The sequence below is a fragment of the Oncorhynchus gorbuscha genome, linkage group LG07 (assembly GCF_021184085.1).
Source record: "Oncorhynchus gorbuscha isolate QuinsamMale2020 ecotype Even-year linkage group LG07, OgorEven_v1.0, whole genome shotgun sequence".
NCBI lineage: Eukaryota > Metazoa > Chordata > Actinopteri > Salmoniformes > Salmonidae > Oncorhynchus > Oncorhynchus gorbuscha.
Window position 1 is genome coordinate 20,142,417 of NC_060179.1, and position 144,179 is coordinate 20,286,595.

At 41.9% G+C, this 144,179-nt stretch overlaps 6 protein-coding genes across 10 annotated transcripts in view; 2 read left to right on the top strand and 4 right to left on the bottom strand.

Annotated features, from left to right (window-relative positions):
- The first annotated feature begins 19,759 nt into the window (after nucleotides 1–19,759).
- On the top strand, nucleotides 19,760–70,206 carry LOC124039606 (melanoma receptor tyrosine-protein kinase-like). The gene is given in 28 exon segments (XM_046355755.1): nucleotides 19,760–19,987; nucleotides 49,255–49,406; nucleotides 49,805–50,012; nucleotides 50,228–50,362; nucleotides 50,610–50,678; nucleotides 50,882–51,000; nucleotides 51,169–51,310; nucleotides 53,573–53,689; nucleotides 53,843–53,969; nucleotides 57,349–57,422; nucleotides 57,528–57,618; nucleotides 57,902–58,104; nucleotides 58,588–58,720; nucleotides 58,837–58,924; nucleotides 59,146–59,303; nucleotides 59,475–59,513; nucleotides 62,172–62,316; nucleotides 64,447–64,569; nucleotides 64,820–64,918; nucleotides 65,313–65,498; nucleotides 66,456–66,540; nucleotides 66,543–66,610; nucleotides 66,799–66,874; nucleotides 67,005–67,151; nucleotides 67,283–67,380; nucleotides 67,870–68,022; nucleotides 68,125–68,260; nucleotides 68,390–70,206. Coding segments are annotated over 28 exon segments (3,585 nt in total). The 5' UTR covers nucleotides 19,760–19,908; the 3' UTR covers nucleotides 68,725–70,206.
- A 3,238-nt stretch (nucleotides 70,207–73,444) lies between these two features.
- LOC124039607 (regulator of MON1-CCZ1 complex-like) lies at nucleotides 73,445–86,230 on the bottom strand. Of its 4 annotated transcripts, none has more exons than XM_046355756.1 (20): nucleotides 86,004–86,228; nucleotides 82,090–82,166; nucleotides 81,920–82,004; nucleotides 81,751–81,807; nucleotides 81,527–81,613; nucleotides 80,546–80,686; nucleotides 80,188–80,291; nucleotides 79,974–80,063; nucleotides 79,086–79,191; nucleotides 78,395–78,503; nucleotides 78,033–78,077; nucleotides 77,844–77,897; nucleotides 77,043–77,171; nucleotides 76,794–76,900; nucleotides 76,260–76,379; nucleotides 76,079–76,156; nucleotides 75,592–75,736; nucleotides 75,028–75,074; nucleotides 74,423–74,648; nucleotides 73,445–73,624 (listed from the first exon to the last, which is right to left on the bottom strand). In XM_046355756.1, exons 1-20 carry the CDS (start codon nucleotides 86,100–86,102, stop codon nucleotides 73,545–73,547), a joined length of 1,986 nt encoding a protein of 661 aa, XP_046211712.1. In that variant the 5' UTR covers nucleotides 86,103–86,228; the 3' UTR covers nucleotides 73,445–73,544. The 4 variants fall into 4 exon arrangements, with proteins under 4 accessions (XP_046211712.1, XP_046211713.1, XP_046211714.1 ...); XM_046355757.1 differs by having other exon boundaries at nucleotides 75,028–75,096; nucleotides 75,632–75,736; nucleotides 86,004–86,225; XM_046355758.1 differs by lacking the exon at nucleotides 73,445–73,624 and having other exon boundaries at nucleotides 74,484–74,648; nucleotides 75,028–75,096; nucleotides 86,004–86,230.
- Nucleotides 86,231–86,679: 449 nt separating this feature from the next.
- On the bottom strand, nucleotides 86,680–96,738 carry LOC124039609 (serine/threonine-protein kinase RIO3-like). The gene is made up of 13 exons (XM_046355762.1): nucleotides 96,427–96,738; nucleotides 95,277–95,395; nucleotides 94,871–95,013; nucleotides 94,301–94,408; nucleotides 93,994–94,103; nucleotides 93,271–93,414; nucleotides 91,520–91,647; nucleotides 91,009–91,191; nucleotides 90,148–90,307; nucleotides 89,889–89,969; nucleotides 89,667–89,756; nucleotides 87,649–87,756; nucleotides 86,680–87,356 (listed from the first exon to the last, which is right to left on the bottom strand). The coding sequence occupies exons 1-13, from the start codon at nucleotides 96,460–96,462 to the stop codon at nucleotides 87,252–87,254; spliced, it is 1,515 nt and encodes a 504-aa protein (XP_046211718.1). The 5' UTR covers nucleotides 96,463–96,738; the 3' UTR covers nucleotides 86,680–87,251.
- Nucleotides 96,739–102,795: 6,057 nt separating this feature from the next.
- On the top strand, nucleotides 102,796–124,234 carry LOC124039610 (clavesin-1-like). The gene is made up of 6 exons (XM_046355764.1): nucleotides 102,796–103,340; nucleotides 105,833–106,404; nucleotides 107,344–107,518; nucleotides 114,604–114,714; nucleotides 115,273–115,505; nucleotides 123,465–124,234. Exons 2-6 carry the CDS (start codon nucleotides 106,016–106,018, stop codon nucleotides 123,544–123,546), a joined length of 990 nt encoding a protein of 329 aa, XP_046211720.1. The 5' UTR covers nucleotides 102,796–103,340; nucleotides 105,833–106,015; the 3' UTR covers nucleotides 123,547–124,234.
- Nucleotides 124,235–126,382: 2,148 nt separating this feature from the next.
- On the bottom strand, nucleotides 126,383–136,789 carry LOC124038966 (aspartyl/asparaginyl beta-hydroxylase-like). The gene is made up of 14 exons (XM_046354876.1): nucleotides 136,699–136,789; nucleotides 135,664–135,888; nucleotides 130,814–130,855; nucleotides 130,230–130,315; nucleotides 130,015–130,101; nucleotides 129,685–129,835; nucleotides 129,276–129,412; nucleotides 128,902–129,000; nucleotides 128,676–128,765; nucleotides 128,306–128,443; nucleotides 127,922–128,057; nucleotides 127,676–127,767; nucleotides 127,231–127,364; nucleotides 126,383–126,533 (listed from the first exon to the last, which is right to left on the bottom strand). The coding sequence occupies exons 1-14, from the start codon at nucleotides 136,787–136,789 to the stop codon at nucleotides 126,383–126,385; spliced, it is 1,659 nt and encodes a 552-aa protein (XP_046210832.1).
- A 3,580-nt stretch (nucleotides 136,790–140,369) lies between these two features.
- The window catches only part of LOC124039608 (uncharacterized abhydrolase domain-containing protein DDB_G0269086-like), a 23,471-nt gene continuing 19,661 nt past the window's right edge, over nucleotides 140,370–144,179 (bottom strand). For both annotated transcript variants that reach the window (XM_046355761.1, XM_046355760.1), the window contains one exon: nucleotides 140,370–143,520. In XM_046355761.1, the coding sequence (XP_046211717.1) occupies nucleotides 141,386–143,520 (2,135 nt within the window). In that variant the 3' untranslated portion in view covers nucleotides 140,370–141,385. The remainder of the gene's footprint in view (nucleotides 143,521–144,179) is intronic.

A 144,179-nucleotide genomic window follows, 5' to 3' on the forward strand; every position in this document is an offset into this window, starting at 1 on the left:
TTTTCTCATGAATTTGTTGAAATATTAATTTAGTTCATGTTTTTTTCATATTCAATTAATCACATAAAAATATTTTTGTAACGGTCATCCCAGTTTAAATAGGTGTTAAACTGAGCACAATATGGCATGAAGGTTACATCCATTTATCTGCACACCAGTCTATAATATATTGATTCAACCATGTACTCTGAATGCAATATCACTCTAAAATGTGTATTCGTATTCAAATGTTATTGTAAGTTGAAATCATATAGTCATTGAAGGAAAGAGCTGAAACTATCCAATGTATAATGCATTGTAATGTCAAATAACATGCGAAACGTGGATGGTGTCACGACATCCGCCGAAGTCGGCTCCTCTCCGTGTTCGGCGATCGACGTCACCCACCGGCTTTCTAGCCACAGCCGCTCCATTTTTCATCTTTCCATTTGTTTTGTCTTGTTCCATACACACCTGGTTTTCATTCCTTAATCATACTGAATGTATTTAGTCCTCTGTCTGGCGCTATACTTTATTATTGTTTCCGTGTTATTTTGGCACATTGATTTTTCATGTATGTCATTCGTGGAACGGAATTAAAGTGCGCCTATTTATTTCACTCTGCTCTCCTGCACCTGACTTTGCATCCCTTATACACACCTAACAGAATTACAGCCAGTACCCCGGTTAGAAGAGTCGAGGACTGCAATATTAAATCATCTTGGTGCCATGATGGATCGCGTTGTTCAAACCATGGACCCCTGGGAGAGACAGGAAGTCTCTCCAGTGCCTCGACCAGCACAACCAGGGTTTCCTCCTCCTGTCCCATCCGGAGCCAGTCCCAGTGGGATACGTCTCTCCCTTCCCAGGGAATATGATGGGACGGCAGCACAATGCCAGGGATTCCTGTTACAACTGGACCTCTAACTGTCCACTGTGTACCTAGCTCCCTCGGGAAGGGAGAGAGTGGCTGCCCTCCTATCCTGCCTCAGAGGAAGAATGCTGGATTGGGCAAACGTCGTGTGGAGAGAAGGAGACCCAGCGTTGGACCACTTTGAGGAATTCACCCATCGCTTCAGGGCCATCTTTGACCATCCACCCGAAGGTAGAGTGGCGGGAGAAAGGCTCTTCCATTTAAGGCAGGGGAGCCCAGGAATTCGCACTGGAATTCCGGACCTTGGCCGCCGGAGCAGGCTGGAATGACAGTGTCCTCAACGACCACTATTGGTGCAGCCTGCAAGAGGACGTCCGACGTGAGCTGGCCTGCAGGGATGCCACCATCTCCTTTGACCACTGGTGGATTTGTCAATCCGGTTGGATAAGCTGCTGGTCACCTGCGGACGTCCAGAGGGGGCTCTGTCAGTGCCATCTTCCAGCACCCCCACTCCGGTGCCCATGGAGTTGGGAGGGGCTGCGTGTAGGGAGGCTGGAGAAGGGGCCATCACATGCACCATCTGTGGCCGCAGAGGGCACACCGCCGGTTGGTGCAGTGTCGGTCCCTCTGGGAGTGTAAATGGCAGGCAGGGCACTCTGGCGTCACCCCAGGTGAGTTTGCACCACACTCATCCAGAGTCCTCTGTTGACCAACTGTTTATATCTGTTTGTTTCCCTGAGTTTTCCCTACATTCCCAGCATAAGGCGCTCGTCGATTCAGGCACAGCTGGGAATTTTATCGACAGAGCGTTAGCCATTAGTTTAGGGATCCCCAATTTTCCTGTATTTAGACCTTTCCTGGTACACGCTCTGGATAGTCGACCATTAGAGTCCGAGCTATCAGGGAGGCCACTATCTCCATTGCCATGGTGACACAGGGGGATCACAAGGAGATAATCAGCCTCTTCCTCATTGACTCTCCTGCGTTTCCTGTGGTACTAGGCCTTCCCTGGTTGGCTCATCATAACCATACCATTTCCTGGCAACAGAGGGCTCTCACGGGGTGGTCGCGAGAGTGCTCGGGGAGGTGTGTAGGGGTTGCCGTTGGTGCTACCACAGTGGAAAGTCCAGACCAGGTCTCCACCCTGCGCATCCCCCCCAGAATATGCCGATTTGGCTCTCGCCTTCTGTAAAAAGAAGGTGACTCAATTACCACCTCATCGATGGGGGGATTGTGCGATAAATCTCCTGGCAGACGCTGCGCTTCCCAGGAGTCACGTGTATCCCCTGTCGCAAGCGGAGACGGTGGCTATGGATACATATGTCTCTGAATCCATTTACATTACATTTAAGTCATTTAGCAGACGCTCTTATCCAGAGCGACTTACAAATTGGTGCATTCACCTTATTGCATCCAGTGGAACAGTCACTTTACAATAGTGCATCTAAATCTTAAAGGGGGGGGGGGGGGGAAGGATTACTTTATCCTATCCTAGGTATTCCTTAAAGAGGTGGGGTTTCAGGTGTCTCCGGAAGGTGGTGATTGACTCCGCTGTCCTGGCGTCGTGAGGGAGTTTGTTCCACCATTGGGGGGGCCAGAGCAGCGAACAGTTTTGACTGGGCTGAGCGGGAACTGTACTTCCTCAGTGGTAGGGAGGCGAGCAGGCCAGAGGTGGATGAACGCAGTGCCCTTGTTTGGGTGTAGGGCCTGATCAGAGCCTGGAGGTACTGAGGTGCCGTTCCCCTCACAGCTCCGTAGGCAAGCACCATGGTCTTGTAGCGGATGCGAGCTTCAACTGGAAGCTAGTGGAGAGAGCGGAGGAGCGGGGTGACGTGAGAGAACTTGGGAAAGTTGAACACCAGACGGGCTGCGGCGTTCTGGATGAGTTGTAGGGGTTTAATGGCACAGGCAGGAATCCCTATGTCAGGGGTACATTCGGCACTCTACTTCACCCGCCTCCTCAAGTTTCTTTTTTGTGAAGAAGAAGGATGGAGGTTTATGTCCGTGCATTGCCTATAGAGGTCTCAACCAAATCACGGTGAGGTACAGTTACCAGCTACCTCTTATCGCCACGGCAATAGAGTCAATGCATGGGACGCGATTCTTCACGAAACTGGATCTCAGGAGTGCATATTACCTGATGCGTATCCGGGAGGGAGACGAGTGGAAGACAGCGTTTAGTACCACCACAGGGCATTATGAGTACCTCATCATGCCGTACGGGTTGATGAATGCTCCATCAGTTTTGTAGATGAGTTTTTGAGGGACCTGCACGGGCAGGGTGTAGTGGTCTATATCGATGACATTCTGATATACTCCGCTACACGTGCCTCATTCAGCAGGCCATCTCCTTCCTAGGGTATCACATTTCCACATCAGGGGTGGAGATGGAGAGTGACCGCATTGCAGCCATGTGTAATTGGCTGACTCCCACCACTGACTCCCACCACGGTAAAGGAGGTGCAGCGATTTTTAGGGTTTGCCAATTACTACTGGAGATTTATCTGGGTTTTGACCAGGTTGCTGCTCCCATTACCTCACTGCTGAAGGGGGGTCCTGTGAGGTTGCATTGGTCGGCTGAGGCAGACAGGGCTGGCCCATCCGGGTCCCTCTTTGGCATTCATAGTGGAGGTGGGCACGTCCAAGGCTGGGATAGGAGCTGTGCTCTCACAGCACTCGTGTACGCCACCTAAACTGTGCCCCTGTGCTTTCTTCTCGAAGAAGCTCAGCCTAGTGGAGCGTAACTATGAAAAGTGGATCGATGGTGGCTAGAAGACCTGCGGCGCCGTCCGAAAAAGGAGAGGAAGCAACTTCGGGGGAGGTCGTGACAAGATGAGAACAAATGTCAACACGCGCATTGAAGAACTTCGAATGGTAAATGGTCTGTTGTATAATCCTTTCACGATGTATGTAACTGAGGGATTGAAAATGTTGGGTCCAGACTATTGCTATACTGTCAATCACTATGTATTTTCACGGTTGCACAGATCACCAGTTTCAGAATGGAAAGTATACAAGAAGATCTCATCAAATTAATTTACTTTTTTGTTACTTTGTTCCCTCCCTCCCTCCCTCCCTCCCTCCCTCCCTCCCTCCCTCCCTCCCTCCCTCCCTCCCTCCCTCCCTCCCACTTCTCCTTGCTTCTAATCAGGTCATGAAGAGGACAGAACAGTTCCATGCGACTGCCCTCACTACAGCAGCAGAAGCAGCCAACCTCCCGGAGTGGACCACTAAAGAAGATGAAGACCATCTATTACACACTGAACCTGTGTAACATAGACATCACACAGAAGCTGATTGTTGCTGAGATTTGGTGTCCAGTGTCTGACTTAAACCTGCTATGATAAAGGGATCAATAAGTACACTGAACTTGATTTAATTATAAAGCATTCTGGGTGTACACAGACAGATTTAGGGTGCACATCAATGTAGATTTCTTACAAAAGAACTGTGTGCGTGTGCATGTGAATACAAACACATGCACGTGAATACAAACACATGCACGTGAATACAAACCCATGCAAATGCGCGCGTGCACACACAACCTGATATAGCCTTCAAATTCTGTAACACTCCATTCACATAACAGACCGGTAGCTAATTAACACAAATGAAGCAGCAATGGCAGCCAATCCTGATGATTGAAATCACTACAACAATAAGACCAGAATTGAACTACAGTTTTATGATGTTTCCAAACAGTAAGTTTTTATGTCTCATCTATCCTTTACCGGGTTCAATCCCAAAACAAATTCTACAAATAATCTGGGTACAAGTTTACACCACTTTACTTCGACAGGATGCTCAACATGCAGTGATTTCAGATAGAGAAACATGCTATTGCTATTGCTAAAAGTCCTTTCTCATATGCATTTATTGTTTATGTAGATATGTGTTTGTGTTAGTCATTGATCACATAAAGTTGAGCTCGATATGTGTATCCTATATGTAATCTGTAACTGTTGTCATTGCATAAAAAAAGATGTGCAAGCAAGGTGTATCATTTGCCACAAGATGGCAGCACAGAATCCTCAGTCAGTCATGGTTCTAAAAGTAAATTCAGCAACAAGAATGACCAAAAGCACAGTCAATACAGAGAGATGTAGATGCGCATCTACTCACTAAAAGATGTGTACATTTTTCTGTTTAAAAAACAACAACATGTAAATAAAAAGTTACATTCAACAAATCTGTGAAATGTCTTGGCATAGAATATTGAAAGATAAGTTATTCTGTTGTGATTGCCTGTAGGGATTCTTCTTGCGCGTGCTTATTAGTGCATTGAAAGTAAAATCCCAAACCAATCAGTGTATCTGTTGTCTTGCAATAGGATTCATATCAAGAGTAATGCTAAATAAATACTTTCTTGTATTAACTAATTGGTCCTAAGTGGCAAAATATTAAATTAGAGAGAAAAGCTTGATCTGTAGATTTGGGGGACAGATTAGTTATTTGTGGATGTGATACACTCGATCGCCCTCTCGAGGAAAAAAAAGTGCATCCTTGCCTAAACATCAACTTTAGAAAGTTCCATTGAAGAAACCACCAAGGACTGTAGGCTATATCTGCAGAGTTATTTAGGCCAGTTGTTGTTCAAATCTAAAAACGGTCTAAAAAGCATTGTAAAAAAAGAACTAAAAAGGATCACCGAACTTAATTTGCTTTCAACCGCTTGAGGAAAGGAAAGGTGATTCCCACAGTTACTTTCAAGCATAACAGTTGGTCTACATGACCATTCAGATTGACAATAACAATTATCAGCAACAACAAAAATGATTGTAGCATGTTCATATTCAGAGCTCAATTCGATAAGGATGGTCACAACCCTCTGAAGACTGACCAAGTGCATTCAGATTTGAAAATGACCACATCTATAACACAGCTGTGAAACCATACTGGTCACTGTGGGTATCCTGGCGCTAGTCCATCCTTATGTTTGCCACAGTTTATTCTAAGCATTGCAGTATATGTCTCTGTTCCTTTGTCTTTGTAAAAAAAAAGAGGAAGGTTTGGACTTGACTATGATGGTAATCCCGGGGATATACTGCACATGTGCTTCAGCCATTATTAGACATGGAATAGGTACATTTTTATGTCTTATTTAATTTTTATATGACACGGTGCATCTCGTGTGCCAAGACCTCAGAGTTTTGTCAACACACAACTCCTCCAAATGACTATAACACACAGCTCAGAAGACTTATTAATGCACAACATTCAAGTGTTGAGGTCAGTTCCATCCACTTACAGATACTCAATTTAATACTAATATATGTCAAATATGTCTACAACTTTGTTCTGTCTCTATGGCATATGCAATTGCCTGCCAAAAAAAAGGATGACTGGTGGCTTTGCCTAAATCAGTTTGCTTAATTCTGGAGATTTGGTTAAATCATAAATCTTTGCTAGCGAGAGGGGGAGGGAAATCAGTGCTTAAAGCTGGACTGTGCCTTTGCAGTAAATGCAAGTTGCGAGAGGCAGGTGAAAGCAGGTTAATTGAATTGGGCTTTAAAAAAAGTGGATTGAATATGAGAGCAAGTGTGTGGTCACCTCTTTGCCCTCATTCCTTATTCTCCACTGAGGGCACTTTTCCCACTTGCTGAGCAGAATGTGCTTCATGCATGATCGAATCTCACTGAGGGGTCTCAACATAAATGTTTTATGCACAGGTTTCATTGTGTGTGTGTGTGTGTGGGTTGATGGGGGGGGTTGGTTGGTTCTTCTATCTTTGTGGGGAAACAATGAAAATTCTCCCATTCTCCCACATTTTCCACATCCACATGAGAACAAAGACTATTTTAGTTTAGGGGTTAGGATTAGGGTTAGAATTAGAGTTAGGGTTAGAATTAGGATTAGGGTAAGGGTTTAGTGGGTAGGTTTAGGGTTATGGGTTAGGGTTAAGGTATGGATTACGGTTGGGGTTAGGTTTAGGGGCTAGGGAAAATAAGATTTTAACATGTACTACTAAAGCATTGGATTGGTGTAAACATGGGCACAAGAGAGTTTCTTTCCTCCGTATTTTTTTATACCCAATCTTCACGATATTCCTTTTAAATTCAAGTGGCATTGAGACTTACTTTATATCTTAAACCTAAACTTAGCTATAGGTTGTTCATTTGAACAACTGACCACAGGACGGTCTGTCTAACCGTGAATAATCACTGCATGCAATACGGTTTTGTAAACCTCCGAAATTCTAAGCTTAATTGTTCTCAGAAGGTCATACCATGGACCATTTAGCTATTTGGTTTAGAATTTTAGGACCCTTTTAGGTATATCCATTTTTTTATTTAAAAAATGTTTGATAAAATATTTAATTTGGCCTTTACTACTATAGCTCATAGAGACGCATTGAATATCACATTCATAAATGGCAACAAAAAAAAGACAGTAAAAAGATTAACCAAAAGGAATGAGGTTTTGAAATAAATAATCTCTGGAATTATATTCAGATTTTTTATATTTTTAACCCCTTTTTCTGTGAGCACAAAACACTACCTCCATACTTCCATTAATATGTATGGGTTACCTATAGATGAGTTCATCATGTTCGTGAGTCTCCCCTTTCTATAGAGTAGTCATATTATTTTGTAGGCCAAACTGTTCGGATGCTAGAGGTTTTCGTGAGAAGACCGATTTTCTGGATGTTTCCTGGTCTGACAAATAGCCATGGAGCACTGTCACTTCCCACCACAGAGGCAGAAGGGCGACATAGATGGATGTGGTGGATTGAGACACAACCCATACAAAAAAAACAGATATCTACAGTCGTGGCCAAAAGTGTTGAGAATGACATCAACATTCATTTCCACAAAGTTTGCTGCTTCAGTGTCTTTAGATATTTTTGTCAGATGTTACTATGGAATACTGAAGTATAATTACAAGCATTTCATGAGTGTCAAAGGCTTTTATTGACAATTACATGAAATTGATGCAAAGAGTCAATATTTGCAGTGTTGACCCTTCTTTTTCAAGACCTCTGCAATTCGCTCTTGCATGCTGTCAATTAACTTCTGGGCCACATCCTGACTGATGGAAGCCCATTCTTGCATAATCAATGCTTGGAGTTTGTCAGAATTTGTGGGGTTTTGTTTGTCCACCCGCCTCTTGAGGATTGACCAAAAGTTCTCAATGGGAGTTAGGCCTGGGGAGTTTCCTGGCTATGGACCCAAAATATCAATGTTTTGTTCCCCCGAGCCACTTAGTTATCACTTTTGCCTTATGGCAAGGTGCTCCATCATGCTGGAAAAGGCATAGTTCGTCACCAAACTGTTCCTGGGTGGTTGGGAGAAGTTGTTCTCAGAGGATGTGTTGGTACCATTCTTTATTCATGGCTGTGTTCTTAGGCAAAATTGTGAGTAAGCCCACACCCTTGGCTGAGAAGCAACCCAGCACATGAATGGTCTCAGGATGCTTTACTGTTGGCATGACACAGGACTGATGGAGGCGCTCACTTTGTCTTCTCCGGACAAGCTTTTTTTCCGGATGCCCCAAACAATTGGAAAGGGGATTCATCAGAGAAAATGACTTTAACCCAGTCCTCAGCAGTCCAATCCCTGTACCTTTTGCAGAATATCAGTCTGTCCCTGATGTTTTTCCTGGAGAGAAGTGGCTTCTTTGCTGCCCCCCTTGACACTAGGCCATCTCCAAAAGTCTTCACCTCACTGTGCGTGCAGATGCACTCACACCTGCCTGCTACCATTCCTGAGCAAGCTCTGTACTGGTGGTGCCCCAATCCCGCAGCTGAATCAACTTTAGGAGATGGTCCTGGCGCTTGCTGGACTTTCTTGAGCGCCCTGAAGCCTTCTTCACAAAAATTGAACCACTCTCCTTGAAGTTCTTGATGATCCGATAAATGGTTGATTTAGATGCAATCTTACTGGCAGCAATATCCTTGCCTGTGAAGCCGTTTTGTGCAAAGCAATGATGACAGCACGTGTTTCATTGCAGGGAACCATGGTTGACAGAGAAAGAACAATGATTCCAAGCTTCCAGTCTGTTATTCGAACTCAATCAGCGTGACAGAGTGATCTCCAGCCTTGTCCTCATCAACACTCACACCTGTGCTAACAAGAGAATCCCTGACATGATGTCAGCTGGTCCTTTTGTGGCAAGGTTGAAATGCAGTGGAATTTCTTTTTTTGGTTTCAATTAATTTGAATGGCATAGAGGGACTTTGCAATTAATTGCAATTCATCTGATCACTCTTCATAATATTCTGGAGTATATGCAAATTGCCATCATACAAACTGAGGCAGCAGACTTTGTGAAAATTAATATTTGTGTCATTCTCAAAACTTTTGGCCACGACTGTATTTTAAACTGAAGGATTTTTTAAATGTTGTTTTATTATGTTACTTAGATTAACGTACCTGGGTGTCAATAGACTCTAGGGGTTTAAACTAAATAAAAACCTGCCAAATCTGTCACGACTTCCAACAAATGTGGCTCCACTTCCTGTTCGGGCTGCGCTCTGCGGTCGTTGTCACCGGTCTACTAGCTGCCACCGATTCCCTTTTTCTGTTGGTTATGTCTTTATTGGTTTAACCTGTTTCTTGTTTGGCGGTTATTGCAGGGATATTTAAGCCGTTTATGCCCTCCTGCTTTTGTGCCGGCTTGTTCTCTGTTTTGTCATGGATGGTTATTGTTTGTGCATTTTTCCGGACTGTTTGGTGTCCTGTTTTGGGTCGGGCTTTTTCGCCTGTCTATTTCGGCGTGACCATTTTCAACCGAATAAATACGGTTTTCCCGAAACATCTGCTCTCTGCGCCTGATTCCACACCCACCACTCCTAGCTATGTGACAAAATCAGGTTTGAAGACTGACTGAAAGTTAGCTGAATTTAAAAAAAAAATGAAAAAAATCATAGAAACAAATATAAACACAAATCTATAATAACTTTGGTGGACATGTTCCAGCGCCAGCGTGTCAGAGTCCCTGCATGTGAATCTCCTTATTATTGTAAAAATAAAGAGTATAAATGTAGGTGTGGATACACAGGGTTGGTAGGTTACTTTCTAATTGTAATCCGTTACAGTTACTAGTTACCTATCTGAAATTGTAATCAGTAACGGTGCAAAGGCAAAGGGTGGCTACTTTGAAAAATCTCAAAAATAAAATATATTTTGATTTGTTTAACACTTTCTTTGCCTACTACATGATACCATATGTGTTATTTCATAGTTTTGATGTCTTCACTATTATTCTACAGTGTAGAAAATACAAAAAACTAAGAAAAACCCTGGAATGAGTAGGTGTGTCCAAACTTTTGACTGGCACTGTATATTTAAGTACATGTTGTTTTGCATTGTCCACAAGAAGAACAACCTCTAAGATGTATGGTGTATTATATTGAAGCAGATCGCATACTGAAACACATTTCAAACTTCACATCCTCGGTCAGAGTTAACCTGGGGTCTTTTCCCACTGAACTTTTCTCACCTTATCATAAACTGCAGGTTCTGATTTTAACACATTTGACAGAGCAATTAATTGATGTTGCTCATACAGTCGTCATCCCACTGGATGCTCACCCTGGTTAAGACATTTGGTGAACCTGTTAGCGTTATGATCCAGGTGACCTTGGTTGGACAGTTTCTGTTATTTAGCAATGTGGGATTATGTTTCCTTTACTGTAGTCTTTTCCCAGCAACCATAAGACAAGTAAACAAAATGGAAGACAGAGATATTCAAATTAGTTATCCACACATTTCTTGGATAAATGCCGTTGTAATTGTGTTAAAAGTGGACATTTCAGTCAAGATTTTCGTTCTGCGGGTCTTGACTTAATGCTTCCGCTCAGTGGGTAAGAATGCACTTCCAAATTAATTTATTTCACTGTCGCCTAATGTACTTTAAATAAAAAAGGTAACCCATTTGCCTTAAAGCTTTGTGTACTCAGAAATGCGTTGTTCGCAAAGTGATTCATTGTGCATGTTGAAAGCCTTTTTAAACTAGAAAAAGTATAATCGAAACAGTTTAATAATGCATGTTGCATTGAAGGGCCAGTGAGGGCCTCTCATGTTTACTCCTAATCAACACAGTAGACCTCAAACTGCATTTGATGTAAAGTGATTTATTGATAGTTTTAGTGATAACAAATTGAGTGGTTCCTACATGAAATTATGTGTCTCCCCACTGCATGGACGAAGATAGAAATTGTGTACGGTAAATATGTTTTTTGATTCAGTAGCGTTGTGTTGAATGTTTTGATTCACTGTTCTGCATTGAGGGCGGTGTACATACTTGTTCCTTGGTTGCGCCATCAGCCTGCCATTACCTGAATCTTAAACAAATTGTTCAGACTTGTGGTGTGGTATTTCTATTTCTTTCCAAAGAACAAGAGGATGTTGACTATTTGACTGATGCATACATTTTTTTTGTGCCAACCTAATCAAGCAATCACTTGTTTGAGGTTGTTTCTTCATGGAGACTGGTTCTATGTGGTTTGATATGAAGACTGCCATCAGAATAATTGATAGCAAATAGAATACAGATGGGTAAAGGCAGCCTACAGTAGTTGAGCGGAGCATTGAACTAATCTTGCCTGCCTTGGGGTAGGAGGGTCACACACGCATTTGTGGTTTATTTGACATTTACATGCTCAGAGGAAATACGGGGGTGCATTAACCTGCTTAACAGACCCATCAAACCTATGTTGTGATAGACATTTGATATGCATCATATGCATGACTCAGGCTATCACATTGTAGCCGTTGCATCTACAAATGGTAGTAAAATATGTCTCCTATCCCTCCACTATGTCTGCATTGAAACCAGATTAATTGGTGCCTCCCTGTATACAGCTTATTTACCAGATATTCTTTCAAAATAATATTTATTTATTTTAAGACCATTATTGATGCCATAAATCAATGGTGCTACATGTCAATGATTTTAGAGGCTGGTATAATGATGATTTAAATGGTTTGACCAGAGAGATCTGTTTACGCTTGATTGATATCCAGGTACAATGGCTCCCTGACTACCTCCGGAGGTGGTCAGGAAGATCTGATCACAATCAGACCACAATGTGTCTTTAACCGTCTATACCTGTCTAAAAATTGGGGCATAATCAGATGGTGGACCAGATCTGGAAAAAGGACGTATGCTAGAACCTGGTGTAAACAAGGCTTTTATGGAATCAGGCAGTGTTTACTGACATTCCATTGCAGTGTTTGAGCTGAAATGCCTTAAGAAACCTAAGGCAACAAACAAAGTGGTGTCTTAGACAAGCGGTGGTGTCTTAGAAAGTGGTGTCTTAGACTGTCTTCAACCTTTTCTTACTCAGGGAAACCGGCAACCCAGGGACCTCAATCATATTGTAATGACCTGGCGAGGTCATGAAGGAGCAATTGTCCAGAAAAAGGACTCAGTTTACAAATTCACGGTTTATTAACCCAACTCCACACAAGTTACTGTTTGGCCGTAGCTGTCATGTATTGTCATATTATGTCTTGTTCCTGTTCTTTCTCTTCACTCCGTCTCCCTCTGCAGGTCATATTAGGTTACCTTCTCTTTCTCTCCTCCCCCCAGCTGTTCCTCATCTTCTCTAACTACCTCGTTCACCCTTTTCCCACCTGTTCCCTTTTTCCCTCTGATTAGGTCTCTATTTCTCTCTCTGTTCCTGCTTCTTTCTTTGTCAGATTCTCGTTTGAGTTTCTCATGCCAGAACCAAACTATCGTCTCGTTTGCTTCACCCTTGTCCCGTCCTGTCGGAATCTGCCTGTTCATCTGATGCTACGTGAGATCAGGTACCTCTGTCCTCTACGACCCGCGCCTACCCAGAGAGACCAGCAGTTTGTCGCCGCTAACCCAGCTATTCTCCTCTGCTGCTAAGAAGGGGACTCTACCCAGCTATTCTCCTCTGCTGCTAAGAAGGGGGACTCTTCTGTAAATATCAGAAGGACTTTTTGTTTCATTTGTCGCCCTCTCTGCGGGTTGTCTATTTTGCCATTATATACATCTGAAGAGGATCTATGTCTTCCCTGTGTTTTTACATTAAAGGACTCTGTTTTTGTTAAACCGCTTTTGGGTCCTCACTCAAGTGCATAACAGAAGAATCTGACCAAGAATGGACCCAGCGACTTCGGATCCTTTCCACTCAGCCGTCGAGATCCAGGGAGCGATGCTAGGCAGACACGAGCAGGAATTGTCTGCTGCTCGACATGCCGTTGAGACCCTGGCCTCCCAAGTCTCCGACCTCACAAAACAGATTCAACATCTCCGCCTCGATCCACCGGCCACTTCCAGGGCTTCCGAATCTCCGGAGCCCAGAATCAATAACCCGCCGTGTTACTCTGGGGAGCCCACTGAATGCCGCTCGTTCCTCACCCAGTGTGATATTGTGTTTTCTCTCCAGCCCAACACTTACTCCAGGAGCACAGCTCGTATCGCCTACGTCATATCTCTCCTTACTGGACGGGCTCGTGAGTGGGGCACGGCAATCTGGGAGGCGAGGGCTGAGTGTACTAACCAGTATCAGGACTTTAAGGAGGAGATGATACGGGTTTTTGATCGTTCTGTTTTTGGGGAGGAAGCTTCCAGGGTCCTGTCTTCCCTATGTCAAGGTAATCGATCCATAACAGATTACTCTATTGAGTTTTGCACTCTTGCTGCCTCCAGTGACTGGAACGAGCCGGCGTTGCTCGCTCGTTTTCTGGAGGGTCTCCGCGCGGAGGTAAAGGATGAGATTCTCTCCCGGGAGGTTCCTTCCAGCGTGGATTCCTTGATTGAACTCGCTATTCGCATAGAGCGACGGGTTGATCTTCGTCGCCGAGCTCGTGGAAAGGAGCTCGCGTTCTCCGTTGCCCCCCTCTCCGCATCACTACCATCTTCCTCCGCCGGCTCGGATGCTGAGCCTATGCAGCTGGGGGGTATCCGCATCTCGACTAAGGAGAGGGAACGGAGAATCACCAATCGCCTCTGTCTCTATTGCGGTTCCGCTGGTCATTTTGTCACTTCATGTCCAGTAAAAGCCAGAGCTCATCAGTAAGAGGAGGGCTACTGGTGAGCGCTACTACTCTGGTCTCTCCTTCAAGATCCTGCACTACCTTGTCGGCCCATCTACACTGGACCGGTTCGTCAGCTTCCTGCAGTGCCTTGATAGACTCTGGGGCGGAGGGCTGTTTTATGGACGAGACCTGGGCTCGGGAACATGACATTCCTCTCAGACAGTTAAGGGAGCCCACGGCCTTGTTCGCTTTGGATGGTAGTTCTCTCCCCAGGATTCAGCGCAAAACGCTACCTTTAACTCTCACTGTCTCTGGTAATCATAGCGAAACAATTTCTTTTTTAATTTTTCGTTCACCTTTTACACCTGTTGTTTTGGGTCATCCCTGGCTTGTTTGTCATAATCCTTCTATTGATTGGTCTAGTAATTCTATCCTCTCCTGGAACGTCTCTTGTCATGTGAAATGTTTAATGTCTGCTATCCCTCCTGTTTCCTCTGTCTCTTCTTCACAGGAGGAGCCTGGTGATTTGACGGGGTGCCGGAGGAATATCACGATCTGCGCACGGTGTTCAGCCGGTCCAGGGCCACCTCTCTTCCTCCACACCGGTCGGTCGTATGATTGTAGTATTGATCTCCTTCCGGGAACCACTCCCCCCCCGGGGTAGACTATACTCTCTGTCGGCTCCCGAACGTAAGGCTCTCGAAGATTATTTGTCTGTAGCTCTCGACGCCAGTACCATAGTCCCCTCCTCCTCTCCCGCCGGAGCGGGGGTTTTTTTTGTTAAGAAAAAGGACGGGTCCCTGCGCCCCTGCATAGATTATCGAGGGCTGAATGACATAACAGTTAAGAATCGTTATCCGCTCCCTCTTAAGAGCCCTTGGTTCTTTGTTGAGTGCTGATGTGCACTCTGTTTGTTCACGGTCGGTGTTTGTTTATTATTTTGTTTAGAAGCTTCACTTTAAATAAATATGTGGAACTCAAATCACGCTGCGCCTTGGTCCATGTTTCCTCACGACCGTGACAGAATATCCCACCAAGCAAGGACCAATCAGCGTGTTCATAAGGTAAAGGAGTTTTGAACATGGGAGGAAATCATGGGAGGATGGGAGACCCTTCCTTTGCGGGAGTTGCAGAGGACTCAGGAAGGACAGTGATGACGCCAGGACCCGCGGCCACAGAAACCCTGTGGTGCACATGGAGCTGTCGGCTGAACAGCGGAGTGTGGAGGAATTCAATGAGGGATACCGGAGAGAGGTGGAGGCGAGGCGTAGGCTACAACGCTGGCGTGCTGAAGAGCGTATCATCAGTCCGGTGCCATCTGCACCGGTACCCAGTCCAGGCACAGTGTCCAGTCCCGCTCCAAGGCCGGAGCCTTCCTCTGCGACGGTGCCCAGTCCAGGCACGGCGTCCAACCCAGCTCCATGGCCGGATCCGGGGTCTGGGCGGAGGCTACGACCCGCACCGGAGCCGCCACCGACACTAGTCACCCACCCTAGAAGAATTGAGATAAGCAAGTAAATAAACACACACACACACACACACACACAAAGCCCCGCTGCCTTGCCACCCAATTATTTTGCGCCTCTGCGCCGATGCCCAATCCAGGCACGGCATCCAGTACCGCTCCAAGGCCGGAGCCTTCCTCTGCGCCAATGCTCAGTCCAGGCACAGAGTTCATCCCAGCGCCATGGCCGGATCCGGGGTCTGGGCGGAGGCTACGACCCGCACCGGAGCCGCCACCGACACTAGTCACCCACCCTACCCTCCCCATTTGGTTTCAGGTTTTGAATGTCCGCACCTTTTGGGGGGGGGGGTCACTGTCACAATCACACCCCTATGGTGTTTAGGTCAGAGCGTGAGTAGGGGGGTGTTCTAGTCTTTTCATTTCTATCTTGGTGCTCTTAGTATGGTTCCCAATTAGAGGCAGCTGATGTTCGTTGTCTCTAGTTGGGGATCATATGTAGTAAGCCCTTTCGCCCACCTCCTTTGTGGGATATTTTTTTATTGAGTGCTGATGTGCGCTCTGTTTGTTCGTAGTAGGTGTTTGTTTATTGTTTTGTTTAGAAGTTTCACTTTAAATAAATATGTGGAACTCAAATCCCGCTGTGCCTTGGTTCGTCTTTTCTCACGACCGTGACACTAAGTTTGTAACAGTAGTAAAGTTGTCTATCGACTGTAAAAATGTGAGCGCAACCAGAGGTGTCATGCCCAGATTTGTCCTCTTAAAAATAAAAATATTCTGTATTTAGTTTCAGATGCACGACATGCCCAAACGTGTTTGTGGATACTTGCTCGTCGAAAATCTCATTCCAAAATCATGGCCCTTAATATGGAGTTAGTCCCCCCTTTGCTGCTATAACAGACTCCACTCTTCTGGGAAGGCTTTCCACTAGATGTTGGAACATTGCTGCAGGGAATTGCTTCCATTCAGCCACAAAATAATTAGTAAGTTTGGGCACTGATGTTGGGCGATAAACCTGGCTCACAGTCGGCGTTCCAATTCATCCCAAAGCTGTTAGATGGGGTTGAGGTCAGGGCTCTGTGCAGGCCAGTCAAGTTCTTCTTGATAAACCATTTCTGTATGGACCTCGCTTTGTGCACAGGGGAATTTTCATGCTGAAACAGGAAAGGGTCTTGCCCAAACGGTTGCCACAAAACTGGAAGCACAGAATCGTCTAGAATGTCAATGTATGCCGTAGTGTTAAGATTTCCCTTCAATTGGAACTAAGGGTCCTAGCCCGAACCATGAAAAACAGCCCCAGACCATTAATCATCCACCAAACTTTACACTATGCATTAGAGCAGGTATCTGCCAAATCCAGATTTGTCTGTCGGACTGCCAGATGGTGACGTGTGATTCATCACTCCAAAGACACTCCAAGTTTCCGCTGCTCCAGAGTCCAATGGCGGCGAGCTTTACACCACTCCAGCCGATGCTTGCCATTGCACATGGTGATCTTAGGCTTCTGTGCGGCTGCTTGGCCATGGAAACCCATTTCATGAAGCTCCCGACTAACAGTTATTGTGCTGACATTGCTTCTCGAGGCAGTTTGGAACTCTGTAGTGAGTGTTGCAACCGAGGACAGACAATTTTTACGTGCTACGCGCTTCAGCACTCGGCAGTCCCATTCTCTGAACTTGTGTGGACTACCACTTCGCTGCTGAGCTATTGTTGTGGCCTACCACTTCTCCGCTGAGCCGTTATTGCTCCTAGACGTATCCACTTCACAATAACAGAACTTACAGGGGCAGACCGGGGCAGCTCTAGCAAGGCAGACATCTGAGTTGTTGGAATGGTGGTATCCTTTGACGATGCCATGTTGAACGTTACTAAGCTCTTCAGTAAGGCCATTCTACTGCTAATGTTTGTCTATGGAGATTGAATGGCTGTGTGCTCTATTTTATACACCTGTCAGCAACGAGTGTGGCTAAAATAGCCGAATCCACTAATTTGAAGGGGTGTCCACATGCTTTTGTATATATAGTGTAGGTTATAAGTAGGCCTGTCGTAAAATAAATAACATTATCCTATTGCTGTCATTTGTTGAGTACGGTAGGCACTAGCCTTTGTTGGTAATTAATGCAACATAGCCTGTTCAAAACGTTTGGGAAGGTTTAAACCAGATCGTAAGGGTTTTGTTTAATTCTATTTAGCCATTTTCTTTGGCCAAATTCAGTTCCAACTGTGATGCTGTTTCCCTCAGTTTAACAGCCTTCTTATATTTCTCTAATGAACAATGGCTTGACTTACATCTGATATTACCCTAATAAAGTTTAGAATGGTTTGGTGTGGTGGGGATATTATTAAGATTTAGCTACTGCAGGCCTTTGATGGCTGTGCTCACTGGTGCTCCAACTGACAGATGAACTTGAGGTGAGAAAGAATGTTTCAGGCCTACCAGAGTTAATCCTATAATATAACAAAATAATGCTTATCGTTATCCAAAATATTCAGATAATTTACAAATTAGCCTCCTGTACGGCTATATCCGCATAGCAGAAGCAGTAGCCATCTGACATAAATGTATGTTGGTGTCATGGCATGCCACTGGCATATCTCTATCTCTCTCGATTTCTCTCTGCAGCTGGGCCTAATCTTCTCTTCCTTTTTAACATATATATATATTTTTTTTACATGAATATCATACAGTGGACTCCAAAGCCTTTAGGCCTTTGCATGCAATGCCCTCATGCATTTAGTGCTCAAATCACCGACAGCTGAACCGTGAGGTGGACGAATATTGTTTTAGAAAAACAATTTAAAAAATAATTGACTATAAAGTTTTGCGTATACTACACATCAAAACACAAGGAATAGTATTTTTGTAGTTTGTTATAGGCTGTTTTTAAGGACATGTAAATGTGGCTCATTTGGTCAACGTCACTCATTTATTGATGGCGCTGACTGCGCCAAGTCGGATTTGAGGGATGTCCAGTAAACTTTTCAAATGTCTGGAAAATTTTAATCTTCCTGGTCAAATTTTCCCGAAAACCCAAAACCCTATACTACTAACCACCTACAGATTGAAATGTGAATTATTATTTGGAATCAAATTAATTGATATTTTTGTAGGGTTTGATACATTTTTCGTAAGGGAAAATAGTCTGTAATTTGAATGTGGAAATTACAAACTTCAGAAGCCTTTTTAAACCTCAAATACACTACAAGTTAAAAATGTCCTGTATTGCAGGAAAGTTCTCCTGCAACTGGGCAATCAAATTAAGATCCTACATCTGTAGCAATTTTTATGAAGTTGGCTTTAGCTAAGCCACTTTCCCAATCTCCCAACTTTATAACTAGCTACCAAGCATGTTCAGGCTATCAGTCAAGTTAGAGTAGCTAGGTTGGTAGACTTCAGAAATGCAAGCAATTGCTAAATGTACTGAATAAGACTCACATTCCTTTAAATATTTTACCCAGATTTTAGCAGAGATGCAGAGACGCATATCTAGTTTCTTTTAAAAAACCGCCAGTCAGGAGGATACAGACAGCTCAAGGGGTATGCTTGGATATGCCCAAAAAAGCACAATGTTTGCAGGAAAAAGCAGTTTCAGGTGTTTGAAAAGTGCTAAATTCTCCAACTTCCAGATGGGGGCATATCCCCCCTCCGGCCCACCCGCTGCCATTTTCACATACTTTGTGCCCGCTTAGATTTGTGTAGGGCATCGCGCCCCTTAGTGCAACAGAGCCCGTTACAACTGAATTATCTGATCATCAATAGATTAGACAAAAAGCAAGTTGTTTTTAAACACAGTGGCCACATATCATCAGGTAGGTCCTTGTTTAATAGCCTATGACATGTTGAAATGTTGACGTTTCTTACGATAACCTACTTCCAAACCAAATGTTACATAGACACAAAGGTAGAAGGGGTGTTTGTTATATGATCTCTTAAACAAAAAATTAATGGAACGAATTTGGAGCAGCAGTTCATTTTTTTCTATGAGCACTCAAAGCGATTTTTAGTGGAGTGGGGAAAGGAGGTGGAAAGACGTGGAGCGTTGAGTGGGAGCTCACATACTCTGCTTCAGTGAGTGTAATTATCTCTAATGAGTGCAATTTTCGCAATATTAGGAGTTGAGAAATAAAGTTGAACATAGAAAGAAGATATTATCCTCTTTTCTACTGTAGGTAGCCTATGTAATTCAAAACCCTAGGTTGAATACACCCCTGTTTAGACAATAGCTTGCAATAAGAATCCTAGGCATGTATCCTACTTGCAATATGAACATATCAACCTTATACCATTTTATTTCAGCCAGGGATAGACCAATTTGAGATAACGTATCCAATGGCCTGTGCTTGTGAAAGACCATGCTTGATATAACTTTGCACTTGACTGCTTTGCTTTCGAACTATACTCCTTCCAAATGACGTCAAAACAATTGAAAGTTGCTCTGACTGCGATACTAGAGACGGAAGAGGACCAATCACCAGGAAAAGAGAGAGTGCCAGTTCAACGAAGTCCCACCCAAATAGACTACACCTCTTACCTCCCCTGGACGTAAAGTGGGGGTAGATACATCACATAAAGGGGTTCGCCCAAGACTATGGATACATTTCTTCTCTAATTTCATTGAATATAACACATTTTGGAAACAATGCGACCTGAAACTGGAATAGTTATTGCTGCCTTGTTCTGCATGGGCTGCTGCGTGACACTGACAGCGCACAAGAAAGGTAGGTGTGAGACCGACTTTGCTTGTGGGGAATTTGGTCAAATGTGGGAATTAGTACTAGGTTAGCCTAGGCTACTTAAACGGAATGTTTGACACGGAATTCTAAATGACAATGCTTCTTCTACTGGATATAACACTGTAACCTGTTTATTGGTCGGGGGAAAAGTCTGCCAAACATTTTTTTAAAGGAGACATCCACATCATGTAGCTTAATTCCGAAGACGTGTCACATGATTTCAATAGTATTTATCTCTATTGATCAGTAGACAAACGTATATCAACTTTAAACTTTTAAAAAATGCAAATGAATAGCCTACACTTGAGAGCTATTTAGCCTACTTTTCTGAACACCTGCTTAAGGACTTTATATATATACATAGAGCTCTGCAATGGTTGTCCCTGTCACTGCGTACGTTTTAAGGCTATTTCTAACCAAAATAATACTTTTCATTTTCTAAGCAGAAACACTATGACTATAGGCCTAAACTAAAGCTGCATCATCACTCCTTACACATTAAACATTACACATCAAACTTAAAATGAAATGCAATAGTCTATAGTTTATTTGTACCTAATTAACCCACAGGCGTTCCAGGACTGCTTTGAGACTGTCCATTGCCTGTTCCATGTCTAAACTGTCTTGGCACATTAGCCACCACTGGGAAAGAGGAGACCAAATCTGGTCCTGTGTTGTGCCAAAGTGGGTCTCCAGTCCAGATGGTGGTGATGACAGACGGGGTCCCCCATGGAGCAGGGACTGCCCCTTGTCCCCCTGGCTCCTCTGTGGACAACCACCTGCAGTAGGAGACCCTCTGATCTGGCCAGAGTGCTAGCTGTCTGGGACTCCCGCTAGTTTGAAAACACACCAGATTGTTAGCAGATTGTGGAAGTGTCTGATCTGGTTAGGCATTTGTCTGGGGTTGTTGGGCAAAAGCCAGGTACACATTTCCATTCTAACCAAAATGGATGGACAATTCTGGTATCTATTTTATTCTGCTCTACATTTCTTGATTTTTAAGTGCAGTCAGAGAGATAGACAGTGTCTCTGGTTAAAACATAATAATATTAGACATATTTAGCAGTCATTTCCTTTATAAACTGTGATTTAGAGGAAAGAACATGTTCTGCTTGCCAGATGAATTCAGTCATATTAGATGTAGGTGAAATGGAATTGGTGGTTACAATGTCTATTCCCTTTTTTAATTCACTACCTTCTACAGTGAGCCACTATAAAGTCTGACATTTTTCATAATTTATGATGAAGAATGATTTCTCCTTTTTGGGTAGCCTACTAAAATGGATGTAAATTGAACTATACAATGCTGACATGATTTTCTTATATTTTGTTTCTGTAATTAACAGACGTCATCATAAGAGACAATAATTTAGTTATTGTTCATCTTTGAGTAAGAATAGCTGACTGTTCCTTTTCTTTGACTGGCCTCACACAGCAGCTTGAACAAACAGTAGCTCCTGGAAGGACCCTTGCTTAAGGCTCACACCCCAATTATCCTGGTTTGTGTCTATGGCAATTAGTGTTCCTCTTCAGTACATTGTTTGAATTGAATTCATTTGTCATCATTGACTTCTTAGACATGTTCCCTCTGTTTCCACTATAACACAGGCTTCTAAATAACAAGTATCATTGGTTTATCAGTACAATTGTGATCCTCAATGTCTTAAAGAATTAAATAACTGAGTGTTAATAACAACGTAACAAGGTTCTTGATACAATGAACGCAATTATTTCATGCAAGTAAATTGCTCATTTGATTGGAAGACCCATCTCAAATTGGTGAATGTAATGACCTTCTCATATGATAGTGGTTCAGTGATGTTTGCTGCTGTTTTGATTCAAAGGAAGCTATTGTTCTCTAAAGCTCTTGCCAGGTTCTCAATTGCAGCCGTCTGCATTTCAGGGTCATTTTATTGTGTCAAGGGTCCATCATGGGTTTTGTTTTGTTGTCCAGCTGTTACATATTATTTCAATGCATTTGAGGAGAAAGCTTTTTCGGCTCCCATTTTCTAGCATGTTATTCCTGGTTTGACATACTTAGCTGAAGAGGTATTATTATTATTGTTCATGGGTATTAATAGACCTTGCCAGATAGCCTTAGCATTGAGATGATACTCTCAGTGAATGGTGTCCTCTTTCAATGCAGAGAAAAGCAAAAGAGGGAAATAAAACAGATTTGTTGGGCTGAAAAGTAGCACTGACCTTCACTCCACTAGGCACTTATAGGACTGGTTAGGGTAGCAGGGTAGCCTAGTGGTTAGAGCGTTGGACTAGTAACCGCAAGGTTGCAAGTTTGAATCCCTGAGCTGCCAAGGTACAAATCTGTTGTTCTGCCCCTGAACAAGGCAGTTAACCCACCCTAGGCCGTCATTGAAAATAAGAATTTGTTCTTAACCGACTTGCCTAGTTAAATAAAGGTTAAAAATATATATAAAAAAATAAAGTTTAGGTGTGCATGATAAGTCCTTCAAACTCAATTTGTGGCATCAGTCTAATGACCAGCCCTGTGTTTTAGCCTCTGGCATGTTTTCCTCTTTGAGAATCTGTTGACAGAGGACAACTAAAGCATTTGCCACTGTGAACCCTGTGAGTTTACCTAGTGATACCCTGCCTGTGGCCTCTAACAGACTTCATGTGTTGTAAAAACAGTCAAACCAGCCAGCCGCACAAGGCTCATCTGGCCTTTACCCATTAAGAGTGTCTGCTAAATGAATGCTCACTAAAAGGTCTCACTTGGTGTAGTGGGGAAGAACTACAACAGCAAACCAGATAGGTATAGGTCACACACATGACTGAAGGATTTTATAGTAGAAGCACCATAGACTACCAGGTGTGATGAAATTGTTTTTTTTTTTTTGTATCAACTCGGAGAAGGTACGGTGGAACTCGGAATTAAGTATCATAAGATCTTCAAATGGAAATCTTCTACATATTCTGTCTGTATGTCCTTTCTTTGTGTCTGGTTTATGCAGTATCTCAATTTGAATTGCAATGCCGAAACAACACAAAGGTAACACACATTTTTAACGGAAGCAATCTATTTGAGAAATGGAAACATTTCTTTCTTTCTCGAAACATGTGGAGTCAAGTTCTGGGCGGAATTTCCCTCGGCTCCATTTGTGAGAGTGTTTTACCCATCAACCTGTGCACTCTAACCCTACCTGGAACACCTCTGTTTCAAATGTTAAAAGGAAGTATCAATGTACATTGAAAAGAAGTTGGTCAAATGTCAAACACCTCCCCGTTTCTTGGAAGTGATTGAATATTTTGAATGTTTTGTTTTGATATCACAATTATTCTGATTTTGGAAACGTGTTCAGTTGCTTGGATGACCAGACAGATAGGTCTACCATGCCTTTACTACCTTTTTAGTTTTTAAATCTGTTATATGTTCTTTAGACCCCTGTCTAAAGAACACAGTGTCCGTTTGACTTGTGGAACCTTAAACCACCTTCCATCAGGTGTTACAACAAGAAGTTCCTGATATATGGCCTTATATGACACTAAAGTGAGCAGCATCCAAGCTGGTAAACAAATAACTTTGAGATTTGTTTCTCTTCTATCATGACTTGGATTTTGTTGATTTAGTGTTGTTTAGCATATATTTTACTAATCCGCCTAAATAGCTCCGTGGCTGTGTCTACGGCATTAGTTCTAATCAGCTATGTCTATGGTACGACAAGGACACTGTCCAGCCTTGGCATTTGGCTCCAGAGTCTGTCAAAATGCTGGCCTCTCAAGCATAAATGGTCTATTCCCCAAATGATATGTCCTCTCCAACCAAGGAGGGCTGCTTTCTCATTGCTGTTTTCACAATACCGTTTTCACTAGGCGAAATCGAACCTTTTGAGAATTAACCATAAATCAGTATTTGCTAGAAATGAATTAGAAATCAATTTGAACACTTTAACATTTGACACGTGATGCCACACATGATTCAAAAACAATGTCAATACAGCACTTGTTAGCCATTTAGGCATCATCTGTTATTGAGTGTGTAGAGAGTAAATAATGCTCCATTGATTTTAGGCCTGAATATCCAATTATATCACCCAGGGGGGAGGTCACTTGTGTCTATTCTGTAACACTTATTAGTGTTAGTCCAATAACATCATATCTCACAAATCACGGCTGCTCTGTTGGTTGAATTGCAATGAACTCATTTAGCTCTAAAAATTCTGGCAAGCAAAATTTTGGCAAGTATATGAGGGAATACTTTTTTTTAATGAACATAAAGATAAAACAAGGGTGAAAGACGGTTTAATGCAAGGTCAAGTTTAAATTAAGAGTTTTATGATTTAGCTTTTTCTGTGTGTTTTATTCCCAATTTAACAAAAACAAGTGCACACTTGTTGGTTGGTGCAAACACTTTGGCAATTCGAAGGTAATTGAATCTCACTTAAAAAGTATGCCAAACAAAAACCATTGATTTCCAAGTTTAGCAAACCACACTACTCTATACACAAGGACTACTTTTAACAATTTACACATTTTGTTTTACAAAAACACATTTACTGGAAGAAATGTGAAGATGGAAAGTTGAGTAAAAATAAAAACTGTATTTTATGTGCCCATGTTTTCCGAAAACAATGTTAAATATCTGCTCTGAATTAAGATTCAATGATGTCTGCAGAAACATGGTGTCAGCTATGGCATGACACATTGCCTTTACAATACAGTACAGTAGAGAACAGTATAGTACAGTTGAGTGTAACTAATTGATGGCTCTACCTTTACTTGTTACTGTGAACATTCATTATCGTCCCTCATTAGGTGAAGGAATTTCAAGGCAGAATGCAATGTTTCTGAAAAACGTACAGAAGGCAGAACAAAAATATCAAAAAGTACACGATGAAATTAGTTGGCAGGGATTTTTCAACAGTATTGTTTTTTGATGTGTTTCTAATACCTTTTTAAAAAACATTTTCCATATGTTTGACCAGAAATCAAAGCCTTTGCTTATTCCTAATTTTTGTGATGGGAAATGGTTGAAAATATAAATATGCCTTAATTAAAAAATATATATATTGACACTTTCATTTGACAACCATTTTTACATGATCCTGTGAACTTCACATGTTAGTGCTCATGGGTCCTTTTACATGGAAATGACTAAATCTCTAGTATTGTCACGGCCATTGAAAGAAGTGGACGAAGGTGCAGCGTGGTGAGCGTACATTTTCCTTTTATTATAAAAATGACGCCAACAAAACAACAAAGGAGAAAACAACCGTGAAGCTTACAGGGCAAAATGCCACAAACAAAGTTAACTACCCACCCTGAAGGAGGGAAAAAGGGCTACCAAAGTATGATTCCCAATCAGAGACAACGATAGACAGCTGTCCCTGATTGAGAACCATACCCGGCCAAAACATAAAAATAAAGATAGAATGCCCACCCCACATCACACCCTGACCTAACCAAATAGAGAAATAAAACGGCTCTCTAAGGTCAGGGCGTGAAAAGTATCTATTTTTACATGAGCAGACTTACAGATGTGTTTTCCCCCTGGGCTTAATCGCTTATTTTCATTTAACAAATCATAAAAGTAATTTATGGGACAGACCAGGCTAGATTAGTTTTGGCTGGAAAGGATTCCACCAAATCCCAGGATAAATAGGTGTAAATAAACTGTTACAAGAGACCATAGTCAGGCTTAGATTCACTTTTTTTTCATGTTGTCCTTATGTCCAGTAATAACTACAGCAATTGGTGTGTTGAAGTAGAACAGGAGTGGTCAACCCTCCTCCTGGAGAGCTGCTGGGTGTGCAGGCTTTTGTTCCAGACCTTCCCTACACTCCTGATTTTTACTAATCAGCTGCTCTTTAGGTCTCGATAAAGAGCTGACACTGGTATGTTAGGGCAGGGCTGGATCAATAACCTGCCTATCCAGTAGCTCTCCAGGAAGTGTTGGCCACCCCTGGAGTAGAGATCCTCTCTTGTCTTGAGTTTCGAGTATACTATCTCAAACCTGGTGCTAGACAGTTGTTCCCTTAAAGTTGTCTGAGTCCTATCAGTGTCAAAACAGGTTTAACTCAGATATTCACCAACACACTTTCAATATATTGCCCTTTTTTAGATGTAATATAAGTCATGTGAATTTTAAGCAATGACCGCAACGTTTACTCTCCAATAACCCTTAGAAAACACACTGACAAACAAACCATTATGCTATTTTATTTAATCTGAGGCACTTCAGTGTTTCTATAGATACTACATATGTGCCTCCTCCTTGTTAACTGCACTCTCTAATTTAAAGCAGCCTTAATGTAATTTGCTCAAATTCAATATAAAACTGCTGTTACACATTTCTGTCTTTCTTGGCAACATTCTTGGACCTAAAGGGGGACTGCTCAGTGAATAATATTATTGTCTCTCGCTACGAGAGACAGGGAGACCTTATCTGATATTCTCGAGTCCAAGGGTTGCGAAATTCCGGATTGGGGGCTGAAAAAACAACTTCCTGTCACTGGGTTGATTCTTCCTATGTGGTGTTCTTTTCATATGTAAAGTTTTCAGACCAGTCAGTCATGGTGATGGAATGCGAGACATTCACCTGGGAGAGAAGAATTTTTGTGATCCTATTGAGATAAGAAGCAAAAAAGCCCTTCTCCTATTCTTTCAGAGTGACAACTCCTCCTGTTGTTTCAGTTCAGGTGTCAGATTGCAGATGGCATTTTTTGGGGGGTGAAAGATTCCACCTAGACCCATTGCTTCGAATTCATCTGGATCTAAGATTGTTATCACGTAGTGTACCACACCTTCTAATTCACAAAAGACAGGTAATTCATCCAAAATAGAGTCAAAAGAATGGCAGGATGAAATATATGACAATGAATATGTGACAGAGTGAATCCAGTTGTGAGACTTACTGGATGTGTGACATGACTATATATTACGTCTCTAATATGTCTCTAACGTCTCTACCCACTGGGCACACACTGGTTGAATCAACGTTGTTTCCACGTAATGTCGTTGAACCAATGTGGAATAGACGTTGAATTGACATCTGTGCCAAGTGGGTAATGTGTTGATTTTTCTTTCCTCAATTTGAATCTTCCTCCCTGCTTTGACAAACAAGGCTTGTTTGGTTTTTAAAATCCTCATTGCCATGACATGTTGAAACATCAGGGTCACCTGCCTCTGGCTCAGTTCAGTGTTCATTTTTGACGGATTTCACCTCTTTTAACTAGGGTCTGGTTTTCAGTGAGGTCTAGCGTAATTTCCAGATCAATAAATGAATCCCAACTCAAACATCATTTATCTGCCATAGAGCACATCCTAATGTCGAAATACCAGGCGTTTGTTAAACAAGACATAGTGTACATAACAAGTGATAGATGGGTCACTTGACTCGTGCTTGATGTGGGAGGACAGGACAAACACTTTCGAACGGCTGCTCTACATCAGGATCGATAATGCACTTGCGACACTAAGTGGTGGGCGTCAATGTTAATAATCTCCTGTAAATCTCATTGATTCGTCCCTAGCAAACCTATCGATTTCCCACCCAAAAAGGTTTGTTTGACCGACATATGTCGGACTCCCGCAAATGCACACAAAGTGATGTTCTGCATTCTAAAGTGATATGCCAAGTTTCTAATGTACATGTGTTTTATTTTTATTTTTAACCTTTATCTAACCAGGCAAGTCAGTTAAGAACACATTCTTATTTTCAATGACGGCCTGGGAACAGTGGGTTAACTGCCTGTTCAGGGGCAGAACGACAGATTTGTACCTTGTCAGCTCGGGGGTTTGAACTCGCAACCTTCCGGTTACTAGTCCAACGCTCTAACCACTAGGCTACGCTGTAGGGTCTGGCTGTAGAGTTTTAGAGCAGAGACACCAGTGCTGATGCTTTGTTATTTGACACTTATTGATTGTGAATGATGACCCACACTTGAGGTGAGGGATGTGCAAACAAGTGCCAAGTTGCCTCCTCTTGCAGGAAATGACCAACGTTCATGTGTGTTCATGCATGCCAAGGCAAGACAATGACTAGTTAGCTAAACCCAAAACAGACTAGCAACCAAGCTAGTCGAGCAAAACCCCACAATTCTACAGACGGTAAAACTCTAGAAAGAGATTCAGAATTGGTAACGCCCTCTATTCTTGATGATACCACGTTCCCACAGTAGACACATTAATGAGAGAAAAGCGTCGACTAGAGGGGGGGTGAGAGAGAGAGAGAGTAGAGTCAAAAGGATGACAGGATGAAATATGACTTACTGGATGTGTGTGGTGGGGGGGACTGTAAAAAGAGCTGAGTGAGTGATAGAGAGAGAGAGAGAGAGAGAGAGAGAGAGAGAGAGAGAGAGAGAGAGAGAGAGAGAGAGAGAGAGAGAGAGAGAGAGAGAGAGAGAGAGAGAGAGAGAGAGAGAGAGAGAGAGAGAGAGAGAGAGAGAGAGAGAGAGAGAGAGAGAGAGAGAGAGAGAGAGAGAGAGAGAGAGAGAGAGAGAGAGAGAGAGAGAGAGAGAGAGAGAGAGAGAGAGAGAGAGAGAGAGAGAGAGAGAGAGTGCGCTTAGGGTTAAACGGCAAAGCACAGAGAACAGGGTCGCCGGTCATTTGGAAAAGGGTAAACAACAGAAAGTCCAAGTTCTCTGGCCTTGAGAGGGGAACACTGGGGATAAATATGTTGGCCAATTATCTGAACCATGTGCTTCTGCTGCTCCAAATGCAGCCTCCTGCCTACCGCTGAGATTTTCACGCTTTTCATTAGCAAGAATCAAGGGGGATACGGTTAGAGTTATCAGCGCACAGCATATCTACAATATATTAGTGCCTCAATGTGATTGGTTTATGCTAAAACACTTATCCCTACAACAACCTTCCTGCACTGTGCACACTGCATCAGAAAGACTTGTCTGTCAAATACTTAAGCTGTGATTGACAGTGTAACCCCTTTACTTTATTGTGCCAGACACATACAAGCTATCTGCCCTTTTCAGCTTAGAATACCCACTGATTAAACTTCAGTAAGATTAGCACTTGGGAACTGATTAAATTGGTGTCAGCTGACCGGTCACAGTCAGTAATACCCAAGGATCAGGAAACCCTGTTATAGTAGAAGAATGTTGTAAAGATGGAATGCACATTAACTCTATTATTGAGTTAATGAGGGGTGGCTAATGGCTATCATGCGCTTTCCTCGTAATAAGTGTCTACCACCAATGGAATAGGCTCACTTTAATACATACAGATGTAGGATCTTAATTTGATCACCCTGTTGCAGAAGAACTTTCATGCAATGCAGGAAATGTAAAACTTGTAGTGTATATTTGAGGTTTAAAAAGTCTTCTGAAGTTTGTCATTTCCACCGACTTGATTTCCCTTACAAAAAATGTATTAACCCCTACAAAAATGGCCATTAATTATAATTCACATAATAATTCACATTTCCTGTTGCTGCATGATTATTTTCCTGCTCTAGAAAACTGTCTCAAATTAAGATCCTACACATATACTACATACAGTGTCTTCAGAAAGCATTCACACCCCTGACTTATTCCACATTTTGTTATGTTACAGGCTGAATTCAAAATGTATTTTAAAAAAGTGGTGGGCACTTTTACACTTTTACACACAATAGCCCATAATGACAATGTGGAAACATTAGAAGTTTTTCAAATTTACTAAAAATGATTTCTTGAAATACAGAAATATCTCATTTACATAAGTATTCAGAACCCTGAGTGGATACTTTGGCAGTGGTTACAGCTGTGAGTCATTCTGGATAAGTCTCTAAGAGTTTTCCACACCTGGATTGTGCAACATTTGCACATTACTCTTTCAAAGATTATTCAAGCTCTGTCACATTGGTTGTTGATCATTGCCTGACAATCATAATCAGGTCTTGCCATAGATTTTCAAGTAGATTTAAGTCAAAACTGTAACTCGGCCACTCAGGAACATTCACCGTCTTCTTGGTAAGCTACTTCAGTGTAGATTTGGCCTTGTGATTTAGGTTATTGACCTGGTGAAAGGTGAATTAATCTCCCAGTGTCTGGTGGAAAGAAGACTGAACCAGGTTTTCCTCTTGGATTTTGCCTGTACTTAGCTCTTTTTTTTTATCCTGAAAAACTCCCCAGTTCTTAACAATTACAAGCATACCCATGACATGATGCAGCCACCACTATGCTTGAAAATATGAAGAGATTTGTATACTTTGTATTCAGGACAAAAAGTGAATTGCTTTGGCACATTTTTGCAGTATTACTTTAGTGCCTTAATGCAAAAAGGATGTATACTTGTATTCTGTACAGGCTTTCCATCTTTTCACTCTGTCAATTAGAGTAATATTGTGGTGTATTTTACAATGTTGTTGATCCATCCTCAGTTTTCTTCTATCACAGCCATTCAAGTCTGTAACTGTTTTAAAGCCATTATTTGCCTCATGGTGAAATCCCTGAGCGTTCCTTCCTCTCTGGCAACTGAGTTGGGAAGGATGTACTTATCTTTGCAGTGACTGGGTGTATTGATACACCAGCCAAAGTTGAATTAATAACTTCAGCATGCTCAAAGGGATATTCAATGTATTGCTTTGTTATGTTTACCCAATAGGTGCCCTTCTTTGCGAGGCATTGGAAAACCTCCCTAGTCTTTGTGGTTCAAACTGTGTTTGAAATGTACTGATTGACTGAAGGACCTTACAGATATCAAATAAATCTTTATTTGTCACCTGCGCCAAATACAATCATTTGATTTGAGATAATTGTATGTGTGGGGTACAGAGATGTGATAATCATTCAAAAATGATGTTAAACGCTATTAAAACACACAGATTCCATGCAACTGATTATTTGGCTTGTTAACCACATTTTTACTCCTGAACTTATTTAGGCTTGCCATAACAAAGGGGTTGAATACTTTTCATTTTTAATTCATTTGTAAAAATGTCTGAAAAGAAAGCTCGACTTTGACATTAAGAGGTATTGTGTGTAGGTCAGTGACAAACAAATCTAAATGCAATCATTTTTATATTCAGGCTGTAACACAACAAAATGTGGAAAAAGTCAAGGGGTGTGAATACTTCCTGAAGACACTGGCCATTTGCATCAGCAATTGCTCCATAACCTGTCATCCAGGTTCACAATGCAGCATTAGCATCAAATATCCCCCGTCATATGCAACTTTTCAGGGATGTTAGGTAACTCGTATACACAAGCAGTTAGGAAAGCTACGGCTAATGTTTTCAAGCAGAAATTTGCATCCTGTAGCACAAACTCAAAAAAGTTCTGGGACACTGTAAAGTCCATGGAAAATAAGAGCACCTCCTCCCAGCTACCCACTGCACTGAGACTAGGAAACACTGTCACCACCGATAAATACACTATAATTGAGAATTTCAATAAGCATTTTTCTACAGCTGGCCATGCTTTCCACCTGGCTACCCCTACCCCGGTCAACAGCCCTGCACACCCCACAGCAACTCGCCCAAGCCTCCCCATATTCTCCTTCACCCAAATCAAGATAGCTGATGTTCTGAAAGAGCTGCAAAATCTGGACCCCTACAAATCTACCGGGCTTCAATGCCATACAACTCTCCTTCCATGGCTTCCAACTGCTCTTAAATGCAATGAAAACTAAATGCAATATGTGGACAACTACAAATACCTAGCTGTCTGGTTAGACTGTAAACTCTCCTTCCAGACTCACATTAAACATCTCCAATCCAAAATTAAATCTAGAATCAGCTTCCTATTTCGCAACAAAGCATCCTTCACTCATGCTGCCAAACATACCCTCGTAAAACTGACCATCCTACCAATCCTCGACTTCGGCGATGTAATTTACAAAATAGCCTCCAACACTCTACTCAACAAATTGGATGCAGTCTATCACAGTCTCATCCGTTTTGTCACCAAAGCCCCATATACTACCCACCACTACGACCTGTACGCTCTCGTTGGCTGGCCCTCGCTTCATACTCGTCGCCAAACCTACTGGCTCCAGGTCATCTACAAGTCTCTGCTAGGTCAAGCCCTGCCTTGTCCCTGCTCACTGGTCACCATAGCAGCATCCACCCCCCTAAAGCCAAGTCCTCCTTTGGCCGCCTTTCCTTCCAGTTCTCTGCTGCCAGTGACTGGAACGAACTGCAGAAATCACTGTAGCTGGAGACACATATATCCCTCACTAGCTTTAAGCACCAGCTGTCAGAGCAGCTCACAGATCACTGAACCTGTACCTAGCCCATCTGTAAATAGCCCATCCAACTACCTCGTCCCCATACTGTTATTTATTTATCTTGCTCCTTTGCACCCCAGGATCTCTACTTGCACATTCATCTTCTGCACATTTACCATTCCAGTGTTTAATTGTTATATAGTAATTACTTCGCCACCATGGCCTATTTATCGCCTTAACTCCCTTATCTTACCTCATATGCACACACTGTATATATACTTTTTCTGCTGTATTATTCACTGTATGTTTGTTTATTCCATGTGTAACTGCGTTGTTGTATGTGTCGAACTGCTTTGCTTTATCTTGGCCAGGTTGCAGTTGTTACTTGTTCTCAACTAGCCTACCAAGTTAAATAAAGGTGAAATAAATCTAATTTAAAAAATATATTTAAAAAAAATAAAGCCAGAAATGTAGTACAGCAATGGTAACATCTTATTACCATAAGTCATTTAAATATACCACCTTAAAACTGTCATCACATGCACCTATGCTTTGCTTTGGCTTTGTTTACAAACCTTAAACCAGCCACAGTAGCTCAAGCAGGACATACGACCGAAGATACTGGTAACCTTTCATCTGTGGCTTGACAGTTAGCTAGCAAGCTACTTACCAGAACGCCGGCAAAAGCACACCGTCTTGTGACTGCATGCCATAATGTAAAATGAACCCTACACTATTTTCCTATGAATGAAGACATCTGACAGCAGTGGCTGCTTTTCATTTTGGGTGGACAGGCTGCATCGAAATTACGATCATGTCACGCGTGAGCAGTGCACATTTCGAGTGAAGTTGCTTTATCAAATTGGGGAGAACATTCAATGGGTCTTGCCAGGAAGCTAATCCTGAAGATGGATGCTCAACCATAATTGACAGTGGATCTAGCAAGCGCTGACCATAATTAATGTATCAGTTTAATGAGTCTGACATGGTAGACAACATTTTTTAGGGATCGTGGGGCTAACGTTAGATACAGTGCCTTGCAAAAGTATTCGGCCCCCTTGAACTTTGCGAACTTTTGCCACATTTCAGGCTTCAAACATAAAGATATAAAACTGTTTTTTTTTTGAAGAATCAACAACAAGTGGGACACAATCATGAAGTGGAACGGCATTTATTGGATATTTCAAACTTCTTTAACAAATCAAAAACTGAAAAATTGGGCGTGCAACATTATTCAGCCCCTTTCCTTTCAGTGCAGCAAACTCTCTCCAGAAGTTCAGTGAGGATCTCTGAATGATCCAATGTTGACCTAAATGACGAATGATGATAAATACAATCCACCTGTGTGTAATCAAGTCTCCGTATAAATGCACCTGCACTGTGATAGTCTCAGAGGTCCGTTAAAAGCGCAGAGAGCATCATGAAGAACAAGGAACACACCAGGCAGGTCCGAGATACTGTTGTGAAGAAGTTTAAAGCCGGATTTGGATATAAAAAGATTACCCAAGCTTTAAACATCCCAAGGAGCACTGTGCAAGCGATAATATTGAAATGGAAGGAGTATCAGACCATTGCAAATTTACCAAGACCTGGCCGTCCCACTAAACTTTCAGCTCATACAAGGAGAAGACTGATCAGAGATGCAGCCAAGAGGCCCATGATCACTCTGGATGAACTGCAGAGATCTACAGCTGAGGTGGGAGACTCTGTCCATAGGACAACAATCAGTCATATATTGCACAAATCTGGCCTTTATGGAAGAGTGGCAAGAAGAAAGCCATTTCTTAAAGATATCCATAAAAAGTGTCGTTTAAAGTTTGCCACAAGCCACCTGGGAGACACACCAAATATGTGGAAGAAGGTGCTCTGGTCAGATGAAACCAAAATTGAACTTTTTGGCAACAATGCAAAATGTTATGTTTGGTGTAAAAGCAACACAGCTCATCACCCTGACCACACCATCCCCAATGTCAAACATGGTGGTGGCAGCATCATGATTTGGGCCTGCTTTTCTTCAGCAGGGACAGGGAAGATGGTTAAAATTGATGGGAAGATGGATGGAGCCAAATACAGGACCATTCTGGAAGAAAACCTGATGGAGTCTGCAAAAGACCTGAGACTGGGATGGTGATTTGTCTTCCAACAAGACAATGATCCAAAACATAAAGCAAAATCTACAATGGAATGGTTAAAAAAAACATATCCAGGTGTTAGAATGGCCAAGTCAAGTCCAGACCTGAATTCAATCGAGAATCTGTGGAAAGAACTGGAAACTGCTGTTCACAAATGCTCTCCATCCAACCTCACTGAGCTCGAGCTGTTTTGCAAGGAGGAATGGGAAAAAATTTCAGTCTCTCGATGTGCAAAACTGATAGACATACCCCAAGCGACTTACAGCTGTAATCGCAGCAAAAGGTGGCGCTACAAAGTATTAACTTAAGGGGGCTGAATAATTTTGCACACCCAATTTTTCAGTTTTTGATTTGTTAAAAAAGTTTGAAATATCCAATAAATGTCGTTCCACTTCATGATTGTGTCCCACTTGTGGTTGAAAAAATACAGTTTTATATCTTTATGTTTGAAGCCTGAAATGTGGCAAAAGTTCGCAAAGTTCAAGGGGGCCGAATACTTTCGCAAGGCACTGTAACTCAACTGTGGCTGCTTTGACTTGTGAACGGTATATTTTCTGTAACACACCTGATAGTCACTATATGGTTGTTGTTCTACCAGCCCTTAGCCCCCTACATCAGCACACAGCTGGTACGAAGGAATGTTGTCCACAAAAGGAGTTGCAATGTGTATAGTTTTTGTAATTGACCCTTGAAAATTACATTTTGCCATTCTAATGTATGGGTTGTTGTCTTACAGTGGATGTAGCTTGTGTCATGATGAGTAGGAGGAGGATGGTATTATTATTTTCCATCTCCCTTTGTCTTTCCACTACTCTGTCTGCACAGCTTCCCAGGCAACCGCCACAGCAGGAATGCTGTGATACATAATCAGCTTTCCCAAGGTAAAGGGGGGATATGCTGTGAAGCCTAGGAAGACAGACCTAGCAGAGTCGTAGTTATTCATTTAAAATCTGTATCAATTGAGCATTTCAGGCACGCAAAAAAATCCAAATCCAAAACAAGAAAGAAAAGGTGCACAACCAAATATTGCATATTTCATATTGAGTACTTAAAAAAATCACATCAACACTACAACAAATTGCTTGCATCATAACAGTAAATGAAAGGAAATTAAATTCACTGCCCATTTAACAAACATTTCTCTTTTCAAGAACATTACTTTATGTAGATGGGCTCCTGGATCTCTTTTTAACGAGGTCACCCGTGATCCAGCGCCAGAGGTGGGGAAGCTGTGCGAGGTGTCCATCCCAGGACCCCTGTCTGTCCAGTGTGAGAGGTCTGGCAAGGAGGCCATAACTGGATTGGTCTCCCGCCTCAATCTTGGGGGCGACTGAAGCCAAGTGGGTGACTGAAGCTTGCGTGATTGAAGCGTGGTACATGGATCCTCCTCATCAATCTCTGTAGTTGGTTGCATTTCCTAAAGCCTAAGTAAATCACTTTTATGTGATATGATATCAGATTTTGTTACTTTGTATGTATATTTTCTCAAGCATTCAGACGGGACATGAGTGTCACAAATTGTACGAATCAATGGATCCTGCATACTGTAGGGTGACCGGATGCCTATATTAGGATGCCTATATTAGGATGCCTATATTAGGCCTATGGCTCTTTTATTTCTGTCAAATGATGTCTCACCATTATTTCTCATCTGTTCATGTAGATCAATATTTCAGCTATTCTGACCTACTGCAAATGATCAAATAAATGTCTGATCAATACATACAGTTCTGAACATATTGTCATCTATAATGCTAATGCAGAGGCACCAATACATTGTCCAGTACACCTTTTGTGTCCTGTGTTCATGTACATGCTCTTATGTCTAAGCTTCTAAGGTGACTCAGGCTTTACTAATTATTGTGAAGTGTATTAGTGAACTGTATTCTGCAGTTAGTTACAAAACAAACACAATTTTGTATTTCTGTTGTTTGTCTGATATCCAAACGGTCCATGATCAGCACTGTTGACATTTTGCAGAGAAAGTGTGTTGAGGCATACTATTTAGGCTCAGAATGACATGTGGCCCATTGTTTATCTCGTCATCAATGACATGGCCTATTGTTTACCTTGTTACCTGGCAACGACCACATGAGTGTTTCAAAGAGCTGCCAGTCAAGCTCCCTGTCCAATCAGGCTGTTCTTTCAGGCTTTCTGATAGTTAGAAATGAGAGAAGGTACAATTTCTTCAATTCTGAGCATTTTCATATAAAAAAAATATTATCGGTGATGTTTTAGTCATTCAAAGGCTATTATTACTTGGGAAATAGGATGCCTGTGTGGAACCTTATAAGACAGCAGGATTGAGGGGCATTCAGCACAACGGGCATTTGTAGCAAGAACATTGAATGAAACGAAAAGGCCCTTTCCTCTCATTATTTCTTCTCCCTTGTTCAGCCAGCAGTCTGAGAGACTGTTTAAAGAGACAGCGGAGGTGAGTGGGAAGGGCGCAGTTAGTCCGTTCATCCCATTTCCTATGCGAATGAATGACTGGGACCAGGTGTGTTTCTGTAATATAGAGAAAGTGTGAGTGTGTGCATGTGTGCACTTGTGTTTGTGTGCGTGCGTTTTGCGTAGACTGTACAAACCCTCTGTGACCGTGAAGCTCCTCTTATCTCAACGACCAGTGTCCACTCACTCTTCCATCTCCCTTCCTCCCCTCCCTCCATCCCTTTCTAGCACTGCCCAAAGGATACATGGCATAGACTCAGGGAATTCCACACTTCTCTGTGAGGAGGGAGGGGAGAGGCAGGCACACAGGGGTGGACAGAGGTCATCTGTGGACCGTTACACATGGAAACTATGACTGGAACTTTAGTTCTATATTTTAAGCTAAGACAAATCCCTTTCAATGCCTCTTACAGAAAACAATGGATATAATGCAAACACACAATTGGCATCATCAGTAGTTGCAATGTCAGCTAAATGTACTCATACAGTAGGTGTAAAGAAAAATGTCATTTGAAATTATAAAAAAAGAGTGAGATTGCAAAATCTCTCTCATATATCCCCACCCAGTACAACAGGAACTTCTTCCTATGAAGTCTGGCATGGCCTTGTAGTCGAGGATTTCCAAGTTAAACAATCAGCTGAAACCTGTTTTTTTTTCACAAACAAAGCAGGAGGAACATAGAGCTCTAATCCAATAGAGTGATTCCTCAGAAGAAGAAAAAAGACCATGATTTAAGGGCTTTTTACAAAATGTCTTCCATAGCATAGTCCTTTGAAGGAAGGATTGTTGACATATTTGACATTTGTATCCAAAAGCATAATTGAGAATTCATTTATCAAAGTTGGTATATTTCTGACACTTTGGCCTTACCCAGGCCTCCTTTAAGACTCCATAGTGTTTCTGAAGGCATTGGTGTCGTATGAAGTTTTATCGCTTTCTCTGTAATATGAGTAGTATCACACACACACACACAAGTTTGGGGTCACTCAGAAATTCTTGTTTTTGAAAGAAAAGCACATTTTTGGTCCATTAAAATAACATCAAATTGATCGAAATACAGTGTAGACATTGTGTTAACGTTGTAAATGACTATTGTAGCTGGAAACGGCTGATTATTTATGTACATAGGCGAACAGAGACCCATCATCAGCAACCATCACTCCTGTGTTCCAATTGCACGTTGTGGTAGCTAATCCAAGTACAGAGGCCCATCATCAGCAACCATCACTCCTGCGTTCCAATGGCACATTGTGTTAGCTAATCCAAGTGTATCATTTTAAAAGGCTAATTGATCATTAGAAAACCCTTTGAAAAATGTTTAATATTATTTTTTATATTTGTCAATATTCATGAATGTAAAAACAAACAAAGAAAGGGGTTTGAAATGAAAATTCTACTCAAAGTGGCTATCAACAAAAACAAAGCATTCTCTCCACCACTGTTTCAGTGTAAAGCAGGGGGATGGGCCTAGAGAAATGATACCAAACTCAAATTCAAAGGCAGCGCTATGGATACAAGGACTGGCCATATAGTTTTAACCATGTTTTGTTTATGCTAAACAGTGTTTGTTTACAAACATTGGAGTTAAACAAGTTCTATTTTGGGTTCTGATGTGAAACTAAGCGCATGAGGCATTTAAACGGTATATTCTTCAAGAATCAATGGATGCATACAGTGCATTTGGAAAGTATTCAGACCCCTTACCTTTTTTTCCCCACATGATATTACATTGCAGCCTTATTCTAAAATTGATGAAATCAAAATGTCCCTCAATCTACACACAATACCCCATAATGACAAAGCCAAAAAGGTTTTTCGAAATTTTGCACATTTATAAAAAATAATACCTTATACCTTACCTTAAAGTATTCAGACACTTTGCTATGAGACTCGAAAAAAATGTGCTCAGGTGCATCCTGTTTCCATTGATCATCCTTGATATGTTTCTACAACTTGGTTGGAGTCCATCTGTGGTAAATTCAGTTGATTGGACATGATTTGGAAAGGCATACATGTGTCTATATAAAAGGTCCCACAGTTGACAGTGCATGTCAGAGCAAAAACCAAGCCATGAGGTCAAAGGAAATGTCCGTAGAGCTCCGAGAAAGGATTGTGTTGAGGCACAGATCTGGGGAAGGGTACCAAAACATTTCTGCAGCATTGAAGGTCCCCAAGAGCACAGTGGCCTCCATCATTCTTAAATGGAATTAGTTTGGATCCATCCAGACTCTTCCTACAGCTGGCCACAAGGCCAAACTGAGTAATTGGAGGAGAAGGGACTTGGTCAGGGAGTTGACCAAGAACCCGATAGTCACTCTGACAGAGCTCCAGAGTTCCTCTGTGGAGATGGGAGAACATTCCAGAAGGACAACCTTCTCTGCAGCACTCCAGGCCTTTATGGTAGAGTGGCCAGACGGAAGCCACTCCTCAGTAAAAAAGGCACATGACAGTCAGCTTGGAGTTTGCCAAAAGGCACCTAAAGGACTCTCAGACCATGAGAAACAAGATTCTCTGGTTTGATGAAACCAAGATTGAACTCTTTGGCCTGAATACCAAGCGTCACGTCTGGAGGAAACCTGGCACTATCTATACAGGGAAGCATGGTGGTGGCAGCATCATGCAGAGAGATCCTTGATGATAACCTGCTCCAGAGTGCTCAGGACCTCAGACTGGGGCGAAGGTTCACCTTCCAACAGTACAACAACCTTAAGCACACAGCCAAGATAATGGAGTGGCTTCGGGACAAGTCTCTGACTGTCCTTGAGTGGCCCAGCCAGAGCCTAGATTTTAATATCTCTGGAGAGACCTGAAAATATCTGTGATGCAACGCTCCCCATCCAACCTGACAGAGCTTGAGAAGATCTGCAGAGAATAATGGGAGAAACTTCTGCAAATACAGGTGTTGTCACGCCCTGAGAGCTTTTTATGTCTCTATTTTGGTTCGGTGATTTGGGTGGGCATTCTATGGCCTTTTTCTATGTTTTGTATTTCTTTGGGTAGGGTCCTCAAACAGGGACAGCTCTCTATCGTTGTCTCTGATTGGGAACCACACTTAGGTAGCTTTTTCCCACAGGGGTTTTGTGGGTGGTTATTTTCTGTATTAGTGTTTGCACCTTACGGGACTGTTTCAGTTTCATTTATTTGTGTTATTTTGATTTTGTGTTCAGTTCAATAAACAAACATGAACACTTACCACTCTGCGCTTTGGTCCGACTACTCTTCCTCATCCTATGACGAAAGCCATCACAGGTGTGCCAAGCTTGTAGTGTCATACCCAAGAAGACTCAAGACTAATCGCTGCCAAAGGTGCTTCAACAAAGTACTGAGTAAAGGGTCTGAATACTTATGTAAAATGTCATGTTTCTTTTATTTATTTATTTTTTGATAAAATGTCTAAAAACCTGTTTTTGCTTTGTCATTATGGGGTATTGTATGAGGGGGAAAAAGTAAAGTCGTCTGAATCCTTCCCCAAATGCACTGTAAAATAAATGTATAAGTCCAAAAAGGGATGTAACAACTACTTGATTGCACCTTTAAACAATACAGTGCTATGAACAGAAATCTTGAAACACTGGGCAGTAACTAGAACCCCCCGACCCCAAAATAAAAAAATATAAAGTTTAATTATTTGTGGAGCGTCTGAGATCATTTAATTCACTTTCTTTTCATTCTATTATAAACTAACACCACCAACATCTGTCCACCCCCATCATTCTCTCCAGAGTAGAGCCACATGTAAAAGTGATTGAGCTCCAGGAGGAGTACGACCCACCCCTCCGGCCCTCATCCCCCTCTTGTCCTTTGGGAATGTGTCTGTGGGAGGAGGAAGAAGAGTGGGAAGAGAGGATGACAAGGTTTGAGTGAGGGGTATGAGGCCGGATGACCGCAGAGGATGATAGACTTAGGAAACAAGCTTGATCCTATTACAGGAAGTGTGTGGAGAAAGGGTTAAGGGTCAAGTCCTTCAGGGAGTGGAGTATCCAGAGGTAGGGGAGCTCTACAGTAGTGCAGGCTACAGCAGTGCAGGGAGAGTCTGCAGATCGGACACAGATATGCAGTTATGCACACACATACACAGGCAAGCGTACACAGGCGAGCACACTTAGGAACTAAGGGCGAGGATGTGCTTCCAGATGTCAGATTGCCCCAGAATGACATTGACCTGAACACTGAAGCAGTGTGGGGGAACAGATACAAAACTAGGAGAGAGGGTGCAGCTGTGTTTACCTTAGTGACATCTATGAGTGAGGCCTGCTTAGAAGCACACACACGGAGCTCAATGTACACTAATACTGTATGCATGTGAACTGCAGTTGCATTAAAGTACAGTTAGAGTAAAGTTCCATCTAGAACATTCTATTTAGAGTTTTATCTTCTATTTTTGATGTAAATAAAAAGCCACCTATCAATACAATCTAGGATAACAAAGGTGATCCTGCCAGAACATGAAATACGACGGCTGTGTAATCAACCCAAGGGTCAAATGTTATTACACGTTACAATGCACATGCATTATGATGGCAGTTGTTTAGTGGAACGGGGGAGGAGGGGTACTGAGGTTAGGGTGACGGAGCCATACCTACACACTAATATTTTGACTTAGTCAAGAAGTGATTATGGCCTATGATTTTGCTTATAATGAAGTTATAATGATTGTTCTAGACCTAGGAGCTTGCAACTTGTTAAGTTAAAAGCGGTTTCTTGAAGAATTACTTTCCTGTCTACCTAATTAACCACAGCATGACTCTCTGAAAAGCTCTCGCTAAACTAATATGAACCACAAGCTAAGCTAAACTAATATGAACCACAAGTATATCAGACTTATTAAATGATTTGTTTGGCTACATCCTCATGCTCATGCTGTGAGCCCTGTAGTCGGGTCCCAAGATAAATTACACATGGACTTTGTCTATTCCCTTACCAGCTGCTTCCATCTTCTCCCTCACCTCCCACTGACTACAGCATCTGCCTCTAAAACTGTGAGTGTGCGCGTTCAACTCGATACCCTAGCACAGGGGGCGCGCAACTCTCCACACCATCCACGATTCCTCCCAGAAATACAGCCTTTAACGGTTCTCCTTGGAAGAACAGGTACATTCAAATAAGCATGTGTTAACTAACTAGCTATAGGTGTCCCCCAAAAAATCTGAGCGACTTATGCCAGTTGAGACACAATGATGTTAGAGTTTCAGAGGGCAGCAAAGTGCATGTGTGAAAGCTTTCTTTCTCTCCTTCCAGATGATGGAGTGGTGAAAATCCCTCCTTAGTTGGCGTGTAGTCTGCAGCAGTGTAGACGTTAAAGATCAACCTCTCATCTCCTCAGAACCTGTCCAACCTGTTGTGGAGACTCTCTGTAATGGCATATCACTTTATGTCAGGACTGACCGTCATTATGTCACCATTACGTGCACCTCAATACCACTAAGTGGTACTGTGCCCACAGTAGGTTAGGTTTCATGGCGATGTTCAGTAGAACTTTGTTTGGAAATGTAGTTTCCACTAAATGATGTCTCTCATCCAAAAGTGGAACTCTGTTGGAATCATTATGTAAATGACTCCTACAGTTAACATGAAAGCCAAAGTTTTATGTATACAATTAGCAACTAAACTTCCATAGTAGAGGTCGACTGATTCATCAGAATGGCCTATTAATTAGGGACGATCTCAAGTTTTCATAACAATCGGAAATCCGATTTGGCCGATTTTTAAAAAAAAAAATGTATTTTTTACACCTTTATTTAATCTTTATTTAACTAGGCAAGTCCGTTAAGAACACATTCTTATTTTCAATGATGGCCTAGGAACGGTGGGTTAACTGCCTTGTTCAGGGGCAGAACGGCAGATTTTCACCTTGTCAGCTCGGGGGATTCAATCTTGCAACCTTACAGTTAACTAGTCTAATGCTCTAACCACCTGCCTCTCATTGCACTCAACAAGGAGACTGCCTGTTACGCGAATGCAGTAAGCCAAGCTAAGTTGCTAGCTACAGTGGGGAGAATAAGTATTTGATAAACTGCCGATTTTAGAAAGTTGCTGGGTCTGTAATTTTTTATCATAGTGGGGAATCTAAAACAAAATCCAGAAAATCAAGTAATTCATTTGATACACTGACATAATTTTGAAAAAAAGCAGAACTTAATATTTGTCAAAACCTTTGTTTGCAATTACAGACCCTGTAGTTCTTGACCAGGTTTGCACACACTGCAGCAGGGATTTTGGCCCACTCCTCCATACAGACCTTCTCCAGATCCTTCAGATTTCGGGGCTGTCGCTGGGAAATACGGACTTTCAGCTCCCTCCAAAGATTTTCTATTGGGTTCAGGTCTAGAGACTGGCTAGGCCACTCCAGGACCTCCCATCCTCCCTCAATACGGTGCAGTCATCCTGTCCCCTTTGCAGAAAAGCATCCCCAAACAATGATGTTTCCATCTCCATGCTTCACGGTTGGGATGGTGTTCTTGGGGTTGTCCTAAGCCTTCTTCTTCCTCCAAACACGGCGAGTGGAGTTTAGACTAAAAAGCTCTATTTTTGTCTCATCAGACCACATGACCTCCCATTCCTCCTCTGGATCATCCAGATGGTCATTGTAAACTTCAGACGGGCCTGGACATGCGCTGGCTTGAGCAGGGGGACCTTGCGTGCGCTGCAGGATTTTAATCCATGACGGCGTAGTGTGTTACTAATGGTTTTCTTTGAGACTGTGGTCCCAGCTCTCTTCAGGTCATTGAACAGGTCCTGCCGTGTAGTTCTGGGCTGATCCCTTACCTTCCTCATGATCATTGATGCCCCACGAGGTGAGATCTTGAATGGAGCTCCAGACCGAGGGTGATTGACTGTCATCTTGAACTTCTTCCATTTTCTAGTAATTGCGCCAACAGTTGTTGCCTTCTCACCTAGCTGCTTGCCTATTGTCCTGTAGCCCATCCCAGCCTTGTGCAGGTCTACAATTTTATCCCTGATGTCCTTACACAGCTCTCTGGTCTTGGCCATTGTGGAGAGGTTGGAGTCTGTTTGATTGAGTGTGTGGACAGGTGTCTTTTATACAGGTAAAGAGTTAAAACAGGTAAAGTTAATACAGGTAATGAGTGGAGAACAGGAGGGATTCTTAAAGGAAAACGAACAGGACTGTGAGAGCCGGAATTCTTACTGGTTGGTAGGTGATCAAATACTTATGTCATGCAATAAAATGCAAATTAATTACTTAAAAATCATACAATGTCATTTTCTGGATTTTTGTTTTCGATTCTGTCTCTCACAATTGAAGTGTACCTATGATAAAAATTACAAACCTCTACATGCTTTGTAGGAAAACCTGCAAAATCAGCAGTGTATCAAATACTTGTTCTCCCCACTGTAGCATAAAACTTATCTTATAAAAACAATTAATCAATCATAATCACTAGTTATGTTATGCAGGTGAATGAGGACCCAAAAGCGACTTAACGGAAACAGAGTCTTTATTCCAGTCTTAGACAAAAGCGATAATCCTGGATATTATCAAGGCAAATGCAAACACAGGAAAACTGAAATCCACTCGTCAGTAGAGAGGAATGACTGGAGACGCGACCACAGACTGCAGGTCGTTTCGGGAAGGCACCGGCCGTAGCTGACTTTGACACCTGCTCACACGCAGCATCTGAAGAAGGTAAAACACGACAGAGCGGAACAAGGACACAGAACAGCGAACATCAAGCAAGGATCCGACAAGGACAGAAGCGGAAAACAGAGGGAGAAATAGGGACTCTAATCAGAGGGCAAAATAGGGGACAGGTGTGAACGAGTAAATGAGGTAGTTAGGAGAATGAGGAACAGCTGGGAGCAGGAACGGAACGATAGAGAGAGAGAGAGAGAGGGAGAGAGGGAGGGGGAGAGAGAGGGATAGAAAGAGGGAAAGAACCTAATAAGACCAGCAGGGGGAAACGAACAGAAGGGGAAGCACAAGGACAAGACATGACAATATATGACAAAACATGACAGTACCCCCCACTCACCGAGCGCCTCTGGCGCACTTGGCGGCAACGGAGGAAATCATAGATCAACAAACGGTCCAGCACGTCCCGAGAAAGAACCCAACTCCTCTCCTCAGGACCGTAACGGGAGACGATGAAGAGGGAATCTAGGGCTATACTCTTCTAAAAATGAGACACGGGTAGAGAACTGTAAGCGTTAGAGCAATCAGGACCAAACAGGCCAGGAGAGTAATAACTAGGGACAGACTGAGACACAGCAAGGCTAAGACCAGGAACAGGAGAGAGGCGGTGGCTGTGGACAGACTGAGACACAGCAAGTGCAGGAGCAGAACCAGGAGAGATGCGGTGGCAGGGGACAGACTGAGACACAGCAAGGGCAGGAGAGATGCGGTGGCTGGGGACAGACTGAGACCCAGCAAGACCAGGAGCAGAAGCAGAAAAAAGTTACCGGACTTATTCTGCGCGCAGTCCGAACAAGCAGCCACGAAACGGCGCGTGTCACGCTCCTGAGTAGGCCACCAAAACCGCTGGCGAATAGAAGCAAGCGTTAGAACGCCGGGGTGGCCAGCTAACTTGGCAGAGTGAGCCCACTGAAGAACAGCCAGACGAGTAGAGACAGGAACGAAAAGAAGGTTACTAGGACAAGCGCGCGGTGACGGAGTGTGAGTGAGTGCTTGCTTGACCTGTCTCTCAATTCCCCAGACATTCAACCCGACAACACGCCCCTCAGGGAGAATCCCTCGGGATCGGTAGACGCTACAGAAGAACTGAAGAGACGGGATAAAGCATGAGGCTTGGTGTTCTTAGTACCCGGGCGATAAGAAATCACGAACTCGAAACAAGCGAAAAACAACGCCCAACGAGCATGACGCTTGAGTCGTTTGGCAGAACGGATGTACTCAAGGTTCTTTTGGTCAGTCCAAACGACAAAAGGAACGGTCGCCCCTCCAACCACTGTTTCCCTAGGGCTAAACGGATGGCGAGCAGTTCGCGGTTAGCCACATCATAGTTACGTTCCGACGGCGACAGGCGATGAGAAAATACGCGCAAGGGTGGAGCCCATCGTCAGTATGGGAGCGCTGGGACAGAATGGCTCCCACGCCCACCCCGACGCGTCTACCTCGACAATGAACTGTTTAGTGACGTCAGGTGCAACAAGGATAGGAGCGGATGCAAAACGCTTCTTGAGGAGATCAGTACAACAATCATACGACCGGTGAGGAGGAAGGGAGTTGGCTCTGGACCGACTGAAGACCGTGCGCAGATCATGATATTCCTCCGGCACTCCTGTCAAATCACCAGGTTCCTCCTGTGAAGAGGGAGCAGAAGAAACAGGAGGAATAGCAGACATTAAACATTTCACATGACAAGAAACGTTCCAGGAAAGGATAGAATTACTAGACCAATCAAAAGAAGGATTATGACACACTAGCCAGGGATGACCCAAAACAACAGGTGTAAAAGGTGAACAAAAAATCAAAAAAGAAATGGTCTCACTATGATTACCAGATACTGTGAGGGTTAAAGGTAGTGTTTCACATAATATACTGGGGAGAGGACTACCATCCAAGGCGAACATGACCGTGGGCTCCCTAACTGTCTGAGAGGAATGTCATGTTCCCGAGCCCAGGCTCCCATAAAACAGCCCTCCGCCCCAGAGTCTATTAATGCACTGCAGGAAGCTGCCGATCCGGTCCAGCGTAGATGGACCGGCAAGGTAGTACAGGTACTTGACGGAGAGGACAGTCTAGTAGCGCTTATCAGTCGCCCTCCGCTTACTGATGAGCTCTGGCCTTTAACTGGACATGAAATGACAAAATGACCAGCGGAACCGCAATAGAGACAGAGGCGGTTGGTGATTCTGTTCACTCTCCTTAGTCGAGATGCGAATACCCCCAGCTGCATGGGCTCAACACCTGAGTCAGTGGGGAAAGATGGTAGTGTCGGGGAGAGGGGGGACACAGTTAACGCGAGCTCTCTTCTATGAGCTCACGAAGATCTACCCGTCGTTCAATGCGAATAGCGAGTTCAATCAAAGAATCCACGCTGGATGGAACCTCCCGGGAGATCTCATCCTTAACCTTAGCGTGGAATCCCTCCAGAAAACGAGCAAATGAATTACTGGAGGCAGCAAGAGTGCGAAACTCTATAGAGTAATCCGTTATGGATCGATTACCTTGACATAGGGAAGACAGGGACCAGAAAGCTTCTTTCCCGAAAACAGAACGATCAAAAACCCGTATCATCTCCTCTTTAAAGTTCAGATAATCGTTACACTCAGCTCTTGCCTCCCAGATAGCTGTGCCCCACTCTCGAGCCCGACCAGTAAGGAGTGATATGACAAATCCGAGCTCTCTCTCTGAGTATGTGTTGGGCTGGAGAGAGAACACAATATCACACTGGGTGAGAAAGGAGCGGCACTTGGGCTGCCCAGAGTAACATGGTGGGTTATTAACCCTGGTTCTCTAGCTGGTGGCACGAGACGAAGACTTGAAACTGTCCTGAGAGGTCGGAGACCTGAGCGGCCAGGGTCTCAACGGCATGAAGCAGCAGACAATTCCTGCTCGTGTCTGCCGAGCATCGCTCCCTGGAACTCGACAGTAGAGTAGAGAAATCCGTAGTCGCTGGGTCCATTCTTGGTCGGATCCTTCTGTTATGCAGGTGAATGAGGACCCAAAAGCGACTTAACGGAAACAGAGTCTTTATTCCAGTCTTAGACAAAAGCGATAATCCTGGATATTATCAAGGCAAATGCAAACACAGGAAAACTGAAATCCACTCGTCAGTAGAGAGGAATGACTGGAGACGCGACCACAGACTGCAGGTCGTTTCGGGAAGGCATGCTCACACGCAGCATCTGAAGAAGGTAAAACACGACAGAGCGGAACAAGGACACAGAACAGCGAACATCAAGCAAGGATCCGACAAGGACAGAAGCGGAAAACAGAGGGAGAAATTCTAATCAGAGGGCAAAATAGGGGACAGGTGTGAAAGAGTAAATGAGGTAGTTAGGAGAATGAGGAACAGCTGGGAGCAGGAACGGAACGACAGAGAGAGAGAGAGAGAGAGAGAGAGGGAGAGAGGGAGGGGGAGAGAGAGGGATAGAAAGAGGGAAAGAACCTAATAAGACCAGCAGGGGGAAACGAACAGAAGGGGAAGGACAAGACATGACAATATATGACAAAACATGACAAGTTAACACATGGTTGATGATATCACTAGTTTATCTAGCGTTTCCTGCGTTGCATATAATTGATGCGGTGCGTATCGTTGCGCCAATGTGTACCTAACCATAAACAACAATGCCTTTCTTAAAATCAATACACAGAAGTATATATTTTTAAACCTGCATATTTAGCTAAAAGAAATCCAGGTTAGCAGGAAATATTAACAAGGTGAAATTGTGTCACTTCTCTTGCGTTCATTGCACGCAGAGTCAGTGTATATGCAACAGTTTGGGCTGCCTAATTTGCCAGAATATTACGTAATTATGACATAACAATGAAGGTTGTGCAATGTAACAGGAATATTTAGACTAATGGATCCCACCCCTTAGATAAAATACGAAAAGGTTCCGTATCTCATTGAAAGAATAAACGTCTTGTTTTCGAGATGATAGTTTCTGGATTCGACCATATTAATGACCTAAGGCTCATATTTCTGTGTGTTATTATGTTATAACTAAGTCTATGATTTGATAGAGCAGTCTGACTGAGCGGTGGTAGGCAGCAGCAGGCTCGTAAGCATTCATTCAAACAGCACTTTCAAGCGTTTTGCCAGCAACTCTTCATTGTGCATCAAGCATTGCGCTGTTTATGACTTCAAGCCTATCAACTCCCGAGATTAGGCTTGTGTAACCGATGTGAAATGGCTAGCTAGTTAGAGGGGTGCGCGCTAATAGCGTTTCAAACATCACTCGCTCTGAGACTTGGAGTAGTTGTTCACCTTGCTCTGCATAGGTAACGCTGCTTCAAGGGTGGCTGTTGTTGTTGTGTTCCTGGTTCGAGCCCAGGGAGGAGCGAGGAGAGGGACGGAAGCTATACTCTTACACTGGCAATACTAAAGTGCCTATAAGAACATCCAATAGTCAAAGGTTAATGAAATACAAATGGTATAGAGAGAAATAGTCCTATAACTCCTACAATACCTACAACCTAAAACTTCTTACCTGGGAATATTGAAGACTCATGTTAAAAGGAACCACCAGCTTTCATATGTTCTCAGGTTCTGAGCAAGAAACTTAAACGTTAGCTTTCTTACATGGCACATATTGTACTTTTACTTTCTTCTCCAACACTTTGTTTTTACATTATTGAAACCAAATTGAACATGTTTCATTATTTATTTGAGGCTAAATTGATTTTATTGATGTATTATATTAAGTTAAAATAAGTGTTCATTCAGGATTGTTGTAATTGTCATTATTACAACAACAACAAACAAAAACAATAGTCATAATCGGTATCGGCCTTTTTTGGTCCTCCAATAATCGGTACTTGTATCAGCGTTGAAAAATCATAATCGGTCAACCTCTATTCCATAGTGACACTTTTCCTCTCTGTCTTCTGGTTCCAGTTTGTCAGGGGATCAGCAACAGGCTGACACTGCTGGCGACTGTAGACGACCACTACAACAACCTTGTGAAGATGTACAGCAACTGTACCGTGGTCCTGGAGAACCTAGAGCTCACCTACATCCAGGACTACCACGACCTCTCCTTCCTCAAGGTGAGGAGATGGAGGGTTCGATTCCTATACATTGTTTGCAGTTGCTTCCTACCTATCCACCTTTCCTATGTCATATAGTTCCTCGCCCTCTCTCTGATCTAAAATGACCTGAGAGAAAATAGTGCTGCAGCCATTTCATTACTTTTCTTGCCGTGGCTTCTAGCTCCTAGTTGAATGCACTGGCTGTAAGTAACTCTGGATAGGAGTCTGCTAAATGACTCAACGTCAATGTGAGTGTAATAGTCAGAATAAAGCTTTTCTATCCTTTATGACTTCACTACCACCAACTGAACAATGATTGTATTGCAAGGTTAACGTAGTCAAAGTAGGTTGCATGACCACCAGACCAAACTCTGGCACGTTCCGCACTTCTATCCATTTCTATGTTCTCCCTCCAGTCCATTCAGGAGGTTGGAGGATACGTTCTGATCGCCCTCAATAAGGCAGCCAGCATCCCTCTCGAGAACCTGCGTCTTATCCGAGGACACTCCCTCTTCCTTGACAAGTATGCCCTGACTGTAACATCCAATTACGAGAAGAATCACTCCTCTGTGACCCTCAACTACACCCGGGGCCTGAGGGAGCTGAAGCTGAGTGGGCTGACAGGTTAGTCGGTGACTGGGAGGTCCATTTCAGTGACTGTATCCTGGATTCTGTCCACACCTGAGTGGGTCAAATACATGATGTAATGTTATTTAAAGTACTTTGAAGTATTTGTGGTGCGCTTGATTTAGCTTGGGAGTTAGAATTTTTGGGTCTATGCCATTGGTTCCATTACACTGGCCAGACAACATATCTATGTGTCCTTCTATTTTGCACAGAGATTCTCAAGGGAGGTGTGAAAATTGCCCACAATCCTTTGCTGTGTAATGTGGAAACCATCCAGTGGTGGGACATGGTAAATAAGGCCATAAACCATAGTATGCACTTCAAACTGGAGAGCTATGGCCGTTACTGTAAGTATGCATTAACACTTAGTATAGTAATGGATCCTTCTCTGCTTTGTGTTCAGTGGAATCATTTTGGCGTCGTTGTTTTTCATTTGATTAACCAGCACAACTATTATGATTATTCCATATGACACAGCTTTCGGATTTGTGATTTACAACCAAACTTGCATGGCCAGGTTTAACCATGTGTAACACCAGTATTCTATGAATGACATCATTCAGATGTTAAGCAGGGTTTTTCCTCACCTTACAGGTGACAAGTGTGACCCAGGATGCTACAATGGATCATGCTGGACCTCAGGACTGGAGAACTGTCAAACCTGTAAGGAGCCATTCTTCTCTCCCCGAAATTAGTAGTGATACAAAAACATCACGTGCTATTTCTCTTTCATGATATTGGTAGAAACTTTTGTTCATGTTGAAAGTATTTTGTTGGTTGCTCGTTTTCTCACACAGACCCTTGCACTCGGTGATGGGTGTGTTTTGCTGACTGGTCCTCTCTTTCCAACTCCCATCTCTCCTCAGTTACCAAGCTGACGTGTGCAGAGCAGTGCTCTGGAAGGTGTAGGGGTCCTAAACCCAGTGACTGCTGTAACGAACACTGTGCTGCAGGCTGCACCGGCCCTAGGCCTACAGAGTGTCTGGTGAGAGACTCTTCTGACTTCAATGAATTCAGAACTTACAAAAGTTATAATCAGATAGGAAACACATTTAAAAAGACAACAGGCAGACCCACTCCTGGGCTGCTCCAGATATCGTTGGCGATATTGCACACTCATTGTGATCGTAGTCTTTCATTATTGTATTCAAAGGCTTGTAGAGACTTCCAGGATGATGGCACATGTAAGGATGCCTGCCCCCCTACCATGCTCTACAATCCCAACACCCACCAGTTGGCTTCCAACCCTAACGCCAAGTACACATTCGGGGCCACTTGTGTGAAGGACTGCCCACGTAAGGTCATCTACATTATCAAAGGGTTAATAAAGATGGGGTATGCTCATAACTTTACTGAATGGCCAGACAAACATCTGTTCTACACCAGACATGTCTGTCTGGTAGAATTGGGAATTGTGCTCTATTTGTTACTTACATACAGTTGAAGTCAAAAGTTTACATCCACTTAGGTTGGAGTCATTAAAACTCGTTTTACAACCACTCCACACATTTCTTGTTAACAAACTATAGTTTTGGCAAGTCGGTTAGGACATCTACTTTGTGCATGACACAAGTAATTTTTCCAACAATTTTTTAAAGACAGATTATTTCACTTATAATTCACTGTATCACAATTCCAGTGGGTTAGAAATTTACATACACTAAGTTTACTGTGCCTTTAAACAGCTTGGAAAATTCCAGAAAATGATGTCATGGCTTTAGAAGCTTCTGATTGACTCAAATTATGTCAATTAGCGTATTGGTGGTGTAACTGTGGATGTATTTCAAGGCCTACCTTCACACTCAGTGTTTCTTTGCTTGACATCATGGAGAAATCTAAAGAAATCAGCCAAGACCTCAGAAAAAAATAATTGTAGACCTCCACAAGTCTGGTTCTGTCACGACTTCCGTCGAAGTCGGTCCCTCTCCTTGCTCGGACAGCGTTCGATGTCACCGGCCTTCTAGCCATGGCCGATCCACTTTTCATTTTCCTTTTGTTTTGTCTTTGTTTTACACACCTGGTTTCAATTCCCCAATTACATGTTCATTATTTAACCCTCTGTTTTCCCCATGGTTTTTGTGCGTGTTTGTTCGTTGTTGAGTGGTCAGTAGTTCTGTGAGCTGGTGTGTTTTCCAGCATGGATTATATTGTTGGTTTACTGTCGAGTAAAGTTTTTACTCAGTTCTGTGTCCTGTGCCTGACTTCGTCCGACCCGCTGCACACTGACTCTTGACAGGTTTATACTTGGGAGGATTTTCCAAACGCTGAAGGTACCACGTTCATCTGTACAAACAATAATATGCAAGTATAAACACCATGGGACCACACAGCCTTCATACAGCTCAGGAAGGAGATGCATTCTGCCTCCTAGAGATGAACGTACTTTGGTGCGAAAAGTGCAAATCAATCCCAGAACAACAGCAAAGGACCTTGTGAAGATGCTGGAGGAAACAGGTACAAAAGTATCTATATCCACAGTAAAACAAGTCCTATAATCAACATAACTTGAAAGGCCATTCAGCAAGGAAGAAGCCACTGCTCCAAAACCGCCATAAAAAAGCCAGACTACGGTTTGCAACTGCACATGGGGACAAAGACTGTACTTTTTGGAGAAATGTCCTCTGGTCTAATGAAACAAAAATAGAACTGTTTGGCCATAATGACCATCATTATGTTTGGAGTAAAAAGGGGACGCTTGCAAGCAAGAGAAAACCATCCCAACCGTGAAGCACAGGGGTGGCAGCATCATGTTGTGGGGGTGCTTTGCTGCAGGAGGGACTGCTGCACTTCACAAAATAGATGGCATCATGAGGAAAGAAAAACTATTTGGATATATTGAAGCAACATCTCAAGACATCAGTCAGGAAGTTAAAGCTTGGTCGCAAATGGGTCTTCCAAATGGACAATGACCCCAAGCATACTTCCAAAGTTGTGGCAAAATGGCTTAAGGACAACAAAGTCAAGGTATTGGAGTGGCCATTAGAAAGCCCTGACCTCAATCCTATAGAACATTTGTGGGCAGAACTGAAAAAGTGTGTGCGAGCAAGGAGGCCTACAACCCTGAGTCAGTTACACCAGCTCTGTCAGGAGGAATGGGCCAATATTCACCCAACTTATTGTTGGAAGCATGTGGAAGGCTACCCAAAACATTTGACCCAAGTTAAACAATTTAAAGGCAATGCAACCAAATACTAATTTAGTGTATGTAAACTTCTGACCCACTGGGAATGTGATGAAAGAAATAAAAGCTGAAATAAATCACTCCATTATTATTCTGACATTTCACATTCTTAAATTAAAGTGGTGATCCTAACTGACAGGGACAGGGAAATTTTACTAGGATTAAATGTCAGGAATTGTGAAGAACTGAGTTTAAATGTATTTGGCTAAGGTGCATGTAAACTTCCGACTTCAACCGTATCTATTGTTTCTTTCAGAATGTTTCACCTCAGTGAATACGCCCCCGCCGCTATACTTACATGGTGAAGAGACTTTTGCCTATAATTGTCTGGATTGGTGAAGGTGACCCCTGACCTGTGATTGGTTGTTTATTATAGATAATTATGTAGTGACGGACCACGGGGCGTGTGTCAGAACGTGTAGCGGCAACACACACGAGGTGGAGGAGAATGGTGTCAGGAGGTGCAAGAAGTGTGACGGAATCTGTCCGAAAGGTAAAATATTGCAAATGTAACTCTTTGTCTGTGGTAGGCTAGTCAATATAAATGTACTTTATTTTTAAATTTGCTAGCTGTGTCATTTCTTAACCTCATAATGCTGCATTGGATCGTCAATGGTTTGAATGTTTTTGTGTTATTCTCATCTAGTTTGCGATGGACTTGGAATGGGGCTGCTTACTAAAGTGTTGTCAATCAACGCGTCTAACATTGATTCTTTCAAAAACTGCACCAAAATCAATGGAGCTGTTTCAATTATGCAGACATCTTTGGATGGGTAAGGATTAACAATCACATTGTACGGTGTCCATGGGTTGTCCTAATATGTACACCGTAACAGTGAAATACAATGCAATTTGCTCTGTGTTCATTCAAATTATTTTTTAATAAACTTAAATGACTGTGTTTTGAACTACTCCCTCTAACATACAGTACCAGTCAACAGTTGACACACCACCTCATTCCAGGGTTTTTCTTTATTTTTACTATTTTCTACATTGTAGAATAATAGTGAAGACATCAAAGCTAGGAAATAACATATGGAATGATGTGTTAAACAAATCAAAATATATTTTAGATTCTTCAAAGTAGCCACCCCTTGCCTTGATGACAGCTTTGCACACTATTGGCATTCTCTCAACCAACTTCATGAGTTAGTCACCTGGAATGCATTTAAATTAACAAGTGTGCATTCTTAAATTAATTGTGACAAGGTAAGGGTGGTATACAGAGGATAGCCCTGTTTGATAAAAGACCAAGTCCATATTATGTCAAGAATAGTTCAAATAAGCAAAGAGAAAGGACAGTCCATTACTTTAAGACATGAAGATCATTCAATCCAGAACATTTCAAGAAGTGCAGTCACAAAAACCATCAAGCGCTATGTTGAAACTGGCTCTCATGAGGACCGCCATAGGAACAGAAGACCCTGAGTTACCTCTGCTGCAGAGGATGAGTTCCTTAGAGTTACCAGCCTCAGAAATTGCAGCCCAAATAAATGTTTCACAGAGTTTAAGTAACAGTCACATCTCAACATCAACTGTTCAGAGGAGACTGTGTGAAACAGGCCTTCATGGTCAAATTTCTGCAAAGAAACCACTACTAAAGGACACCAATAAGTAGAAGAGACTTGCTTGGACCAAGAAACACAAGTAATGGACATTAGACCAGTGGAAATCTGTCCTTTGGTCTGATGAGTCCAAATTAGAGATTTTTTGTTCCAACCACGGTGTCTTTGTGAGATGCAGAGTAGGTGAATGGATGATCTCTGCGTGTGTGGTTCCCACTGTGAAGCATGGAGGTGGTGGTGTGCGGGTGCTCTGCTGGTGACACTGTCCGTGATTTATTTAGAATTCAAGGCACACTTAACCAGCATGGCTACCACAGCATTCTGCAGCGATACGCCATCCCATCTGGTTTGCGCTTAGTGGAACTAAGCCCATCTGTGTAGGGGCTATTTGACCAAGAAGGAGAGTGATGGAGTGCTGCATCAGATGACCTGGCCTCCACAATCACCCGACCTCAACCCAATTGATATGGTTTGGGATGAGTTGGACTGCAGAGTGAAGGAAAATCAGCACACAAGTGCTCCGCATATGTGGAACTCCTTCCAGACTGTAGGAAAAGCATTCCACGTGAAGCTGGTTGAGAGAATGCCAAGAGTGTGCAAAGCTGTCAAGGAAAAGGGTGACTACTTAAAACAATGTTTTGGTTACTACATGATTGCATGTGTGTTATTTCATAGTTTTGATGTCTTCAGTATTATTCTACAACGTTGAAAATAGTACAAATAAAAATAAACCCTTGAATGAGTAGGTGTTTTGACTGTACTGTATGTACAGTGCATTTGTAAAGTATACAGACCCCTTTTTCCAGAAATACCGTATTTACATAAGTATTCAGACCCTTTGTTATGAGACTCAAAATTGAGCTCAGGTGCATCCGGGTTTCCATTGATCATCCTTGAGATGTTTCTAGAACTTGATTGGAGTCCACCTGTGGCACAGCCAGAGCCCGAACATCTCTGGAGAGACCTGAAAATAGCTGTGCAGCGATGCTCCCCATCCAATCTGACAGAGCTCTTCAGGCTAGGGACAGCATCCTGAATTTCCGGATGACTGGCATGCCCAAAGTAAACTGCCTGTTACTCAGGCCCAGAAGCTAGGATATACATATGCATTAGATAGAAAACACTCTAAAGTTTCTAAAACTGTTAAAATATTGTCCGTGAGTATAACAGAACTGATATGGCAGGCAAAAAACTGAGGTCACAGGCCTTTTAAATACTAGCCTATGGGATATACAAAGAAAAGGTGTCAGTCTTTAGAAAGGGTTTCAGGCTTGTTTCTTGAAAAATTAACAAGTGGTTGTAGTTTATCCAAGGTGTTCTCATCAGGACAGGGAGACTTTTGGCGCGCGTGAATGAGCGTGCGATCTTCGTTATTTTCCTTTTCTATTGAACACCGTTCTTTCCGTTTGAAATCTGATCGTTTATTTACATATTAGGGTGCCTAAGGATTGATTACAAACATTGTTTGACTTGTTTTTGATGAAGTTTCCCGGTATCTTTTGGGATTCCTTTGTATGCATGTTGAAGGACTTTATCGAACAAAAGGAGCATTCATTGTGTAGCTGGGACCCTTGGGATTGCAAAGAGAAGATCTTCAAAGGTAAGTGATTTATTTTATTACTATTTGTGATTTTTGTGAAGCCGGTGCTGGTTGAAAAAGTATTTTGATGTGGGGCGCTGTCCTCAGATAATCGCATGGTATGCTTTCGCCGTAAAGCCTTTTTGAAATCTGACAACGCGGTTGGATTAACAAGAAGTTGTATGTTCATGAATGTTTAATATTACAATTTTGTCATTTGAATTTGGCGCACTCCAGCTTCACCGGATGTTATCCCTAAGAGGTTTTTAAGAGGATCTGCAGTGAAGAATGGGAGAAACTCCCCAAATACAGGTGTGCCAAGATTATAATGTCATAACCAAAAAGACTTGAGGCTGTAATCGCTGCATAAGCTGCTTCAACAAAGTACTGAAAAAAAGGGTAGGCATACTTATGTAAACGCAATATTTCCAGATTTTTTTTTTTCTACATTTGCAAAAAATCTAAACCTGTTTTTTTGCTTCGTCATTATAGGGTATTTTGTGTAGATTGAGATTATTATTATAACTATTTTAGAATAGGCTGTAACATAAAATGTGGAAAAGGTCAAGGGGGTCTGAATACACTGTATATAGTGTTCGAAAGTTTGGGGTCACTTAATTGTCCTTGTTTTTGAAAGAAAATCATTTTTTGGTCCATTAAAATAACAAATTGATCAGTAATACAGTGTAGACATTGTTAACGTTGTAAAATTACTATTGCAGCTGGAAAATAAATAAATAAATGGAATATCTACATAGGCTGCCAGAATCCCATTATCAGCAACCATCACTCCTGTGTTCCAATGGCACATTGTGTTACCATAAAATAAAAAGCCGTTTCCAGTTACAATAGTCATTTACAACATTAACAATGTCTATACTGTATTTCTGATCAATTTGATGTTATTTTCAATGGACAGAAAAAGCTTTCTTTAAAAAACAAGGACATTTTTAAGTGACCCCACACTTTTTTAACAGGAGTATGTGCCTTTGTAATTGCTTCTCTCAGTGATAGGTACACATCAACACCAAAAATGGACCCCGCCAAACTGGAATATTTCAAGACTGTGAAGGAAATTTCAGGTAGAACAGCTATTTAACTTATGTTCATTTGTTTTGTAATTCATCCAAGGGTAACAAAAGCAAAGACGATGCTTGATTACATTTATATTTGTTATTTTCCTAAAGGGTTTTTGCTGATACAAGCTTGGCCCGAGCATCTCAACTCTCTCAGTCCATTTGAAAACCTAGAGATTATCAGAGGAAGGACCAAACAGTTGTAAGTGTATCTCTGTCCTACACTGCGGTGATGTTCAATATGTCTGCTTCAGAAGGTGCTGTATGATACCTCTGCTATTTGTCATACCTATGAAACTAGCTTGTTTCAAATGTGTTTTCGGTTCATGATTGGCAGCAAAAGACTCAGTAGCCTAGAAGATAAAACGTGAGCTGGCTTGAGAGGTTCCCTGCTGTATATTTCATTGTTTAATGCTATGTTTGTGCTAGCTAGAATAGCAGTAAGCTAACCTAGTAAACTATCATGACCTTTTCTTTTCCCCTAGTGGTCAGGTGAGTTTCGCTGCCCTGAACTTGGCCCATCTGAAGTATCTAGGCCTCCGCTCCCTGCGAGAGATCAGCGATGGCAATGTTGTGGTGAAGAACAACCCCCAGCTCTGCTACACCAACGGAGACCACTGGAAGAGCCTGTTTAGATTGGGCAAACAGTCCTCAACAGTGGGCAACAACGTCAACATCAGCACCTGTGGTAAGCAAGGACAAGGATAAAGTATGAATTCTGATCAATGCCTTTATACAAACACTGCTTTTTGAGAAAAGTTTACAATGGCCAAATGCTAATTCATCCCAGTTAGTGCCTGTGATAGTCAAAAACAGCTCTATTCCCATTGGTCACCGGTACTTGTAGTTAGGTAACTAAGCTAACATTGCCATGATTGGATCCAAGCGATGAGGCAGTGACTCCACCTCCACCCTCTGGGTTCGATCGATTCTTTTAGCACTATTGCGTACACCTATCTCACAAAGTAGGCTGCTGAGTGGAGGACGGCTCATAATAATGGCTGGAACAGAGCGAATGGAATTTGATGCCATTCAGCTCCAGCCATTACCACAAGCCTGTCCTCCCCAATTAAGGTGCCACCAACCTCCTGTGCTACCCTATCCTTTCACATCTACCCTAGGGTCTATGTTTCTGGATGGGGCCTATAGTCTTCCTCTCTCTTCCCTACAGCCAAGCTAAACAGTACCTGTGATGAGATGTGCACTGACGATGGTTGCTGGGGGCCCGGCCCCACCATGTGTTTTACATGCCTGAATTACACCCGTAGGGGGCGCTGTGTACGGGCCTGTCACCTACAGGAGGGGTGAGCTAGCCCAATGACACCAGAGGCAAACTATTGATACTTCTCGTATGTCAAATATATCTACTGTAGGCTTGTGCTGTGTTAATGTTTTAACAGTTTTCCCCTCGCCTCTTCAGGGTGCCACGAGAGTATGTATTGAATAACAGGTGTCTAGAATGTGACCCAGAGTGTATGGTGAATGGACCACAAAGCTGCTTTGGACCAGTACGCTACTTTCACTTCAAATCCATCTCAATTGTCTCATCTAAAATGATCTTGACATTCTCACGTGATATTGAGTTACATAACAAATTCAGAGAATTAGACTAATTCTGTGTGGCTTGGGAAATGTGGCATGGCCAGTGGTTTTACTCAAGACAAGTGATTATTTCAGTGAAGATCAACAATTCTGGAAACCTCTGACCCTCCTCTCTCGCCCTCTGAAGGGCCCTGACAAATGTTTGGCGTGCGCTCACGTCAAAGATGGCCCCCACTGTGTATATCAGTGCCCACACGGCGTTCTCGGGGACGGGGATAGGCACATCTGGAAATACACCGACAAGAAGCGAGAATGTCAGCTCTGCCATGAGAACTGCACCCAGGGGTAAGGCATAGGCTGCCCATCTATTACCCATCTATGTCTAACTCTTTGTTGTAAAGCCAATGTCAGCCTATTTTGAATGAATGTCTGTTGATAGACCATGAACATTTTACCATGGTCAAGAATGTGTGAAGTAGTCTCCTGACCATAGTATCCCCTCCTTCCTGTCTGCAGATGCTCTGGACCTGGACTGAGTGGCTGCAGCACCAGAGGGTGAGTGAGGGTCAACTTGGTTCCAGATCTGTTTGTGCTGTTTAACATAGTTATTTCTTTAACTAGGCAAGTCAGTTAAAGAACAAATTCTTATTTACAATGACGGCCTACCAAAAGGCAAAAGCACTCCTGCAGAGACAGGGGCTGGGTTATATGACACACACACACACACAGTGACAAGAGACAACACTTCATAAAGACCTAAGACCTACATAGCAAGGCAACAACACAACATGGTAGCAGCACAAAACATGGTACAAACATTAATGGGCACAGATAACAGCACAAAGGGCAAGAAGGTACTGTAGAGACAATACATTGCACAAAGCAGCCACAAATTTCAGTAAGAGTGTCCATGAGTCTATGAAGTGAAGAGATTGAGATAAAACTGTCAATTTTTAGTGTTTGTTGCAGTTCGTTCTAGTCACTAGCTGCAGCGAACTGAAAAGATGAGCGACCCAGGGATGTGTGTGCTTTGGAGACCCTTTAACAGAATGTGACTGGCAGAACGGGTGTTATATGTGGAGGATGAGGGCTGCAGTAGATACAGTTGAAGTCGGAAGTTTACATACACCTTAGCCAAATACATTTAAACTCAGTTTCACAATTCCTGACATTTAATCCTATTAAAAATTCCCTCTTAGGTCAGTTAGGAACACCCACTGTATTTTAAGAACGTGAAATTTCAGAATAATAGTGGAGTGATTTATTTCAGCTTTTATTTCTTTCATCACATTCCCAGTGGGTCAGAAGTTTACATGCACTCAATTAGTATTTGGTAGCATTGCTTTTAAATGGTTTAACTTGGGTCAAATGTTTTGGGTAGCCTTCCACAAGCTTCCCACAATAAGTTGGGTGAATTTTGGCCCATTCCTCCTGACAGAGCTGGTGTAACTGAGTCAGGTATGTAGGCCTCCTTGCTCGCACACGCTTTATCAGATCTGCCCACAATTTTCTATAGGATTGAGGTCAGGGCTTTGTGGTGGCCACTCCAATACCTTGACTTTGTTGTCCTTAAGCCATTTTGCCACAACTTTGGAAGTATGCATGTGGTCATTGTCCATTTGGATGACCCATTTGCCACCAAGCTTTAACTTTCTGACTAATGTCTTCAGATGTTGCTACAATATATCCACATAATTTTCCTTTCTCATGATGCCATCTATTTTGTGAAGTGCACCAGTCCTTGCTGAGCGGCCATTCAGGTTATGTCGATATAGGACTTGTTTTACTGTGGATATAGATAATTTTGTACCCATTTCCTCCAGCATCTTCACAAGCTCCTTTTCTGTTGTTCTGGGATTGATTTGCACTTTTTGCACCAAAGTAAGTTCATCTCTAGGAGACAGAACGCGTCTCCTTCCTGAGCTGTATGACGGCTGCGTGGTCCCATGGTATTTATGCTTGCATACTATTGTCTGTACAGATGAACGTTGTACAAGGGTTTTGAAATTGCCCCCAATGATGAACCAGACTTGTGGAGGTCTACACTTTTTCTTCTGAGGTCTTGGCTGATTTCCTTTGCTTTTCCATGATGTCAAGCAAAGAGGCACCGAGTTTGAAGGTAGGCCTTGAAATACATCCACAGGTACACCTCCAATTGACTCAAATGATGTCAATTAGCCAGAAGCTTCTAAAGCCATGACATCGTTTTCTGGAATTTTCCAAGCTGTTTAAAGGCACAGTCAACTCTGTATGTAAACTTCTGACCCACTGGAATTGTGATACAGTGAAATAATCTGTCTGTAAACAATTGTTGGAAAAATTACTTGTGTCATGCACAAAGTAGATGTCCTAACCGACTTGCCAAAACTATAGTTTGTTAACAAGAAATTTGCGTAGTGGTTGAAAAACGTGTTTTAATGACTCCAACCTAAGTGTATGTAAACTTCCGACTTCAGCTGTATCTCAGGGAGGGGGGAGTGAGGCCTAAGAGGGTTTTATATAGATAAATATCAACCAGTGGGTCTTGCGACAGGTATAAAGAGATGACCATTTTACAGAGGAGTATAGAGTGCAGTGATGTGTCCTATAAGGAGCATTGGTGGCAAATCTGATGGCCGAATAGTAAAGAACATCGAACCGCTCCAGAGCACCTTTACCTGCCGATCTATAAATTATGTCTCCGTAATCTAGCATGGTCATCTGAATCAGGGTTAGTTTGACAGCTGGGGTGAAAGAGGAGCAAAAAAATCAAGGGAACCAAGTGTAGATTTAACTTTAGCCTGCAGCTTTGATATGTGCTGAGAGATGGACAGTGTACCTTCTAGCCATACTCCCAAGTACTTGTATGAGGTGACTACCTCAAGCTCTAAACCCTCAGAGTTAGTAATCATACTTGTGGGGAGAGGGGTAGTCTTAGCAAGACCGCACAAATGGATCTGGCATCAGACTAACATGAAACTGTATCATGGTGAAAGTAGCACTGATCAAGTAAATTAAGAGAAGTTATCTTGGGTGAGTTTCCCCCAAAAAAAAAATATAGTTTACAGTATATAACCATTTAGTCCCATATAGGCAATAGATGAAAGATCAATCAAATGTATTTAAAGCCCTTTTTACATTAGCAGTTGTTACAAAGTGTTTGATCTTAGATGATCTTAGTGGTATTAATAATCTATCAGGAAACTCACCCCTGTGTTGATGCTACTCTCCCAGTGGTCACGTTGCGTCGGTGGTGGTGGCCAGAGTGGTGGGAGGCCTCCTAGTGTTTGTGGTCCTCGCCCTGGGTGTTTTTGTGCTGCTCCGCAGACGCCACCTCGTCAGGAAGAGGACACTGCGCCGTCTGCTGCAGGAGAGAGAGGTAACAGACACAGGAAGGACACAAACTGTATATTTGGACATGCATTAGACATGCTCATATATATAGGCTGCGTTCACAGTCACACATGCAGCCCAATTATGATATTTTTTCCACTAATTGTTTTTTTGACCAATCACATCAGTTCTTTTTCAGAGCTGTATTTGATTGGTCAAAAGACCAATTAGTCAGCTTTGCCACCAGAGATTCTGGGTTCGCGCCCAGGCTCTGTCGTAACCGGCCGCGACCGTGGGGCAATGCACAATTGGCCTAGCATCGTCCTGGTTAGGGATGGTTTGGCCGGTAGGAAATCCTTGTCTCATCCAACACATTGGTGCGACTGGCTTCCGGGTTGGATGGCGCTGTGTTAAGAAGCAGTGCGACCTTCGTCTCTCCCGAGCCCGTACGGGAGTTGTAGCGATGAGACAAGATAGTAGCTACTAAACAATTGGATACCATGAAATTGGGGAGAAAAAGGGGTAACATTTTTTTTTAAACTAACAAAAAAAGACCAATTAGTGACAAAAAGATCAGAAATGTAAAAGTAGGCTATAAAAAAGATTCAAATAATTCCAATCCTGATTAAAATGCAACAGCGGTTTAGTGTATTGAACAGCTGGCTTTAGGACCATGCAGCGCATCCCTCAGAGAGCAGAGATGTTGTCAGACAGTTTGCTTTGCCGGTCAGCGGTTTAGGCAGTACCTGGATTGCTTTGAGTTTTATGCCGGCATTTGAGCGCAGCCTTGTAAGCCTCGCAGCCAGCTGTTCTATGCACCAGTCACTTTCACATTGATGTCGGCATAGACGGCGCGTTAAATAGGCTAGGGGAAGTAAATAGAATTTTACAAAATTAGCTATATAACTACTTGGGCCTATACAAAAATAAAATCATTCAAAATACTACACCAGAGATGGTTATTTAAATCAAATGTATTTATAAAGCCCTTCTTACATCAGCTGATATCTCAAAGTGCTGTACAGAAACCCAGCCTAAAACCTCAAACAGCAACGAATGCAGGTGTAGAAGCACGGTGGCTAGGAAAAACTCCCTAAAAAGTTCAGAATCTAGGAAGAAACCTAGAGAGGAACCAGGCTATGAGGGGTGGCCAGTCCTCTTCTGGCTGTGCTGGGTGGAGATTATAACAGAACATGGCCAAGATGTTCAAATGTTCATAGATGACCTGCAGGGTCAAATAATAATAATCACAGTGGTTGTCGAGGGTGCAACAGGTCAGCACCTCAGGAGTAAATGTTAGTTGGCTTTTCATAGCCGATCATTTAGAGTATCTCTACCGCTCCTGCTGTCTCTAGAGAGTTGAAAACAGCAGGTCTGGGACAGGTAGCATGTCCGGTGAACAGGTCAGGGTTCCATAGCCGTAGGCAGAACAGTTGAAACTGGAGCAGCAGCACGGCCAGGTGGGCTGGGGACAGCAAGAAGTCATCAGGCCAGGTAGTCCTGAGGCATGGTCCTAGTGCTCAGGTCCTCCGAGAGATTTAGCTTCTTTTAAAAATGAGCTGTGGTTTGTTTTAAGTGCGCAGTTTGGTCAGCGTGCGCTGACTACGCAATCTACTCATCACATTAAGAATAGTAGCCTATTTTACATGAGTCTATAGATGCATGCAATCCTTTATTATAAAGGTGCAATTTTATGGTCTATCGCTTCCCAAAACTTGAAACTCTGTGCTGCAGATGGATGTCGGCATTAGATATCGGCCTTGTGACTCGATAGTCTGAATTATGCATTTATTTCACGTTGAACTGCAAGTATATTTGAGGTTGAGTAGAGGTTGACTTTGTATAGTCCGTTCCACAGAACTTTAAAATTAATATTGAGGTGATAATTCATGGCTGGGGTCATTTCTGTTTTTGCTCTAATCCAAATAGCATTTTAGAGTTTTTAAATTGTGTAGAAACGCAGTAAATTAGCTTCAATTTACCCACTTTCCCATACCCTGGGTTTAACTGAACTGATGCCACTGGTGTAAACGCAGCCATACAAACTCAATCACAGACATGACACGCTCATGTACAACATTCAATCATAGGGGCCAACATGTTAACGACACTATTACAGGGATGAATGACACACTGGAGGTAGATAAGACACTTTGCTTTGTTGTTGCTCCCATAGTTGGTTGAACCCCTGACCCCAAGTGGAGAGGCACCCAACCAGGCCCTGCTCCGCATTCTGAAGGAAACTGAGTTCAAGAAGATCAAAGTGTTGGGATCAGGGGCCTTTGGAACTGTCTTTAAGGTATGCAAAGTGATCAGTGATTTTTTAATGGAGGTGGTTCAGACAGTGAATGAGTAACCTTCCATGAGACCTGAGAAACAGTCTTGTGGCAGGACACCGGGGTCTAAATCCAGTCGATCACACTCTACACAAATCATTAGTGATCAAACTGATTTTATAAAACGTGTTCCTCGTCCAGAAATAGAGTTGTGTGTCCATTAGTTTGTCAAATGAGTTTGTAAAAGGTGACATAAACGTGTTCTCTCCCAAGGGCATGTGGATTCCTGAGGGAGAAAACGTGAAGATCCCTGTTGCCATTAAGGTGTTGAGAGAGGCCACTTCACCAAAAGCCAACAAGGAGATTCTAGATGTGAGCAAACTGTTTGTATAGATGTTTCTAAATGCAGCCCAGGTGTTCCCGGTTGGCCTTCTTTGTTTTCTTGCAGTCTGGCTGCGCTTCTCAGCATGTTTTTACATTTACGTCACTTAGCAGACACTCTTATCCACAGAGACTTACAAGAGCAATTAGTGTTAAGTGCCTTGCTCAAGGGCACATTGACAGAGCTTTGTCGGCTTGGAGATTCGAACCAGCAACCTTTCGGTTATTTTCCCAACAATCTTAACTGCTAGGCTACCTGCCACCCAGCAACCTTCCAGCAGATTTCCATATCCTTCATGTGTTTTCTGAGATGTTAGACACTTCTCCAGGCATTGTGAGATCTCAAAAGATGACCTGGAACATCCTCCATCTTTTCTGTCTGCAGGAGGCCTATGTGATGGCTAGCGTGGAGCACCCCCATGTGTGTCGTCTACTGGGCATCTGCCTGACATCCACGGTGCAGCTCATCACCCAGATCATGCCCTACGGCTGTCTGTTGGACTATGTCAAGGAGAACAAGGACAACATCGGCTCCCAGTGCCTGCTTAACTGGTGTGTGCAAATCGCCAAGGTGAGCAAACAGGAAGTGACTTTGCTGTGTTACATTGGTGCTTTGTCTTATTTGTAAATAAGTATGCCATACTCATGACTTTGGGGAAAACAGTCCCTCCCAACTAATCACCAGCAAGCCTGTCAAAGAAGTTCTTTGTCAGTCAATCTCGATCTGACTAACGTGACAATTCTCAAATAGAACCATGCCAGCTGCTATAACAACTGTATAACCAGATACGTCTGCAATATGTAGATGAATAGCGGGTAGCGTGATTGATTATAATAAACGGGAACAAGCTTTGCTTTCTTCAACACTCACTCTGCTCTCGCAGTATTTCAGGTGTGATTAGGACTGGGTCTTTGACGGACTGATGTATTCACTTAACTTCTTTGTTACCCCTTGGACCCCCCCCCCCCATGCACATCCCCCAAAACCCCTGGCCTGAGTGGAGCTCTCTTCCCAGCCTAGGTTGTGACCTTGCCTCTGGTTATTCTTCAGTCTATTTGTACAGTAAGCCTGTGCACAGAGGTCTATCTGTTCTTGTCTTGCTGTCTCAAAGAGCAACATTGTCTCATTGATTATATGGAGATATGGATCAAAGCAGGGAGGGGCTGTAGCTATAAAGATACTAATAATGATATGTTTTATAGAGAAGGGGGAATTAGGAGTCTGAAGCGGTTAAGTCCCACTCAAAGCAGCCCTCTATGGAAGGTTAAGTATTGGGAGGTTACATTAAAGTGCCTGGTGAAAGGGACCTTGTTCGTGTTAACATTAGTACAAATGCTTACCTCTGGATAAACCAATGTCAAATTGTAGCGATAGACTCTTTTTGTCATTATAATGTGCTTTACATTGTAAGCGGGTCCTCATCTCATCCACTACCAATTTATATGTACAGTGTCCATATCAGGACAGCTTCTGACTCACAAGGAGTTGGTGTCTAATGTCCATATGTCTTTTGGATGTTGTCTGCAGGGTATGAACTACTTGGAGGAGCATCACCTGGTGCACCGTGACCTGGCGGCCAGGAACGTTCTGGTGAAGACGCCTCACCACCTCAAATCACCGATTTTGGACTGGCCAAGCTGCTCACCGCAGACGAGAAGGAGTACCACGCAGATGGGGGCAAGGTTGGAGCAACTAACATCACTGCCGTAGTCACATTTAGTGTTTTTATACAAACAGTCATGCAAATCATAGAAAATGTGGGAATTTCTCTCACAATGAATGAACCCTGAACACAATTAACTTCCAATAAAGAATTGTTACAGGATGGTCAATGTATCTGGCTGACCAATAATCCTCCCTCCTACTGTAGGTGCCCATAAAGTGGATGGCACTGGAGTCCATCCTTCACTGGACCTATACACATCAGAGCGATGTGTGGAGCTACGGTAAGTCCAACTGGACAAACAGTACAATAAATATTTGTGGAAAAAGTCAAACTGAAATTCTGAACAACTACAGCTTCCGAAAGTGTCTACCTCTTTGTTCTACTGTTGGTGTTTCTGTAATGACATGCAGGTGTGACAGTGTGGGAGCTGATGACATTTGGGTCCAAGCCCTACGATGGCATCCCGGCCATTGAGATAGCTGGAGTCCTGGAGAAAGGAGAGCGCCTGCCCCAGCCCCCCATCTGTACCATAGACGTCTACATGATCATGGTCAAATGTGAGTCATGTGCAGCATAGATATATGTAAAGGGGATACCTAGTTATTTGCACAATTGAATACATTCAACCGAAGTGTGTACAGATGTTTGTTTACACAATCAGGGGGTTTTATGTCTTACCTACCTTCAGGCTGGATGATCGATGCAGAGAGCAGACCACGGTTCAGGGAGCTCATCTCAGAGTTCTCCAAAATGGCCCGGGATCCATCTCGCTATCTGGTCATTCAGGTAATTTAAAAATACTTTACTCCCTCAGAATTAGATATTCTATTAGATGGTTGCATCAACTCTTCTTTCTTTGATGGAACATTACAGGAAAGGTCTCTATCATAAAATAAATGTTTAATCCTAATGGGATTTGATCTATTTAGGATCAATCAAAATGAAATATTTACTCATATTGTAGTTAGGTCCCCCCTGGGTGCACGTTTTTGTTTTTGCCCTTGCACTACACAGCTAATTCAAATAATTTAAGCTTGATGATACATTGGTTATTTGAATCAGCTGTGTAGTGCTAGGGCAAAAAACAAAACTTGCACCCGGCAGGACCGGGTTTGGGAAACTCTGCAATAGGCAATAAAAAGTATTGAAAGCTATGATGGTATTTTTACTTAATTTGCTGATGAGAGCCATTTATGACCGAAGTGTCATGTTTAAACTTAAGAAAGAATAAAACACCAAGCTTTTAATCTAATTTACTCTAAATGTACATTTCAGGGGGATGATCGCATGTACCTGCCCAGTCCCACGGAACCTATGTTCTACCGTAGCCTGATCAGTACATCAGAGAACATGGAGGATGCTGAGGAGTATCTTCACCCCTATAAGGATCTCTCCACCAGACAGACCACCCAGCACCACAACTCTAGGGTAAGCGCACGTGCACACACACACACACACGCACACGAACGCACAAACAAACATATGCACACACACATCTGATGTTTGACGTCTCAAATCGTCTCAACACAGAATGGCCATCCAATGAGAGAGAACAGCGTGATCCTTCGCTACATCACAGATCCCACCCACGGTGGTTCTCTAGAGGAGGACATCACAGACCCCAACCACGGTGGTTCTCTAGAGAAAGATTTCCCAGCTCTTCCAGGTACAGTACAAACGTTATCTATGATGAGTTATTCAATTAACGTTCAACACATATGCATTGAGGGCGTAACACTTCACCATCTCTGCTCTGTAATGTAAGCCTGGGTATTTACTTTTACCTGTATTCTAGAATACCTTAACCAGAACGGGAACACCAGGCTCTCTGACGTCTTCAACCCCAGCTATGAGGGCCCCACTGAGCCAGCCTGGGCTAGTAGGCCCTCCTCTGGGTACGACCCTGACGTCAAGTTCTTCAACTTCCTGCCGTGCGTGCTGGAGATCCCTGAGTACCACAACATGGCCCGCAGTACCCTCCCTCGCTCCGTCGGCGAGCGCATGGACAACCCAGACTACCAGGAGGACTTCCTGCCTCAGGCCACACCCACCAGAAGTCACTTCCTGCCTGCAGTAGAGAACCTGGAGTACCTCGGGTTGAGCGCTGCTGTACACGCCCCTGTACGCTAGGGGTTTCCTCCCACAGAACACAGGGACAGTGAGGGACTATGGGACCTAAAGGAACTTGGATGGAGACAGATGTGGGACATCAGGGAAGGGTTTGGAGAGATTACAGTAGGGTGGTTGTCCCTTTATTTATGGAGTGAATAGGCTTTTTGTGTCGTCCTTGGATGTAAGTCAGCTGAAACCAAGATGGCGTCTGTCATGAATTGATGCTCCTGGGAAATGTGTACTCTATTTCAAATCCATGAGGCATCCACAGGTGAGTTTGGGTGACTTTCCAATCAGAAGAATGAGCCAAAGCCTTGACAATACAATTATGTCACGCAAGTAATTTATTTGTACACTGTTGTTTGATCAGTTCGGGTCGAGTGTGTGAAACAGTTGTTTTTTTATTTGTCTTGCCATGAAATGTGAATGTGGAGTGAACTGAGTACACACTGAGATACTGACCATTAAGGTCAGTGGTGGACCTTATGCTTACATTGTATTGTGGACAGTTTATTAGAGCTTTTTACTGTTGTACACACTTGAAGACCAAGAAATGATTTTGGGTACCGAGAGCTACTGGTAACTAAGAGGGTAAATTCAAAGTATTTTCAAAAAACGACACACAAATGTACAGATTGTGTTAGGCGTGCATTGATCTACACAAAAACGGTAAATAATGGCGACCATATTCGGGTCTCACTCTTTATCTTAGAAAGAAAACTGGTTTGTGAGTCTTAACTCTTGCTAGTATTAATAATTGCAATAAGGATGGAAAACTGGAAGAGCACAAATAGACACTATAAAAGAACTCTATGGGTGGAGAACGATTAAATGAAGGTGTGGCGGTGTGAATTAATGCCACCACCTCAAACCCCTCCCCCATTCATGGTTTCCTAGCGTGTAAAGATGGTGGAATTAATTAGAGAATATATTTTTTTTTTACTAAGTCTGGCTTTCAACTTACTCTTGAAAGTTGTAATAGTAGATGCACAAGGTGAAATTTCAAAATTGGGTAGTAAAGCCTCAGTTTTCCTCTTGTCAGTCATTGCATACCTTGCGAGCTATTTATAACTAAAGTCAAATGTCCAGATCAACTAGACCGTGTCAGCTGAAGTTTTTTAGCTCGGTTTTTTTGTCTAAGAAAAAGCATGATCTGGCGTATATTCTGAAAAAAACATGTTTTAGTGTAGAGGTGCAGACTAAGGACGAATAAACTGTAAGCTATAAAAATTGAGTTTATATATGAACTCCCAGTAACTTATTGGGTAAAACAACAGGGTCACCCTGAAGAAGGCAGAGTGATGCCGAAACGTTGGTGGTTTACCCAATAAATTACTGGGAGTTTATATATAGAGTGTGCAATTCTTTATTTTTATAGCTAGGTTTTTTTAGCTCATAGATTTTGTTGTCATGTTTGAGTCACTCAAATCACATGAATATACATTAGGCATGACAAAATGTGTAGAATTGCAGGAAATAAACTTTAAACCTTACATTTTATTTCAGCCAACAAGAGGGGAGTGAGCAGTTTCTCATGAACAGTGCTTGTGCCCATAGAAATAGACATGTTGTGCACGCAGGGGGGATGCAGACGTTCCCCAATGCTGGAAGGGGGGCCTGAGTGAAAAAGTTTGGGAACCCCTGGTCAAGCAAACCTACTGGTTCTTTCAGATAGAAATAACAGCATTAGCCATGCATTATTGTTTACAACTTGATAAGAGCTAGGTAAATGAGTGATCCGTTTGGATAAGGGAATTGTAAATTACACTTGTTTTAGATTAACACTACATGATAAAAGGTATGTGGACACCTGCTCGTCGAACATCTAATTCCAAAATCATGGGTATTAATATATTGCTGCGGGGACTTGCTTCCATTCAGCCACGAGCATTAGTGAGATCGGGCACTGATGTTGGGCGAGTAGACCCGGCTCGCAGTCAGCCCAAAGGTGATAGATGGGGTTTAGGTCAGGCCAGTCAAGTTCTTCCACACTAATCTCGACAATAGATTTCTGTATGGACTTCACTTTGTGCACATGGGCATTGTCATGCTGAAATAGGAAAGGGCCTTGCCCAAACTGTTGCCACAAAGTTGGAAGCACAGAATCATCTAGAATGTATGCTGTAGCGTTAAGATTTCCCTTCACTGGAACTAAGGGGCCTAGCCCGAACCATGAAAAACAGCCCAGACCATTATTCTTCCTCCACCAAACTTTACAGTTGGCACTATGCATTAGGGCAGGTAGTGTTATACCAGGATCCGCCAAACCCAGATTCGTCCGTCGGACTGCCAGATGGTGAAGCGTGATTCATCACTCCTGAACACGTTTCCATTGCTCCAGAGTCCAATGGCGGTGAGCTTTACACCACTCCAGCGGATGGTTGGCATTGTGCATGGTGATCTTAGGTTTGTGTGCGGGTACTCGGCCATGGAAACCAATTTTATAAAGCTCCCGACAAACAGTTATGGTGCTGACGTTGCTTCCAGAGGCAGTTTGGAACTTGGTAGTGAGTGTTGCAACTGAGGACCAATGATTTTTACGCGCTTCATCACTCGGTGGTCCGTTCTGTGAGCTTGTGTGGCTTACCACTCCCGGGCTGAGCCGTTGTTGCTCCTAGACATTTCCACTTCACAATAACAGCACTTACAGTTGACCGGGGCAGCTCCGCATGGCAGAAATTTGACGGACTTACTTGTTGGAAAGATGGCATCCTATGACGGTGGCATGTTGAAAGTCACTAAGCTCTTCGGTAAGGCCATTCCACTGCCAAAGTTTGTCTATGGAGATTGCAGGGCTATGTGCTCAATTTTATACACCTGGCAGCAACGGGTGTGGCTGAAATAGCCGAATCCACTCATTTGAAGTGGTGTCCACATACTTTTGTATATATAGTGTAGATAAACATTTAGAGATTTGAGGATAGGAGCGTGAACAGTGTCACGTGGACTGTTAGCTCTTGTTAACAGCAGATACGTCAGATTATTTGTGAAATTTCTACTTGTCTAACAAAACATTTTTTTACAATGGAGATTGTTTTAACAACCTGGATTTGTCTCTATCCTCGAGTTGAACATCCACATGTGAATTAATTTATGAGTGTACAGTACCAATTCAGATGTATTTCCCCAGAAATCAGCAGTCTTAAGCAATGTTAGGAAGAAGTTAGCTACATGTACATAAATGAACATTCCCTGGAAAGCCCCACATTGTGACTCCATTCCTTTTGTTAATCCTAGAATTCTGATATTTTTTATGCCACTAATTCGTCTTTTGGCCAATCACATCAGATCTTTTCAAATATCTTTTTCAGGCCTCCCGGGTGGCGCAGTGGTCTAAGGCATTGCATCACAGTGCTAGCTGTGCCACTAGAGATTCTGGGTTTGAGTCCAGGCTCTGTCGCAGCCAGCCGCAACCGCAAGACCCATTGGGCGGAGCACAATTGGCCCAGGGTCGTCTGGGTTAGGGGAGGGTTTGGCCGGCAGGGATGTCATCGTCCCATCGCGCACTAGAAACTCCTGTGGCAGGCCGGGCGCAGTCCACGCTGATGCAGTTGCTAGGTGTACGGTGTTTCCTCCGCCACATTGGTGCGGCTGGCTTCCGGGTTATGTGGACATTGTGTCAAGAAGCAGTGCGGCTTGGTTGGGTTGTGTTTTGGAGGACACACGGCTCTCGAACTTCCCCTCTCCCGAGTCCGTATGGGAGTTGCAGCAATGAGACACGACTGTAACTACCATTTGGATACCACGAAATTGGGGAAAAAATGCGTTTAAAAAAAGAGAAAATACAACTAAAGGATATTTTTCAGAGCTGATTTGATTGGTTAAAAGATATTTATCAGAATTGAGTTGCCTGTGTAAACGCAGCCTTAGTTGCTACATCAATTTTGTTTTACTGAAATTAATGACATTGATTCTTGAAGAATATAACTTATAAATGCCTCATGAGTTGAACTAAACTGTCGTACCACATCAGAACCCCAAATAAGCTTTTTACGCCAATGTTTATAAGCGGTATACATGTAAACAAACACTGTATAGCCTCAAAACATGGTTGAAACTATACTTTTAAATATCATGGATGGTCAGTCCTTGTATCCATTGCTCTGTCTATGAGTGTGGTTACATTTCTCCAGGCCCATCTCTCAGCTTTTTTCTAGCCGATAACAGAGGCGGCTCAAGCACTGTTTTTATGATTGTCTATGTTATTACAGAGGGGTTAGAAGTCAGTAATGCAAGTAGAAAATTGTTGGTAATTCAACTCAATTTAAGCAGTTGGTAATTGTGAGACAACTGCACGCTCTCTGAGCCAACAGTGTTTGACACGTTACCATGACGTTCTTCCTGTGTTTGTATACTGTATCTACTAGTATTTGGTGTTTAGGAAATCAATTTTAATTGTGCACTTCACACATACAAAAGTACAACATTCCACTGTAATGCTATGTCCTAGACGCTACAATGCTTAAAATAAAGGAATTACATTTTAATTTCCTAAAAAGTCAAAGCTACGTATAATCAAATTATTTCAGGTTTTCCGTCGGCAATATTTCAAACCATAAGCCAGGTTTGTGTTCATTAGGCAGAAGGACTACCTTGACTTGTCCAATAAGAAATGCTCCTTTTCATTTACCGTTGCAAAACGTTTTCTATCGAATGCCCTAATGAGCATGACCCAGGGTTAGTCAGAAGGACGTCTTGTCAAGTGGACTAATGCACAAGCATGACATGTCATACACCATTGATTGTTAGAATATGTACAAATGATTTTATTAGCATGATTTGAACAATTATTTACAATAAGTTAATGGACTGTGGGATAAGATAAAATATGTCTCGACTCAAACTGTTACTTGCTTCATGAGTGCCTGCTCCCCGAAAACTTGCTTGAAGTATACCACATGCTCCTCACAGTGCTCACCTATTGGCCAATCAAAACAGAGTATTAGGGCAAAGGTCAGTCAATACATGCCAGTGCAGCTAGGTGGAGACTAATTCATTTATTAGCTATTCATGTATTAATTAGTCATTTATTCCCAGGTTTATTTATTACCCCACTGCAAACATGTCGATTGTGTTTTTACCATTAATACCCATTGTGTCCTTATTAATTTATACATTTCTTAAAATTGTATACAGTATTTAGACAGGTATATGCTACGCTGCTTGTCATCCTCTTGGATTGCAGTTCACGTTGATAATGTGGGTCTCTATTAAACCTGAAACCTATAGGATAAAGGTTCACAATCACTGCTACTCGCCCACTGTATGGAATTTTATGCTTGGGAACAATCATAGATGCATCCACATGAATAGAAAAGCAACAGTTTCAGCACATGCCTGTTGTTCCTGGCTTAGCAGAGTTATTATTTGGGTCAAGGCAATCTAATATAAATCACACAGAGGGAGGGCACTCATTCATTATTGAACACAACGGCATTACCAACATTTCTACCACAGAATAGAGTCCATGTGAGAATTATTTCTACGGTCATTACAAAGGATTTAGTCAGACCAGAGCCATAAAAATACATAGTCTGGCGTCACACCTAGACAATTTATTCAACCTATTGGTGTGTATAAGTCAAGCCATCTGGCTAAAGACAATGTGGTTCTAGATGAAGTGTTCTGCTATGTGGGCCATGGAGAAAAGTAGTGCACTACATAGGGAATAGGGGGCCAATTGAGCTGCAGACCTAGTGTAGTGGTGTCACATCACCTGGGTTGAAGCTGGGGTTGCCTCTCAGACGCAGGTTCCTCTGCTCGAAGAACCGGAAGATGGTGTAGAAGAGCATCTGGTCGGCCGTCTGGCATGCCGCGTCTAGGAACTTGCGGGCGGAGATGTTGTCGTGGCCACCCACGCTGCGGATGAAGCGCAGCGCACCCATCACCTGCTGTCTGGACAGGAGCACCTCCACGATCTCATCATTGGCTGTGGACAGTCTCTGTTACACACACACACATAGATGTATGATGTTATAGATCAGCATGTTACACACACATACTGTAGATCAGAACGTCACATGGGAAACCATCACTGTGCTGACTCAAACAAAACAAACTAGATGTATTGTTATAACTCAGCCATGAATGGAGTTTGTTCACTTCAAGGTTCATTATTTGCTATAATTAGCTGGACCAATACAACTAATGGAACTTTAAAATGGAAAAACATTAAACTCTCCAAAGGACTTTGGATGTCCTGTGTGATATTCGATAGCTGTTTAAACAGTGTGTGTTTGTTTTTTGAGGGAGTGTGTGTGTTTGAATGTGTGAGTGTGTGTGTGTGTGTGTGTGTTTGAGGGTGTGCATAAGGGATCTTACCTTCAACATATCCAGGGAAAGCTGGTGTGCAGGGGGGTATGTGCTTTCTAGAGACAGCAGCAAACAGGCCTTAGAGAGAATGATGATGCACATGGTAATTCCATGACCAATCAAAATAAAGATCTTACTGTATAACTTTTTTGAGGTCAGCTCAAACAATGAAACGAGAGAGAGAGAGAGAGAGAGTAAATAATCAACCACTATTAGAGCAACATCATGCCTTTTATCCTTCAAACAAAGTTATCCGGTGAGAAATGGGATCACAGGAGGAGTAGATAGGGGAAGAGTTTCCCACGCATTATATTGGGTAAAATACCATGTAAGAATTGTGAAAGACCTGGGTCAAACACATACGTCAAAGGGCTTTACTATTGTCTCCAATGTACCAGGAAAACCATATGAACTGTAGCTCAAGCTTTTATTTGAAGTATTTGAAATGTATTTGACCCAGGTCTATTCTGAAGCATTGCGTCTTCAGTGAACAGCTTGCTAGACCTTTGTCCCAAACGTTGTATTACTCCACTGAATACCCAAAAGATATTGATGACTATAGGACCAAACTACCATGAAATAGTTGAGCTGTATGTAGTAACTGCTGAATCACCAGTGGCTTGGAGTCGTTGAGGACGTGGTACTGGAGGAACTGATGGAGCATGTAAAAGAGGTTGTGCTGAACCAACATCTTAATGACCAGCTCATACAGGTAATGCTGGGGGGGAAACAGAGAATGGTTATTAAATTGTTGCATCTTGAGGTCCTAGAGTGTGCAGCTCTCTTTTTCTTTTTGAAGTGTTCTACTCAGCTAGCCAGTACCTCGCCTAAACAGGTGTGCATTCCTTTCGCCTCCGGAAACAGAGAGTGCACCTTAATATTTCAATATTATCTCCAGGGCAATATGGACCAATAAATATGTAGGATCTACAGGAACATAAAGTATACTAATGTAGCACTGGCAACATGTTACAACATGAAACGGTGGCATCTCGCCATAACTCATAAGAGAATATAATAGGTTCTGATAAAGCCACAAAGGCTCCGTTTCTGCAAGTACCTGCACGGTGATCTGGACCTGGTTGAGTGAGCGAATGTACTCCATCAGCACAGCAATTCTAAACTTGTGAGACGTGTCCTGTTGGAGGGGTGAAACAATATAATGTTCAGTCATCTTACAGGTAATTGAGATTATTATTATTATAAGGCAGCCATTGAAATATGTGCTTTGCCGCAGTCACCTTTTTCTCAGAGAAGGAGGACAGGACGTGGGTGTACATGTCTGACTGGTCGATTACCGCCTGCTTCCGGACGGGCCTCTCCCGAGCAGCGCTGCCTCGGCTGGGACCAGACTCCGTAGCCTGGAAGAGATCAACAGGAAAGAACAAAAGTCATGTCACTGAAACAGACCGTGTGTGAGCTACCGATCCGCCGTAACACGGATGAGAAAACTCTAATCTGTTCAGCTGATTATAACATCTACATCCTTTGTGTTATTCAAATTACGAGATCAACATTGTTAAGACATATCCAATAGTGAGATATCACTACTCTTCTAAATATATTTTCACTACGTCCCTTGATTTTCAAATGACTTAAGTGAACTAACACAATTAGCTTTTCTGTGCATTTATAATAATGTAAGTAATTTCATTGAAGTACATCCATTTATCCACATGCAAACACACTCTGATCATGCCTTACTAACAGTCAAGACAGCTGTGCTAGAAACAGTGTGACTTTCATTATGCAGTGTTTTCACAGACTGTACTCACCACAGTGTAGGTCTGCTCTGCCTCCAAGTACTCTTTGTAAACTTGGTTGAGTTTGTCGAACACTGTGGCCACCACTGGTAAGCCCCCCTTATCTCCCCCGTTGAGCACTGAAACACAGTGCGTGAACACTATCTACGGGCACTATGGTTTAGGGGTTCTCTAATCATGAACAAACTCGACTTCTTGTTTTATTAGTGTGCTTGCTTCAGAAACGAACAGTCTCCCCTATGTTTCACGAGGCAGTCTTACTTTGTGCACACACGGACAAGATTACCATCTTGCAGTCTCGTCTACGCAGGAGGAAGTCCATCAGCTTGCCCTTGTCCTGCAGGAGGTTGACGGTTGGCGGCAGCTTCACCTGCAGATACCACAGATACCCTGAAGCAAAAGGGGAACACACAGCACAGGTCAGACAAGCAGGAGAGAACCTGAGCCCCACCCGGAAACAACCAACTGTAGATCTGAGAAGTTTGAATAGGCGCAAGCAATATGGCAACCATTCTACATAGTCTACCAGAGAACGAGGTGGCTCTCCTACCACAGTAGATACTGTATACCTATCTGTTCCTATCAGATCTACAGTGAATAGGGGTTAAGGACAAGTGGTGGTTTCTTTTTTATTTAGTATTTTACTCCATTTTTCTCCCCAATTTTGTGATATCCAATTGCAATCCAATTACGATCTTGTCTCATCGTTGCAACTCCCCAAAGGGCTCGGGAGAGGTGAAGGTTGAGTCATGCGTCCTCTAAAACATGACCCGCCAAACCTTCGCTCCTTAAAACCCGCTGCTTAACCCGGAAGCTAGCTGCACCAATGTGTCATAGAAAACACCGTTCAACTGACTATCGCAGTCAGCCTGCAGGCGCCCGGCCAGCCACAAGGAGTCGCTAGGGCGCGATGAGCCAAGTAAAGCCCCCCCGGCCAAACCCTCAATCCCGCTGCGCCACTGGGGAGGCCTACAAGTGGTTGTTCCTGGTTCAAATTAACCCAGACAGTTTGCCAGGACATAGTCGTCTATGGTTAGATGTGTGGATGTTCTTCTCACTCACCTTCGCTTGCACTGATGATGATATCGGGTTGAAAGACGCTCCAAGATGAGGAGTCTGAAGGTCAAGGTAAGCATAGTAATACCACCACCTACCATCTCCATGCTAGCCGTCCCAATTATCATTGATACCATTCCATTGACACAAGTGTCGCCGTAGCTCATCTAGCTACTAGCGTTTCATAAAGGATACAGAGCTCACAGGGCACAGGAGGCTGGGTGGGTACAGCAGCAAGACCTATGGAGACAGGGAGACGTGAAGTTTGTTTCTGTCATGGGTTTAAGAGACATGGGATGGAACATAAGGGAGCACAAGGAGAGGAAAAAAACTGATTTCAAAAGTGACAGATGTGAGTGAAGTTCTGAAAGTTCTGTAATGTCTCACACAGTATGACACATGGGGGCAGAAAAAATAAAATAACAGACAGAGAGAGACAACTGGAGGGACAGGCAGACAACACAGGCACAGAGACAAATATAAACTCAGCCAGTCAGACAGACAGTCGGTAAGGACCGGCATGGCCACATACAGTAGTCAATCCATGTAGCCTATACCTGTTAGGGGAATCCTGTAGGGGTGGATGGAGCGACCAGGCAACACAGGCTGATGGACGTTAAGGGCACAGTCAGGCTCCCGCAGCTTGATGTCAAATATGATGGAGGTCTGAAACAGAAGACATTATCTACATCATTCAGGACTGTGGTCCTTCTGTAGCTCAGTTGGTAGAGCATGGCATAGTGGGTTCAGATCCCGGGACCACCCATGTAGAATGTATGCACACATGACTGTAAGTCGCTTTGGATAAAAGCGTCTGCTAAATGGCATATATTATTATTATTATTATTATTATATTATTATTATTATTATTATTATTATATTATTATTATTATTATTATAGGACTGAACGTGTTTGGACATTGGATATGGAACAACATGATAGTAGTCTTTTTTTGTCTAACTTTGAGGCTGCCGCGAACTTGGGACTATAAGGTTCTTTCTGAATTTTTGTCAAAATTGAGTTATTGACGTACCGTAGCATTGTTCTGTTTAATGTTCTCTACCTATACAGTAGTCTAAATACCCCAATTCATGTGGTTAAATTCAAAAGAATACAAGATTAAAACTGCTGACACCATTCAAACCAATGAGGGTTAAGATCTTTAAAACCAATTATCTCAAAATCATCTTTTTGCAGATAGAATCTTATAGTCCCGAGCTCTCAATTTCTTGCCAAAAGGAACTCACCTGAGAGCTCTGATGATGCACAACAACCAGGTTATCCACCACGTTGAGGGCAAACTTCCCTGTGGTGTTGAGTTTCAACACGTTGGTCTTCTTACAGGATCCCTCCCTGGGAACAACATGCTGTTAGTCAGGACCAATGACTTATATAAACCCTAGATTTCTGATGCTATGTATTAACCATTGAGAAGCTTTGATGCCACCGGTCAGCCATATTGCCCAGGGGCGTCGTGTTGAAGCCACCGTGACTCCATCTTGGCACTCCCCCGCCATTGTAAACAATATTTTTGAAGCTATAGAAATGTATTTATTGTCTACATTTGTTTTTAACACGTTTATTATATTACAGACACCTTGATGCATACTTTAAAATTAGATTGTGAGCTAAACATACAAAAAAATGAAAAAATATCTAAAAAACATTTTCCTCAATGTTTTGGGGGGGTCCTTCAAAAATGTAATTGAAATACTGTAGAATTCTATTAATTCCAATGGAGGACAGCTCCTACTCCCCATTAAGTTGCGAATGTAGACATTAATAAATGCATTTCTATAGCTTCCAAAATATTGTTTACAGTGGTGAGGGAGTGCCAAAATGGAGTCACGGTGGCTTCAACACAGCGCCCCCTATCAGTAATCTAGTGTATATATAAACCATTGGTCAGGACAGTGACTGACATAATATGTCACTTTATCCCTTCAGGTATTCCCTATTCATAAATAACACCATACATATTTAATTTCAAGGTGGTTGAATTAATGTCTCTAGCAACTCTGCATATTAGGGTAATATGGTTGCTGCATGACCTTGTTATTAAGTTAGTAGTATGAATTTCAGCATGTTTAGACCAATGCCTGTTAGGAATATGCTATATGAAATGTAAGATTTACCTGGGTAGCTGATAGAGGACCACCTCAGCACAGGGACTGTCAGTAGTTCTGGAGTGATGCTTCAGATACATTACATACAGCTGACCGTAACTACCATTAGAAACAAAGTGAACAATTCACTTAGCTTTTTATACTGCCAAAAGTTGTTTGAAAATGTTACTTGAATATCGAGCCAAACTATAACATTTCAATTCAAACACAGATGCAAACATACATGGTGGACACAGCAATGTCCCTCTCTGTCAGATTGAGCTTGGCTGGCTTGGGAACCACTGGAAGCTCGATCTCAAACTTGGGCATTTTAGACATGGTCCCACTCTGCAGGTACAACCAACAACGGGTAAGTTAACACCATCAACAACAAGATGACGACAGTGAGCTTGGACAATCATATTAATCAAATCAAATGAAACACTAACCTATCAAATGTTTGATGAATAGATTTTCAGCAACTTGCAGCTGCTAATGCTTTCTCAAACATAAACATGAGCTTTGGTGGAATATATTGTGTCTTACTGTATCCGGTTGTGGACATGTTTGAAACATTTATTATCTCAGTTGTGACCACTTACTTTGAAGGCAAACGGCTGCAGCACGTTGCCCTGGGCGGTGGTAGAGAGCAGGATGACTGCAGTCTCAGGACAGTACATGTACCAGTTCACATTGATGCTCTGACTCTTCAGCAGCTTCAGGTTGCGTTTGTCAGGAAGCACCTAAACACAGCGGGCATCTCATTGACATACACTTCATCATCTGTCTAATGTCGTAAAAACTGGCACAAGAAGACATTTTTCTAGAACGCATTTGGAGCCTAGTAGACATCCATATATACATGCTTTTCCCAGGTACAATTTGACCTTACACAGCGCTTACAGCACAGTAGGGCAAAATCTGCCAACTTCATAGCAGTCAGAGTTAAATTCAGACCTCTAGTGGTTGTAGTTTGAATTGAGATGACAGAGTCACATAAGCTTCATGTGACAATGTTTTAGTATAGAAAAGAACAATACAAGTTCAATTCAACCGATTGTGTTACAATAATCTAGGACACAGTGCATTCCTAAACCACAAAACAACTAGCTTATTACTCCCTTATCACAAGAAATAGAAGTCTTAAAATATACACTGAGCGTATCAAACATTAGGAACACCTGCTCTTTCCATGACATACATTGACCAGGTGAAAGCTATGATCCCTTACTTATGTCACTTATTAAATCCACTTCAATCAGTGTAGATGAAGGGGAGGAGAATTTTTAAGCCTTGAGACATGGATTGTGTGTGTGCCATTAAGAGAGTGAATGGGCAAGACAAAAGATTTAAGGCGAACCGGTTTAAGTGTGTCAAGAAATGCCACGCTGCTGGGTTTTTCACGCTCAACAGTTTCCTATGTGTATCAAGAATGATCCACCACCCAAAAGTCATCCAGCCAATGACAAAGGAGTCCATGCCCTGACAAATTGAGGCTGTTCTGAGGGCAAATGGGGTTAGGGGGGGGGGCAACTCAATATTAGAAAGGTGTTTCTAATGTGTTGTACACTCAGTGTAGTTACCTGGTAGACCTCAATTCCCTGGTCAGTGATGAAAACGATTTCATTCCAATTGGTCCAACAGAAGCCCAAAATACTGGCATTCTTCATCTGCCAATCATAACATTTGAATATCAAAACCACAACTATAGAAGATTTGACTCATGCTTAGTTGCACCTATGTAGAAATGACAGCTATTTTTAACTTGAAACATTTGACACTGGATATGCTGGATATGCTTGCATACCTTACATTCCTGGGAGCATTCCAAATGCGGATAATCCGGTATGAAGCTTATGAAATCCTAAAATAAAACAGAGGCTTTCGGTCAGGCCATCAGCATGGAAACACAATGTTGGGATAACTTAGAGGTAGGCTACCTTCATTGAGTCGGGAATGATTTACATAATGCTTACCACAGATTTTGGTGTTCTCTGGACAGCCAAAATCTTATTTCCGATCGAAAACTTAATGCACTTCACCTCTCCTTTGTCATCCATTCTGTGAAGAAAATACATACTTTCATGAGATCATCATCACTGATCTTACAATATTTATCATCACAAGTTATGAGCAATGTTGTTACCTGAAGGCAACTGAGTTTTTGTCATCTGGTCCTTTAACCACAACCCCAGTGGCACCCCCTGATCGTACTGCAAACACCTGAATGGGCAAACAGAGGAAGCTCAATATATGAAAGGATTTGGGCGGTAAATATTACATTTAGATAGGGTAGCAATAGAATGATGCATAAAATTGAGGGTTACTCCTTGTCTAGTCTGGTAAATGTATTGCCAGTGGAGAAACATGTGTTAATGTTGACTATATACTATAGCTAACCAATTTGTCTACCTCCTTTACTTACCAAGGTAAAGTTGGTTTTATATTCACACATTTGGACATTCAAGACATTCAACAGACATTCACCAAAAGCCATTTACAAATGTAAAAATCAATAACTAATTCACCTTGACACAGAATCATCAAACTAGATATGATTTATTCTATAAATGTCATGCATACTTTTACAAACTCTGTTTTGAATACAAATTCCAGTTTTGATTTGATAGAAATACATAAAAATCTATTTATTTAAAGATGTATAAATCAATAACTAATTCAACATCAAATTATGTATGATTTATTCTATACATGTTTTGAGTAAAAATTCCAGTTTTCACTTGATAGAAATACATAACATCTATAAAATGCCATGTAAAGCTATATAAATCAATAACGTTTTCACTCATTATGACATAATCATCAAACTAGGTATGATTTATTCTTTAAATGTCTAGTATACTTTTACAACCTTTGCTTTGAGTAGAAATTCCAGTTTTGATTTGATAGAAATAGATACCATCTCCAATATTGCATTTAAAGATGAAGAAATCAATAACTAATTCAGTGATTGTCGCAGAAAAAGTGAAAATATGCATTTATTTGCAATAACTTTAAAGAAATGTTCATTTCAAGTGCATGAAGTTAGACAATGTTTATATAAAGTTTTACAATGTTTACAATCTTAAATTGTATGCCCAATCAATTTTGCAGTTCCACATTTTAAAGTAGTTACAAGGCACAACAGTCATTTATTTATCATGTAACATGTAAGTCATTTAGCAGACGCTCTTATCCAGAGCGACTTCTAATTTAACAGCCAAGAGGCCCCTTCCAATCATTTTATATTTTGGCTTTGCTGAAGTTCGTCTTCGTCATCCCCAGACAAGCTGAATGGTACCATCTCCTGAGGTAATAGATTCAAATGTTCAACACTTACAGCCAAATGTTTAATATCACAGGTATTCCCAGAACACATTCTGGAAAGTCTATAGATACAGTGGTCAGTGGTCACTTTATTAGGTACAAACCCTTTTGCATTTGGAACAGCGTTAATTCATAACGGTTGATGAAACTGGGAAAGGAGACAGACTTTAAGTCCAGTTGGAGTTTATTACAGTCAGTACAAGTTTTGGAACTTTTCTAAGTTACAAAAGAACATCACAGACTGTGCTGTCATTTTGTACATTCTAAAGTTCAAACAAACAGTAACAGAATACCTGAATACTTCTCTGCATGCTTTAGTGTCTAGCAAGCCAAGACCACGGGACTTGGTGTATGTTGGAGCAGTTTTTTTCATGAATAGGGTGGTGAACCTAATAAAGTGGCAAATGAGTGTAGATATCACAGACAACTCCTTTTGAGCAGTGTCTGTCTGTTATACATTTAATCAATGGGTATGATGGTACATCTGATCCCCAAGGTCCTCATAGGCTCATTTGGATATATAGAGTTGGAGGTAAAGAAAAAATATAAAACTAGGACATTAAAACACTGGCAGAATTCCACATCCATTCACATCAAATATATATTTGTATGTATAAATACCCTTCTAAGGCCACTGTCTTTCTGGACATTTTAAAAGGTTTGCAAATAGTTATTTCTGCAAGGAATGTGAATTGAAAAGGATATGGTATTACCTATGTAGGTGACTTTGTTTCTCCACCGGTATAATGGCTATAATGTGTGGTAGTTGATCACCTTTCAACTGTTCTGCCTTATTATTATTTGACCATGCTGGTCATTTATGAACATTTGAACATCTTGGTCATGTTCTGTTATAATCTCTACCCGGCACAGCCAGAAGAGGACTGGCCACCCCACATAGCCCGGTTCCTCTCTAGGTTTCTTCCTAGGTTTTGGCCTTTCTAGGGAGTTTTTCCTAGCCACCGTGCTTTTACACCTGCATTGTTTGCTGTTTGGGGTTTTAGGCTGGGTTTCTGTACAGCACTTTGAGATATCAGCTGATGTACGAAGGGCTATATAAATAAATTTGATTTGATTTGATTTGATTTAGTTGATCACCTCTCTGCTGAATTATGTAGAGCTGATTTGGGCTAGTTGATATTGTTTTCGGTGAAAAAAATATTTTTCACGTAGGCTTTGTGCTAGCAGTTTAAGAGAGAAAGAGAGAAAATAGCATAGGGACAGCCTGTTTGAAGTCCTAGTTTTTAATGTTTAGTGCCAGTAGATTGCAGAAGGGTTTAGAGACAAATCATAATGTAAGAAGTGGACTGTACATTTAGCCCAAAAACAAAACATGTACAGTCCCCTTCTTATAATAGTGCTTTTTTCATTATCCACCTTCTGGTATCTTTCAATACCCATGCTAATACATATATTTTTTGTACCTTTATTTAACTAGGGAAGTCAGTTAGAACACATTTTTATTTTCAATGATGGCCCAGAACAACAGATTTGTACCTTGTCAGCTCGGAGATTTGAACTTGCAACCTTTCAGTTACTAGCCCAACACTCCAACCACTAGGCTACCCTGCCACCCACTACTGTTTAGAAGTTTGGGGTCACTTAGAAATGTCCTGTTAAATTAGAGACAAAAATAAATGACTCTTGTGCCTTGTAACTACTTTGAAATGTGGAACTGTTGCACAAAGAATGCAAACATTGATTTTACATACAATTTAAGATTGTAAACATTGAACAACTTTATGTAAATATTGTCTAACTTGATATAGAAGAAATTGAAAGTAACATTTCCTTAAAGCTAATGCAAATACATGCATATTTTCACTTTTTTTCTGCGACAATCACTGAATTAGTTATTGATTTATACCTCTTTAAATGGCATATTACAGATGTTCTGTTGTTCTATCAAATCAAAACTGTAATATTTACTCAAAACAAAGGCTGTAAAATTATGCTAGACATGTATTGAATAAATCATACATAGTTTGATGTTTCTGGGACAAACAGTGAATTAGCTATGGATTTATACCACTTTTAATGGCATTTTACAGAATGTACGTATTTCTATCAAATCAAAACTGGAATTTGTATTCAAAACAAAGGTTGTAAAAGTACACTAGACATTTCTAGAATAAATCATATATAGTTTTATGATTCTGTGACAAACGGTGAATTAGTTATTGATTTATACAGCTTAAATTGCATTTTAAAGATTGTATGTATTTCCATCAAATCCAAACTGGAACTTTTATTCAAAACAAAGGCTGTAAAAGTATACTAGACATTTATAGAAAACCATATATAGTTGTATGTTTCTGTGACAATCAATTAATTAGTTATTGATTTTAACCATTTTAAATAGCTTTTGATGAATGTCTGTTGAATGTGAATATAAAACCAACTTTACCGACCATATTAAATTAGTCATACTGTATGGCTACACCTTCTTTACGGTTGACAGCCATCCTCATCTAGTTAGCTATATGTTCTTGCTGAATGAAAGGAAATGTAAATGTCTTAAAAGTACAAATTCACGGATTATGTATTTAGCTAGCTATAAACGAGCTAACTAAAAGCATGTAGCTGTCTATATCAGTGTGGTATCAAGAGCATAATCCTGCTAGCTAGCTGGCGTTGGGACACAATACTGGGAGTGTGTACTGGTTGGATTAGTCATACGATGTGTCCCAAAACCACTGGCCAACTAACGTTAGCTAGCCTAGGCTACTGTACCTGTTTATTCGCTTCGTCGAAAAACACATTGTTGACGCTTGACGCATTTTCAAATTGCACGGGGTTTTCACAAAGTTCGAGGTAGTGTTCCTCACTCATTGTAAACTTTCAGTTATGCTATGATGTCTTGTAGTTGTCAAGTGTTTGTGCTGTATAACGATTTCAGAACTGATTTGTACGAAAGATAGGTTCGTCACTAGTCAGTCATAAACCCCGCCTATTTGATCTTAAAATGTGATATAAAAACGAACCTTAACCCACTGTTAATCTTGTACATAACCCTTAACATCAAACATCACCTTTTTTTTCATACATTTTTACATCGTAATTTTGATATAGTGGCTGTGCTTGCTAACTAGCGAAACAAAGGTCCAAAAACCACTCTAGGGTAAGTTCCGGTTTGAAAATCATGTAAGTCACGCGAATCGCCTACCATAGTAAATGTCCCTTTCAAAATACAAATCCCATCGTCAAACTTTGAACTCAAACGCTCCAAAAAGGTACGGGTAGTTTCTGGAGACCTTAAAACATTTTACAAGATGGATTGTAGTTACACAAAGGTTGCTTGTTATACGTCTTTTGTTATACATTTGCTAGTGTAGGTGTGGTTTGGTGTCTTCCAGCAGCTTCTGCTCCATTTGTCCAGAGCGAAGCAAAATAAATGACAATGCATAACTTATTTTTACCATTTATTTCCACCATAATATTGAAATTACAGAGAGTACACAAACATGACAGCTCCATTGTAAGAACAACGGACCTCAATGCAAACAACTCATTCTGTCTTCAGTAAAGACAGCACCTTTTCATGATTAAAATATTCACTGATACTTTGGGCTCTCCATCAAAATGTTGGATGACAATTTGTTTCATTCAGAACATAATGCAAAACCCTTTTCATTCGAGCTCAGTTTACTTGAGAAGATAACTTGTTCATAATGTCATGAATGCTGGTTACTAATACTCTAATTTAAAAAGCAATTATTGTGTGTGCATGTAGATGCATTGTCTGTCATGTACCCAGTCAGACATCCCCATCCATTCCACGGAATGAGATGTTGACATTTCATGGAAGGTGGTTTGGAGCCTTTTTAGCCCAAAGAAGCCTATGACACCATTTTATGATGCAGCGACCTTTCGACCTCTTGCATACCTCAGAGACCATGGGGGGGTTTACTCGACCCATTCTCTCAAACAATCACCCAAACAGGTTCCATGTAGCTATTCATGGTGTCTAATATCTCATTGTTAATCATCATCGTGTAATAGGGGAGGTCCTCCGTCGCTGAAGTTGTACATTTTCTTGCCCCTTCTCTGCACGTGGTCCTCATTCATCTTCTCCAGTGCCTCAATCTAGAAAACGACAACTTTGTATGAAAATTACTATTTTAATCCCAGGTTTCTGGTAAGCATTGTGACGAATGCATTTGTGGCACTTGATAGAATTTCATTTGATGGATTAGGGTCAAATTCCAGTATAAACATCCCCACAGCAAAAAGGCACTTTAGTACATGATAGATTTTGATGCTGTGTGGGACTAGATAACATGAGAGCCCATTTTAAAACTGCATTTCTGTAAATTCAATGCAACGACATCTTCACCAGAGAAATAAATGCCTCATACGGGCCTCAATGTTTTCTTACCTGGGCAAGGAACTCTGCCTCGCTGTCACCACTGAGCTGCAGCCCAGACACAACATTGAAGAGCTCGTACATGTTCATGGCCTCAGACACCCCGCCCTTCTGGAAGAACTGCGTTGAAAAAAATATATATATACATACATACACACACAGTGCCTTGAGAAAGTAGTCGGCCCCCTTGAACTTTGCGACCTTTTGCCACATTTCAGGCTTCAAACATAAAGATATAAAACTGTATTTTTTTGTGAAGAATCAACAAGTGGGACACAATCATGAAGTGGAACGACATTTATTGGACATTTCAAACTTTAACAAATCAAAAACTGAAAAATTGGGCGTGCAAAAACTATTCAGCCCCTTTACTTTCAGTGCAACAAACTCTTTCCAGAAGTTCAATGAGGATCTCTGAATGATCCAATGTTGACCTAAATGACTAATGATGATAAATACAATCCACCTGTGTGTAATCAAGTCTCCGTATAAATGCACCTGCACTGTGATAGTCTCAGAGGTCCGTTAAAAGCGCAGAGAGCATCATGAAGAACAAGGAACACACCAGGCAGGTCCGAGATACTGTTGTAAAGAAGTTTAAAGCCGGATTTGGATACAAAAAGATTTCCCAAGCTTTTAACATCCCAAGGAGCCCTGTGCAAGCGATAATATTGAAATGGAAGGAGTACCAGAACACTGCAAATTTACCAAGACCTGGCCGTCCCTCTAAACTTTCAGCTCATACAAGGAGAAGACTCATCAGAGATGCAGCCAAGAGGCCCATGATCACTCTGGATGAACTGCAGAGATCTACAGCTGAGGTGGGAGACTCTGTCCATAGGACAACAATCAGTCGTATATTGCACAAATCTGGCCTTTATGGAAGAGTGGCAAAAAGAAAGCCATTTCTTAAAGATATCCATAAAAAGTGTTGTTTAAAGTTTGCCACAAGCCACCTGGGAGACACAAACATGTAGAAGAAGGTGCTCTGGTCAGATGAAACCAATTCAACTTTTTGGCAACAATGCAAAACGTTATGTTTGGCGTAAAAGCAACACAGCTCATCACCCTGAACGCACCATTCCCACTGTCAAACATGGTGGTGGCAGCATCATGGTTTGGGCCTGCTTTCCTTCAGCAGGCACGGGGAAGATGGTTAAAATTGATGGGAAGATGGATGGAGCCAAATACAGGACCATTCTGGAAGAAAACCTGATGGAGTCTGCAAAAGACCTGAGACTGGGACGGAGATTTGTCTTCCAACAAGACAATGATCCAAAACAAAGCAAAATCTACAATGGAATGGTTCAAAAATAAACATATCCAGGTGTTAGAATGGCCAAGTCAAAGTCCAGACCTGAATCCAATCGAGAATCTGTGGAAAGAACTGAAAACTGATGTTCAAATGCTCTCCATCCAACCTCACTGAGCTCGAGCTGTTTTGCAAGGAGTAATGGGAAAAAATTTCAGTCTCTCGATGTGCAAAACTGATAGAGACATACCCCAAGCGACTTACAGCTGTAATCGCAGCAAAAGGTGGCGCTACAAAGTATTAACTTAAGGGGGCTGAATAATTTTGCACGCCCAATTTTTCAGTTTTTGATTTGTTAAAAAAGTTTGAAATATCAAATAAATGTCATTCCACTGCATGATTGTGTCCCACTTGTTGATTCTTCAAAAAATACAGTTTTATATCTTTATGTTTGAAGCCTGAAATGTGGCAAAAGGTTGCAAAGTTCAAGGGGGCCGAATACTTTTGCAAAGCACTGTATATATATAAAAAAACAACAGCTTGTCACTGATACAAAGCTGATCTAAGAATAGTTTACATATTGGTTTCCACTTTCGCTCATTTTCCACCAACATTCATTGCATGTTTTGAGGAGTGGCAGCTAAATATATTATCCATTCAAATGGATTGTCAACTGTTGTGACAGATAATCAGGACTTTAGTCATTATGTACATCTCACAGTAAATACTAACAGCCAATTTAAACCTACAGTACTTGGATTACTGTGAGCTAACTTACCGTGGCCACGTTCCTGCAGTCCCTGAATAGGAACTCATGGCTGTGAGGGTGATTGGGCTCGATGGACTGACTCACGTCAATTAGCCAAACCTTCAAAAGACAAGATGATTACACCACTCAAGGTAGAATCTCATGCCTGAATTTCCAGTGTAAAAATAAATGTGTCGATTGACCCACCTGGATAAAAAAAAAAAAAGTTAAGACAAAGGATGAATAGCGTACCTTGCCCTCATGCCACAGCATGTTGTATTCACTCAGGTCAGCGTGGACGAGGTTACACTCCTGATACAACTGTTGCATCATCTGCAAGGACAGAGACATCCAGGGGTCAAAGTAATCCACAATAATGATCCGGGTAACTCTGTGGACACTCATCACGATGGAACTAGCACTTACAACCAGGCGTATTAGTAAAACGTATGAAACTATATACCAATAGAACCATGTGTATGTTAGTGCATGGTGGTAAAGCTGCACTTACATGAACCACTTGGTAATAGGCCCTCTTCATGTCCTCAGAGCCCAACATGGCCTCCTTCAGTTTGGGAGCCGGCACATGGTCCTTGCCAATGAACGACATCACAAGGATGTGCTTCTTCAGAACCACCACCTCGGGGCATGGGATGCCAGCTTTCTTCATACTGATGGAGTGGGGGGGACCATGAGCCATACACAGTTGGAGCTTTGGAATCTAATTTTTTGTATGGCTATAGTTTGGCCATTGGCCATTTACTGTAGATAATTTGATATTTAAAAAACTACATGAAAAGGTTATTTGAATTGAGTTTAGATAAAATCAGGTGAATTGGTGTTGGTCCATATACAGTGTACAAAACATTAAGGACACCTTCCTAATATTGAGTTGCGCACCCCCACCACTTTTGCCCTCAGAACATCCTTAATTCGTCGGAATCTACAAGGTGCCGAAAGCTTTCCGCAGGGATGCTGGCCCATGTCGACTCCAATGCCAGTTGTGTCAAGTTGGCTGGATGTCTTTTGGGTGGTGAAGCTTTCTTGATAAAAAAAAAATCCAGCAGCGTTGCAGTTCTTGACACAAACCGGTGCGCCTGGAACCTACTACCATACCCGGTTCAAAGGCACTTAAATATTTTGTCTTGCCCATTCACCCTCTGAACGGCACACATTCACAATCCATGCCTCAATTCTCTCAAGGTTAATCCTTAACCTATCTATCTCCCCCCCCTTCATCTACACTGATTGAAGTGGATTTAACAAGTGACGTCAATAAGGAATCATAGCTTTCACCTGGTCAGTGCCATGGAAAGAGAAGGTGTTCTTAATGTTTTGTACACTCAGTGTAGGCGACATCACCACCACCCACCGAGCCAGGTTGTGCATCTCCTTCTCAGCCCACAGGCGGATGATCGTGCGGGGGTTCAGCTTGCTGAAGCGGTCTATGAAGCGGTAGTCATCCTTGATGTACTTGTCACGGTTCTTGAACTCGTTGAGTGTGGTCTTGAAGACCTTGAGCACACACTCATCTGGGACAGCATTATTCTCCATGCTAGGAGAGGAAAAACACACACGCAACAGTATTGAAACAAACTTAATTAAACAGACATTTAAGGAAGTAGCTCTGTACCAAAACATGTAATAGTTTTTTATTTAAAAAAAACTACAGCTAATGACAAATAGCAAATAAGGCTACTGCTATAGAATCTCTGTCAATGATTGTCATCACAATGTAAATGTCATGCCACAACCTTAGGCAACCACAGTTGGGGAAATTTATATTCAGATCAGACTCATCTTCAGGCAGGTAATAACACCTTTCGGGTCAGCCAATTCAAGGTGTGGGTTCTTGCGACAACTTGTCACGATGACACCCTCACCTTCCCCCATTTGCGTGGAACACCACAGACTCCTTTCCAGTGCTGATGCAGCCGTTGATGTTCTCCAGAATGCCTGCGTTCACCATTTTGTACATGAGCAGACGGGTCCTTGAGTCCACTGCTTGTTCCTTAGAGAGACAAGGGGAGAAAAAACAAAGGGGGAAAAAAACTAAGAATCATGAGGAGAGAATTAGGAAAGCATGAAAGTACATTAAAATAATACAGATCTGATTGTATAAGTCTTAGCACAGTGTTATTTTGAAATTCAAAGACTTCTATAGTGGTGAATTTTGCTAATTGTTAGTGCTGAGCAATTAGAGCTTTTTGAAGTCGGTTTTGTTTGATTCTTTTTTCATAATCACATTTTAATTACAGTTTCAATTATTTGGGTTGAATGCAGTAACACAGAATAAAACAATTAATAAAAGTGCCATGATGGTAGTGACAGCCCATGACCGCTTATCACTCATTTACAGTGGTGGAAAAAAGTACCCAATGTCATACTTGAGTAAAAGTAAAGCTACCTTAATAGAAAATGACTCAAGTGAAGGTCACACAGTAAAATAACACTTGAGTAAAAGTCTAAAAGGATTTGGTTTTAAATCTACTTGAGTATCAAACGTAAAAGTAATTTCAAATTCCTTATATTAAGCAAACCAGACAACACAACTCTTGTATTTTTTATTATTTACAGATAGCCAGGGACACTCGCCAACACTCGGATATCATTTACAAAGGAAGCATGTGTGAGGCTGCCAGATCAGAGGCAGTAGGGATGACCGGGGATGTTCTCTTGATAAGTGTGTGAATTGGACCATTTTCCTGTCCTGCTTAGCACTCAAAATGTAACGAGTACTTTTGGGTGTCAGGGAAAATGTATGGAGTAAAAGTACATTATTTTCTATAGGAATGTAGTGAAGTAAAATAGGTTAAAAATATAAATAGTGCAGTACAGATACCCCCCCAAAAAAACTTTTGTACTTTAAATAATTTTTACACAATTGCTCATTAATTGACATTACTTTAATAAAATATTTAAGTTGTGTAAATTAAATTTTTTACTTGACTATTATTTTATTCCAAGTCATCATCTCATCTTTATAGAGCTGCTGTCTATGCTGTCAGACAAAATCACTATTTTGTAGTTCTTCAAAGCAAAGTCATACTTTTATGACTGCTGAATACCAACTATCAATCACTCATGTATTTTTAGGTAGAGATACCTCGCGAAGCAACAGCTGCTCTCTATATCCCCTCATGATTGCACATTCTGACTCGTCCGTAGCAGGCATGAAAGAAACAGAGCGGACAAGTAGATGAGCAATGGATTATGGTCTTTGTAGTTAATTACCACATTTTATGCACTAATCTATGTAGAATATTGCCCAGTTAGAAAATACAATTCCCATTAAAGCCTTAGGGGTGGCAGGTAGCCTAGTGTTTAGAGCGTTGGGCCAGTAACCGAAAGGTTGCTAGATCGAATCCCCGAGCTGACAAGGTAAAAATCTGTCGTTCTGCCCCTGAACAAGGAGGTTAACCCACTGTTCCTAGGCAGTCATTGTAAATAAGAATTTGTTCTTAACTGAATTGCCTAGTTAAATAAAGGTTTTATATATATATATAAAGTCAGTTCTCTAGACTAGATAGATATTGAACGGAGAAAAAACAAACGTAATCAAATTCTAGTCAATTTGTTGTTTTAAAAAAACTTTTCTGTAAATCGCTCAGCACTACTATTTGTATAAACTCACAGCAGTGGAGTGCTCCTTCTTCTCATGCAGCCGTGCACTGCGACGCTGCTCGGAGTAGCAGTGTTGCTTGAGGGAGTTGTACACCTGGTTGGAGAGCTTCAGGTCCATGCCAAGCCCATCTCCCACATTGATCTCTGGGGCAAACTGGGAAGACAAGACAGAGGGTGATTTCAAAATGGCTGACAATTCAGAATATGTTCACATCAATGTGTATGCACATCAAGCCACACATTTCAAAGCTAAAGAAAACAACTGCTAATGATGTTAATACCCATGTCTCGGTTTTGGGGAGTAGTGAACTACATGTAGTTCAACTAGGAATGTAACTAAATTTTGTAGTATCTTGATGGTAGTTTAACTAAATTCAAATCTAGATAGCTAGGTTACTTTTTTGCCACGTAGAGGTGTAACTAACTACAGGAACAACATTTTTTTTGCAAAAATAAAATGTGTGTTGGCAATAATAGCATTTATTTTTCAGCATCAGACTCACCTAATTCTCACTTGAAACAGTTTTGTTTAGCAGGCTAAATTACACATTCTATTAACATCTGAACCCAAAGTGATATGTTTTTGCAATTTGTAGTCAATGACATTTCAGATTTACATACGATAATTTTTCAGGAAGTAGTTTGGATGGAGTGAACTACTTTATCAAAGTAACTTTAAGTTAACTAGATTTACCAAGCTACCAAGTAAAGGTTATCTTGTTATAACTCTTACATTGTCCATGCGTGCAGTATTCTTCCTTCCACACACAACCTCATCGTGCTTAGTAGTGATGTTCTTGCCTTTCCCAGTAAAGCCTCTCCTTGGAGTTATCGTGGGTTTGTCTGGAATACATTGAACAAAAGTGAATATAGAAAGTTGAACTATTGCTTTAACATAACCAACTACCAATATCATGAAAAGACCAACAGCCACCAATATTCTATGCAGCAAGACGTTGTCCTGTTACATGTATACAGTAGATGTATAGGACCTAGCTACAATACTAGTATAGGTGTAAAATGACAGTGATAGACTTTACCAGCTTTGTAGGGGTCGTCACAACTATCTTGCCAATCAACTTCATCCTCGGAGCTGCCGCTTGCCTCGTAAGGGTGCACCATGCGATAGTTCTCAAAGGAGATGGATACTGCAACATTGTATATCATCTCAAATTCTTCATATTCCCACTTGATTCCTTTTTACACTCCAGAAACTTGGTCATGTTTATTAAGAGTACCAAACAGAAAATATTTTAAAACATATTGCTACTGAAAATGTCTTCCATTTGATGCAGAATGAGCACAACCCTTCGTAGGTTTGTTACGATACAAGTATCACGATCCTACGATACCAGATTTTCCATGGCAAAAAATAAAAACTCTATGGTCCTATAAAAATCTACTTCATGTAAAATTGTGGATGCTATAGCTTGCAAAATAAACAAATGTGACAACATAATGCTCTTTGTTTCTAAGATTAGAAGTGTTTTACCCAAGAAATTAAATCCACTTAATGTTTTGTTTCATTGCTACGATAGCTCAGAGTATCGCGATACTGGTATAGCGACAACCCCTGTATGTTTTAATACAGGACTTGTCCATAGGCTTACGTTTGCTATCGCCATTGAACTTCCTTTCTTCTGTGCGTAGCTGGGTGTCAAACTCCTTGTCAAACTGCATCTGCAGCATCTGAGCCAGCATCAGATCACTGTCCGTCTCTCGCTCCTCACCGGCATCCAGAGCAGCGCTGACACTAAAACAGAGACATAGGATATCGGACATACCTCTCAAAAATAACCCAATGTCAGAGTGGTTTGACTTACAATTAGGATATTAGGTTGGCACATTAAATTGTTAGGAGCATATATAGGGTGCAACTTTTTTCTTTACAGTGACACTAACAATTAACACCGAAGTGTACACCAGCTAGACTAGATGGTAAAAATGTAATTTGAAAAATTCCTTACAAGTTCATGAGAATCGATAACACAGACAGGTGATATTAACAGGGCTTACTTTGAGAAATCAGGGAAAGAATGACTTTCATCATCCAGTTGCTTGGCCAGCTGCTCGCTCATGACATCAGTGAAGGAGCAGGGACACACCACCTTGGTTGTGGTGGCACCCCATGGACTCTGAAGGACCATTCATTCACATTATTAGCTAGGTAATGGCAAAACAATACAACATGATTTTCCCTTTGGGAACACATCTATGTACCACCTGCTTGAATAAAGCAGTAACCAATTAGCTAGTTACTAAGCTAGTGAAACTAATTATAACCCAATATTTTTTATAACCAAACCAAACGTTTCAAACGGAACAAATACGTTACCCCATTTGCACGTTCTAGCATACGTTTGCATTTTTCCGTTAAGGAACGCCTGCTCTGTGAAGTGCGCGTGTGCAATAACTCAATTCGCCTTTCCTAAACAACGCAATTTTTGGGAAACTTCGGCAAAAGGTAAAGTCTACAACTTAATTCACTATGTTCGTAACATATTTACATTTGGGGAACAGAACTATATACTGAGAAAAATGTTAATCGTTGAGAAAATTTGCAGAATGTCGGCCAAAATCCATCTCGTTCTATCTTCTCCAACTGCCGGCCACTGGGCTTCCTCTCACTACCCATATTTGGTAGGGAGTGGAAACGCCAAAAGGATGCTTCACATTTATACATCCGGCGAACCATCTGTGCTATAATCACCGATAGGACAATGTCCTTGCTTTTTCTGACCAATATGACTCATTTGTTCCCAATAGAAACGACAAGCTGTGGTCTATCTTGGTTTAGTTAAATCTTTGCTATAACGTTACCTGTCAGCCATACTGGATATAACAAAAGGCAGCCAGGGACATGCCCTGACTTGTCTAACTAGCCAACGTTTGAAGCATGTCAGCCTGTTAGCTAGTATCAAACTTGGCTGGTATTGGTTGATAAACGTATGAATTAAGCCAGTGTTAGTTAGATCAATTCACTCATACATAGCTGTATGTAAAACTAGATCATGTGATCAATTCACTTATAGCTGTATTTAAAACTAGATCATGTTATGTCCTCTCCCAGACAAACTATTGAAAGGCTCTGTTCTTGCCACGACCAGGGCCATTTTACATGTCCAGAATGTCGGACTGACTACCTAATCTTAGCTAACCAACTCACCTTTGGTACTTCTGCAGTGATCGATATTTGATCCATGACAGCCAGATGTTGGGCTTGATGGTTAATAATGTTTGCGCAAGGACAGGTTTAAAAAGCAGAGCTAGGTAGAAAACTGTTGGCTACGACGATAGTCTCTTTCGTTAGCTTTCTGAATTAAAAACTGTAATATCGATGTGTTAGCTTAAGTAAAATCACTACAGGATTTAAACGTTAATGTCACAAAATAACAAGACTTCAAGAGCTACAGCGCAAATTCTCTGACTGAAGTTCTTTTTTCCTGAATAAGGAAATGACGTCACCTTCTCTTCTTCCCATGACATAATGGCGGTCCGCAAACCAAACTTAAAGGTGAATGCCGCCACCCATTGTGCTGGAGTGTGCGGCCAATCACGGTTTACAACATTTCAAAATCCTCCTACCTGACACAGTACCTCGTATAAAATAAAATTAAAATAGCCCTACTACATTCTAATAGACCCTCCCCATCCCCCAAAACCCCTCCAAACGCTACCATCCTCCTCAGTGAATTTTAGAAAAATGTAAATTGTAAAACATTTAAAAAACTATACTAAAGATAATCACATCACCATATCATTTATTAAAACAAACAATTTTGCAAAGAAGGTTCTCACCCCCTTCCATAGACTTACACAGTAATTATGACAACTTTCAGAGGACGTCCTCTAGCCTATCAGAGCTCTTGCAGGGCGTTCTCCTATAGAACACCATTGTTATGGAATGGTCAGCCTATCCTACCTTAAAGTCTTTATTAAAGACTCATCTCTTCAGTAGGTCCTATGATTGAGTGTAGTCTGGCCCAGGGGTGTGAAGGTGAACGGAAAGGCACTGGAGCAACGAACCGTCCTTGCTGTTTCTGCCTGGCCGGTTCCCCTCTCTCCACCGGGATTCTAACCCTATTACGGGGGCTGAGTCACTGGCTTAGTGGTGCTCTTCCATCCCGTCTCTAGGAGGGGTGCGTCACTTGAGTGGGTTGAGTCACTGACGTGATCTTCTTGTCCAGGATTGGTGCCCCCCTCGGGTATGTGCTGTGGGGGAGATCTTTGTGGGCTATACTCAGTCTTGTCTCAGGGTAGTAAGTTGGTGGTTGAAGATATCTCTCTAGTGGTGTGGGGGCTGTGCTTTGGCAAAGTGGGTGAAGTTATATCCTGCTTGGTTGGCCCTGTCCAGGGGTATCATTGGATGGGGCCACAATGTCTCCTGACCCCTCCTCTCTCAGCCTCCAGTATTTATGCTGCAATAGTTTATGTGTCAGGGGGTTAGGGTCAGTCTGTTATGTCTGGAGTATTTCTCCTGTCTTATCCGGTGTCCTGTGTGAATTTAAGTATTCTCTCCCTTTTAGGCTGGGTTTCTGTATAGCAATTTGTGGGATCAGCTGATGTAAAAAGGGCTTTATAAATACATTTTATTGATTGATTGCAGCATGAACTGACATGTTGTCCACCCAATCAAAGGATTGGATAATTTATCTAGTACTGACAGCATAATCTACAGCTAGCTAGCACTGCAGTGTATACAATGTGGTGAGTAGTTGACTTACAAAGATGGAGAAAGATAATAGTTTGAGATTCCTCAAAGTAGCCACCCTTTGCCTTGATGAAAGCTTTGCAACACTCTTTGCATTCTCTCAAACAGTTTCAACTGGAATGCTGTTTCAGCAGTCTTGAAAGAGTTCCCACATATGCTGAGTTGCTTTTCCTTCACTCTGTGGTCCAACTCATCCCAAACCAGCTCAATTGGGTTGAGGTTTGGTAATTGTTGAGGCCAGGTAATATGATGCAGCACTTCATTACTCTCCTTCTTGGTCAAATAGCTCTTACACAGCCTGGAAATATGTTGGGTCATTGTCCTGTTGAAAAACAGATGATAGTCCCATTAAGCACAAACCAGATGGGATGGCATATCACTGCAGAATACTGTTGTAGCCATGCTGGTTACATGTGCCTTGAATTCAAAATAAATTACAGACAGTGTCACCAGCAAAGAACCCCCACACCACCACACTCCCTCCTCCATGCTTCAAGGTGGGACCCACACATGGAGATGATCCATTCACCTACTCTGCATCTCACAAAGTCAAAAATCTCACATTTGGATTTCATGCGGACTAATGTTCATTACTCGTGTTTCTTAGCCCAAGCAAGTCTCTTATTATTATTGATATCCTTTAGTAGTGGTTTCTTTGCAGCAATTCAACCATGACTGCCTGATTCACACAGTCTCCTCTGAACAGTTGATGTTGAGATGTGTCTGTTACTTGAACTCTGTGAAGCATTTATTTGGGCTGCAATTTCTGAGGCTGGTAACTCTAATGAGGTAACTCTGGGTCTTCCTTTCCTGTGGCGGTCCTCATGAGAGTCAGTTTCATCATAGTGCTTGATGGGTTTTGTGACTGCACTTGAAGGAACTTTAAATGTTCTTGAAATTTTACGCATTGACTGACCTTCATGTCTTAAAGTAATGATGGACTGTAATTTCTCTTTGCTTATTTGAGCTGTTCTTGCCATAATATGGACTTGGTCTTTTACCAAATAAGGCTATCTTCTGTATACCACCCCTGCCTTGTCACAACACAACTGATTGGCTCAAATGCATTAAGGAAAGAAATTCCACATATTAACTAGGCACACCTGTTAATCGAAATGCATTCCAGGTGACTACTGCATGAAGCTGGTTGAGAGAATGCCAAGGGCGTGCAAAGCTGTCGTCAAGGCAAAGGGTGGCTACTTTTCCAGATCACAAAAATAAAATATTTTCATTTGTTTAACACTTTTTTGGTTACTACATCATTCCATATGTGTTGTTTCATATTTTTGATGTCTTCACTATTTTTCTTCAATGTAGAAAATAGTAAAAAATAAAGAAACACCCTGGAATGAGTATGTGTGTCCAAACTTTTGATTTGTACTGTATATTTAGCTATAACAAACAAAAAACATCTGCTATAACAATACAGTGACTTAAAAACAACCTTCAAATGGCTGCATCTTAACTAGCTAGCTAGTCAATTGATAGGCAAACTGTGGCTAACAGTAGTTTGCTTACAAGCATAAAAAATGTTGTTACGGTTTCTTCTGGTGAAAGAGAGGAGGACCAAAATGCAGCGTGGTTATGGTTGAACATCTTTAATAAAGATGATAACGTGAACAATATACTTATACAAAACCCGACACAGTCCTAACTGGTGGAAAACACAGAGACAGAAAACAATCACCCACGAAATATCCATAGAATATGGCTGCCTAAACATGGTTCCCAATCAGAGATAACGATAACCACCTGCCTCTAATTGAGAACCACTCCAGGCAACCATAGACTTACCTAGAATACTTAACTAAACACGATCCCATAAACTACAAAACCCCTAGACAAAACAAACCACATAAATCACCCTGTCAAACCCTGGCCTAACCAAAATAATAAAGAGAACACAGAATATTAAGACCAGGGCATGACAAATGTGTACATAAGTAGCTGTACAATGATGAAATATGACTAAAACATTTAACTTTTTCAGGAAACATAAGGAAATAAATACTGTGCTCACAGTTCTTGTATTCACGCACATTGAAGGATATAACAGTTAGAATAATAATAATAGAGAACTGGAGATTCTCTGCACAGACACAGTTCGGGAGCTGAATTTGGGAGTTAGGCTAATTAACACTGCAAGCTCAGGCTCACTGTGAAGTCATCTGTAACTCTTAAAGGGACAGGCTTTATTAAAGGTCAATTAAACCGAAATTAATATAGAACTGTTTATTACAATCAACAAAAAATCTGTAATTAATGATGTTGTGTTGTACTGGAACAAACTATAATTTAATGGTAAAATAGAGGGTTACAAAGAAAAAAATATTTTATGAAGTATTTTAATGGTTTCTCTATTCTATTCTCACCCCTTCAGTATTTCCTGTGTGTGTGTGTTTTTTATTTGCTAGACTTCTGTATGCTGGGAGAGACCTACCCTGTAGAACACACATAATGATTTATTGCATGTGTGACTGTGTGTGTGTGTGTGTGTGTGTGTGTGTGTGTGTGTGTGTGTGTGTGTGTGTGTGTGTGTGTGTGTGTGTGTGTGTGTGTGTGTGTGTGTGTGTGTGTGTGTGTGTGTGTGTGTGTGTGTGTGTGTGTGTGTGTGTGTGTGTGTGTGTGTGTGTGTGTGTGTGTGTGTGTGTGTGTGTGTGTGTGTGGTCTTTAGCATGCGCATATGTATGTGTGTTTCCATGTGTAAATACATTGCTCCTTGTTACATTTCCATCTGTAGACTATTAGCAACACAGCCAGACTCACAGTCACCAGTGAGATACTTAAAACTGAGTTACCTGAAACTGAACACGAGAACACAAACCAGTTAGCGCAATCAAATAGAATGCACAAATGTGAATGTACCTTGATCGGTTTCAAAATAACTTTGACCATTCATAGAAAATATTTAGCATTGTAATACTCTCACATACAAACCTCTTTCCACAGTGAGCCTGACTTGAATCAGTTTATCTAATCCCCCTGATTCCACTCCACACAATTATGTCCCAGCATCCTCTAGGTTCAGGTTATCAATGCTCATAGTGAAGACTCTTCTCTCTGTGTTTTCATATAGCGCATATCTCCCTTTATAAGTTAATACTGGACTCTGGTTAGGGACCTTTAAGGTTTTCATGAGAATTTCAATTCCTTAATCTCCTTTTAAGAGGCACTTTGGGAATGCCTCAGAGTCCTGTTCACAAGTACGGTTGATATGAGTGTTTCCTCCCTCCATACCTCTCCATGTGATGAACCCTGACTCCACTGAGACCCCAGCTACACAAGGAACACACAGAAACACATAAGTTCACAATCAGATTATCAGTAATGTAACCTTGTCTCCAAGGACATCCTCTAAACCATGGTGGTATGACAGAGGGACTTTCTTAATTAGCAGACATTTTCTGCACTTTCTGGGTGTCACACTGAAACAAGCAGGGTCAGATGATTTTTTAAATGAAATATATACTGTATATATTATATATACAGTATATATTAAATATGTAATAAATATATATATATATATTTTTACTGCAACGCCAACCACAGGAGCATTCAGGGGCCCGCTCCCAATGAGTGTAGACCCTGCTGCTGCAGGCTGTTTTTAAGCATTCTTATATTGGTAAGGTCAACTGCAAGGCTCAGGGCTGCATATGGCTTTCACTGCTACTCTATCAAACTGGACCAGAGCTGCTCATTTTGGACTCTATCCAACTCAATCTGTATTATTTATTTAACAACCCCCCCCCCCCTTTTTGTTGAACATGTCAGTTTGTGTTGATGTTTTTTTTTGTCAAACCCGTAAAAAATATATATTGACAAAAAAATACACAAAGAAAAAGAGAACTTACCTTTGACTACCTCCAGTCTGATTTCTGTAGCGACGTCCGTCAAGATTCTCCTCACTGTGCACCAGTATGCCCCAGCGTCTTCTAGGGTCAGGTGACATTTAAAGTGAAGAATCTTCTCTTTGTGTCACCATACAGAGAGAACCTGCCTTTCTCAGTGTGGCGAACACCACATTGAGTTTTAACTAGAATATCAGAGTAGTTCGAGTAGTTATCGTACCCACGGCCATAGTGGCACCTGATCTCTGCCTCTCATCCCTCATATCCAGATGCAAAGATCCGACCCATAATAGACGAACTCCACACAGCAGCTGGAGAGAGATCACAAGTTCACATCAGACACAGAACTGCCCTTTAGTTACTAGCTGCTTCAGCACAAAGAACAATAAGTGAAAAGCAACAGCAAATCTAATGTGTTTAGCAACTGACAGTGTCCATTCAGTGTGCTTCAAATAAGCTTTACTGTATGCTCTGTAGCTATGATGATGAACTCACCAGAGAGGAGGCTAAGGAGCACACTTTGAAGACTTTTCATGATGAACTGCTGCCCTCAGCCTAAAATGACTTTAAGCTGCTGTCTCCTGTAGCTCACCAGTTAGGGTTAAGGTACTCTTACTTCTTCTTAGTTAGAGTAGGTTTCAAGAAAGAAAATCCTATTTTGAAAAATGGCACGTTTGAAGTATATTTGGAATTGACTTAATTTAAATGGCATTGACCCTAACTCATGATTAGATCTATATGGTCCCAAGTAGACTAACCTATCCTTTATACTTTAATAAAGTATAGTATGCTTATTCTGGCATTGTACAATAGGCTATAATAAGTTGCATTAGGCCTAGTGAAAAGGCAAAGATTATAGGCTTATTTGTCAAATGTGAAAAAAATCCACTGTGCTTGAACTGGACATGGGATGCGATGCGCGCGTCCTTCAGAAACCATATTCTAACCAACTGGGCGCAATTGCCGCGAACGGAACTGATGGAGACTACGTACATGTTTTATTGGAGACTTGAAAAGACCTATTGGATGAAAATAGCCTATGGTTTACGTCGTGAAAATGGTGTGATACTTTGCGGCACACGGAATTGAGCACCGCGGGTGATTCCCCACCTCTGTGAGTCTCCATCACTATATCTTCTCAGTTTGTCTCGTATTCGTCCTCCAGGCAGAGTGCGTACAACCCTCATCGAAGCAGACACAGCCGCGCATGGCCGCCAATCTGTTCCGTTTATGGGGCACAGCATCTTTTCAGGCAGCCTACACCGTAGAATACATTCAGACAACGCAGTCCTTTAGGCAACAGGATTTCAAATACATTTTTTTACTTGATAGCCTTTCAAGGAAATATTATATTTTTCTTTATTTACGTTTTCCTGGCCAACTGGATAAAAATAGGCTATATATTATTTATTGAAACTCCTTTATGGCCAGTATTTATCAATATCAATGGAATGATACGTCTGCTGTGCAGTCCTGCGCTTCATCGGATACCTGGCTGGTTTTACAGGGCGTGGTGTTCATGTAAGTATTACATTTATCTCAATGTGGATTTATAACATTTGTATATACAAAGTGTTTATCAATATGTGGCAGGTTTTCTTTGGGGTATATGGCAGTTTGTCCTGATTCACATTGTGGTCGGTGCGGTACGTCATGTAACGCAATTAATCCGTGAACGGCTGATGGAATAGGACTTTATGTTATTGAGCAATGGCATAATATTTGGCATGTTATTCCCTATTGTATCTCTGAATAGCAAGGGAGATGAGGTAATGTTTCATAAATAAATAAACAGGGAGAGGCCCTCGCAGCGTTTGACCCGTAATTGGTGAGCATCACAGTCACAGAGAACCTGCTTGGACCAGCAGGCAATCTAATGTAATGGCATTCGATTGGCTAGGTCAGTCTTGCTAAATCAAATGTCAAATTTAAATAAATAGCAAATAACACCATTGTGATTTTATTACCGATTATGATTATCACTATTAAAACATAATACATGAATAACCTCTGTATACAGTGCATTCAGAAAATATTCAGACCCCTTAACTTTTTTCACATTTTGTTACTTTACAGCCTTATTCAAATATGGGTTAAAAAAAATTCAAACCTCAAATCTACACACAATACTCCATAATGAGAAAGTGAAAACACATTTTTATAAATGTTTGCAAATGTATAAATAAATAAATATAAATAAAAAACAGAAATACTTTGTTACATAAGTATTCAGACCCTTTGCTATGAGACTCAAAATTGAGTTTAGGTGCATGTTGTTTCTACAACTTGATTGGTCATGATTTGGAAAGGCACATGTGTCTATATGAGGTCCCACAGTTGACAACACCTGTCAGATCAAAAACCAAGCCATGAGATCGAAGGAATTGTACGTAGAGCTCTGAGACAGGATTGTGTCGAGGCACAGATCTGGGGAAGGGCACCAAAACATTCCTGCAGCATTGAAGCTCCCTAGGAACACAGTGGCCTCCATTCTTAAATGGAAGAAGTTTGGAACCACCAAGACTCTTCCTAGAGCTGGCTGTGGAGATGGTTGTCCTTCTGGAACGTTCTCCCATCTCTGCAGCACTCCACCAATCAGGCTTTTATGGTAGAATGGCCAGACGGAAGCTACTCCTCAGTAAAAGGCACATGACAGCCCACTTGGAGTTTGCCAAAAGGCAATCACCTAAATTACTCTTAGGCAATGAGAAACAAGATTCTCTGGTCTGATGAAACCAAGATAAAACTATTTGGCCTGAGGTACTGAGTATTGAGGTATCCTTGATGAAAACCTGCTCCAAAGCGCTCAGGACCTAAGATTGGGGGCAAAGGTTCACCTTCCAACAGGGCAATGACTCTAAGCACACAGCAAAGACAACGCAGGAGTGGCTTCGGCACAAGTCTCTTAATGTCCTTGAGTGGCCCAGCCAGAGCCCAGACTTGAACGCGATCGAACATCTCTGGAGAGACCTGAAAATAGCTGTGATGCAACGCTCCCCTTCTAACCTAACAGAGCTCGAGAGGATCTGCAGAAAAGAACTGGAGAAACTCCCCAAATGCAGGTGTGCCAAGCTTGTAGCGTCATACCCAAGGAGACTCGAGGCTGTAATCGCTGCCAAAGGTACTTCAACAAAGTATTGATTATAGGGTCTGAATACTTACGTAAATGTGATATTTCAGTTTCTTCTTATTATTATTTTTGAAACATTTCTAAACCTGTTTTTGATTTGTCATTATTGGGTATTGTGTGTAGATTAATGAGGGAAACAAACAATGTAATATATTTTAGAATAAGGCTGTAACGTAACAAAATGTGCAAAAAGTGAAGGTGTCTGAATACTTTCCGAATGCACTGTATTTTCATAATATTTGTGTTTTTCACAGTGTAAAATCCATATCTGATAGGCTTATTGTTGGTAGGAAAAATGCACTGCCTGTTATATTTGATCTCTGACCTGAAAACGATGCACAAGAAAATGTAGCCCATGGGTTTGTCCATGATGTCCGCAATACCCGCCTTCTCAACTTGAACAGTGTATGCTCTTGAAATCGTCAGCCCTTATGCATTTCCCAAACCAGGGCCTTGTTCGACCACTTTAAAAATGTAACCTTTCTTTGTCCTTTCCTTGGAACATTTACTGATCTGACCTAATTGGATCTGTGATAGATATGAAGTGGAACAAATATTTTCTCCTATCCAGTTGTGTTGGATCAGTGCTTAGCCAAATGGATGTATTAGGATCCCCATTAACCGACGCCAATGGTGATAGCTAGTCTTACTGAGGTCCGACATATAACGAAAAAGACATTACAGACAAAAGACTTTACAATTTACATACATGGAAAAACATTAACATGTAATGTGTGTGCATCTATCAGTTACACATACAGTACATGTCAGAACATACACACAACAAGTAGGCCTATTCTAAAGAAGAGAAGAAGGAAGGATGAATGTTTTTAGTCTACTGGTGGACCAGTTACTCTAAATCTTCCATATCTTTTCTTCATAGGCTAAACACTACAGGTGACACAGCTCAGGAGGTGGTGTACTGGAGAGACGCGTGTGCCGGTGAGACGCCACCAAAAATGTACAGAACAGAAATCAAGACTGTTTACTAAGGAGATCTCTACAATAATATTTAGCCAAAACCCAGATATAGAGAGAGTGTGAACTTGACTAAAGCCAAAAAAACATGACTCACTTGCAAGCGGGCCTGAGCTCCGAGACCACAGAGAAAGCTCGTCAGGAGCTCAACGAGAACCCTGACACCCTCCATGCGGACATCCAGCAGGTGCGCGACATGATCGTGACACGGCCCGACATCGGCTTCCTGCGCACGGACGACGACTTCATCCTGAGGTTTCTGCGGGCGCGCAAGTTCAACCAGGCAGAGACCTTCCGGCTCCTGGCCCAGTATTTTCAATTCCGCCAGCAGAACCTGGACATGTTCCAGAGCTTCAAGGTGGACGACCCGGGGATCAAGAGGGCTCTGATGGACGGCTTCCCAGGTGTCCTGGAGACTCCGGATCAGCATGGCCGGAAGATACTCATCCTATTTGCTTCCAACTGGGACCAGGGAAGGTGAGTTTTACAGATATTTTAGAAGGCACATTTGTCTCACTGAAGTGGCTTCTTTGATGTAATTGTTCCATTAATCAAGTAAACAATTGTACTGTAGCTTCTGATCGATACTGATTTGATAGAATACTTTAAAAATCATATGTTGGAACTAAACAGCAAAACAATAACCACTCTCTTGCCCAAAGACTTTACTCCGGCCCTTTTCTGGCCCACTCAATGGTCAGACCCAGCAGACCCGGGACAGAAGTAATTTAATTATTGTAATAGTCTTGATACAGAACAGTGCTGGATTGTCCTGGATTGAATTATTGTAATAATCTTGGTACAGAACAGTGCTGGATTGTCCTGGATTTAATTATTGTAATAGTCTTGATACAGAACAGTGCTGGATTGTCCTGGATTGAATTATTGTAATAGTCTTGATACAGAACAGTGCTGGATTGTCCTGGATTTAATTATTGTAATAGTCTTGATACAGAACAGTGCTGGATTGTCCGGGATTTAATTATTGTAATAGTCTTGATACAGAACAGTGCTGGATTGTCCTGGATTGAATTATTGTAATAGTCTTGGTACAGAACAGAGCTGGATTGTCCTGGATTGAATTATTGTAATAGTCTTGATACAGAACAGAGCTGGATTGTCCTGGATTGAATTATTGTAATAGTCTTGATACAGAACAGTGCTGGATTGTCCTGGATTGAATTATTGTAATAGTCTTGATACAGAACAGTGCTGGATTGTCCTGGATTGAATTATTGTAATAGTCTTGATACAGAACAGTGCTGGATTGTCCTGGATTGAATTATTGTAATAGTCTTGGTACAGAACAGTGCTGGATTGTCCTGGATTGAATTATTGTAATAGTCTTGATACAGAACAGTGCTGGATTGTTCTGCATTGTATCCCAATCTGATGTATCTTTCTCTCTCTGTGAAGGAGCTCTTTCACAGACATCCTCCGAGCCATCCTCCTCTCCCTGGAGGTTCTCATAGAGAACCAAGAACTCCAGATCAACGGCTTCATCTTGATCATCGACTGGAGTAACTTCTCCTTCAAGCAGGCATCCAAGCTCACGCCCAACATTCTCAAACTGGCAATTGAAGGCCTGCAGGTAGGCGTGACCAGGGTTGTGTTCAGTATACATTAAACAGAACAAAACGGTCTGAAACAGAGTGAGGCGCTACAGTATCTGAACATGTCCAATAAGAAACGCTACATTTCACGTTGCTATGGTGTGCCCTAATGATCACCACCCAGCACTGACTGGGTTGAATCGACCCAAAGTAGATAAATGTAGTTAAGTAATCAGCATTAAGGTGAATTAGATCATGGTTGCATTGGACAGTTGGATTGTACTCTCTTACCTCTATAATTGGTTAGCTGTAGAGAGAAAATGTGGAAAGTGATGGGTATCATCAGCACCTATTGTCCTGATCATATAAGTGCCTGTTCTGAATGTTGAAATGAAGATGGATTTTATGGTTTAATGTGTCTCTATGCTCTGGTCTGAATATTCAATCCAAGTCTATTCCACTGGACTTTTGGACAATTGCAATTTGACACATGCAATATGTGGAGCCATCACATCACATATGGCCAATTCTACAGTTAACATTTTTATTGCATAATTTCAGGGTCCTTCTTTATCAGTTCTAAGGACAGAGATAGATAGACAGTATTCTGCCTTGCAGTGCAGCGTATATGACTAAAAGTAAATAAAGATTACTCGACAATATGACGATAGTAGGCCTACATAAAGATGGGATGCCCTGTTGCTAAGTAACAAGGTAAAGCACAGTGGTTAGTGTATGCCCTGATCTCAAACGCTATGCTACTCAGAAACTGAGTGATGTGGACACATTATATGGGCCGATCAACAAGCAGACAGTGGAGATATCAGGGAATATGCTTTTTTGTCTGAATTTCATTACAAAATTGTGTTGTGTAATAGAAACACCAAATGCTTATGGCTTACGAGGGAATTATTTAGCAATGGCAATAAGTCAGAAACTGTACAATCAACTGGGTAGTAGTTTACGTCTTTGCATAAAACTATACTGAACAAAAGTATAAACAACATGCAATCATTTCTAAGATTTCACTGAGTTACTGTTCATATAAGGAAATCAGCCAATTAAAATAAGTTCATTAGTCCCTAATCTATGGATTTCACATGACTGGGAATACAGATATGCATCTGTTAGTCACAGATCCTTGCGACATGGGGCCGTGCATTATCATGCTGAAACATAAGGTGATGGCGGAAGATGAATGGCACGACAATGGGCCTCAGGATCTCATCGCGGTATCTCTGTGTATTCAAATTAACATCGATAAAATACAATTGTGTTCGTTGTCCATAGCTTATGCCTTCCCATACCATAACCCCATTGCCACCATGGGGAACTCTGTTAACAACGTTGACATCAGCAAACAGCTCGCCAACACGACTGTACTGATCACGATGGGAGACAGAGAACTGGTTTCAAGCACAGGGCACAGCAGGTGTTTATTTGTAAAGGACCACAGGAGGAGGCAGGTAGCTAGGTCCAGGGGCAGGCAGAAGGTCATACACAGGGGGTCCAAAAAGGCAACAGTATAGGCAGGGAAAAGACAAGTAACGTAGTCCGGGAGATCAGGCAATAGGTTGATAACAGGAAATCCAATAGGCTAAAGTACAGGCAGGGAATAGGCAAAAGCCGTCGTTAGTGAGGCAGACGAAAACTATCATACACGTGAGGTTAATTTACGGGTAAAAACAGAGCTCCGAATGGAAGTGTGTCACAAAACCAACAATACCTCACAATGACGGGGTGCAAAGAACTAAACTAAATAGTGTGTGATACTGACATATAGGTGTGTGAACAGGTGATCAGAATTCAGGTGATTGGGATCTGACGAGTGCGCTGCGTTCAGGGGATCTATGTGTTAGAGAGTGTGAGCTGGAAAGTGAGCTGCGTTCAGGGGATCTACATGTTTGAGAGTGTGAGCTGGAAAGTGGGCTGGAAAGTGAGCTGCGTTCAGGGGATCTACGTGTTTGAGAGTGTAAATTGGAAGCAGACATTACAACTAGACAATACACGCTACGCTGTCTGTCATCTGCCCGGTACAGTTGAAACCGGGAATTATCCGTGAAGAGCACACCTCTCCAGCATGCCAGTGGCCATCAAAGGTGAGCATTTGCCAACTGAAGTCAGTGACGACGCCGTACTGCAGTCAGGTCAAGACCCTGGTGAGTAAGAAAAGCACGCAGATGAGCTTCCCTGAAACAGTTTCTGACAGTTTGTTCAGAAATGTTTCTGTTGTGTAAACCCACAATTTTATCAGCTGTCCGGATGTCTGGTCTCAGACAATTCTGCAGGTGAAGAAACTGGATGTGGAGGACCTGGGCTGGCGTAGTTACACATGGTCTGCGGTTGTTAGGCCAGTTGGACGTACTGCCAAATTCTCTAAAACAACGTTGAAGCAGCTTAAATCAAATTAAATCAAATTTTATTGGTCACATACACATGGTTAGCAGATGTTATTGCGAGTACAGCGAAATGCTTGTGCTTCTAGTTCCGACTGTGCAGTACTATCTAACAGTAATCTAACAATTCCACAACAACTACCGAATAATAATATGTACATATAAATATATGGATGACTGATGACCGAGTGGCATAGGCAAGACGCAATAGATGGTATAAGATACAGTATATACACGAGATAAGTAATGCAAGATATGTAAACATATGTAAACATTATTCAAGTGGCATTATTCAAGTGGCCAATGATTTCAAGTCTATATGAGGGCAGCAGCCTCTCTGTGTCAGTGATGGCTGTTTAATAACAGTATTATGGCCTTGAAATAGAATATGTTTTTCAGTGTTTCGGTCCCAGCTTTGATGCACCTGTACTGACCCGCCTTCTGGATGGTATCGGGGTGAACAGGCAATGGCTTGGGTGGTTGTTGTCCTTGATGATCTTTTTGGCCTTCCTGTCCTGTAGGTGTCCTGGAGGGCAGGTACTTGCCCCCGGTGATGCATTGTGCAGACCGCACCACCCTCTGGAGAGCCTTGCGGTTGTGGGTGGTGCAATTGCCATACCAGGCGATGATACAGCCCGAGAGGATGTTCTCAATTGTACATCTGTAAAAGTTTGTGAGGGTTTTAGGTGACGAGGCAAGTTTCTTCAGCCTCCTGAGGTTGAAGAGGCAAAGTTGCGCCTTCTTCACCACACCATCAGTGTGGGTGGACCATTTCAGTTTATCCAAGATGTGTACACCAAGGAACTTAACACTTCTCCACCTTCTCCACTGCTGTCCCGTCGATGTGGATGGGGGGGGGGATGCTCCCTCTGCTTTTTCCTGAAGTCCACAATCATCAACTTTGTTTTGTTGATGTTGAGTGAGAGGTTGTTTTCCTGAAACCACACTCCGAGTGCCCTCACCTCCTCCCTGTAGGCTGTCTCATCGTTGTTGGTAATCAAGCTTAACATTGAGCTTGGAGGGTACTATGGTGTTGAATGCTGAGCTGTAGTCAATGAACAGCATTCTTTCATAGGTATTCCTCTTGTCCAGATGGGATAGAGCAGTGTGCAGTGTGATGGCGGTTGCATCATCTGTGAACCTACTGGGGCGGTATGCAAATTGAAGTGGGTCTAGGGTGGCAGGTAAGGTGGAGGTGATATGATCCTTGAATAGTCTCTCAAAGCACAGAAGTGAGTTCTACGGGGCGATAGTCATTTAGTTGAGTTACCTTTGCCTTCTCCGGTACAGGAGCAATGGGACAGCAGACTGGGATAGGGAGAGATTGAATATGTCCGTAAACACAACAGTTAACTGGTCTGCGCATGCTCTGATGATGCAGATAGGAATGCCGTCTGGGCCGACAGCTTTGTGAGGGTTAATGCTTTCTGGATAGGGTAGATTTTAATCGTCACAATGGGTACAACATCTCCAATGCACTTCCTTATAAACTCACTCACCGAATCAGTGTATAAATTGCTGCCCGGAACATTTCCTAGTCCACGTGATTCCGTCGTGGTCAGTCGTGGTCAGTTTTGCCAAAGGTAGGTAGAGAAATTAATTTAAATTCTCTGCCATCAGCTCTGATGGACATTCCTGCAGTCAGCATGCTAATTGCATGCTCCCTAACAGGGATGTTTGGGCACCCTGACCTCAGAGATCCTTTTAATTCTCTCTTTGGTTAGGGCAGGGTGTGACTAGGGTGGGCAATCTATGTTTTCTATTTCTTTGTTGGCCTGGTATGGTTCCCAATCAGAGGCAGCTGTCTATCGTTGTCTCTGATTGGGGATCATATTTAGGCAGCCTTTTCCCACCTGGTGGGATCTTGTGTTTGTGTAGCTGCCTGTGAGCAGCCCAGAACGTCACATTTAGTTTTCTTCTGTTGTGGTGAGTTTCATGTTTATTAAACATGTGGAACTCTAAGTATGCTGTGCCTTGGTCCATTCATTCAGACGATTGTGATAGATGTAAACACATTTGTGCATAAAATTTGAGAGAATTAAGCTTTTTCTGCATGTGGAAAATGTATGGGATCTTTTATTTCAGCTCATGAAACATGGGACCAACATTTTGCATTTCTATTTTTGTTTAGTGCATATAAACTCAGCAAAAAAAGACATGTTCTTTTTTCAGGACACGGTCTTTCAAAGATAATTCCTAAAAATCCAAATAACTTCACAGATTGTCATTGTAAAGGGTTTAAACACTTTCCCATGCTTGTTCAATGAACCATAAACACATTAATGAACATGCACCTGGGGAATGGTCGGTGAGACACTAACAGCTGTCACGATCGTTATAAGGACCAAGATGCAGCGTGGTACGTTTCCATCCTTTATTTTGGAATAGAAATCTTTAAAGAACAAAACGAAGCTACTATAATGCTCACAGGCAACTATACATAGACAAGATCTCACTATCACTCCCAAACCAGCATAGAAAATAAACAGCTCTCTATGGTCAGGGCGTGACAGTACCGCCCCCCAAAGGTGCGGACTCCAACTATAGAGCCTGACTCAATAGGGGAGGGTCCGGGTGGGCATCTACCATCAAGGGCGGCTCCGGTGCGGGGCGAAGTACCCACTCCGCTCGCAGATACGTCATGCTCCATGGCGGCTCTGGTGCGTGGATCATCGCCGGAAGCTCCGGACTGTGGATCCTTGCCGGATGAACCGGACCATGGCTTTTCGCCCGGAAGAACCGGACCGTGGGTCATCGCCGGAGGCTTCGGACCGTGGATCGTCGCCGGAGGAACCGCACCGTAGATCATCGCCGGAGGCTCCGGACTGGGAAATCTCACAGGAGGCTCTGGACTGGGAACCCCTGCTGAAGGCTCTGGACTGCAGACTGTCGCAGGAGGCTCCGGACCGCCGACCATTGCTGGAGGCTCCAGACTGCGGACCGTCTCAGGAGGTTCCCGACAGCGGACCGTCTCAGGACCCTCCACAGTCTAGAGCTTCCGGCGACAGTTCCCAGTCCAGAGCTTCTGGCAACAGTTCCCAGTCCAGAGCTTCCGGCGACACTCCCCAGTCCAGAGCTTCCGGCGACGGTTCCCAGTCCAGAGCTTCCGGCTCCGGACACAGTGCGTATCACCGCATAACATGGTGCCTGAATGGTCACACGCTCCTTAAAGCGAGTGGGGGGAATTGGCTCTGGTCTGAAACCTGGCTCCGCCAACCACCCCGTGTGCCGCCCCCCAAAAAATGTTTGGGGCTGCCTCTCGTGCTTGCGTCGGGGTTGCAAACCCCGGAGTCGTTGTTGATGCTCCCTTGCTGCTTCCGTCTGCTCCCATGGAAGGCTATCCTTTCCGGCCATGATTTCTTACCACGTCCAGGATACTTTACCGTCCAAAATATCCTCCCATGTCCATGATGTCTGCTCCTCCTGGCCACTTTGCTTGGTCTGTTTGTGGTGGGATCTTCTGTCACGATCGTTATAAGGAGTGGACCAAGATGCAGCGTGGTATGTTTCCATCCTTTATTTTGGAATAGAAAACTTTAAAAAACAAAACGAACAAACAAAACGTGAAGCTACTATAATGCTCACAGGCAACTATACATAGACAAGATCCCACAAAGCACAATGGTGAAATGGCTGCCTAAATATGATCCCCAATCAGAGACAACGATAAACAGCTGTCTCTGATTGGGAACCATACCAGGCCAACATAAATCACTAATCACCTAGATGACCCTAGTCACTATCACGCCCCAACCAACATAGAAAATAAACAGACCTGTTGGATCGGAGGGGGAGGGCTTGGGCCATTCCCTCCAGAAATGTCCGGGAACTTACAGGTGCCTTGGTAGAAGAGTGGGGTAACATCTCGTATGCAAGAACTGGCAAATCTGGTGCATTCCATGAGGAGGAGATGCACTGCAGTACTTAATGCAGCTGGTGGCCACACCAGATACTGACTGTTACTTTTGATTTTGAACCCCCTTTGTTCAGCGACACATTATTCCATTTCTGTTAGTCACATGTCTGTGGAACTTGTTCAGTTTATGTCTCAGTTGTTGAATCTTATGTTCACACAAATATTTACACATGTTAAGTGTGCTGAAAATAAACACAGTTGCTGAGTTTGTTTAAAAAATAGCACTTTCACTAAAGGAAATCTTGCGAGACTCATAATCTGCTGAATGATTCAGCTTTTGTCTTAATAACTGACCCATAAGCCTTGTATTTACATGGTTTTGTCATGGGGATTGCATTGTTGATGCTACACCACAATCGTTAAAGGTGTCGATTACAAGGGTGGAATGGGCATCCCCCAGCAATGTATTGTAGCAGTATTGCACACTGTAGATGGCTAGCAGAGTTCTCAACAGCAACAGAATCAGTATCTTGGAAGCTCTGTCATGATCTTGCGCTGCTCCCCTTGGTCCCTTTTGCTGCAGGGTACTGTACTGTTCTGGCCAAAAACCTCTTCAATAAAATAATGAATGCCATTTAATTTAGCTATTATGATTAGAAGGACAGAGGAACTGGCTTAGCCTACCATTTTATCATATTATTTTCTATTAAGATTTTAACTTTTTTTTAATTATTACGCTATGGTACTTCAAGTCTCTATTGTAACTAAAATAATAGAGTTCAAAGCAAGCAGAGTTAATGAAACAACCTAATAAAATCATACTTTACTTGAGTATAACTCAACCTATATTCCCCTCCCTACTTCACTACAGGACAGCTTCCCTGCTCGCTTCGGTGGGATCCATTTTGTGAACCAGCCCTGGTATATCCACGCCATGTACACCATCATCAAGCCTTTCCTCAAGGACAAGACTAGGAAAAGGGTAATTGCCTTTTTCACTACTTCAGTTACATTCTCTGTGCCCTACCCTTTTCTCTCCACCCCTTTGTAACTGTTGCATTATATTGAGTGGTTAAGCTCAGGACTGGTAGAGGTGGAACACTACTGAGCTAACAAAGCCAGATAGAGAGATGTCATTAAATATCTTTGCTAGTCGAATAAAATGTAAGTTTACACAAAGGGGATATATCATTTAGTCAGCACTTCTAGAGCTAAGACGTAGTAGGAGTATTTTAGATTCACATATTTTGGGGTAGTTTCAATTTAAACTTTTCCTTAGGATAGTGCAGGTTAGATTAATGGAAAAACGTAAAGATATTTTGTAATACAGCTTCTAGCGTCAAATGTTTGGAGGGGTGTCTGATGACACTGGTTAAAAATAAGAAGGGTAAGTAAGAAATCAACAATTTGAGATAGTTATGAAATGTATTGGCCAGGGCTCCCTTGAATAAATTTGAACACCAGATAAATAAATACATTAAATAAACAAATGTCAATACAAATTTAAATCAATCAGATTTTTAAAAATTCTTCCCAACAGATTTTCCTCCACGGGAACAACCTCAACAGTTTACACCAGCTTATCCTACCCGATTGTCTGCCGTCCGAGTTTGGTGGCACGCTGCCGCCCTATGACATGGGCATCTGGGCACGGACCCTCTTAGGGCCCAACTACAACGACGAGACGGAGTACACACTCACCTACGACGCCCTCCATGTCAAAGGGAGCTATGGTGGCGGAGATAAGGAATGTGCCAACAAACTTCTGAAAAGGTGAGCTACAGAAAAGGTTGCAAAATTCCAGGAATTTTTCAGCTGGAAAATATCCATCGGAATATATGGGATATGGGGGGATATAAAAGATTTGGGTAAATATTCCCCTTTTCTGCAACACTAGCTATAGTATAGTAATGCAAGAAGTTAACAAAAAGCGAAACAGAAAGTTAGAGAACACAAACGGATCAATCCAGTGTCTCGCTGACATCCTTCTTCATTAGTATCGACCGATTGTTTGAAGTCTGCCAGAGCAATTACGCAGTCTACAGACTTTCAGATAATGACCTCTATGGGGCTGACCACTGACCAGTGGCTCGTGTGAATCCTCAGAAATACCCATTTAAGTCCGAGGTGATCATTAGGCCTGAGTCTTGCCCACTACTGTCCTTCAAACAGCTCACTCAGTCAGAGACCCACTGCAGTTTGACATTCACCCCCCCCCCAGCTAAAAAAACAATTTCCTTTTAGGTTCAGAGCTTTTCGAAATTGTACCCTTTTACAAGTTAAATGTGTATCTATAAAACACTGAACATGAAAACAGTATACAGTATTGTATATGGAGTCTCTGTCCTCAAGCAAAAGGGAATGTCAGAGAGAGAGAGTAGTCATTAAAATAGACAAACCTCCTCCACGGTAGCAGGCCGCATGCACGATTCTCTTCCTCTGCAATCAACAGAAAGTCATGTAGGATCAGGTCTCAGGAGAGCAGGCTTCTCGGAATTGATATAATTAAAAAAGCACTTAAGAGACCTTCTCATTGACCCCGGCCAGTGTCTGCTCCAATCCCAGGGATCCCCAGTCTCATTTGCTTGCCACGCTCCCCCTAATTAGGAGCCTAACTCAGGGGACAGCATCTGGAGGGGACGGGCCTGGATGGGGGATTGGTGCAGAGAGCATGAACCTCCCTCTCATAATGGATAGGATAGATGGGGACTCCATCTATGTGGCCAAGCTTTAAAGTCAAAATTGACTGTATTGTGAAAGTTTATGAATACAGAAAGTATCTTTGATGTCTTAGTTAAAGGTTAGAGGTAGGCACATGGTCAGGAGTATGGTTGAGTTTTGGGTTCATTTTCAAATCAGATTTTTTGTTGTTGATATCTTGTCATACTGGTGATAGTGACAACCATCGATAAGGGATACTGGGAACGCTTGTGTGTTATTGGTCATCTGAGATCGTCCTCAGAGCATCCAGTGAAGAAATACCAGCCATGATTGTTGACATGTCATGAACCTACTGATGGCCATGATCGGATGGCTAAGGAAGATTATTGACAATTGGGTCAATTGTGGGTTTGTTGAATATTGTTAGTGTTTAGTGTTGTATCAGATCTAGGAGGTTGCGTTAGCCTTTGATGGCTGCTGTTTCACTTCAGTGTGGAGTAGGGCTGGGCGGTAACCATACTTTACTAAACTCAGCAAAAAAAGAAACGTCCCTTTTTCAGGACCCTGTCTTTCAAAGATAATTAATAAAAATCCAAATAACTTCACAGATCTTCATTGTAAAGGGTTTTAGCACTGTTTATCCCATGCTTGTTCAATGAATTATAAACCATTAGTGAACATGCACCTGTGGAACGGTCGGTAAGACACTAACAGCTTACAGACGGTAGCTAATTAAGGTGACAGTTATGAAAACTTAGGACACTAAAGAAGCCTTTCTACTGACTCTGAAAAACACCAAAAGAAATATGCCCAGGGTCCCTGCTCATCTGTGTGAACGTGCCTTAGGCATGCTGCAAGGAGGCATAAGGACTGCAGATGTGGTCAGGACAATAAATTGCAATGTCTGTATAGTGAGACACCTAAGACAGCGCTACAGGGAGACAGGATAGACAGTTGATCGTCCTCGCAGTGGCAGACCACGTGTAACAACCCCTGCCCAGGATCGGTACATCCGAACATCACACCTGCGGGACAGGTACAGGATGGCAACAACAGCTGCCCAAGTTACACCAGGAACGCACAATCCCTCTATCAGTGCTCAGACTGTCCGCAATAGGATGAGAGAGGCTGGACTGAGGGCTTGTAGGCCTGTTGTAAGGCAGGTCCTCACCAAACATCACCGGCAACAACGTCACCTATGGGCACAAACCCATCGTCACTGGACCAGACAGGACTGGCAAAAAGTGCTCTTCACTGACGAGTCGCAGTTTTGTCTCACCAGAGGTGATGGTCGGATTCGTGTTTATCATCGAAGGAATGAGCGTTACACCGAGGCCTGTACTCTGGAGCGGGATCGATTTGGAGGTGGAGGGTCTGTCATGGTATGGGGTGGTGTGTCACAGCATCATCGGACTGAGCTTGTTGTCATTGCAGGCAATCTCAACGCTGTGCGTTACAGGGAAGATCTCTTCCTCTCTCACGTGGTACCCTTCCTGCAGGCTCATCCTGACATGACCCTCCAGCATGACAATGCCACCAGCCATACTGCTTGTTCTGTGCGTGATTTCCTGCAAGACAGGAATGTCAGTGTTCTGCCATGGCCAGCGAAGAGCCCGGATCTCAATCCCATTGAGCACGTCTAGGATCTGTTGAATCTGAGGGTGAGGGCTAGGGCCATTCCCCCTAGAAATGTCCGGAAACTTGCAGGTGCCTTGGTAGAAGAGTTGCGTAACATCTCACAGCAAGAACTGACAAATCTGGTGCATTCCATGAGGAGGAGATGCACTGGAGTACTTAATGCAGCTGGTGGCCACACCAGATACTGACTGTTACTTTTGATTTTGATGCCCCCTTTGTTCATGGACACATTATTCCATTTCTATTAGTTACGTCTGTGGAACTCATTCAATTTATGTCTCAGTTGTTGAATCTTGTTATGTTCTTACAAATATTTACTCATGTTAAGTTTCCTGAAAATAAATGCAGTTGACAGTGAGAGGACATTTCTTTTTTTGTTGAGTTTATATACCGGTATTGATGCAAGGACCGATTTGGGTTTTTACTTGACCTATAATGGTATTTGAATGTTTGGTTTGTTAAATGTGATACACCGTGTGTAACGTCCATTTGCATAGTTTGCTCCGCTATTTGAGTCATCCTTCTCCTTTCTCTCCATGCCATTTTCGAGACCTAGTCCCACCCCGTCAATCAAGGAGTGCATTTGCTGCTTGACCACGAGACACTTTCATTCAGTCTGCATGGTCAATGCAGCACATGCAACAATGTTGATGACAACGATGTTGTTTCCACTTTGATCTTAATATAAATCCACAAGCATTCTATAATTATAATATTAGTTTGCAAACAGCTAGTTTGTATTTTCTTAGCAAGTTAAGCTACATCGTGTTAGCCACTAATGCTAATCACTAGTTAGCTGGCTAACTAGCTAATAAAAGTACTAAGTCAGAGCAAACGTAGCTAGCTAATACAGCCCTTATACCACTGCTAGTGGAGGCCTAAATCAGCATGTTGTTTGTGCAACAGTATCTTCGAAATCAAAGAGGAATAGGCAAAGCATGAATATGTTGGCTAAATGAATAAAGATTTAATGTAGCCAAAGATTATAGGGTCCCCTAGGAAACACTGAACATCACTGATTCCTACCCTGTCACAATAATTCATCCATAACATTTTCATTCGCTGTCATGTCAAACAACACTATATTCAAAGTAGCCCACTATTATTTATATTTTAACTATAGAATTAGAATTTATATTATAGAATTTCCCCTTTTGTTCTCTAGCAAGTGGGAGGCCAATGACATCACAGATTACCATCAGACCAACCCCTTGAATGCCCTTTCTCCTTGAAGTTTGCAGTTGTTTGTGTGTGTACTTAACTTAATTATACTTCCAATATGACTTCTCAATGGTAAAAGTTTTTTTTTAAATTGCTGGAGGATGTCTCTAATTATTATACTTAAAAAAAAATTAATCTGATTTTTTTTTCTACTGATCTACACAACCTACTCCATATTTTCAAAGTGATAGAAAAATTATAGAACATTTCCAAATGAATAAAACATGGATTGTGTATTTCTTCACAACCACAGAGTTAATACTTTGTAGAAGCAGCTTTGGCAGCCATTACAGTTGTGAATCATTTTGATTAAGATTCTACCATCTTTGCACTACTCTTACACGGAACCCAAACCGGCTGCGCGCATGCACCATCATGCTCCATCGTGCATACATTATTTTGTCCCCCCACACCAAACGCGATCACGACACACAGATTCAAATATCAAAACAAACTCTGAACCAATTATATGAATTGCACTTGCTAGCCAATTTGTCCTATTTAGTTAGCTTGCTGTAGCTAGCTAATCTTTCCTGGGATATAAACATTGAGTTGTTATTTTACCTGAAATGCACAAGGTCCTCTACTCCAATAATTAAACCACACATAAAACGGTTAACCAAATCGTTTCTAGTCATCTCTCTTCCGTCCAGGCCTTTTCTTCTCTTGACTTTATATTGCGATTGGCAACTTTTATAAATTAGGTGCATTACTGCCTCTGACCTTGTTTGTCTTTCAGTCACCCACGTGGGTATAACCAATGAGGAGTTGGCACGTGGGTACCTGCTTCAATAAACCAATGAGGAGATGGGATAGGCAGGACTTGCAGCGCGATCTGCGTCAGAAATAGAACTGATTTCTATTTTAGCCCTTGGCAACGCAGACGTTCATTGGCGTGCGTGAGCAGTGTGAGTGCAATAATTGAATAACATAGATTTCTGAATTTATTTTGCGACGCGAGCGGTGTCGTCAACCTGTTAGGGCAACATACAGTATATCCATTGTTTTTTCTCGCTCCAAAATTGCTCAAGCTCAATACATGTGGTTGGGGATCATTGTTGGACAGCAATATTCAAACAATGTCTTTGATTTTCAAGCAGATCTAAGTCAGGAATGTGACTACACGATTCAGGAATACTTAATAATTAAGGTATCCAGAAGACTGAGACACGATTTCTTCAGACTTTTTTCCTCAGACTTTGTAACCCATAACAGGATGCCTACACCACAAATACTTGAAAATATTGAGGATCAACAACATTGCATTCACTATACATTACTGGCCTTTATGACTGTAACGGTTTTCTAGGTGTGGTGAAGGAGAGTCGGACCAAAACGCAGCGTGTAGATTACATTCATGTTTAATGAAAAAACACACGTAAACACAAATCAATACAAAAAACCGTAACGAAAACCGAAACAGCCTAAACTGGTGCAAACTAACAGTAGCTAGTTACAAGGACACTAAGGACAATCACCCACAAAACAACCAAAGAATATGGCTGCCTAAATATGGTTCCCAATCAGAGACAACAATAAACACCTGACTCTGATTGAGAACCACTCCAGACAGCCATAGACTCTGCTAGATCACCCCACTATATACCAAAACCCCAAGACAAAACACACCACAATACAAAAACCCCATGCCACACCCTGGCCTGACCCAATACATAAAGATAAACACAAAATACTTCGACCAGGGCGTGACAATGACAAAGTGAATGGAAGGAAGCCTTTGTTAAAAAAAAATCAACCATTCGGTTTGCCACAAGGCTGCAAGACAACATCAATGCAAAAGAAATCTAAGCAAGCCTAAATATCTTATATTGATTGATCATTCACATGATTATTTTTTCTTACCAAGCTAAATTATCTAACATCAATAGCACATAATTCAACTCATTTGAACCTAAAAAAGGCTTAATACATGTCATTTATCTAATTTCAAGATATTTTTCTAGATATTTTACCTTAATCATTTTACTAAGGTAAAGTATTTGGAAGATTTAATTGAAGGAAGGTGTGAAGACATACACAATAAAGACATCTTAGATTTTTGATTAATTATTAATTAGGAAAATGTTATAGAATGTTTCTTTAATTTTGAAAATGTGGAGTAGGTTGTGTAGATCGATTTAATCCCTTAGATTTAATTTTAAAGCAGCCAAATGTGTAGACTTTCAGTAGGTACTGTATGTAGTATAGAATTACAGTTCCATATACATGATCTGTGAAGCATCTATAGTGAACAAAAATATAAACGCCACATGCAACAATTTCAACAATTTTACTGAATTACAGTTCATATAAAGAAATGTCAATTTAAATAAATTCATTAGTGCCTAATCTATATATTTCACATGATTGGGCAGGGGCTCAGCCAGTGGGTGGGTCTATGCCCTCCCAGGCCCAACCACTGTGGGGTCAGGTCCAGCCAATGTTTTTCCCCACAAAACTGCTTTATTACAGACAGAAATACTCTGTTTTATCAGCTGTCCGTGTGGCTGGTCTCAGATGATCCTGCAGGTGAAGAAGCCAGATGTGGTTCTGGGCTGGTGTGGTTACACATGGTCTGCGGTTGTGACGTTGGAGGCGGTAGAGAAATATCATTCAATTCCCTGGCAACAGCTCTGGTGGACATTCCTGCAGTCAGCATGCCAATTAGACGCTCCCTCAACTTGAGACGTCTGTAGCATTGTGTTGTGAGACAAAATTGCACATTTTAGTGGCCCTTTATTGTCCCCAGCACAAAGTGCACCTGTGTAATGATCATGCTGTTTAATCAGCTTCTTGATATGCCACACCTGTTAGGTGGATTGGCAAAGGAGCAATGCTCACTAACAGGGATATAAACAATTTCTACACAAAATGTGAGAAATAAGCTTTTTGTGAATGTGGAAAATATCTGAGATCTTTTATTTCAGCTCATTAAACATGGGTCCAATACTTTACATGTTGTGTTAATATTTCTTTTCAGTATACAGTATGTACACCTGGTAAATGGTTTATGGAGGCTTCATTAAGGCTCATAAGCTATACATTATGAACTTTCACTGGCATATAAGCATTTCATTTTGAATGTTGCATACATGTGCACTAAGTACACTAAATATTAGGAATCCCTTTCTAATATTGAGCTGCACCCCTTAGAACAGCCTCAATTCGTTGGGACATGGACTCCACAAGGTGTCAAATGTATTCCACAGGAATACTGGCCCATGTTGATTCCAGTGCTTCCAATGGCACGTTTGTCTTGCCCATTAACCCTCTGAATGGCACACAAACAATCCATGTCTCAATTGTCTCAAGGCTTAAAAAGCCTTATTTAACCTGTCTCTTCCTCTTCATCTACACCGATTCAAGTGACATCAATAAGGGATCATAGCTTTCACCTGGATTTTCCTGGTCAGTCCGTCATGGAACGAGCATGTGTTCTTAATGTTTTGTATACTCAACGTATATATTTCAAGCAACATTTGACTGGGTAATCATGCAATGAAAATCTCATCATCACATCAAATCTGAAAGATATTAAACCAAGCTAAATTTGGAATATCTAAATCTCAGTAGACAGAAGGACATGTTTGTCCCACCGTCTCTTTCCTTAGCAGAGAGAGCTCTGGGAAGGCTCCATTTTCATCTGCTGGTGATTTTAATCAGTGGGCTTAAAGGGGGAGATGAGGGGAGGGGAGCAGAGCGCTAAGCTCCCCCACTGGCGTTAAAGTGCTCTAAACAGCACAGCACAGAGAATCAGGGATTTAGTCTAGCCTTATCCCTATTGGATTGCCCTCCTGCGCTGGGTTGTTGAGCTCATCTTTAATGGACCAGTCATAACCTAGCATATTATGAGTATTTCCTGGTACCTAAATGAGACAACACAGGGAGGCTTTGTGTTGACGCATGGATATGAGAGTTGAGGAGTTATGTCATGCATTTTACCATTGGCAGTCAAATGTGTTTTTAGGATATAAAACAGTGTGCTATTTTACTAATCTGGATTACCCCCCCCCCCCCAAATGGTTGGTTCTCAGTTTGTGTTTAGACATAATAAGAGTTCAGTCTTGTAATGTATTATAACTGCATCATGACCACAGATACTGTATGTCTAGTTCTCTCTTTGATCAATATTACCCTGGTCCCTGCTAAACCTTCTCCATTATACTGCTGATAGTAATTACCATCTCTTACTGTTGTTGTTGTTTAACTCAGGTCCGAGTCAGCCGTGGAGCCGGGTACCCTACGGCAAGCTGACAGGGACAACACGGCACAGCCACTCCTGGCTCTGGACTGATCGCTCCGATCCGTCCACATTGTATCCAAAGCACTCTAATTTGTATTCCAACCGCACTGACTCCAAAACCCTAAACTGAACTTTGAGAAAGTCAAAAATGCAGGCACGGACCCAAAATGGAGACTAAACCCTTGTTCACATGGAGCTACTGTACTGAAAACCTCTCATCTCTTGACTGTGAGCCAGTGCCAGTTTCAAAAGCTGTGCCATCCACATTCACTGGCAAAACTATAGGTCACCAGCCATCCAAATCAATGCCGATAGGAGTAGAATGATTAAACTAATGTTTGTTTTAACAGTACCACTAGGAAAGACTGACTGGCCGAGTTAAATGTCCAAAAGCCCCGCAAACAGAATGCCAAACTACTGTATCTTACTGTTTTAGGGGCTGTCATTTCTATGAAAGTCAATATATTTCAAGATTGTATATTTATCAGGGCTACTGCACTATCAGTGTGATCTCCATCGAACCAAAATGTATTTAAGTCAACTTTAAAAGAATGTATAGGAAATGTATTTTAAGTTATGTGTTGTGTTCATTACGTGTGTGTGTGTTCAGGTTTTGTCATCGCAAATCACACAGAGGAGTATAATTTCAAATGAGATGAATCACATTATTGTTACACTATATAAATGAAGCTACCTATGTAAATAAACACAACTTTCTGTTTATGTTTAGATCACTTGACACCATTTTGACCTCATTTTTCATTTACTGAAAAGAAGCTATTTAGTTTACAATTATTCAGTGCAACTAATTACAACATACAAAATAGAATTGAAAGATGCATTACTTACTTGGCAGGCCAAGTTACAACAGATGGAACAGTTCAGTGATTTCAACACTACAAAAAGTGATAGATTCATAACAGAGTACCACAAAAGGTGAAATAATTCTCAAACGATGTGGCTTTTGTGAACGTGCTTGATTTACTACCCCATTGTAACTAAGAAACTATTTTGAAGCCAGGAGGATAACTTGAATGTGTTATCACAGCCCAAACAGAAACCCAAGACACCCATGTCCATGACAGACAGCCACACTTGGGTGAAAAGTTCATCCTTTTTTGGGCAGACAGGATGACATCCAATAGTCCTAACGAATGACTCCGACCCATGGCATTATGATATGTATACATACTCCTCTGAAGTAGGAAACGTGGGGTACATTGATGTTACCCCAGTTTCACACTCGTATTTCCTACCCGTAAGATCAGTATGAGCGGTTTTGGACATCTGAAACAGGTAGCTATGATGAGTCTTGCCATGAATTTCTTAGTTCTGAGTTTCTGATTATTCTGATAGCACATGAACTCAGCAGAATCCCACTGGACTGATTTGGACATGATTTCATTGCTGTGATGAAGCGGATTACCAACGCACAGAGAGAGTGATTAAATAACATCTAGAAGAATATGCTTCTGCATTTCTTTTTCCTTTTGAAAATCAACATTGGTCAAGCAAAGACCCCTTCTAGTCAGCTTTGCTATACCTGGAATGCAGCAGACCTGGGTGAAATGCTTTCTAATACTCAAGTATTGCCTATGTAGTGCACTTTATTTAGCTCAGACTTCTCCTCTTAGGGACTATTCCATTGTACAAGGCAAACTAAATTAAGCGCATTTGAAGTATTTGACATGTTTTTGACCCAGGTTTGGAATGCAGTGTGACAAGACTGGTGTACGGTCAACATGCTCCTGCCTAACTTTTACACAGGTAAATTAGCATTTTATAAAACATTCAAATGTTATGCACGTACAAAATATATGCCTTCAGTCAAAATGTTCATATTTGATACATTTAAGACTGTAAATACAAGCCTGTTGAGTATAACGGGCTGTGTGTGCTCCCAGGTCAAGGCACAGTTAAAAATATGTCAGTGTACAAAAATATGTTTTTTTAACAATATTAATTCTGCAATAAAAACATTCTTGGCATTGTGATGTCCCATCCATTAATCGAAAGTGACGTGCGAAAATCAAACGAGTGAAATGGAATGACCTAATAAGCAGTGTTTCTGTATTACTAAAAATAGAACCCCAAAATAAAGTAAGATGCAGATTACTGTATAAAGCTATGGAAGTAACATGAAGTTGATGCATGACCATTACATGCAATAAGAGATGTGTAATAACCTATCAAGTGTTAGAGAAACAACAGCTAGCAGAGGTTTAGCTAGCTTAGCAACATCTTAACGGGATAGTTTTCAGTGTTACTAAAAACTTATTTGTGTTTATACCTCACGTTTTTGAAGACGTGAACATGAAAATCATCAAATAACTTTTCTTGAGGAAAGAAAACGATTAAGATTGGGATAAAAACCAGGAAAACGATCTCTTTAAGAAATGATATCAGTAACTATACAACAGTAAACTCACTAGCTGCAACACTAAAGCTTTGTTCAGTTACCGTTTGTATGTTAGGTATGTTTCAGACACATGGCACTTTGGTTGACTAATGAAAAACAAGAATGCACTTGTGATACATTTACAACACAGCCTATGTGATATTAAACCCACACCTTACCATAAGTCCACATTTTGGCCTAAAAACCAAGTTGGCGAGTACCACAGTTAGCAGTCAGTGTTCCAAAGTGTCACGAAGGCTTTTTCCAATCTGACAGGGCCTTCAGTAACTCTTCTAGACGGTTCCAAAATGAAGTCCTTGACTGAGCAAGGGCAAGTGTCACATTTGTCACCTTTGACCTAAAATGGCTGAATGTGAAGGAATGTGTGGACAGACAGAGACCAGATACTATGGACCCTTCCGTTCTTATGAGTGTTAACCTCAGCACTCCAGTAGGTGACAGTCTGTCAGTCATTTTACCGTACATTCTTTAAATGGGGGAGAGAGTCTGCCGTTGGTACTGGGTGAGCTCGGGGTGCCACACATCCACGATGAAGATGAGCCGGTAGCTGTCGGCGTCCTGCCACACCTCGTGCTCAAAGGAGTCATCAAAGATGAGCACTTTCCCCTCCTCCCAAGCCCTGGAAGAGAACAGCAGAGACCATAGCCTTTGTGTTAAAGCTAGAGTCCTTAATTGAAACAATAAAGTGCCACCACGGCTCTGTGTTGGTAAAAAGCTGAGGGATGGGCCTGGAGAAATGTAACCACTCTCAAGTTTATAGACAGGGACTGACCATCTATGATATCAAAATGATTGTTTAACCATGTTTTGAAGCTATATAGTGTTTGTTTACACTTACATTGTTTGCAAACATTGGAGGTAAACAAGCGTATATTTTGGGTTCTGATGTGGTACGACAGTTGAACTAAACTCACGAGGAATTTATAAGTTCTAATCTTCAAAAATCTATGGGTTTATACCTTAATTAATGAGTAGAAAAGTGGATGTAACAACTAAGAATTCTAGCTTTAATGAAGCCACATGCATGATTCTTTATTTAATGGCAGCTCCTCGAGTTAGTTTGGTATAAAGCTGAGAGGGTTGGGGCTGGGGAAATGTAACCACTCAAATTCGCAGACAGAGCTATGGATGCAAGGACTGACGGTCCACAAAATCGACATAACAGTTCAAACATTTTTCAGCTACACTTGGTCTTGAGTGACAATCAAGTACAGAGCACTCAAATGGTCAGTCTTACACTGTCCCAAGAACTAACAAGTGGGTGATGTTGTTAGATGTAACAAGGGGATGACGTTGATGGCTGTGGAAGATGTTACCTGGTGTCGTTGGTGCACCTGATCTTGCAGCCTGTCTTGGGGATGACCAGGCCCAGGTGCATGCGCAGGCGACAATTCGTGGGCCCCGTGTGGGGCCAGACGTGAGTACCAGGCTGCATCACCGAGAACTTGATCTGGAACCCAGGGAGAAATGGAGAAATAGAGAGAGAGAGAGAGGCAGTCATACACCCAGAGAAAGTAAACAGAGCTGAAATGAAATATGAATTATGTTTTAAAAAATGCATTCTGACAATTAATATATGAAAACCTAAAAGAAACCAACAAACATTTCCTATTTTTACAACAGAAATTGAGAGAAATATCAGTGAGCGTAACATAGATGGAGTTACAAAGGCTATCTCCAGTAGGAGCCTGCAGGACCAGGCTGTCTGTCCATCTGTCTGATAGTTGGCATGTCAGTCACGTCTGTGGTGGGGTGACCTACCTGTCCTCTCTTGCAGCCTGTTGCCTCTGGGTAGCGCTCCAACAGGCCACAGGTCTTTGGAACACTGTGGCAGGACTCCCCTGCCTTCTTGCCTGCAAGGAACAGAAGAAGAGAAACAAGGAATTAGAGGCCAGGTTCAGACATCACTAAACCTATACTTAGGATTATTTCCATTCAATTACATTTAGTGTATTTCTGACATAGGGACTTGCCAGTTGCTAGTTGTGAAGTGTTTGATTGGTTTACCTTGCTGCCAGAGTGTGAACTGGCCCCACTCCCCTTTTTCTCTGAGATTCTCCTCTTCTGGAACAAAGAGGCCGGTGGTTTTATCCATCACTGACAGGGCCTCGTCCCTAATGGTCCTCCAGTTCCTCTCCAGGGTCTATGACATAGACCCACATTATTCATATTATTATATCTCTATGGTCAGTCCAAGCACAGCTTTACACCAGGCAAAACTCAAATGAAGAAGAATTGACTATTTTAAGATGGGAGACAGCCCTCCATGTTTCTGCCCACGCTGTCACAGAACAGATCAAAGGAACAGAGAGGACGTGCTCCCTCTAGAAATCTGTGACTATCAGGGAGAAAAGACAAACAGATGAGACAAGTTGTCATCGTCTACATTACCTTGATTAGATCCATATAGCCAGTGTCCTTGGGCGTCCACCATGGCTGGGCTTTGAGACCGTCCACATTGTAGAGAGATCGCTGCCATACAGAGGCAAAGTGACCTCTCTGGTGCCCTCTCTCATACCACTTGTAGGCCTGGAAGAGGAGAAGACCGTTGTGCTTGTAGTATTCCAAAACCAACACATTTGAACTCATATTATAAAAGTTACATTTACTCTCTTTTATCTTATTGTCAGAGGAAAAATACTATCACGATAAGTCATACTGATATCATACTCTGTGAAGTTACTACATGTATCTAGTGAATACTGCTGGTGTGGAGTCAGTATTGGTGTAAGCTTGGTGTCTGAGTTTGATCTTAACTCACACTGTCGTCTCCCATTCTTTGCAAAGCGTCTCCGAGGTGGAAGTAAAATCTGCCGTCGTCTGTGCCAGGATCCCCTGATTCCAAACCATCCTGCAGTGCAGAGAGGGGTTTCATTGCAGAGAGAGGGGTTTCAGTGCAGAGAGGCGGGTTTCAGTGCAGAGAGAGTGGTTTCAGGATCAAAAGAGTGGTTCGAATCTGTGGGAGCATGATTGGTTACAGTACTCACCCTGAGGAATGGGATGCTCTCTGCTATCTTATTTTCTGATTTGAGAATGAAGCCGTAATGGACTTTAGCAAAGCCGTTACTTGGTGCAATGGCCAACACCTAGCAGGGGACACATCATTTAGAAATCGTCAATTGTTATTTAAACATTCTATCGTGACACTCATTGACATTTCCTTGCTGAAAATGTCATGCTAGATACATTCCATTTACATGTAATCTTGCAAATTAAGATTCTGTTAGTAATGTGTTTACTGAAGCAGATCAGGTGAAGATGTGTTGCAAAGCAAAATCACTACATTTTCAACACGTTATTTCCCAGAAAAAAATAAATGCTTGGAAACCCCAAAGTGGTGATGACTTGGACCACGGCTCACCTCCTCGTAGACCCTCTTGGCGCTCTTGTTGTCTCCGATGAGCAGGTGAGCCACGCCCAGATCGTTCTTCAGGGCCATGTCCTCAGGGAAGATCTGTACCAGCTTCTCCAACGTGGCTAAGGCACCCCTCATACGACCTACACCAGAGAGAGAGAGGGAGGGTGTCACAACACACTCTATGCACACAACCACAATCCCCAGTAATCTCAATTAGAGAAAGTATTTCAAAATACTGAATGAATTATATTAAATACTAAATTTAATCGAAAAGGCAACCACTACAACAACCAATTTACCAAATGACAATTGGAGTCGCGCAATGGTCTTCAAACTAAGTACACAAGAAAAATGTATGGTGTAATTTGTGTGTGTGTGTAGGCACTCCAGCACCCTTGGCCCTGTAGGTTACCTAAGAACTGCTGACGCTCGGCCCGTTTCTTCAGTGTGGCCTTGATGAGGTCCGGCGTGGCGTTGGGCAGCTCTGACGCCTCCTTGTACGTGCTGAGGGCCTTCTGCAGCATGTCGTTGCTGCGCATCTTCTCTGCCAGGTCATCTTCGGCCTGGACATACATAATGGGCCCCAGAACATTTCACCCATTTTTTAGGATCATAGTAAACATTATTTAAGATTTGATAAACACACTTAGTGTTTAACTTGATAAAGGGTTCATATTTGTTTAATCAGTTCAAAATAAACCAGGAGAATGGCATGCTCCAGTATTTAGACTGTGGTTCTCACCAGGGCTTTCCCATAGCGACACCTTGGACTCTGGGGGTACTGCTGAACTAGAGTGTCAAAAGCCCGGACAGCCTCCTCCACTTTCCCCTGGGTGGCGAAACAAGACATGGGAAACAACAGATCAGCATTGATTCATCCATTTACTTTCAAGATAAGAGCATGTTAATTAAAAACATCACACAGTGTTATAAATAGGACAACATACGACTGACTACCTTTTTACGTAACTTCTCAGCCGCGTCAATTTCCGCTTTGATCGTTTTCTCAAATGTATTCAGGAGTTTAGGCTTCTTCTTCTTGGCTGAAATGAAGAACAGAACGTCATAAAAGTGAGCTATTGGTTGTATCACTCAACATGTGTGTGTGTGGGTGGGTGCAACCTCAGAAAATTACAATGTTCTCTCTCAATGAAATTGCAGACCAAACTGTAATCCCTCTAATTTTCAACTCTAAACGGATTTCCAGATGAGTCCCTCATTGTGACTCAGAATGAAAAGCTAGACACATTTTCAGTGGCAGGGCTAGGTGTGGCAACACGAATGCCAACTGAGGAGAATAAGTACAATACTACCGTGCTGGGGTGGCAAACCATCCTGGAGAGATTCTGAGTGTGAAGGCTTTTGCTCCATTTCTACACGTAAACACCTGATTCAGCCGATTAGTAGAATAAGTAGGTGTGCCAGAGTAGGGCTGGAACAAAACCCTGCGGCAGGCTAGCTCTCTAAGCAGGGTTGGTCACCCCTTGCTCATCTAGAAAGCTGATGTTCACCATAGGAATCCATATCAAAAGAACACGTACCTTTGTATTTGAGCATATCCTCTGGTTGGTCCTCTGCATTTCCTGAAAGACATAATAAAGGATCATTCCATGTCATTTCAGCAAGCCATGACACCCACCATCTCTGATTGTTCTGAAATGGTTTCTGTAGTTAGAAACAGATAAGATTAGCATTCCTGCAACATTATTTTGTTGAAATATAATTTCATCTCTGAGAAATTAAGCTAATTGATTGCACCCAAATTATACGATTCATGTTATATTCAATAAATCTAGTACATAACATCCAATTTGGACCACCACATTTTTTAAACAATGAGTAAGACATAAGGATTCCAAAGAAATGGTGAAAAGCCACCAAACGCCCCATGCTAATCTTACCCCAACAACACGTATACAGTATCAGTTCTCTACGTCTGACCAGAAGTATGGAGCTGTGGCTCAGGGTATTGTTTCTTCATCCTATGTGTCCTATGTGTTGTATTCTGATGAATTTGGTGATGTTTTTTTCCCCCTGTGGAGAAATTAGTCATTGAAGTTTAGGTCTATGTCCCATCCCACATCCTGACATTACCAGGTTCTGACCACTAGATGGTGCTGTTCCTGCTATTAGGTAAGTATTTCTTAAAGTATGTGTCACAAACCACTTATGTTAATGGGTGGTTGCGACATGTCAAAGTAAAAGCAAAGTATTATATATACAGTACCTGTCACGCCCTGGCCTTAGTATTTTGCGTTTTCTTTATTATTTTGGTCAGGCCAGGGTGTGACATGGGTATGTATGTGGTGTGTTTTGTCTAGTTTTTTTTTGTAGGTTATGGGATTGTAGTTAGTGGAGTTGTCTAGGAAAGTCTATGGTTGCCTAGAGTGGTTCTCAATCAGAGGCAGGTGTTTATCGTTGTCTCTGATTGGGAACCATATTTAGGCAGCCATATTCTTTGGGTATTTCGTGGGTGATTGTTCCAGTCTCTGTTGCACCAGATTGGGCTGATTTGGTTTTTCATGTTTATTGTTTTTGTATATTGTTTGTATTTATCTTTATTAAAGATGTTTATAAATAACCACGCTGCATTTTGGTCCTCTCTTTCACCAGAAGAAAACTGTAACAGTACCAGTCAAAAGTTTGGACACCTACTCATTCATGGTTTTTTCTTTATTTTTTACATTGTAGAATAATGAAGACATCAGAACAATGAAATAACACATATGGCATCATGTAGTAACCAAACAAAAGTGTTAAACAAACCAAAATATATTTTCTATTTGAGATTCTTCGAAGTAACCACCCTTTGCCTTTATGACAGCTTTGCACACTCTTGACATTCAAACCAGTTTCAACTGGAATGCTTTTCCAACAGACTTGTAGGAGTTCAGACATACACAGAGCACTTGTTGGCTGCTTTTCCTTCCCTCTGAGGTCCAACTCATCCCAAACCATCTCAACTGGGTTGAGGTTGGGTGATTGTGGAGGCCAGGTCATCTGATGCAGCACTCTTATCACTCTCCTGCTCATTCTAATAGCCCTTACATCCATTTAACTACGGAGTCTCACAAAAACACGGCGGTTGGAACCAAAACCTCAAATTTGGACTCATCAGACCAAATGACAGATTTACACCAGTCTAATGTCCATTGCTTGTGTTTCTTGGCCCAAGCAAGTTTCTTCTTCTTATTGGTGTCCTTAGTGGTTTCTTTGCAGCAATTCGACCATAAAGGCCCGATGCACAGTCTCCTCTGAACAGTTGATGTTGAGATGTCTTATTTGAACTCTTTGAAGCATTTACTTGGGCTGCAATTTCTGAAACTGGTAACTCTAATGAACTTATCCTCTGCAGCAGAGGTAACTCTGGGTCTTCCTTTCCTGTGGTGGTCCTCATGAGAGCCCATTTCCTCATAGCGCTTGAAACTTTCAAAGTTCTTGAAATGTTCTGTATTAACTTATCTTCATGTCTTAAGGTAATGATGGACTGTCATTTCTCTTTGCTTATTTGAGCTGTTTTTGCCATAATAAGGACTTACTTAGTCTTTTACCAAATAGGGCTATCTTCTGTATACCACCCCTACCGTTTTCACAACAACTGACTGGCTCAAATGCATTAAGAAGGAAAGGAATTCCACAAATGAACTTTTAACAAGGCACACCTGTTAATTGAAATGCATTCCAGGTGAGGTGACTACCTCATGACGCTGGATGAGATACTGCCAAGAGTGTGCAAAGCTATCAAGGCAAAGGGTGGCAACATTGAAGAATCTAAAAGATGAAATATATTTTGATTTGTTTAACACTTTTTTTGGATACTACATAATACCATATGTGTTATTTCATAGTTTTGATGTCCACTATTATTCTACAATGTAGAAAATAGTACAAATAAAATAAGAACCCTGGAATGAATAGTTGTGTCCAAACTTTTGAATGGTACTTTATATATATATATATTTTTATGAACTCACTCAACTTACTGGTTAGAGTTGGAATAGTAGAATACACAGGGTGTAATTTAGAAATGTGGTTGTGCATCAGTACTTTTTCTCTTGGTATGTCAGTCACTGACAGTCACTCAATCAGCCATGTCAGCTAACAATGTTTAGATTGGTCAGTTAGTCTAGCCAGTCATCTAAACTTGTAGTAATCATGGCTGAATACGACCGAGAACGCAGGCACTCTCACTCCGATATCATTAACATGGTATACATCATGGTAAAATGTGCCTTACCTAATAGAAGGAACAGCACCATCTAGTGGTCAGAATCGGGACATAAACCTAATGACAAATTTCTCTGAACAGAAAAAAAACCCATCACCAAATTCACAGAGAATGCATTATATAGAATAAAGAAACAATACTCTGAGCCGCAGCTCCATACTACTTGTCAGACATAGAGAACTGATACTCATTGTTGGGGTGGGATTGGTGTGGGGTGTCGGAGGTCCGTGGGTGAATTTATGACAATTTCTTTGGAATCCTTGTCTTATTTATTTTTTGAATTTGGGGTCCAAATCAGATATCGGGTACTATTTTTATTGCATATTATATGAGTCCTATAATTTAAAATGTCCAATTTGGGTGCAATCAATTAGCTTAATTTCTCAGAGATCAAATTATATTTCCACAAAACAATGTTGCAGGAATGCTCATCTCATCTGTTTTTAACTACTGAAACGATTTCAGAACAATCAGAAATGGTGGGTGTCGAAATCCTCTTTCCTGTGCTTTTTGAGGTGGAATGACCCAAAGGGAAGAAAATGGCAGCTAGAAGAATGCTATGAATGCTATCAACACAGAGTAGCGGCACAAATACATATTAAATCAAGCTTTTTCAGATTCATCAAACTAAAGCATGGTGGAAAAAACATTACACGATAAAGGAAGACACATTTGAGCCCCAAAAACACGTCTGGCTTAAAAAGCATAATGACTTTCTTAGAAAAAACAAAAGGTTTATAGAAAAGATTGGAAAGAGAATAAACTAGTGCTCACCAATTTAGTGACAAAAATCATGATGTCAACAGCAAAAAACAATGGTTTAAGACTATGGTACAAGACTTGTTATACTCCTAACCTTTCAGTTGTGGGACAGCTTCAGGTTTCAGGTGTGGGACAGCTTCAGGTTTCAGTTGTGGAACAGTTTCCAGTTCCGGAACAGATTCCACGTTAGCCTCTGGTTCTGGGACTGATTCAGCCTCTGCATTGTATTGCAATTGTAATCATACTAAAGATTTGATTTCAGTGCCATATAAGCATGTTTATATGGTACATGGTTAAGGAGGACTGATCGAAGATAACACATTGGTTTGTGTGTGTATGTATGTATGTGTGTATGTATGTATGTGTATGTATGTATGTATGTATGTATGTATGTATGTGTATGTATGTATGTATGTATGTGTGTGTGTGTGTGTGTGTGTGTGTGTGTGTGTGTGTGTGCGTGTACAGCACACTTGCTTCCCGTGTCTCCTGGGAGCCTGGCCTGTCAGCAAATTGCTTTGACTCTCCTGCAAGACACTTCATAAATACACTAACTAACTATTCACAGACCATTCAAAACATCTAACAAACACACTGCAATAAGCTATGCTTCCTGGTAAATGCAAGGTCACAGTTAAGACCAGTTAATCAAGGAGAAGGCAAGGAAGGACAGAGTAGAAAACTCTGTGTTTGGCCGATGAATAATCAAAACATACCGAATATCTCACCTTTCATGTTAATGGCATCGATTTCATCCTCTAAACAAATGTCATGCAAAACTGACTCATGTAAGTATGAATGTGCGAATGAGTTACAAACACACATTGTAATGTAACATACATACATACATAAACTGTGGTGTTACCCTTTGTTATTATAAAACCCGTTGTTACTGAAATACAGATTGCCCCTTTAAGGTTGTCGCATGAGTTGGTGCAGTTGCTCCTGCTGCCTTTTCGGGTGGTCCCTGCTTTTCTTTTTGACCAACCCAATTGCAATTTCTTTGTTCGTGTGGTTTTCATGGCCCCCAAATCAACATCCAGGGCCTATTTAACCAACGTTTCTAATTGGAAAATGAGACGGGCCACTGGGCCAAGCAGGTTTATGCAATAGCAGCTTTTGATTGCATTCCCCTCAGGATAAGCAGTCACCCGAAACTTAATGGATAAATCTGTAATGAAGCACAGCAACAGAATGGATTTTTATGAAGGGACACAGTACGCATCTCCCCTCAAACTGTTTGCCAACAGATGAGCACATTGTTGGGTTAGTGCATAGCTATACCTGGAGGAAATTGAACAGCAGTTGGTATGAGCCGTGGCAATATTTACCAGGTGATACTGGCACTATTTGTATTCTTGGTGGGAGAAGGATGAACAATGTTTCAAGAGGGGTACTCACTTTCCTCTACCTGGACAGCAGCCTCTGCTTCAAACGATCCTGCCTCAACCGCCAGTTTCCCTTCAAAAGATTCCTCAGTTGCATCTTCTGATTTGGCTGGAGTTCCTACTGCGTCCGGACTCTCACCTTCAGGGGCCTGCTGCTCCTGTGATGGGTTCAGTGGAAGCTGACCTTCTTCCTCAGTCCCCTCTGTTGTCTGGATGACTTCCTTCACAATGGGCTCGGCTAAAAGTTGAATTTTACAATTAAAGGACATTAGTTTAGGCCAAGGACTATATCCTTATGAAGCCATGTTTGTCGAAACGCATCACTCTTAAGGTGGAGTTTTACTGATCTTCAAGATACAAATCACAAGTCACTTTGCTATTGGACTGTATGTCCAGGCAGTGTAGCACAACCCCCTCGTAGTTGGTCATTGTAGCTCTATGGGATTCTGCTGGCAGGAAGTCATGCATACGTTTTCCATTCAAATATCTTCCTACCGTGATGGTCTCTGACCAAACACCACCACCAGACTAGAGAATGTGTGTACAGGTTGTGGGTCATTTCATTGGTCCTACTGCAAACCCGCCCACCCAGTACATTGCATTGGATGAGCTAATCCGAGCGCACCTATTCTACCCTTGGTGGCGTTTTAAGATGCTTTTATGATCAACTGAGAATATGTGGTCAATGGATGGTTAGCTATAGGACAGGACAAATGCCTTTTCTGAAAACAAATAAACCCATATGCCAAGATGGTGTCATTTGAGTGACCTTTACAGCCACCCTAATCCATTCTACACCCAGTCTAACCTGTCTCCTAACCCCACCCCCAAAAGAAACAATACTGGTGATGATATGTCCACAGGCATCTTTGACATCACATCCTCATTGTAGCTCACATTATGCATCTGTGTTTTTGGAGTAGGAAGATCATGTCTGGGTATGTGGTATACGGAAGATAATACCTGGCTGTATGCAAATGTGAAGGGACATTTATGTTTGTGGGATTCAGTGCAGGTACCAATCTGTCTCAATAAGGTGTGTTCTTACTTTGTTCCTCCACAGCAGATTGTTCCTTGGCTTCCTTCTGCACCAGAGAAACCGACCTCTCCTTCACTCCTGTTCGTTTGGAAATATTCATGTGGGCATGTGAAACATTACGTCAAAAAAATAACCCATTTCTCACCACCACACAGCTCTAGAATTTCCAATCCAAAAAATAACTGCATTTCACAAGACTATCAATTTCAACTGTCAGGAATATGACTTGAGAACAAGAATATGATTTGAGAACATACATAAGGTGCAAAGAGGAAAGAGAAAGGCTAAAAAATGAAGTAAATAAATGACTGAGGACAATGAAAAGGACATGAAAGAAGTCACATGAATACAACTGACTGGGGTTTACAGTTTGTTGTAACAGTGCCTGATCCAACAGGTATGGAAATACTTCCATGGGCCATCAGTCCCATAGCAGAATCTATGGCATCTTCAACTCCATGACATTCGGAACTATTAACGCCCCCTCATGGTGTTTGGATTATTGGATGGATATTTTAAGGGGACCCTTCACAGTCCTGGCCTGCCCTAAGCAATGTCAACGTTGACAGTTAATTAATCACACATCACGGCTGTTGGCAATCTGAGTTAATAGGTCACTACTACTACTAAAGTGAAGAACATATAGTACATACAGTACCAGTCAAAAGTTTGGACACACCTACACATTGTAGAATAATAGTGAAGGAATCAAAACTATGAAATAACACACAGAATCATCTAGTAACCAAAAAAAGTGTTAAGAAAAATCGAAATATATTTTATATTTGAGAATCTTCAAAGTAGCCACCCTTTGCCTTTGACAGCTTCGCACACTCTTGGCATTCTCTCAACCAGCTTCATGAGGTAGTCACCTGGAATGCATTTCAATTAACAGGTGTGCCTTGTTAAAAGTTAATTTGTGGAATTTATTTCCTTTTTAATGATTTTGAGCCAATTGGTCGTATTGTGACAAGATAGGGGTGGTATACAGAAGATAGCCCTATTTGGTAAAAGACCAAGTCTATATTATGGCAAGAACAGCTCAAACAGGCAAAGAGAAACGACAATCCATCATTATTTTAAGACATGAAGGTCAGTCAACACAGAAAATTTCAAGCACTTTGAATGTTTCTTCAAGTGCAGTCGCAAAAACAATCAAGCGCTATGAGGAAATGGGCTCACAGAGGACCGCCACAGGAAAGAAGACTCCGAGTTACCTCTGCTGCAGAGGATAAGTTCATTAGAGTTACCAGCCTCAGAAATTGCAGCCCAAATAAATGCTTCATAGACTTCAAGTAACAGACACATCTCAACATCAACTGTTCAGAGAAGACCGCGTGAATCAGGCCTTCGTGGTCGAATTACTGCAAAGAAACCACTACTAAAGGACACCAATAAGAAGAAGAGACTTGCTTGGGCCAAGAAACACAAACAATGGACATTAGACTGGAGGAAATCTGTGCTTTAGTCTGATGAGTCCAAATTTGAGATTTTTGGTTCCGCAGAGTTTGTGAGATGCAGAGTAGATCTACAGATTGTCTCTGCATGTGTGGTTCCCACCTTGAAGCTTGGAGGAGGATGTGTGATGGTGTGGGGGTGCTTTGCTGGTGACACTGTCCGTGATTTATTTAGAATTCAAGGCACACTTAACAAGCATGACTAATACAGCATTCTGTAGAAATTCGCCATCCTATGTGTTTTGTGCTTAGTTACTTAGTTACTCAACAGGACAATGACCCAACACACCTCCAGGCTGTGTAAGGGCTATTTGACCAAGGAGAGAGATGGAGTGCTGCATCAGATGACCTGGCCTCCACAATCACCCAACCTCAACCCAATTGAGTTGGTTTGGGATGAGTCGAACCGCAGAGTGAAGGAAAAGCACCCAACAAGTGCTCAGCGTATATGGGAACTCCTTCAAGACTGTTGGAGTAGCGGTCCTGTTGAAGCTGGTTGAGAGAATGCCAAGAGTGTGCAAAGCTGTCATCAAGGCAAAGACTGCCTACTTCGGAAGAATCTAAGATCTAAAATATATATAGATTTGTTTAACAGTTTTTTCATTACTACATGACTCCATATGTGTCAATTAATAGTTTATGTTTTCACTATTATACTACAATGTAGAAAATAGTAAAAAATAAAGAAAAACCCTTGAATGAGTAGTTGTGTCCAAACATTGACTAGTACTGTACATATGAAACACGTTGGGATTGGGCTACAATATATTGTATGAAAGTTGCCATAGATAGTTATTATTGCGATTGAAAGAGCACACACGCCAACTTGAGGAAAGCTCTTTAATAATCAAAGTGGCTTTAGGACAAAAGCTTTACTTATCTGGCATCATTGCAATGTCAGCAATGACACGATTTAACAAAATACACCAACTTCATCCATACTGCCAGTACCTAGTGAGATTTTAGTTTCACCAAAGCAAGAAAAGGCCTACATCATAGTATGAAAATACATCAAGGCTGTTTCAAACAACAGACACAAACATAAAAACAAAGATTTAAAAAGGTTGTATTTTTTCTGTCATGCAATTTCTAAATATGAACTTTTACAGCAGTAACAAAATACAGCAAAGGTACCATTTCAAACTGGTAAATGACAAAAAGAGTACCCCAAGAAGTTGGTATGTTGTTTCAAACAGAGTTTCACACTTGCACAAAAAAAGGCATCATCAAGTCTTTACGAAAAGAAAATGTAGCTACGGCCTTGTTTCATGAGATGTTTCAAGTAATATGTAAAGAAGTGCCCAGGCCATACTGAAGATTCTTCAGAAAGCAAAAGTAAATCTTATTGTCAGCATACAATAACACCTATCAAGTTGACACAAAACATTTAACTAGCATATAACTGAAAAGCAAGCAAAGAGTAGAAAGACACTAATTTGATTAAATTCAAAATGAATGAAAGAAAGAAAGACAGCTGATAGCACATATTTCATAGTTTTCAATTAAGCATTAAGGCCTGAGGGTGTGTGGTGTATGGCCAATATACCACGGCTAAAGGTGGATCTTAGGCACGACACAACGCCTGGATACAGCCATTAGCCGTGGTATACTGGCCATATAACACAAACCCCCGAGGTGCATTATTGCTATTATCATTTGGTTACCAACGTAATTAAAAATACATGTTTTGTCATACCTGTGGTATACGGTCTGATGTACCATGGCTGCCAGCCAATCAGCATTCAGGGCTTGAACCACCCAGTTTATAGCACTCGTTGTTTGCAAATCTGTGTGGCAATGCAAATATACGCTAGCCATTTGAACTCACTGAGAAACACCTTATACCAGGGGTGTCAAACTCATTCCATGGAGGGCCTAGTGTCTGCTGGTTTTAGTTTTTTCCTTTCAATGAAGACCTACACAACCAGGTGATGAGCGTTCCTTACTAATTAGTGACCTGAATTCATCAATCAAGTACAAGGGTGGAACGAAAACCCACAGACACTCGGCCCTAACATAAATATCAAATCAAATGTATTTATATAGCCCTTCTTACATCAGCTGATATCCCAAAGTGCTGTACAGAAACCCAGCCTAAAACCCCAAACAGCAAGCAATGCAGGTGTAGAAGCACGGTGGCAAGGAAAAACTCCCGAGAAAGGCCAAAACCTAGGAAGAAACCTAGAGAGGAACCAGGCTATGAGGGGTGGCCAGTTCTCTTCTGGCTGTGCCGGGTGGAGATTATAACAGAACATGGCCAAGATGTTCAAATGTTCATAAATGACCAGCATGGTCAAATAATAATAATCACAGTGGTTGTCGAGGGTGCAGCAAGTCAGCACCTCAGGTAAATATTCTGTTAAATGTTCTAATCTAAAAACCCAACCACTTCAAGCCAATGAGCACACTTTGTCTTTAGTCTGTATATAATTCAATATCTTTTGACATTATTATGACATTAACACTTATGTTAGAAAGTGATAGGATGATGTTAAAATTGTAAGAAATACAGTAAAACACACAAATGTCAAAATGGCATAATATTGCATTGTAACTAGTTTCAAAGTAGTATATTCAGTGACTTGCTGGTGAAGGGTACAGAACGTACACTAATGAAAGAAAGACAGAAAGAAAGACTCACACACTAATGAATACTCCCACAATTTTAATTAATGCTTCCGCAGGTGTATCTATGGGAGCATTTATCAGTGTGCAGGTACCCATCTTTCTGTAATGATTATACACTATGTATGCATGTATGTATGTATGTAAATATATCAGGGTACATGTTGGACACAAGTGGAATCTCTATAACATGTTATCTGCTGGGTTGTACTCAGTGCATATTTTTCATTCATTCGTATTGTGCCATAAAAACGTACCAAAAGGGGGAGGACAAGGCTCTGATTTGTAAGAACCGAAGACCAAAACCAAAGTTGATTATCACAGATCACCACAGACCAGCCATAACATATTTAGCATTGGCATGAACGTGACTTTAAATTCAGCACCATCGATTATATTGGCTCAAATGTAAATCAATTCCTAGCCCCTCCTCATTAGACACATGTGTAGATCTGAAGGGGTTGGAAACATGGCAATATGTCAGAGAATCCATCCAGCCTATCAGAAGGACAATGTGAAGCACTGCATTGCGTAGCTCTTTCCAATCCCTGCAGATCTACAGAAGTGCCTTTAGGCAGGAGGGGATAGTTGTCGGTTTTGTAATTGAAGGATCATCATCCTGTGAAGCTCCATTTCTTATTCACCTTGGTGGCTTTAGGCTTCAGAAGGTCTTTTATAGCCAATATTTTTTCCTTCTTGCTTGTAGTTGTGAAGTTGTTTGCATTTTTCTCTGGCATCTCCTCTTTTGCTTGTTTGGCTCTTTTCTCTTTCACAACTCTCTCCCTTTCTATCTTTTCTTTGAGGAGAGGCTCTTTTTCTGCGCTCTCCTTCCCTGCCTTCGCCTTAGGTAACTGTTCTCTCTCTATCTTGGATAACTGTTCTGTCTCAACCTTGGTCTTTGCAGTCTTTTCTTTGACAAAGTGTCCTTTTACCACCGCTCTCTCCTTTTCTTTAGCAGCTAACTCTTTGGCTTGTTGCTCTTTCTCTGCTCTCTCCTTTCCCTTCGCTACCCTTTCTCTCTCTAGCCTCTCCTTTTCTGCTTTCTCTTTGGCGACCCGTTCCTTCTCAATCCTCTCCTTTTCTGCTTTCTCTTTGGCGACCCGTTCCTTCTCAATCTTCTCCTTTTCTGCTTTCTCTTTGGCGACCCGTTCCTTCTCAAGCCTCTCCTTTTCTGCTTTCTCTTTGGCGACCCGTTCCTTCTCAAGCCTCTCCTTTTCTGCTTTCTCTTTGGCGACCCGTTCCTTCTCAAGCCTCTCCTTTTCTGCTTTCTCTTTGGCGACCCGTTCCTTCTCAATCTTCTCCTTTTCTACTTTCTCTTTGGCGACCCGTTCCTTCTCAAGCCTCTCCTTTTCTGATTTCTCTTTGGCGACCCGTTCCTTCTCAATCCTCTCCTTTTCTGCTTTCTCTTTGGCGACCCTTTCCTTCTCAATCCTCTCCTTTTCTGATTTCTCTTTGGCGACCCGTTCCTTCTCAATCCTCTCCTTTTCTGCTTTCTCTTTGGCGACCCTTTCCTTCTCAATCCTCTCCTTTTCTGCTTTCTCTTTGGCGACCCGTTCCTTCTCAAGCCTCTCCTTTTCTGCTTTCTCTTTGGCGATCCGTTCCTTCTCAAGCCTCTCATTTTCTGCTTTCTCTTTGGCGACCCGTTCCTTCTCAAGCCTCTCCTTTTCTGCTTTCTCTTTGGCGATCCGTTCCTTCTCAACCCTCTCCTTTTCTGCTTTCTCTTTGGCGACCCGTTCCTTCTCAACCCTCTCCTTTTCTGCTTTCTCTTTGGCGACCCGTTCCTTCTCAAGCCTCTCCTTTTCGGCTTTCTCTTTGGCGACCCGTTCCTTCTCAAGCCTCTCATTTTCTGCTTTCTCTTTGGCGACCCGTTCCTTCTCAAGCCTCTCCTTTTCTGCTTTCTCTTTGGCGACCCGTTCCTTCTCAAGCCTCTCCTTTTCTGCTTTCTCTTTGGCGACCCGTTCCTTCTCAATCTTCTCCTTTTCTGCTTTCTCTTTGGCGACCCGTTCCTTCTCAAGCCTCTCCTTTTCTGCTTTCTCTTTGGCGACCCGTTCCTTCTCAAGCCTCTCCTTTTCTGCTTTCTCTTTGGCGACCCGTTCCTTCTCAAGCCTCTCCTTTTCTGCTTTCTCTTTGGCGACCCGTTCCTTCTCAAGCCTCTCCTTTTCTGCTTTCTCTTTGGCGACCCGTTCCTTCTCAATCTTCTCCTTTTCTGCTTTCTCTTTGGCAACCCGTTCCTTCTCAATCTTCTCCTTTTCTGCTTTCTCTTTGGCTGCTCGATCTTTTTCCATTCTTTCTTTCTCCATCCTTTCCAGCTCTGCCTTCTCCTTTTCTATAATCTCTTTCTCTAGCTTTTCCTTCTCCAATTGCTCTTTTTCTGCCTTCTCCTCAGCTTCCCTCTGTTTCTCCAGCCTCGCTTTCTCTTCTCTCTCCAACTGCTCCAGTTGCTCTTTCTCCAGCCTCTCTTTCCCTGCTTGCTCCTGTGCTTTTCTCTCAGCCTCTCTTTTCTCTTCTTGTTCCCTTTCCTCTCGAAGTTGAGCCTCTAACATTTCCTGGGCTTTTTGGGCCACCTCTTGCCTCTTGAGTTCCAGAGCATAGACCAATTGTCTCTCTTCCTCCTCTTTGGCCAGGACACTTCTCACTTCAGTCAAAGCCATTTCAGCAATTTTTTGAGCTTCAATCTTCTCATGGATCATTCTCAACTGTTCCTTTAATGCTGACTTTAATTTCCTCCCAAGTTCTCTTGTTGGGTGCTCTGGGGGTTTGAAACTTGTTTTAAAAAGGGCAGTATGTCAACACTCCTATTTCCCACTGCCAGTGGCACATGCCAGGTTTATTATTATTGTTATGTATGTGCCCCAGTATCTGTGTCTTAGAGATGTCCCTAACGCCTAGGAAGCTCCAATTCAACTCCAATTTGAATGTCAAAATATGTTTGTTACTCACAAAATATGGAGTTTTGCTGAGCAACTATCTTAATTTACTCCCGTTACGGCCGGTATGTACTTCCAATTTAAAAAAGAATGCACAAGCAACCGAATAATTGCCCTTTCAGCACCTCCAATGTATTGAACTGTTGTAGACTTCGACCTGTGCTTGGGGGAAACAAAAATGTTTTTTTTTTTTGGTTGCTTGTACATTTTTATTTAGAACTTTTCGCAGGTACATTAACGTCTGTAATGGGAGTAAATGAAGACTGTTGCTCAGCAAAAATCCATACTGTGACTAAGAAACGTATTTTGACATAACACTTGCAGAGCTGTCTAATGGGAGTTAACGGCGCTTCCTGGGCATTAGAGGAGAGCCGTCATACTCAACGTTGACATTAACGCACAGATACTGGGGCCTGTTCTATGGTAACTATTTTTGAATGAAGTCTTATTTGAATTAGTCGCTAATTTTGAGACTCTTCAC

Excerpts from the sequence above, each read along its gene's own strand:
- LOC124039607 (XM_046355756.1), bottom strand. The coding sequence starts at position 86,102 with ATGAGTGAGGAACACTACCTCGAACTTTGTGAAAACCCCGTGCAATTT. Across the intron at positions 75,737-76,078 it reads AGGTCCAGATCACCGTGCAG|CATTACCTGTATGAGCTGGT; the intron begins GTACTTGCAGAA and ends TTTCCCCCCCAG. Across the intron at positions 73,625-74,422 it reads CAACCCCAGCTTCAACCCAG|GTGAGCACTGTGAGGAGCAT; the intron begins GTGATGTGACAC and ends ATTGGCCAATAG.
- LOC124039609 (XM_046355762.1), bottom strand. The coding sequence starts at position 96,462 with ATGGATCAAATATCGATCACTGCAGAAGTACCAAAG. Across the intron at positions 95,396-96,426 it reads TCACTGCAGAAGTACCAAAG|AGTCCATGGGGTGCCACCAC; the intron begins GTGAGTTGGTTA and ends ATGGTCCTTCAG. Across the intron at positions 91,192-91,519 it reads TTCCACGCAAATGGGGGAAG|CATGGAGAATAATGCTGTCC; the intron begins GTGAGGGTGTCA and ends TTCCTCTCCTAG.
- LOC124039610 (XM_046355764.1), top strand. The coding sequence starts at position 106,016 with ATGACTCACTTGCAAGCGGGCCTGAGCTCCGAGACCACAGAGAAAGCT. Across the intron at positions 114,715-115,272 it reads AGGACAAGACTAGGAAAAGG|ATTTTCCTCCACGGGAACAA; the intron begins GTAATTGCCTTT and ends TCTTCCCAACAG. Across the intron at positions 115,506-123,464 it reads GCCAACAAACTTCTGAAAAG|GTCCGAGTCAGCCGTGGAGC; the intron begins GTGAGCTACAGA and ends TGTTTAACTCAG.
- LOC124038966 (XM_046354876.1), bottom strand. The coding sequence starts at position 136,789 with ATGAATATTTCCAAACGAACAGGAGTGAAGGAGAGGTCGGTTTCTCTG. Across the intron at positions 127,768-127,921 it reads GTTCACACTCTGGCAGCAAG|GCAAGAAGGCAGGGGAGTCC; the intron begins GTAAACCAATCA and ends TGTTCCTTGCAG. Across the intron at positions 126,534-127,230 it reads AGGTGCACCAACGACACCAG|GGCTTGGGAGGAGGGGAAAG; the intron begins GTAACATCTTCC and ends GTTCTCTTCCAG.